Source organism: Pelophylax lessonae (genome assembly GCF_965119305.1).
Source record: "Pelophylax lessonae genome assembly, chromosome: 9".
Classification (NCBI taxonomy): domain Eukaryota; kingdom Metazoa; phylum Chordata; class Amphibia; order Anura; family Ranidae; genus Pelophylax; species Pelophylax lessonae.
In genome coordinates this window covers 51,321,110-51,465,288 of record NC_138776.1, presented here as the reverse complement: position 1 = coordinate 51,465,288, position 144,179 = coordinate 51,321,110, and the positions used below count along the sequence as shown (strand labels likewise).

At 44.1% G+C, this 144,179-nt stretch overlaps 3 protein-coding genes across 4 annotated transcripts in view; 1 reads left to right on the top strand and 2 right to left on the bottom strand.

The window, feature by feature from the left end:
- NHLRC2 (NHL repeat containing 2) overlaps positions 1–21,420 on the bottom strand; it is a 59,000-nt gene extending 37,580 nt beyond the window's left edge. For both annotated transcript variants that reach the window (XM_082268339.1, XM_082268340.1), the window contains exons 1-5: positions 21,238–21,420; positions 15,829–15,981; positions 10,950–11,405; positions 8,975–9,096; positions 3,409–3,538 (exon numbers count right to left, since the gene is read on the bottom strand). In XM_082268339.1, coding sequence (XP_082124465.1) covers positions 3,409–3,538; positions 8,975–9,096; positions 10,950–11,405; positions 15,829–15,981; positions 21,238–21,400 — 1,024 coding nt within the window. In that variant the 5' untranslated portion in view covers positions 21,401–21,420. The remainder of the gene's footprint in view (positions 1–3,408; positions 3,539–8,974; positions 9,097–10,949; positions 11,406–15,828; positions 15,982–21,237) is intronic.
- A 3,836-nt stretch (positions 21,421–25,256) lies between these two features.
- DCLRE1A (DNA cross-link repair 1A) lies at positions 25,257–46,260 on the top strand (the record flags this gene model as incomplete). Its single annotated transcript, XM_082267558.1, has 9 exons — positions 25,257–25,677; positions 28,888–30,312; positions 32,146–32,279; positions 33,424–33,542; positions 35,439–35,582; positions 39,554–39,699; positions 39,781–39,935; positions 42,086–42,227; positions 46,065–46,260. The coding sequence occupies 9 exons, from the start codon at positions 25,257–25,259 to the stop codon at positions 46,226–46,228; spliced, it is 2,850 nt and encodes a 949-aa protein (XP_082123684.1). The 3' UTR covers positions 46,229–46,260.
- A 29,307-nt stretch (positions 46,261–75,567) lies between these two features.
- PLEKHS1 (pleckstrin homology domain containing S1) lies at positions 75,568–114,233 on the bottom strand. The gene is made up of 21 exons (XM_082268835.1): positions 114,212–114,233; positions 105,835–105,882; positions 105,118–105,182; positions 104,219–104,337; positions 103,253–103,390; positions 101,270–101,336; positions 101,108–101,167; positions 98,663–98,773; positions 97,927–98,168; positions 97,226–97,291; positions 96,857–96,932; positions 95,433–95,513; positions 90,566–90,676; positions 89,171–89,245; positions 88,632–88,717; positions 86,955–87,074; positions 85,019–85,144; positions 84,647–84,757; positions 82,027–82,162; positions 80,634–80,745; positions 75,568–75,970 (listed from the first exon to the last, which is right to left on the bottom strand). The coding sequence occupies exons 2-20, from the start codon at positions 105,863–105,865 to the stop codon at positions 80,671–80,673; spliced, it is 1,896 nt and encodes a 631-aa protein (XP_082124961.1). The 5' UTR covers positions 105,866–105,882; positions 114,212–114,233; the 3' UTR covers positions 75,568–75,970; positions 80,634–80,670.
- Between the last annotated feature and the right edge of the window lie 29,946 nt (positions 114,234–144,179).

Below are 144,179 nucleotides of genomic sequence, written 5' to 3'. Positions count from 1 at the left end.
TTATGCAGAAGCTGTAATTGACAAGTCCCTGACAGCTTTCTGTACAGAATAATCACAGGGGGAATATTTATATTTATGAAAACGTGCTAAAAAAAAAAATCATCACCTCCAGAAGGGTATTATTCAGATGGTAAAAGATGGAGTCTGCTAACAAATTAGCTAATCATTCCCTCTCCCCCAGCTCGTATATAATTATATGCATTAAAGAGGACCTGTACCATTCAGGAAGAAACAATGCATCTCTCTCTCTCTCTCTATATATTATATATATATATATATATATATATATATATATATATATATATATATTATACACACACTGAAAACAAGGTGCAGCAGCTAATAATAGAGATCTGTGTGTTTGTGTCTATATATACACACACAGTAATATATCATTTATATTTATTTATTAGGGATCGACCGATTATCGGCAACACTTATATATCGGGGGCCGATATGCACTTTCCCCGATATATCGGAATCGGCCTTTGGATTTACCGATATTTCAGGAAAGTGCTTGTACCGGGGTGATGCCTGCAGCTAGAGGCATAACCCCGGTACCGGTGTCCATAGCAGACAGTCGGCTGTCTTGTAATGACAACCGATGCGGCTGAGAAGCCGCTCAGCTGTCATTACAAGGAGCGGGAGGGGATGTCCCCCCCCCTCCCGCCGTCTTCAATGGCTCGCCAAGGTCTCCTGTCCCACCGGGAGACCCGGGCATCCTACCTCCACGGCCGCCGCTGCCGAAGAGAAGACCCAGTGTACTGCATCTCCATGTAAAAAAACCGGAAGTGATGTCATGATATCACTTCCGGGTACTCGGCGCCGAATTAAAAAAACTGACAGCATTCAAAACAGCCAAACTTGGCGTTTTGAATGCTTTTCAGTGCCGAGGAGGGGTTTGGGGTCTTTTAGATCCCCAGATCCCTCCACAAGAGTACCTTTAGAAAATAAAAAAACATTTTTTTACATGTCCGAAAATATCGGCAGATATCGGCCGATACCGATATCCGATGACCATAATATTGGTAACAGTATTAAAAAAACGATATCGGTCAATCACTAATATACACACACACACTGCTCAAAAAAATATAAAAAGGGGGACTTTGAAAACACATCAGATCTCAATGTGGAAAAATATCCTGCTGGGTATCTATACTTATATGGACTGGGTAATGTGTTAGGAACAAAAGGATGCCACATCGTTTGATGGAATTTAAAATTATCAACCTTTAGAGGGCTGAATTCAAAGACACCCCGAAAATCAAAGTGAAAAAATGATGCAGCAGACTAATCCATTTTGCTGAAATTTCATTGCAGCAACTCAAATTGGTACTCAGTAGTTTGTATGGCCCCCACGTGCTTGAATGCATGCCTGACAACATCGGGCATGTTCCTAATGAGACAGATGGTGTCCTGGGGTATTTACTCCCATATCTGGACCAGGGCATCACGGAGCTCCTGAACAGACTGAGGTACAACCTGGCAGCATCAGATGGACTGAAACATAATGGGTTTAGGTCAGGCGAGGCCGGGCATTGTTGTGCACCAGGAGGAACCCCGGACCCACTGCACCAGCGTACGGTCTGACAATGGGTCCAAGGAGTTCATCCCAATACCTAATGGCAGTCAGGGTGCCATTATCTAGACTGTAGAGGTCCTTCCATGGATAGGCCTCCTCAGACCATCACTGACCCACCACCAAACCGGTCATGCAAAACATTCTCAATGGCTTCTCCAGACTCTTTCATGTCTGTCACATGTGCTCAGGTTGAAACTGCTCTCATCTGTGAAAAGCACAGGGCGCCAGTGGCAGTCCTGCACCTCTCACATTTTTGTAAATATTTTATTATATCTTTTTTATGTGACAACACTAAAGAAATTACACTTTGCTGCAATGTAAAGTAGTGAGTGTACAGCTTGTATAACCGTGTTAATTTGCTGTCCCCTCAAAATAACTCAACACACAGTCATTAATGTCTAAGCTGGCAACAAAAGTGTGTACACCCCTAAATGAAAATGTCGAAAATGGGCCCAATTAGCCATTTTCCCTCCCCGGTGTCATGTGACTCATTAGTGGTACAAGGTCTCAGGTGTGAATGGGGTGCAGGTGTGTTAAATTCTGCGTTATCGCTCTCACTCTCTCATACTGGTCACTGGAAGTTCAACATGGCACCTCATGGCAAAGAACTCTGAGGATCTGAGAAAAAGAATTGCTGCTCTACATAAAGATGGCCTAGGCTATAAGAAGATTGCCAAGACCCTGAAACTGAGCTGCAGCATGGATGCCAGGACCATACAGCAGTTTAACAGGACAGGTTCCACTCAGAACAGGCCACGCCATGGTCGACCAAAGAGGTTGAGTACACGTGCTCAGCGTCATATTCAGAGGTTGTCTTTGGGAAATAGATGTATGAGTGCTGCCAGCATTGCTGCAGAGGTTGAAGGGGTGGGGGGTCAGCCTGTCAGTGCTCAGACCATACGCCGCACACTGCATCAAATTAGTCTGCATGGCTGTCATCCCAGAAGGAAACCTTTTCTAAAGATGATGCACAAGAAAGCCCGCAAACAGTTTGCTGAAGACAAGCAGACTAAGGACATGGATTACTGGAACCATGTCCTGTAGTCTGATGAGACCATGATAAACTTATGTGGTTCAGATGGTGTCAATTGTGTGTGCACTGGGGAGCTACAGTTCATTGAGGGAACCATGAATGCTAACATGTACTGTGACATACTGAAGCAGAGCATGATCCCCTCCCATCAGAGACTGAGCCACAGGGCAGTATTATAACATGATAACGACCCCAAAAACACCTCCAAGATGACCACTGCCTTGCTAAAGAAGCTGAGGGTAAAGGTGATGGACTGGCCAAGCATGTCTCCAGACCTAAACCCTATTGAGCATCTGTGGGGCATCCTCAAAACGGAAGGTGGAGGAGCAGAAGGTCTCTAACATCCACCAGCTCCATGATGTCATTATGGAGGAGTGGAAGAGGACTCCAGTGGCAACCTGTGAAGCTCTGGTGAACTCCATGTCCAAGAGGGTTAAGGCAGTGGTGGAAAATAATGGTGGCCACACAAAATATTGATACTTTGGGCCCAATTTGGACATTTTCACTTAGGGGTGTACTCTCTTTTGCTGCCAGCGGTTTACACATTAATGGCTGTGTGTTGAGTTATTTTGAGGTGACAGCACATTTACACTGTTATACAAGCTGTACACTCACTACTTTACATTGTAGCATAGTGTCACTTCTTCAGTGTTGTCACATGAAAAGATATAATAAAATATTTACAAAAATGTGAGGGGTGTACTCACTTTTGTGAGATACTGTATTTCATGTTTTATCTGACAATTTAGGAAAAAGCAGAGCACAAGTAGCTAAAAAATGACAGGATTACCTGGTGGAACAACTGCAACATCCCAAGGCGAGCTGATTGGCTGTTGTATTCCCTGAGCTCCGCCCACTTTGTCGACTCCTTGACTTCCAGTGCCAGCTATTGTGCTTACCGATAAAGTTTCTAGATTTATCTGCAGACGTATTTTATTCCAGGTTATTAATATTGCAAAGGTAAAACATTAACATACATGATTTACTATTTTTGTATGGATACTGCACAACAATTTAGCTGTCCAGAAGATGCATATGTAGTTTTCAGTGCAATTTAAAAGTTGAAAATGAATCTTCTTAGATATAGTAGTCCTTGGTCCCCACCCCATCAACATGCGAATTAAAATCTTTCCTTTTTGATTACATATCTTATTACAGACCCAGTGATATCATCCCTGGGTCTCTCTGTGTCTCTATGCAATGCAGGCAGATCATGGCTGGTGGGAGGGGCTGGCAGGTTGTTGTACATAGCTTCCTGAAATCATCACAGCACCCTGCCTCACTCAGAAGCCCTCAGTCCTGATGCAAGCAGTGGTCTGGCTCTTGAGAGGAGCTATGAAAACATAAGTAAGCCTTGATGGGCAGATGCAATTTGGCATGCAGACCACCCTTGGTAACGCGCACATGTGGTGCTGAGCCTTCATGAGTGAAGGAACTCAAATTAATGAAAAGGGTGTGCCAGGGACAGTCAGGCGGGGGGAGGAAAGTGCTAGATCCTCCAACAAAGAAATGTGACAGGCTCTATCTCATTTGCTGCAGCAGGCTCTCTCTGACTTGCTGCAGCAGGCTCTCTCTCATTTGCTGCAGCAGGCTCTCTCTCATTTGCTGCAGCAGGCTCTCTCTCATTTGCTGCAGCAGGCTCTCTCTCATTTGCTGCAGCAGGCTCTCTCTCATTTGCTGCAGCAGGCTCTCTCTCATTTGCTGCAGCAGGCTCTCTCTCATTTGCTGCAGCAGGCTCTCTCTCATTTGCTGCAGCAGGCTCTCTCTCATTTGCTGCAGCAGGCTCTCTCTCATTTGCTGAGTTTACAGCGCGCAGTGAAATCAAAGTAAACAGTTTCAGTCCAGGAAAGGAACCGGTGCAACTGTGCAAGACAAAGAAGACCGGAGTTCAGATTTAAAGTGGGGCTAAACATTCCTATCCTACTATCCTCTGAGGACAGCACCATCTCAGCCTCCTCCAAATAAAATATGAAAATAAAGTCCAGAGCATCTTATTAACAGGAGCGTTGCTGATTAGGATAAATCCTCCAGTTATCCAAAAATAAAACATATTTAACATAAATCAACTTGGCGGTTGCTCTCACCTGCAGACTTTAATGGGCACCAGTGTGCTATGAATAGTTCTAATGACTCCAGTAATTCTGGGTTTCAAATATATACTCTAACAGAAGTGCTATGAATAGTAAGAAAAAAAAATGGGAGGTTTGGGACTTTAAATGAGAGACATTGCAAGGCTGGTTGGACAGAAGATAAAAACATTTATTGATACATACATGCATGATTGGTAACGTAAGATACAGAATAATAAAATAATAAAGAAAACGGGTAAGTAGTTTCTTCTAAACGAATAGGGATGGAGTTGCACGATACAAGGCCCCTTCGTGCATCTCACTCAAAGTCCCAAACCTTTCCCCCTTTGCCTTTGCTATGAATAGTAAGCTCCATACACAAGCTCCATACACAATGTTGTAAAGTAGAGAATGTAAATAAAATTATTGCTCTGATGGGACTTAGCAGAGGCAGGGCTCATGCACAGGGAAGTGATTGACTTCTCGCAGCCAATCGTTGGCTGTTAGGTGGAAGCGATCGGGCTACTGTACAGTTTGTACTGAATAAGAGCAAAAATTCTACAGCAATAATTCACCTCTAAACTGATGGGCTGTAGGGGCTCCTAAAGCATTAAATGCCTTCAGCTGCCATTATGTTTAGCTGGGCTTCTAGTGTTTCCCTGTGCTTTTAACCTTTTACCAGGTGGGTGCTGCTGGGTAAAAAGGATAGAGACCATTGAACATACGTTCGCTGATCTTCCCCTTATGCAATCAGCACTTCATTAGCTTGGAAGGCAGATGAGACATCAGGGGCGTTATGTCTTGTTAAAAAAAAAAAAAGTCTTAAAAATAGAATATCATATAGAGAAATGTTTCTCAACCTTTTTTCAGTCAAGGCACCCTTTAAAATTATGGACAGTCTTGGGGCGCCCAATGTAAAATTTATAAAATGTAAAAACTATTCTGATTTACATAAAGCAACATACACATAGGACACCCAACGGTGATTTATTCGTCCAAAGCAAATACACTTTTGCAAACTGGTATTGTCTAGTATTCCAATGTTTCTCTTCTCCCTCAGTTTTTCTCCATCACTTAATGAGACCCCAAAGCTGATGGAGAGAGGCAAAGGAGGATCAAACAAGGATGATATTCTGGCAACTGACATCCTCCTTATCAACCGATGAGGTCATTGGTCGTCAGAACAGCAAGGTTATAATGGTGCACAATGTGTAACTAAAAAGCAGGTTTCATCCACCCACCAGCTTGTATACAATTTTGGGGCAATTTTTAGACCTTTTGCCAAGGAACCCCTGAAGAAACTTCAAGGCACCCCAGGGAGTCTGGGCACCATCATTGAAAAAGGCTGATATAGAGGACCCTTTTGTCCCCTGTCTGATATAAAATTGAAGTTCCACTCATGTACTTAACACCCCCTCCCCAAGAAAAGTTTACAGAGGGGCTTTAATGATTGAGTGTAGTATCTACCTACACTACTGTGCAAAAGTTTTAAGCAGGTGTGAAAACATAGTATTAATAGTTTTATTTTTATCAATGAACAAAATGGAAAATAAAATTAATAGAAGAGAAATCTGAATCAAATCCATATTTGGTGCGACAACCCTTCAAAAAAAAAAAAACAGCATCAATTCTTCTACGTAGACTTGCACACAGATTTTGAAGGAAATCGGCGGATAGGTTGTTTCAAACATCTTGGAGAACTAAGCACAGATCTTCTGTGGATATTGGCTGCCTCAGATCCTTCTGTCTCTTCATGTAATCCCAGAAAGACTCCATGATGTTGAGATCAGGGCTCTGTGGGGGCCAAACCATCGCTTCCAGGACCCCTTGTTCCTCTTTACACTTGAAGATAGTTCCTGATCTCATTGGCTATATGTTTGGGGTTGTTGTCCTGAGGCAGGATACATTTGGGGTCAATCACATGCCTCCCTAATGGTATGGCATGATGGAGAAGCATCTACTTGTATTTCTCAGCATTGAGGTCACCATTGATCCTAAACAAATCGCCAACACTATTTGCACCCCAGTTCCTATATTTTCATGCATAGTTAAATCGCTTAGTCTTGTTTCCACATCGGACCTATGGCGTTTTGGCCGCAATTCTTTATGAAGACCACTTCTGGCCAGACTTCTCCATTCAATAGATGGGTGTACCTGGGTCCCACCAGTTCTGTGCTGATGGCACTGCTGGACATCTTCCCATGTGGAAAGGAAGTAAGCATTATGTGTCTTTCATCTTCTGCATTAAGATATCTTGGCCAACCTCTGTGTCTACAGTCCTCAACATTGCCGGTTTCTTTCTGCTTCTTCAAAAGAGCTTGAACAGCACATATTCAAACTCCAATCTGCTTTGAAATCTTTGCCTGAGAGAGACCTTGCTGATGCAGTAGAATTACCTTGGGTCTTGTTGCTGTGCTCAGTCTTGCTATGGCGTATGACCTGTGACATGAAACTGTCTTCCACAACCTCATCTTAGTAGTAGAGTTTGGCTGTTCCTCACCCACTTTTAAGCCTCCTACATAAGCGTTTGTATCAGTTAATCACTGGGTTTAAAGCTACATAGAAAATTGATGACCATTAGAACCTGCTTGGTATAATTGGTTAATCATACACCTGAATCTATACCTACAAGATCCCTGATTTTGTGCAAGTGTAAGAACTGATGCTGGTTTGAAGCCAAAGGGTAGCCACACCAAATTTTGGATTTGGTTTAGATTTTTCTTTTGTTCACTCACTTTGTATTTTGGAATTAGATAAAAAATGTAAATATATATTTTTGAAAACATTCTCACTTTACAGCATTTCTTCACACCTACCTTTTGCACAGTACTGTATATTTGCAAATGTTGTGCAACTAAAAACCTCTATTTTTAAAAGAGAAGTATGGAGTTAACTTTTTTCCAGAATCATACTTACATAGGTGGATGCTGCATCTGTCTCCTGGCGCCTCTAAGACTAAGAACCGAGCGATCTAACACTGCAGATCTCTCGGTTCTCGCAGCTCCCAGAGCAGAGAGCTGCTGACTGTCATTCAGCAGCTCTCTGCTCTGCCCCTCAGTCACTGGAGCACTGGGCTGTGGAGGGGCGGGAGAGGTCAGGTTAGGCTCTCAGCTACTCGCTGAGAGGCTGATCTGGGTGCCGGTCCAGACACTTGGGCGGATCCCGACTCCACTGTTGCGATCTTGCCCGAGCCTGGACCAGCTCTGTGATGTTAGCAGACAGCGGACTTCAGCCCGCTGTCTGCTGAAAATGGGTCACAGGAGTGCAGAATGAACTGCATTCGTGTGATCCGCAGGAGAAGTACGGCCAAACGAGCTTTGGCTGTACTTCTCCTTTAAACACTGATTTTTTTAGACAGTGGCAGTTTGTGGTTTTTCTACAGGCTAACTGGTAAGTGTGCTGGAATTTAAATTTTATGCTGTACAAAGCCCCACCATGTGCACTTACTGTAGAAGCCAGGTAAATATAGGAACGGGGACATTCTGCTATTTTTCAGAAATAATTTAAAAGTAGAATTCCAGCCTAAGCCTAACGAATCCTAAAAATGTCCCCTTCCCCCTCCTCCCGCCTAACACTTATGCTGACTAACCTGTAAAAAAAAAAAATTTAAAAATACTAACATATTATAATTGTGTGTGTGTATATATATATATATATATATATATATATATATATATATATATATATATATAATAAATATAGACTTACCTACTCGCTTTGGTCATGTGATCAGGTACCACTGTGCCAGCCAGAGAGGATCCTATGGGTTACATCGCTGCTCCTGGAATCTCCAGCCGTTGTTAAGCGCCATTTTTAAGTCAAGTTAGGTTTAAGTTGGAAGTCTGCATTCCTTGCATTAGGGTAAAAAAATTGTTTCTATTCCTCTGTTCCCTGACCCCCCCCCCTCCCCCCAGCCCACCATCCCTGCATGAAGGGGAAGAGAGGGGAGAATATATCCAGCACTGTGCACGGCTGCATTTCTTCTCCCCTCACATAGCAGGAGTTATTGGCTCCTGCTGCTGTCAATCAAATGCAGTGAGGAAGCGGGGTGGGGCCAAGTCCCACTGTGTAAGCGCATCCTTTCAGCAAAAGTGTTGTACAGAACACAGCATTTAACACCAGAGAAATATAAAATCCAAACGTGGACAAATGTGTGCGAATGTGCTGTTGAATTGGGATGTCAGTCATGCTTATAAATGGAACAAGTAATCAGCTGGCGAATGTACAGCATATCTCACAATTCACTATTAATAAATACTCCTCTATATGAGAGCAATGGATATTTACCTTCCGGATCAGATGGTTCTCTGTGTCAGCCACATAGATATTATTGCCATCGATAGCCACTCCTTGTGGGGAATTGAAGGAGCATTCTGAAAACCGTCCATCTTTCTGTCCGCTCTCAACTCCTATGTAACAAATAGAGAATTGAGTGACCAAGGATTCTTATCATCACAACCTCAGATGTATAAAGAATTGGGAAGGAAAAACAAATAGCTTAAACTTGTTACCATTTATGCTTTTAGGCTGAGTTCACACTATAGTGAACACAGACATCGCATGTGATTCGCACCACATTGCTGTTCAAATCACCTTCGATGTCTGTGCAATGAAAATTTAGCCATACAGTTGTATGGCTGAACTCCAATTGGATTCGCATGAAAAAAGGTGCAGGAACCTTTTTTTTTTCCCCGCACTGGAATTGGATCACATGAGTGTTCACACCCATGCGATCCGATTCCTGTGTGAATTCACAGTTCGCACTGCAATCTGCGAACCGATCTGGGGGTGAATCCAAAAAAGGTTCCATTCCTGCTTAGACAGGAATGACATACAGTATACTCTTTTCCAGCAGTCTCCTGGGATATATGTCAGATATCTGTAAAGGCGTTGGCTTAAAGGATAAGTTCACTTTTTGGAGAAAAAAAATAACAAATGCATATTTTTTTTGCAGGTAAAAAAAAAAAAATGTGCATTTGTTTTTTTATTTTTTGGAGCCTGTAAAGCATGGCACTCACAATCAGCAGATCGCTGGTACCATGCATGTCTTCTGCAGATCTGCCAGTACATCCCGCATGGGTAAGCAGATCAATCTGATAGTGAGCATGAGTGAGCTACCACGGTGCTCCACAGAGAAGAATCGGGGAGGTTTGGAGGCCTGTCAATTTATAACAGGTTACATCCTGAATATGGGTGTAACATGTAACATTTTACGCAAGGTGAACTTATCCTTTAACACAGTGGCTGTAGGAGAGTGGACCTGGCAACGTGTCATCAGGGGGCCGGCTGCCTAAACCAGGAATAGACAGCCAACTCCCAATGACATAAGGAAGACAGTGGTGCGGGACCTGGCGTGTGGCAGCAGAGCACAGTAGGACAATGCTGGATTACCTGGGCATACCAGTACAATATTTGAGGACAACCCAGAATAAAAGGGGTAAAAAAGCAAAATGAACATGAGGGGGGGGGGGGTCACAGGGGGGGACAAAGTCTCTCTTTTAAGAATAAAACCTAAGCTAAAAGTCAAAAATACCCAACCACAGTAAATCTGTGACACCCCAGGTTGCAAGTATTCTCTCTCCTTCCCTGCAGAAGGAGGGTCCCTCTTTGCTTGTTCATATAAGTGCCTATGCGATGTGGACACTGCCTATCAGCTGTCTGGTGGGGGGGGGGGGGGGGGGATCTCTCAGGATCCAGAAGACTGCAGAGAAAGGATGATATCAGGAAGAGGCGAGTGGTCAGCATGGACTCAGATTGCAGTGCTGGATCACCAGCTAGCAAACCCAGAAACAGTGTTGATGAATCACAGTATAAAAGCCATCAGAAGGTATTTTATTTAAGAAATGATGAAGAAGAAGAAGAATGATGAGAGGAGGTAAGAGGAAGGAGGGGGTGGCAGCTGTGTCTCTGCTCTGTGTGTGGAGACAGAGCTGTCAGGTCCCGCTGTTCTCTATGGGGGAATCAGATGGGAACGGACCGTCTGTCCGTTCTCATCCGATCCCATCCGATCCGCTGGACGGATATAAAATAGGGTTTCCATCTGTCCAGATTTGACGGATCAGATATGAGTGGACATGTCTCCGCTGACATCCGATGCCCCATAGATATGCATAGGGCGTCCATTCAGATCCACCAAAAAAGCTGACAGGTGGATCTGAACGGTCCGCCTGTGTGAAAGGGGCCTAAAAGAAAATAGTTGGAAGGCAGCATGGCCAAGCTGAGCATAATTTTTATTCACTATATAAAACCATTAGGCTCTTACCTCCAATGGTGTAAAGCACCTTCCCTTCCTTGGAGACAACCAAAACTCTGTGGTGACCAGTGTCAGCAATCACAAGCCTCTCGTCAGATGAGTCTATGGCCACCTTTCCAGGGAAAAGCAATGGAGAGGGTGGCAAGGAATCGCGGTAGAGTCTGAGTGGGATCCGATTGGAATTGATCTCTTGCCTCTCTTTGTAGAATTTTAAGGCCATAGAGGTGAAAAGGAACAGGTTCTCTTTATTTCCTTCCCCAACTAGCGAGAATAGAATGTTCCCCCGAGGACCCAACACAACCAATGTGGGCCAACAGGACACTTCCAGTTCCTGCCACAAGGCAGCATCTGCATCATTCACTACAGGATGGGTAATGTTGTACCGAAGACTGGCGCTCTTAATGTTCTCCAGAACTTTCTCATTGGGAAATTTGGCTGAGTGCACTCCAATAATGACCAGACCATCTGAAAGAAATGACAGAATGGAAGTGAACATCTGAAAGCAACAAGAGTCAGAAACATTTACTGAATTACATTGTAAAATGTATACTGTTGACTTGCACATCTTCCAGTGGAACCAACAGAAAATGTCCCATGGTATGCCAGCCATGATCATGTGATCTTATGTCCCCTCCATTCACAGGCATGGCTCAGTTGTAACACTTCAATGCACGAAAGGATATAAATCCCAGCAAGTGGAAATAGGACACGTCTACAACAGTCTTTGAAAAGAACAGGAGTGATATAAAATATATGAATCTGTTTTTAACCACTTGAGTGTCAGCCTATGTGAACCCCTTCATGATCAGGAGATTTTTCAGTACATGGATAGTTTGACTGACAATTACTCTGCCATGCAATAGTGTACCCAAATACAGTTTATATCATGTTTTTGAGACAGAAAGAGCTTTCTTTTGGTGGTATTTAATACCCACTGCGTCTAATTATAGTTTACTATATACTTAAAAAACACACACAAACTGTTGCCCTTAGGCTTCTTGCACACTGCAGCTTGAAAAAGCTTAGGATAGCTTTTTTTTTTTTTGTCAGACAGACCCCCCCAATCACTCCTGCCCGCACCACAATATCCTCCCCACGTACCAGTTTACTTACCTTGCTCCGCGGTACTGACCGGTGGCTTCAACCTCAGTCTATGTTCCCTCTCAGCTGCCATCTCCTCCCCCCTTCTTGGTCAATAGGATGCCTTCTCCTTTCGGCCAATCAGGAAGCAGCAGGAGCCAATAGTGCCCACTGTGTGTCTCAGCCAATCAGGAGGGAGAGTCCCAGACAACCAATGCTCTCATGTAACATCGCTAAATCGAGATGGGGTTTAGGTAAGTATTAGGGGGGCTGCTGCACACAGAAGGCTATTTTCACCCTAATGCACAATCAAACCCCCTCTACCCCGAATATGTTGCTCTTTGTGATCTGGAACTAATAAAATGATTGTTTTTTTTTCCTTCCTCCCCTGTCTAGGTTGTAAGAAAGGGGAAGCTCTCCAATGTAAATACTACACGTTTTACATTTGTGGTTGCTGTGATTGGTCATCACAACGAACGTTGATACAGAGATGCTTGAATCAGCTCTGTACACTGTGTGTGTGACCTGAGACATCCGACAATGCCTCAGTTCACAGCCATTAACAAGCGCACTTGCAGCCCTGGGGGGCATTTCTGAGGCGCTATTTAAAGAGGCCCCACAAGAAGAAGATATTTGCCTCCCTTACACTTTTTTAGAATACAGCCGTAGTGAAGTGATTAAGAACACCCAATTCCTTAAAATCTCATATCAGCTTTAAAGTATATGCAAAACTTTATTATTTATTTCATTTTGGATAAAGTAAGGGAGGGTTATAAACCGTCAGTTCATCTTTTTCCATCTGTGCCCCGCTGGGGAGACTCACCTTCACTTCCTGTCCCATAGCCAAAACAGGTGAGAGAATCTCCACAAAATTAGGGAAATTTTTTGGGGAACCCCCAGTTCAGCGGAACCAGTGTCCGCATTGGAAAATGTCCCCTCTATTATTTTTCTGGAGACAACCCAAAATGTGGGATTTCCTTTACTTTCACTATTGATGATAATGCTAAACAAAACAAATAGAGAGGGTGAATCTCACTAATGGGGGCGAAATAAAAACCTAATACCTCTCCCCCCTAGTTTTGACTTTAGTTATTCTTTAACCAGTTTTGGCCTGGAAGAATTTGCCCCCTTAATGACCAGGCCCTATTTTGCGATTCAGCACTGCGTTACTTTAACGGACAATTGCGCGGTCGCGAGACGCTGTACCCAAATAAAATTTACATCCTTTTTTTCCCCCAAACAGAGCGTTCTTTGGTGGTATTTGATCACCTCTGTGATTTAAAATTTTTGCGCTATAAACAAAAAAAGAGCAACAATTTTGAAAAAAAAAACATTATTTTTCACATTCTGCTCTATGACATACTTAAAAAAAAAAAAAAAAAGAAATGTTTAAAATATCAACATTTTTTAACATTTCAGGCCAATTTGTTTTCTGCTACATATTTTTGGTAAAAAAAAAAAAAAAAAATCGCAATAAGCGTATTTTGATTGGTTTGCGCAAAAGTTATTGCGTCTACAAGCTACGGGAAAGATGTAATTTTCAATGGGGTTTTTTTCTTACTAGTAATGACGGCGATCTGCGATTTTTTGCGGGACTGCGACATTGCGGCGGACAGATCGGACCCCTAACTGACATTTTTGGGGGTACCAGTGACATTACTACAGTAATCAGTGCTAAAAATATGCAATGTTACTGTAATAATGACACTGGCAGGGAAGGGGTTAACCATATAGGTGATCTAGGGGTTAAATGTGACCCTAGGGGGAGTGATTCTAACTGTATGGGGGTTGGGCTTCTGAGATGACCATAGAGACATGTGATCCTATATAGAAGAATCACATGGGCTCTATGATCATCCCAGGGAGAAGGACGGTCAGCTGTGTTGACAACAGCAGACCGTTCTTCTCTCTCAGCAGGGAGCGATCGAGAGTGTCAGGCGGCAATCAGAGCCACCTGACACATGCATCGGCTTCCCCGCTGACGAGCCGGGGCAGGAGGGGGGGCGCGTGCTCACCCCCTAGCTCCCTCCAGGCAAATGACATATGCATATATGGTTTTTCCTGGAAGAGCCAATCTGCCGCCGTATATATACAGTATGCGGTCGGCAAAGTGGTTAACATGCTAAGGCCCCGTTCACACTGGGGCGATCTGACTTCCCCGGGCGACCACACAGGTCGCGGCGCGCTGCTCGCACCGCGACCTCGGAGCGGCCGGCACGGACTTCATAACATTGAAGTCTATGCAGGTCGCTCCTATTAGAACGGGTCCATAGCTTCTGTATGGCAGGCGACCTACGGCGACCTGTCAGGCGACCAGGTCGCCTGACAGGTCGCCCCAGTGTGAACGGGGGCTAAAGGAGTTTTAACCACTTAAGCCCCGGAAGATTTCACCCCCTTCCTGACCAGGGGGTATTTTGCGATTCGGCACTGCGTGACTTTAATGGACAATTGCGCGGTCGTGCGACGCCGTACCTAAACGAATTTCGCATCCTTTTTTTTCCCACAATCAGAGCTTTCTTTTGGTGGTATTTGATCACCTGTGCGATTTTTTGATCACGCGCTATAAACAAAAAAATAGCATCAATTTTGCAAAAATAGCAATATTTTTCACATTTTTTTTTATATGAAATTCCCCCCAAAAAAATGTAAAAATCAAAATTTTTTAACATTTTCGGACAATTTGTTTTATGCTACCTATGTTTGGTAAAAAAAAAAAAATCTCAAAAAGCGTATTTTGATTGGTTTGCGCAAAAGTTATCGCGTTTACTAACAAAGGGAAAGATTTTTGTCATTTTTGTTGTTTTTTTTTTTTAACGCGTAATGGCGGCAATCTGCGATTTTTTTTGCGGGACTGCGACATTGCGGCAGACAGATCGGACCCTGGACTGACATTTTTGACACTTTTGGGGTTACCAGTGACATTTCTACAGTAATCAGTGCTATACATATGCACTGTTACTGTAAAAATACACTGGTAGTGAAGGGATTAACTTTATTTGAGAGGGAGGGGCTGTGTGTGTCCCTAGGGGCGTGCTTTCTACTGTGATTGGCTGTGGCTTCAGATGTATGAAGAGTGATCGACGGTTCTACAGAGTAGAACCATATGATCATCCTTCATACACCGGGGAGAATGACAGGCAGCTTGTTTACACAAGCTGCCTGACTTTCTCCCTCTCCCCCGCCGATCGCCGAGTGACCGGCGGACATCGGATCCGCTGGTCACACGCGCGGGGGGGGGGGGGGTGCGTGACCACGCGGGAGCGCGCCTCCGGGGGCGCGCGCTCGCTCCCTAGACCCTCACAGGCTAGCGACGTAGACCTACGTCGCTTTGCCTGTGAGGGGCTGACTGCCGACGTAGATCGGCGTTAGGCAGTCGGCAAGTGGTTAAAGGCAGAAGGTTATTTTTTTTATCCTAATGCATTTTATGCATTAAGATAAAAAAAAAACCTGTGTGCAGCAGCCTCCACTCATACTTACCTAAGCAGCGCAATTGGTTCCCGCTGCTGTCACTCAAAGTCAGTCAGCCAATCAGGAGAGAAAAGGGGGCGGGTCACGGCTCTGTGTCTGAGTGGACACAGGGAGCTGTGACTCAGCTCAGGTGCCCCCACAGCAAGGGCACTCAACAGGAGGGAGGGGCCAGGAGCACCGAAGAGGAACCCGAGAAGAGGAGGATCGGGGCTGCTCTGTGCAAAACCAACTGAACAAAGGAGGTACGTATAATATGTTTGTTATAAAAAAAAAAAAAATTTATTAAATTTAATGTCATTTCTGGAGTAATTCCTCTCCATAGGAGGTGTGTATAGGATACCTGTATCGGCGTAGCGGTGCTCCAGCTCATGCAGGTCAGGGAGGATGTGCATACAGTTGATACAGCAATAGGTGAAGAAATCTAAAATCACAATTTTCCCGCATAGATCTTTGTGTAGAGAGATGGCACCTTCTGTATTCAGCCATTCCAAACCTAGGAAAGCAAAAGGAAGAAAAGTAACTAATGTCAAACCAATAGAAAAACAAGAAGGTGATATTTTTATATTTCTGTGATACTAAAAAAAAAAAAAAAAAAATACAACATAAAGCAACATTTGCCTTTGTTTACAAATAAAAAAAAGAATCATTGTATGTAATAGATTACTTATTGTTAGTTGTTCTTGACTCACTGGCCCTGGGGGCCGTATGCGGCCCTTGAAGTCATTTGGTCCGGCCCCCCGTGCAGCTGAGTCTCTGAGCTGATCTGTCAGAATGGAGCCGATGCTTCCTGTATAGTTCCGGCTCTGTTCTGACAGTCTGAGTGAGGCACAGCGCAGTGACATCAAATGAACTCCGCCTGTGACCAATACAGGAAACATTGCCTCTTCCTCCAGCATTTCCTGTCAGCAGCACACACAGCAGTACCAGCCAGAGCCAGCAGTACCAGCCAGAATCAGCAGTATTCACGGCAGTACCAGCCAGAGCCGGCAGTAACAGCCAGAGCCGGCAGTACTCACAGCAGTATCAGCCAGAGTTAGCAGTACCCACAACAGTACCAGCCAGCAGTACCAGCCTGAGCCAGCAGTACCCACAGCAATACCAGCCAGTATTACCAGCCTGAGCCAGCAGTACCCACAGCACAGTACCAGCCAGCAGGACCTACAGCACAGTACCATCCTGTGTCAGCAGTACCCAAAGCAGTACCAGCCTGAGCCAGCAGTACCCACAGCAGTACCAGCCAGCAGTACCCACAGTACAAGCCAGCCGTACCAGCCTGAGCCAGCTGTACCCACCAGCAGTATCAGCCAGCTATACCCACCAGCAGTTCTTTTCAAAACTTACCCCCACAAAGAGTTGAGTGCGGTGGTCCTCCCCACACTCGTAGTCTACTGACACTTCCTCCAGCTTAGTAACTGTAAGTCCATACCTTGCTATGAGCAGGGATCTGCAGGAAGCCCATGCATTGCACTCTCCATCCGCTGATCCCCATGTCAATGTTATGCACGCTCATTTACAAAAAAAATAATAGATGCAATTTTTTTTTTCTTCATTTTTTTTGTTTGCAGAAGGCAGAGATATCCTTTAACTGTAAAGTAAATGGCTGTACCATATAGGACTGCCATTATGGGATCCGTGTACCGTATAGGGCCACCAAGATGGGACTTGTGTATGGTATAGGGCTAGCCAGGATGGGTCCCCTATATTGTATAAGGCCACCGTAAGGGGCCTCCTGTACTTTATAGAACTGTTGTGATTGGCCCCCTGGGTGGTATAGAGATTTCATGATGGACCCCCCTGTTCTGTAGAGATCTTCCACGGTGGGTCTCCTGTTCCAAATTAAGCCTTTATGAGGGGCCACCAAGATGGTAAACCTTTATGATATAGGGCGGTCATGATGGACCCCTGTACTTTATAGCTACCCCCCATCGTGGGACCTCAGTACTGTATAGGGCCACTGTACTATACAGAGCCTTCATAATGGGCACCACTATTCTGTATAGGGCCTTCACAATGGGGCCCCTTTTCATATAGGTCTTCGGTGATGGGGCCCCCTGCACCATTTTAGAGCCTCAATGATGGGAAAACTGTAATGTAGAGGGGTCGGCCACATAGGCCTCGTTCGGTATAGGGCCACCCCTGTGGGCTGGCCAGTGTGAAGACCTCCTGATTTGTAAAGAGCCACGTTGATGGGACCCCTGTAAGGTATTGGGTTGCCAGGATCAGCCCCCTGTACTGGGTAGAGATTTCATAGCCGGCCCTTCTGTTCTCTATAGGGCTTTTATGTTGGGCCCCCTGTACTATATAGGGCAACTCTAAAGTGGACCTTGTACCTTTTAGAGCCTCCACAATGGGACCCCTGTTTCAAGGCTTTTCTTGATGGGCCCTTATACCACGAAAGGCCTTAATGTTGGATGCACAGGCCCGTACTGTAAAGTGCCAGCCAGGTGGGCTCACCATAGCCTAAAAGGTTAGCCTGATGTGCCTCTTTTTTTGTACAGGTCAGTCTGATGGCCCTCTGTATATGGCCTGTGTGATTGGCCCATGTACTGTACAGGTCCTATGTGACTGGCCCGTGTACTGTACAGGTCCTATGTGACTGGCCCATGTACTGTACAGGTCCTATGTGACTGGCCCATGTACTGTACAGGTCCTATGTGACTGGCCCATGTACTGTACAGGTCCTATGTGACTGGCCCATGTACTGTATAGGTCCATGTACTGTATAGGTCCTGTGTGATTGGTCCTTGGTTCATGTACTGTATAGATCCCGTGTGATTGGCCCATGTACTGTACAGGTACTATGTGACTGGCCCATGTACTGTACAGGTCCTATGTGATTGGCCCATGTACTGTACAGGTCCTATGTGACTGGCCCATGTACTGTACAGGTCCTATGTGATTGGCCCATGTACTGTACAGGTCCTATGTGATTGGCCCATGTACTGTACAGGTCCTATGTGACTGGCCCATGTACTGTATAGGTCCATGTACTGTATAGGTCCTGTGTGATTGGTCCTTGGTTCATGTACTGTATAGATCCCGTGTGATTGGCCCATGTACTGTATAGGCCCTATGCGTTTGATCCATGTATGGCATAGGTCCTGTGTTATTGGTCCTTGGTTCATGTACTGTATAGATCCAATGTGATTGGCCCATGTACTGTATAGGTCCTGTGTGACTGGTCCATGTACTGATATATCCTGTGTAATTGGTCCAGGTACTGTATAGGTCCTATGTGAGTGGTCCATGTACTGTATAGGTCCTGTGTGATTGGTCCATGTACTGTATAGGTCCTGTGTGATTGGTCCATGTACTGTATAGATCCTGTGTGAGCAGTCCATGAACTGTATAGGTCCCAGGTGATTGGCCCATGAACTGTATAGGTCCAGTGTGATCAGTTCATATACTATATACAGGTCCTTCTCAAAAAATTAGCATATTGTGATAAAGTTCATTATTTTCTGTAATGTACTGATAAACATTAGACTTTCATATATTTTAGATTCATTACACACAGCTGAAGTAGTGCAAGCCTTTTATTGTTTTAATATTGATGATTTTGGCATACAGCTCATGAAAAACCCAAAATTCCTATCTCAAAAAATTAGCATATCATGAAAAGGTTCTCTAAACGAGCTATTAACCTAATCATCTGAATCAACTTATTAACTCTAAACACCTGCAAAAGATTCCTGAGGCTTTTAAAAACTCCCAGCCTGGTTCGTTACTCAAAACCGGAATCATGGGTAAGACTGCCGACCTGACTGCTGTCCAGAAGGCCATCATTGACACCCTCAAGCAAGAGGGTAAGACACAGAAAGAAATTTCTGAAGGAATAGGCTGTTCCCAGAGTGCTGTATCAAGGCACCTCAGTGGGAAGTCTGTGGGAAGGAAAAAGTGTGGCAGAAAACGCTGCACAACGAGAAGAGGTGACCGGACCCTGAGGAAGATTGTAGAGAAGGACCGATTCCAGACTTTGGGGGACCTGCGGAAGCAGTGGACTGAGTCTGGAGTAGAAACATCTAGTAGAGCCACCGTGTACAGGCGTGTGCAGGAAATGGGCTACAGGTGCCGCATTTGAACCAGAAACAGCAGCAGAAGCGCCTGACCTGGGCTACAGAGAAGCAGACTGTTGCTCAGTGGTCCAAAGTACTTTTTTCGGATGAAAGCAAATTTTGCATGTCATTCGGAAATCAAGGTGCCAGAGTCTGGAGGAAGACTGGGGAGAGGGAAATGCCAAAATGCCTGAAGTCCAGTGTCAAGTACCCACAGTCAGTGATGGTCTGGGGTGCCATGTCAGCTGCTGGTGTTGGTCCCACTGTGTTTTATCAAGGGCAGGGTCATTGCAGCTAGCTATCAGGAGATTTTGGAGCACTTCATGCTTCCATCTGCTGAAAAGCTTTATGGAGATGAAGATTTCATTTTTCAGCACTGGTAAATGGTTTACTGACCATGGTATTACTGTGCTCAATTGGCCTGCCAACTCTCCTGACCTGAACACCATAGAGAATCTGTAGGATGTTGTGAAGAGAAAGTTGAGAGACGCAAGACCCAACACTCTGGATGAGCTCAAGGCCGCTATCGAAGCATCCTGGGCCTCCATAACACCTCAGCAGTGCCACAGGCTGATTGCCTCCATGCCACGCCGCATTGAAGCAGTCATTTCTGCAAAAAGATTCCCGACCAAGTATTGAGTGCATAACTGAACATAATTTTTTGAAGGTTGACTTTTTTTTGTATTAAAAACACTTTTCTTTTATTGGTCGGATGAAATATGCTAATTTTTTGAGATAGGAATTCTGGGTTTTCATGACCTGTATGCCAAAATCATCAATATTAAAACAATAAAAGGCTTGCACTACTTCAATTGGGTGTAATGAATCTAAAATATATGAAAGTCTAATGTTTATCAGTACATTACAGAAAATAATGAACTTTATCACAATATGCTAATTTTTTGAGAAGGACCTGTAGGTCCCATGTGATTGGCCCATGTACTGTATAGGTCCATGTACTGATCTATCCTGTGTGATTGGTCCATGTACTGTATTTGTCCTATGTGACTGGTCCATGTACTGTATAGGTCCTGTGTGACTGGTCCTTGGTAAATGTACTATATAGGTCCTATGTGATTGGCCCATGTACTGTATAGGTCCTGTGTGATTGGTTCATGTACTGTATAGGTCCTATGTGATTGGTTCATGTACTGTATAGGTCCTATGTGATTGGTTCATGTACTGTATAGGTCCTATGTGATTGGTTCATGTACTGTATAGGTCCTGCATGATTGGCCTGTGTACTGTGTAGGTCCTATGTGATTGATCAATTGACTGTATAGGTCCTTTGTAATTGGTCCCTGTAATGTATAGGTCCCGTGTGATTGGTCCTTGGTGCATGTATTATATAGGTCCTGTGTGATTGGTCCATGTACTGTCTAGGTCCTGTGTGATTGGCCCAGGTACTGTATAGGTCCTGTGTGATTGGCCCAGGTACTGTATAGGTCCTGTGTGATTGGCCCAGGCACTGTATAGGGCCTATGTGACTGGTCTATGTACTGTATAGGTCCTGTGTGATTGGTCTATGTACTCTATAGGTCCTGCATGATTGGCCTATGTACTGTATTTGTCCTATGTGATTGATCCATGTACTGTATAGGTCTTGTGTGATTGGTCCTTGGTGCATGTACTGTATAGGTCCTGTGTGATTGGCCCATGTACTGTAGAGGATCTGTGTGATGGGTCCTGGGTACCTGGAGCGAAGTCAGGGATTGTCAGCTCCTCAGCCCGGACATTTACTCCCTCCAAATACTGCAGGATCAGCCTCTCCCTCTCCCCTTCACTCTCCGCCTCTAGAAGGGCGCCCTCCAGCGGGCTCTGTATCTCCAGCAATCTCTGCAGGCTGCACGCCGCCATCTTTCTCCACCCAGAATGACAGGCAGCTGTTCTCTGCTCTTTACATTCTTAGATGCACTTTCGCAACCACCTAAAAACATACTCGAATCTCTCAAAGCCTTTTTTTGATACAGTAACCAAAGTTTGTGTATCCTGAAGAACTCAGAGTGATCATATATAATAATCCAGATAAGAAAATCACCACTTTAAGCACTCAGTGGAAAGTGCGAACTGTATTCCAACCCAGATGTACTTCATTATACATACCATCTATTCGTTACTGCAGATTCGTCACCATTTTCTCCTGGGGGTAGGAGGATAACTAAAGAATTGTATTTTACCCATAGCAATAATCAGCCCGTATTCCCTGTCCGGAGGGGTGTTCCGGCGGATTATCAGGATAATATCGGCTGATCTGTGTAAGGGGCGGAGAGGAAAGTGCGACCCGGAATAGCAGGCTGCTGCGGAACGGGCGCGCAGGATGAGCTCTGAGAGGTGACAGGAGGGAGGTAAATCCCGGGAGGGGGAGTCGGGGGATGGGGAAGGAGACTGGGGGGGCCTAAGGGCCAGGTGTGGGGACTGTCAGGGGACTCAGGGTCTAGGTGTAGAATTTGCCATGGGACTGAAGGGTTTAGGTGGATTAAGGGCCAGATGTGAGGAGTGCCATAGAATTGGGGGTGCAATGTCTCAGGAACAGGGGGTCAGGGGACTGGGGAACTCAGGAGTATTGGGTGGGGGGTACCGGGGGACTCAGGACCATGGGGTGGGGGTTTCAGGGGACTGGGGGACTCAGGAGCATGGGGAGGGAGGTGTCGGAGGACTGGGGGGCTCAGGAGCATTGGATGGGGGGTGCCAGGGGGGCGTCATGGGACTCGGGGGCTCAGGAGCATTGGATGGGGGTGTCAAGGGACTGGGGGGCTCAGGACAATGGGGTGGGGGGTGTCAGGGGACTGGGGGTTCAGGATAATGGGGTGGGTTGTCAGGGGACTGGGGGACTCAGGACCATAAGGTGGGGGTGCCAGGAGACTGGGGGTCTCAGGAGCATGGGGTGGGGGTGTCAGGGGCCTGGGGGGCTCAGAATAATGGGGCGGGTGGTGTCATTGGACTGGGGGGCTCAGGAGCATGGAGTGGGGGTGCCAGGGGACTGGGGGGGGGGCTCAGGACAATATGGTGGGGGTGTCAGGGGACTCAGGATAAAGGGGTGGGAGTGTTAGGGGACTGGGGGGGCTCAGGACATTGGGGTGGGGGGTGTCAGGATAATAAGGTGGGGGGGGGGTGCCAGGAGACTGGGGGATTCATGACCATGGGGTGGGGGGTGTCAGGGGACTGGGGGGCTCAGGACAATGGGGTGGGGGGTGTCAGGGGACTGGGGGACTCAGGACAATGGGGTGGGGGGTGTCAGGGGACTGGGGGACTCAGGATAATGGGGTGGGGGTGCCAGGGGACTGGGGGGGGGCTCAGGACAATGGGGTGGGGGTGTCAGGGGACTCAGGATAATAGGGTGGGAGTGTTAGGGGACTCAGGACAGTGGGGTGGGGGTGTCAGGGGACTGGGGGGGCTCGGGACAGTGGGGTGGGGGTGTCAGGGGACTGGGGGACTCGGGACCATGGGGTGGGGAGTGTCAGGGGACTGGGGGACTCAGGACCATGGAGTGGGGGTGTCAGGGGCCTGGGGGGGCTCAGAATAATGGGGCGGGTGGTGTCAGGGGACTGGGGGGCTCAGGAGCATGGAGTGGGGGTGCCAGGGGACTGGGGGGGGGGCTCAGGACAATGGGGGGGGGTGTCAGGGGACTGGGGGACTCAGGACAATGGGGTGGGGGGTGTCAGGGGACTGGGGGACTCAGGATAATAGGGTGGGAGTGTCAGGGGACTGGGGGGCTCAGGACAGTGGGGTGGGGGGTGTCAGGATAATAAGGTGGGGGGTGCCAGGAGACTGGGGGATTCATGACCATGGGGTGGGGGATGTCAGGGGACTGGGAGGACTCAGGATAATGGGGTGGGGGGTGCCAGGGGACTGGGGGACTCAGGACCATGGGGTGGAGGTGTCAGGGGACTGGGGGGCTCAGAATAATGGGGCGGGTGGTGTCAGGGGACTGGGGGGCTCAGGAGCATGGGGTGGGGGTGCCAGGGGACTGGGGGGCTCAGGACAATGGGGTGGGGGGTGTCAGGGGACTGGGGGACTCAGGATAATAGGGTGGGGGTGTCAGGGACTAGGGGGCTCAGGATAATGGGGTGGGGGGTGTCAGGATAATAAGGTGGGGGGTGCCAGGAGACTGGGGGATTCAGGACCATGGGGTGGGGGGTGTCAGGGGACTGGGGGACTCAGGACCATGGGGTGGGGGGTGTCAGGGGACTGGGGGGCTCAGGGCTGGTGGTGTCAAGGGACTGGGGGGCTCAGGACTATGGGGTGGGGGTTGTCAGAGGACTAAGGGCTCAAGACCATGGAGTGGGGTGTCAGGCGACTGGGGGGGCTTCGGAGGGTGGGGGGTGTCAGGGGAGTGGGGGGCTCAGGAACATGGGGTGGGTGGTGTCCGGGGACTGAGAGGGCTCAGGAGCATGGGGTGGGGAAGTCACTGGACTTGGGGGTGCAGGAGTATAGAGTGGGGGGTGTCAGGGGACTGGGAGACTCAGGACTATGGGGTGGGGGGTGTCAGGGGAGTGGGGGGCTCAGGAACATGGGGTGGGTGGTGTCCGGGGACTGAGAGGGCTCAGGAGCATGGGGTGGGGAAGTCACGGGACTTGGGGGTGCAGGAGTATAGAGTGGGGGGTGTCAGGGGACTGGGGGACTCAGGGTCTAGGTGGGACTAGGTGGATTAAGGGCCAGGTGTGAGGACTGCCATGGTATTGGGGGTGCAAAATCTCAGGGGACTGGGGGACACAGGGACTCTTAAGAAACTGGGGGCTCAGGGGCCAGGTGTGGGGGCTGTTAGGGAACTGGGGGCTCAAGGGCCAAGTGGGGAATCTGCAATGGGACTGGAGAGCTCAAAAGCTTGGTGAGTGTGTGTATGGGGTATCAGGGGACCTAAGGGCTAAGTGTCAGGAATGGGGGGGGGGGTGCTCAAGGGCCAGGTGCGAGGACTGGCATGGGACTGGGGGGCTTTGGAACTTAGGTTGGTGATTAGGTTCAAGTGTGGGGACTGTCATGGGACTGAAGGGCTCAGGAGCTGGGGGGGCAGGGGACTTAAGGTCCAGGTGTGAGGTCTCAGGGTGTGAGGATTGCAATGGAAGTGGGCGTGCAATGTCTCAGGAGCCAAGGGTGGGGGATTTGAGGGGACTGGGGGACACAGGGACTCTTAGGAAACTCAGGACTGTCACGGGACTAGGGGTGGAGCTGTGGATGACTAGGGGCACTCAATGTCATAGATATTCAGGAAATGGGGGGGGGGGGGGTTACAGAGTACTTAAAGTGTTCCGTGTAAACGGTGAGATACAGGTAACCAGAGGCGTAACTAGAACCTTCAGGGCCCCGATGCAAGAAACCATGAAGGGCCCCCCAGACCCCTGGCCGGGGCCCTTCCCTTCAAGCCCGGGGCTCTTCCCACTAATCCTGGGGCTCTTTACTCTCATTGCATGGCCTTTTATTATGGTCCCGCATCAGGATCCTTTCACAAGTTCTGCAGTGGGCCCCCTTCCTGCAATCTTGGGGCCTCCCCACAGTGGTGAAATGCCAGGGCCCGGTCGCAAGTGTGACCTTTGAGATCCTAGAAGTTCACCCACTGGTTTGCTACCGGGCCCCCTGGAGCATGGGGCCCGGTAGCGATTGCAACCCCTGTAGTTACGCCCCTGCAGGTAACTATCCCCCAAGTCATCCTAAAACTCTCTTCCATAATCTGGTTTAAAGCTTATGTTTGTTTTTTTTCTCTTTCCAGTTTTAAAAAATGTCCCAGAGCGAAGAGGATATTTGGGGATACAAATCCATCAGGAAGAAAAGAGCAGCAGACAGCAATGTTGACAAAACGCAAAAGGTATCAGTAAAAGTGAAGCGAAATGCTGCTAAGAAAACTGGGGCTGCAAGGAACACTACAAATGCCAAGAACAATTCATCACCCAGTAAAAATGGCATCATTACCAGCCCAGCCAATGAGCAGAATCATTCAGCATCCGGTACCGGCGGTGAAAACTTGTCTACACCAAAAAGGACTGTAAAGAAAGACAGCAAGAAAATGAGTCCTACAACTCCGAAAGAAAAGCACAGCGGATATTGTCCCAGCTGTCAGATGCCATTCTCCATTTTACTGGTGCAAACACCTCGGTGGCACGCAAGCGAATGTTTGGACACCCCATCTTCCACACAGACAGGTATATAAGTCAGCTGAGTGTCAATGGATATGGAAACATACAATGTAATGCATAAAGGGGGAAGTCCACCCTAACACTAAAATCGCTATATCTACAGGTATCCAGGATCTAAGACTAACCTATATAGCCCCGTAAAGAAGAAATCCGTATACATACCTTTTCTGAAGCCACTCTGGTCCGGTCCCACGCTAAGCTGGCAGCGGCGGCTTTGCTATGGAGGCAGCTGACAACGGAAGCCCCATAGTAAGTCTATGGGTAACGTCACTTCCCATTCATTCACAGCTGTTGTGGGCTCTGTCCTTTGCAGAGCTTCTGCCACTGGAGACCAGACCAGAGAGGCTTCAAAAAAGGTACGTATAGCAATTTCTTCTTTACAGGGTTAGTGTTAGATCGTGGATGCCTGTAGATTTAAAGTTTTTAGTGTTAGGAGGGACTTGCCCTTAATAAGTGAACTTGTCAGTAGACCATGTTGTACAGACTGGCATTCCTATGCCATGGCTGATGTCTGTACAAGTGTGGTACAACCCTCTGTCATTTCAATCTGAGAAGCATGCAGTACCTAATTACGATCTCTGCTTCAGGGGAAAAAAAAAAAAAAAAAAACTCCCTCCTAAGTCTCACATGGGGGTTGATTTAGGCCTCTTTCACACAAACTATCCGATCAGATCCGCCTGCATGTTTTTTAGGCGGATCTGATTGGATCCTCCATGCATCCCTATGGGGCAGTGGGTGTCAACGGAGACATGTCCGCTGACAACCGCTGCCATCCGCATCCAATCCTGTCCGTGAAATCCGGACGGATGGAAACCCTATTTTCCATCTGTCCAGCGGATCGGATGAGAGCGGAGAGGTGGTGCGCTCTCATCTGATCCCCTTATAGAGAACAGCGGGGCTCTGACACCTTCCACTCCACACACAGAGCGGAGAGGGAGTTGTCACCTGCCTGCTCAGTGGGGATCTGTGTATCGATCCCCCGCTGAGCAGCACGGAGTCTTTTTCCTTTAGATTTACCAAAACCATATAATATGAGCTCAAACCTGAACCCTTTCTATTTGTATGCAATCTGGCAGGCCCCTGCACTACATAGAAAAGGTAAATCTGAAGGAAAAAGTCTTCAGAAAATCTTATAGTGTGTATGGCCCTTTAGACTGGAGATTGCAACGTCTGGTGCAGCTCTGCATGGTAGCCAATAAGCTTCTAACTTCAGTTTGTTCAATTAAGCTTTGACAAAAAAAAATGGAAGTTGATTGGTTTCTATGCAGATTTGTACCAGATTTTGCACTCTCCAGATTTAGTTGATCAACCCCAATGTATTGCAGATGCTTCACCTCCTTCATTGCATTTTATCATTCTGAGAGGGGGATTCCTGATATCCAGCTCAGATCAAAATGAAGATCATATTCATTGTGTGCCGTTTGATGGCTGCTATTTGCAATTTTTAAAAAAGGAAGCATATGTGGAAAGCCCACTGAATTTGTGATGCCACTTGTATCACCAGACAGGGCATCTGGGCAGGGCAGGAGAAATCTACAACAAGAACACAGGCTGAAATAAAAATCTGACAGGGGCTCTAGCCTTCCACTGGCCTCATAAACATGCATTTTTTTTCTTTGTTATTGGAGATTTCCCCTCACTTCCTTTCTAGTGAGACCTTTATCATCATATCAGTGGGATAAATTGCTCTGTATTTCCATTAGCGTTGTCTTCTAAAGAGTGATCTGCAGTGGATCACTTTTCAAAGGGCATTTGACTAGTGGCTGGGAGTCAATATGTGTTGTCCTCCTCATCACTTGTTTTAACCCACATGAATTGCACGCCAAAGCGACAGAGGGTATAAATCTTTCCCTGACTAGAAACAAAGTATTTTGGCCGTGGCAAATATACTACCCTGTGTGTTGGCATACTTTTAAAGCCCTGAACTGCAAGCGAAGACTCAAGCTGGCTAGTGATGGATCAAATTTCAGCTGGTTCAGCTGGGACCGGCCAAGTTTTCATCTAGCTATGGGCAGTCTGGCTGTATTGAATTCGATTGACTTTAGTACAACCAGCCTGCCTTAATTTTTTTTTTTTGCACGAGATTACTGCCGGTGGCTATAACCACCGGCAGTAATCGTATTCTGCCAGAAATACCATTGACTGTGTTTATAGGGGAATCCAGCGAGTTTCTTACAACCGTGGTTGCAGGAAACAAAATTGCATAATCTGTGGCCTGCCTTAAGCTGGATACACACTATCCAACTTTTGTGGTTAGATTTCCTTCAGATTTACCTTTTCTATGTAGTGCAGGGGCCTGCCAGATTGCATACAAATTGAAAGTGTTTAGGTTTGACCTCATATTATATGGTTTTGGTAAGTCTAAAGGAAAAAGTCTTCAGAAAATCTTATAGTGTGTATGGCCCATTAGGCCCGTTTCACACTATCCGTCCGTCGGACGGATTCTGTTTTTCTCAGCGGGGGATCGAGCCGCCGATCCCCCGCTGAGCAGGAGGATGATAGCTGTGTCTCCGCGCTGTGTGCGGAGATACAGCTGGCAGTTCCCCATACATCTCTATGGGGGAAATCGGATGGGAACGGACTGTCGGTCCATTCTCATCCGATCCCGTCCGATTCGCTGGGCGGATGGAAAATAGGGTTTCTATCCGTCCAGATTTGACGGATCGGATGTCAGCGGACATGTCTCCGCTGACATCCGATCCCCCATGGAGATGCATGGGGGGACCGTTCAGATCCGCCAAAAAAAACTGACAGGCGGATCTGAATGGTCCGCCTGTGTGAAAGGGGCCGAATGGGCCATACACACTATAAGATTTTCTGATGACTTTTTCCTTTAGATTTACCAAAACCATATAATAAGAGGTCAAACCTAAACACTTTCAATTTGTATGCAATCAGGCAGGCCCTTGCACTACATAGAAAAGGTAAATCTGAAGGAAAAAGTCTTCAGAAAATCTTATAGTGTATGGCCATTTAAGTCTTACAGAGCTTCAGATAGCAGAAAGACCTGACAGAGGTTCTGATTCTTCCACATTCTATTCAAAACCACAACAAGTTAAAGGTTTTGGCTGGATATACACTTTAACCTTTTATATGCTATCCTTCCTCAGTGTACATCTTGTTTGTGAGCTCTTTTCCTAGTGTGTGTGCGCGTACATGGCCTGGTGACGCTGGACATTGCAAAGTTCATTACAGATTTCTTTTTTCTTTCTGCAGAATGCCCGGATGGCCTTACCTGCTCATCCACTATTGCTTCTCACTACAAACGATTCTCTCATTTCCTGCTGGCCCAGAGCAGGGCTGCTGAGCTCTCCCCTTCCCCTCCATTCTGCGTCCCTGAGCTGCCTTCTTCCGACACTGCCAAATCATGTATCCCTAATGGGAGGAATAATGTAAAACATTCACTCTCCCAAGGTGCAGGTAGTTCCCCTGCTTTCACTAAGAAGACTACGCACTTTAAGTTATCCCGGTCGCAGTCTCCTGCCAGCTCTCAGGGGTCAGAAAAGCAGACCTCGCTCGATGCCTGGCTCTCCTCACCAACAAAATTGTTCCAGAACTCTCTGGACCTATCCCAGGAAAACCTAAGTCAGAAATGTGCAAGTTTTGTCAATGCTGCTACTTCTCTGGCTTTGTCACAGAAAGACGAGGATATGAAGGACTGTGCCATCTCCTACTCCCCGCTGGTCAGTGATCAGGAGCTGTTTAGTGATGATGAAGATCTTTTGGCAGGCCCAGTTAAAAGACTCTTTTCTAGCAAATTACCGACAGACCCTTTAGAGAATATAGAAGAACAGTTCTCTGCTGGTAAGAACTTTATAGCTAAAAGCGCAATAACATCTCCCCCCATGTGCAATGGATATAACAATGATACAAGTGCAATAAACAGTGAATTTGTACAAAGGAATGGAGTCACATGTGTCGCTGATCGCAGCATTGACTGTGATAATTGGTCTGAATGCAGCACACCTGGCTCAGAGATTAGTGAATGGGCCAAAGCCCAGCAAGAAGCTAAATGTTGGATTCAGGAAGAGGCTGACAAGTTACTTGTTTGTTCTGCTGATGGTAACAGAGAAGCAGCTTCTCAGAGAGACTCTGTAGCTGCAGTGAAAATAGAGAAGGAGTTTTGTACTCAGAATTCTCAGATATCCACACAGCAGTTTACTAACAGCAGGATACACACAAAGCAAAGCTTAACGCAAACTTCCTCTGCTATGTCACCGAGCAAAGCTGGACCATCCAAGGGGATGAAACAAATGGATATCGGAGTCTTCTTTGGCCTGAAACCAAAAGCAGAAGTGAAAGTGCCTTTAAAGCCCCAGAGCCTGAATGCTGGCGCTTCCCAGATTGAGGGGAAGTGGCCAAGGAAAAAGAATGTTGGATCATTTGGGGATGCTCATTCTCTAACTGATAACCTTGGTGGGATCCTAACAACAGCACCATCAGGGACCCAAAAAAGAGAGCGGAAGAGGAAGGCTATGGGATCGCTCAGTGATGCCGATTCTATGACTAATAACGCAAATGGGGTGACAGCAACAGCGCCATCAGGGACCCAGAGAAGAGAATGGAAGAGATTCAGACAGAACTCTACCGCTGAAGAGAATAAAGGGAGAAAACAATGTCCTTTCTACAAGAAAATCCCAGGTGACTTTTTTTTTTTTTTATATACTGAGACTGAATTTAAAAATGTGTAATCCAAAGCCGTGAATATATGTGCTGAAAACCAAAATTATTTAGCTGTATGTGTTTTTTTTTTTCCCTCTTATGCCCTGTACACACTATCAGATTATCTGAAGACTTTTGTCTGCAGACTTACCAAAACCATATAATATGAGGTCAAACCTAAACACTTTCAATTTGTATGCAATCCGGCAGGCCCTTGCACTACATAGAAAAGGTAAATCTGAAGACAAAAGTCTTCAGATAATCTGATAGTGTGTACAGGGCATTAAGCTGGATACACACTATCCAACTTTTGTGGTTAGATTTCCTTCAGATTTACCTTTTCTATGTAGTGCAAGGGCCTGCCAGATTGCATTCAAATTGATTTAGGTTTGACCTCATATTATCTGGTTTTGGTAAATCTAAAGGAAAAAGTCTTCAGAAAATCTTATAGTGTGTATGGCCCATTACTCTCTTTTCTTATGTGGAAGTCTGGTAATAGTATGTGCATATTGCATGCATACGTTTTATATGCCATAGCTAACCTGCTGGGAACTGCATCAAAGATGCAGAAAGATGATCACATCACCTTACACATAAATGTGCTGGTGGCTTTTTATTTTTTTTTGTCTATAGCATTTTGAGACTGTCCACACCAGCAGTTGGCACATGTATTTGTATCTTCTTACAAAGGTTTTGAATTTTAATAGAACTAGCTACAAATGTGTGAACAGTTTCATGGTCTGCAGGGGGCTATAAGGTTTGGGTGTTGTCCACATCAATCAACTTCCTATATTCTAGCTTATGAACCTTTAAAGGCAAAACCTTCACTCCCCCCCCCCCCCCCTTCTTTTTTGTTGTTTTGGATAGTGGAGAGAGGTTAGAACACCTGTCAGATTTTATTGCTGTCTGGGTCCCCGTTAGGCAGATCCTACTTTTCCTGTTTACGATTATTGAAAGTGAAAGTTTAAAAAAAAAATACCAAATTTTGGGTTGTCCCCCCAAAAAGTAATAGGGGAGGGGGGGAAATCTTCCAATGGGAACACTAGTTCTGGGGGTCCACAAAGAATTCCCTCAATTTGCTAGGGGGGGAATGGCTACAGCTGCTAGAGCATGCAACATGTTCCAAATTGTGAGCTTCTCCTTTTAGAGTGTATGAAGTAAACCCCTTTTGGGCATTGGTATGGCAGCAGCTCCTTAAGTTTGGGTAAAGGAAGTTTTGGTTCTGTGGCGCAAGTAAAGTAATGGAATGCAATCCGTTAACTGTACAAAATAGAATTGTACACAGCTAACAACAATACAAGATGACGTTACATTTCAACGTGATCATTGAGAGTTGTGTAATGAGGGTGAGGGGAGAAAAAGAAGGCAGGCAGTAATCTCTTTAGTTTGCTTACAAGTAATGTTGTTTGAATGAAATGGAAATGTTGGGGCCTATTGGATCTTTTGAGTGAAGGCTTCTTGAGCATTGATTACCAGAGCTCTAAAAATGCAATACAATGTGATCGGCCTCCTGTGGTGATTGTAAGTGGCTTCATAATTCTTTACAGTGAAACAGTCCCTTGACAAATGATGTTTGGTTGGATAAAGAACTGTGCGCATTCAGAAGTGTTAAAGTACTCACAGACAGTAAAACATGCCCGCCATTTTGCCTGTATTGTTTACTTATATTCCCACCTGACAGGCTCTCTTTATCTTTTATATACTGGTACCTGAAGTCCTTTTTCTTGGTAGTGGGTTTGCTTTAACAAATCATTACCCTTAAAGCTACCCATGTACACAATCTGAACTCTAGCTCTTCTTTTCGTCTTCTAGGCACCGGTTTTACGGTTGATGCGTTCCAGTATGGCGCAATAGAGGGATGCTCCGCATACTTCCTCACCCATTTTCACTCTGATCACTACGGGGGTCTCACTAAGAAATTCCGTTATCCAATCTATTGCAGCAAGGTAAAGTGATGATGTTTTATACTTTTTTGCAGTTTTGGTGTGATTGCATGATTATATACGTTTTGATAATATTTCTATAGTCTGGTAAGAAGATTAAGTGTATATTAACCTTAGAATTGATGTTAAAGTGTAACTAAGGGCTCTTTCACACGGCCGCTCCGCTGATCTTATCCGCTGCGGGACTTTTTTTTTTTTTTTTTCACGGAGCGGATGACACTTGTGTCATCCGCTCCGTGTGTCCGCATATCATCCCATCCGTTTGCGGATGATGTATGGACATAATGTAAGTATATGGCACTGCGGATGTCATCGGATGACACCGCTGACATCCGATTTTTCCTTCCTTTCCGTTTTTTACACAGAGGAAAAAATAGGGTTCTGTTCCGTTCCAAAAAACGGAACAGAACTGAAAGGAAGAAAATCAGATGTCAGCGGATGGTATTCCGCTGACTCCTGCAGTGCCATTGACTTACATTATGTCCGCAAAAAAATAGGATGATTTTCTGCCTGTACTCCCATTGGGAAGATTCAGTTTCTCGGTTTGTCATGTTTATAATTATCGTGGAAAGTGAAAGGAAATCCCCAATTTTGGATTGACATCAGAACAATAATGGTGGTGTAAATATTCCAAAGGGGAACACTAGTTTTGGTGACACCCTGGGATTCACTTTGGAGGGATTTTCTTTCACTTCCTGTTTTTGGCTATGAGACAGGAAGTAAAGGGAAATCTCTCCAATGGGACACAGATGGTTAAAAAAAAAAACAGTTTGCTCTACCCAAATGAAGAAGAAAAAACTGTTTGCCTTTTAGTTACACTTTAAACGCATGCACCGTGATTCAGTTTTCTTGACATCTGATGTAGGGGGAGTGGGGTGCTCTGGTAATCGACTCTTACAGATATAACCGGCCCTTTGAGGGCAACCATAATGCTGATGCAGCCCGTGATGAAATTGAGTTGGGCACCCCTGTGGTGGCTTTCCATAATTCTGTCTTTCTTTAATTTTGTTTTAGTGTGGAAATAAGCATTTCTTTTAATCCTAATACTTTTTTTGTGGATGGTGCCTTTTTAAGAGTTGAATAAGATAATAAAAAATATAAGCTTCCTTTTTTTTTTTTTTTTTTTTACCCCCATTCCATATTTCAGATCACAGGGAATCTGGTGGCAAGTAAGCTGCGGGTGGAGAAGGAGTTTATAAACACTCTACCCATGGACACTGAGTGCATCGTGGACAATGTCAAAGTTATCCTGCTAGATGCCAACCAGTAAGTAACAATTTATAATACTGCTTTGCTAATGTTCCTAGTGACTAGCCCTTGTGTGTACAGGCCCATTGTGGTTAAGAGGGGCAATCTGGGTGCTGTGCATTGCTTCATGAAAACATCATCCCAGCAATCTCCTAAGCCCTCAACCCTGGGACAAGCAATAGGCTTGCTCTTGGCAGGAGTTATGCGAATATCAAATGCTTTGGTAGTTGTATTGTCAAGTCTGTTGCATGCTGAGTCTCCATGATTAAAAATTGAAATCCAGTGAATTAAAGGATACGTTCACCTTTTGAAAAATGTTATGTTACATGTTCCACCCGTTTTTAGAGTGCAGCCTCTCCCCGGTCCTCCTAATTGTGACCGCAGGCTGGGGATCTTCTCCCTGCACTCTGTCACAATTTGAAAAGAACACGGCTGTGCGGGGCTCCTCCCCACACGGCTGCATCGTTCATTTACAGAATTCTATGAATAAACTACAAGTACCGACAATCTGATGGCCTGTAGTTCTCAATGAAATTCCAGGGAGCTGAGGAGCGCTCTAGGTAGTCATTGATTCTTTCTGTCATTTAGGAACTGCCTGCCTGTACGACGTACAAGCAGAGAGATACACTGAGTCTGCAGGAGCCTGAGATTGCACCCATGATCTGCTGATGCAATACTTTACAGGCTCCAAAAAAAACCCCTGCAAAGTGTGAATTTATTTATTTTTTAAAGTGAACTTGTCCTGTAAAGGGGAGGGCAGGGGCAGCCAGACTGGGCAAGAAAGGCCTAGTTGACACTGGACATATTCAGCCAGGAAATGAGGCAGGCTCTGTCTGACTTGCTGTAGCTTCTAATGCACATTGTGAGAAACTCACAGTGCGGTGAAATTGCAAAAAGGAAAATAAAACTTAGTACAGAAGGAGCCTGTACAACTGTAAGGCTGGGGGTCCGCTTTAAGCTAGAGGAAGCTTGAGAGGTTGGAATCCTTTTTCCTCCAGCTATCTTTTAATCCTTGGCTTGTAAATCCAATCATAGTCAAACATTATTCTGTAAAACCCTGCAGAGCTCAGGCTGTTCATCTTCCAGAGCTTATGTATAGTGTGTTTTAATAAAAATAGGTGCATAAACAGCAAACAATGTAAAATGGAAGGTCCAGGGTGCTGGCAGCAATCAAAAATGGAAAAGGTGTTTGTAATAGTGGAAGTAGGCAGGCTGCTACTGCGAGTCTCTTAATTTGCATACTTGTTCCAGTGGTTCATAAAATATATCAAAACCTCATAAAATAAATCAAAGTACAGGTAAAAAAGCAGTTTTAGGTCCTGTAGTTTTTTTTTTCTTTCTTTCATAGGGCTGCTGTGCCAAAGAAGCTCATGTGCTAAATTTTGGCACTGAGCCAAGCATAGTTTGTTGCACAGCAAAATTGGACCACAGTTAGGAAGAAATGATGGCACTGCAAGCGAGTTTCGTAAAATTGAGACTGCAATGTGATTCTGCCCGCATTTTTATAGCCGCATAGTGTGAATGCAGCCCTACCCAATCCTCCACTCCATTGGCAGCTGATGCTCTCCTCTACTCCTGTGCACTCTGGCTTGTGGCCCTGCATTGTACTTATTGTTGATAGAGGACCTGCAAACGCTGGCATAGGGGGGGGGTTAAGGTTAGTGCTGTGAAGCAAGTCATGAAAAAGGTCATTCCCCTTTTTTTGCCCTCTGACAGCAGTTTAGTTTTAATGTGGGTGGGGAGAGGATTTGTTTTGCCCAGAAATCTGCTTTAATATCTTGTGCTATTAAGTCACATGTACATAGATAAATGCTTCATTTTTGCAAGTGCACACCATTTTGTTGCTGGATATATTTACTTATGTAAGTATAATGGTGATATAAAGCCTTTTCTCTCTTTACTATCCATATACAGTTGCCCTGGGGCTGTGCTGCTGCTGTTCATTCTCCCAAATGGGACCACAATATTGCACACTGGAGACTTCCGTGCGGACACTTCCATGGAGCGTTATCCGGCTCTAATTGGACAGAAGATCCACACCCTTTATCTGGATACCACGTAAGGCACTACGCCAGACAAAGCTTTATTTAAATAATCTATTTTTTCAAGGTGTCTTTAACCACTTGAATCCCCAGGCCTTTTATTTTTTATTTCCCATAAATCCACTTAAGTCACTGCACATTTTTGTTTTCTGTTTCGGTGATGTCTCGGTTCTGAACATTTGTAGCCTACCTTAATCTATTATACATTTGTTGTTTTGGGACAGATGAGATTTTAATTTGTTAGCTGATTTGGATATGTATTTTGTTGGGTTAAATATTGGGAATAAATTTGTTCTGTAATTTTTCAGAAAACATTGTTTACATAATTAGTGCACCCCCATATATTTACCCCGCAATGTAATTAGCAAAGTCTGGATATGCCTCCCCAGACCGTCACTGACCCATCACCAAACCTTTCATGGCTGAACGATGTTACAGGCAGCATAATGTCTTCCATGGCTTCTCCAGACCTTTTCATGTCTATCGCATGTGCTCAGGGTGAATCTGTGAAAAGCACAGGGGGCCAGTGGTTTTTTTGACTATTGTACATTGGATCTGTTTCTGATTGTTTGGTCTGAGACATTCACACCAGTGGCCAGCTGGAGGTCATTTTGTAGGGCTTTGGCAGTGCTCATCCTGTTCCTCCTTGTACAAAGGAGCAGATACCGGTCCTGCTGATGGGTTAAGGACCTTCTTTGGCCATGTCCAGCTCTCCTAGAGTAACTGCCTGTCTCCTGGAATCTCCTCCATGCTCTTGAGACTGTGCTGGGAGACACAGCAAACCTTCTGGCAATGGCACATATTGATGAGCCATCCTGGAGCAGTTGGACTGCCTGTGCAACCTCTATATAGCAGTGGTTCTCAACTCAGGTCCTCAGACCCACTAACAGGCCAGATTTTAGGTATTACCTTGGGGAGATGCAGACTAGAATACTGCAAAGTATAGCACCTGTGATGTATTTCAGTTATCTTGCAAATCTGGCCTGTTAGTGGGTCCTGAGGACAGGATTTGAGAACCACTGCTCTATCGGGTCCAGTATCTACCAGTAGTGACACTGACCCTGGTCGAATGCACAACTAGTGAAAAACAATCCGAAAAGATGAATAAGGGTCCTTTCACACGGTGCGGTCCATTCTCTGCTCAGCGGGGGGATCGATCCGCCGATCCCTGCTGAGCAGGCGGATGACGGCTCTGTCTCCGCTCTGTGTGCGGAGACTGAGCTGTTAGATCCCCGCTGTTCTCTATGTGGAATCGGATGAGAATGAACCGCCTGTCTGTTCTCATCCGATCCGCTGGACGGATGGAAAATAGGGTTTCCATCCGTCTGGATTTCACGGATCGGAATCAGATAGCAGCGGGTGTCAGTGACATCCGCTGCCCCATAGGGGATGCATGGAGCATCCGATCAGGTCCGCCTGAAAAACTGACAGGTGGACCTGATCAGATCGTTTGTGTAAAAGGACCCTAAGGAAAATTAATGTCCGCTGTCCCCAACCAGTAAAACCATTCCTGTCCCATTGTTGCCCATGGAGCGCACTTGTTAATTTAATGAACACCAAAGCAGCTGGAACTTAATACCAACCCCTCTGCTACCTTACTGACCAGATCAATATCCCAGGAGTTAAATTGACCTGATGCTATACTCTGATCAAAAGTGTTCCTTTAATTTTTTTTGAGCAGTATGTATGTAATAGGTGTATATGTGTGTGTAATAAATAAATAAATATATATATATATATATATATATATATATATATATATATATATATATTAAAATATTCCTCCCCCCGGCCACTTTAGTAGGTACACCTGTTTAATTGATTTCGTAACATAAATTGCGAATCCGCCAATCGCATGAAAGCGAGTAAATGCATTTGGGAATCTAGATGTGGTGAGAACAACTTGCTGTAGTTCAAACTGAACATCAGAATGGGGGAAAAAAGGGGGATGCAAGTGACTTTGAATGTGGCATGGTTGTTGGTGCCAGACGGGCTGGTCTGAGTATTTCAAAAACTGCTAATCTACTGGGATTTTCATGCCCAATCATCTCTAGGATTTACATAGAATGGTCAGAAAAAGAAAATATCCAGTGTGTGAACGAAAAATGGGCAAACTGTTTTGAGATGATAGAAAGGCTCAACTCAAACAACCACTGGTTACAACCAGGGTATGCAGAATACCATTTCTGAATGCACAACACATTGCACCTTGAAGCAAATGGACTACAGCAGCAGAAGACCACAGTGGTTGCCACTCCTGTCGGCTAAACCAGAAACTGAGACTACAATTCTCACAGCCTCACCAAAATTGGACAATAGAAGATTGGAAAAGCGTTGCCTGGTTTGAGTCTCAAATTCAGCTGTGAAATTCAGATGGTGGGGTCAGAATTTGACATAAACCACATGAAAGCACGGATCCATCCTGCCTTGTATCACCGGTTCAGGCTGGTGGTATAATGGCGTGGGGGATATTTTCTTGGCACCTTTTGGGCCCCTTAGTACCGATTGAGCATCGTTTAAATGCCACGGCCTACCTGAGTATTGTTGCAGACCATAGCCATCCCTTTATGACTACAGTGTCCCCATCTTCTGATGGCTCCTTCCAGCAGGATAATGCCCCATGTCACAAAGATCAAATCATCTCACCACTGGTTTCTTCACCATGACAATGAGGTCACTGCACTCCAATGGCCTCCACACTCACCACATCTCATCTCATAGAGCACCTTTGGGATTTGGTGGAATGGCAGATTGGCATCATGGATGTGCAGCCGACAAATCTGCAGCAACTGGGTGATGCCATCATGTCACTATGGACCAAAATCTCAGAGAAATGTTTCCAACACCTTGTAGAATCTATGCCATGAAGAATGAAGGCAAAAGGGGTCCAACCCGGTACTAGCAAGGTGTACCTAATAAAGTGGCCGGTGTGTGTGGGGGGAAATACAGATTATAATTTTACAATACACTTTGGAGTGATCTACTGCTGTAGGGAAAAGCTGGAACAACTCTGCTCATGGGTGTGTTATTTGGGGGGGGGGGTTCTTTGGACAGGAAGTCCCGTGACAGCCCTACACTTCAGTACAAAACCCAGTGCACACGGTCTTCTACAGCTTGCTTATAGAAGGATCAGAAGACCAGGAGCTGACAGAGTCTCCATTCACACTACCGTGACTTGTCAGGCGACTTGTCAGCCTGACAAGTCGCGGTCCATGCAGTGCTACAGGACCCGTTCTAATAGGAGCGACACAAGTCGCTCCGACTTAGAAAAAGGGTCCTGTACTACTTCGGGGCGACTTGCATTGACTTCCATTATGTGAAGTCCGTGCAAGTCGCGGCGAAGTCGCGGTGCACGCGACTTCACAGGTCGCCCCCGAAGTCGTGCCGCTTCAGTGTGAATGCGGTCTTACAGCTCCTGTGTTTAGCGCTGGTCACTGACAACTGGCAGATCCAGCACAAGAAGCCGCTAGAGATAAGCGGAGTCTGGATGACTAAAGTGGTTCAGAAGACGGTTAGTTGTGCCCACTTGGCTTTTTTACTTTTCTCCCAAGATGCCAGGCGTGGTGTCCTGGCTCAGCTTCAGCCATCTAGGGGTATCTTTTTTTTTTTTTTTTTTTTTTCTGCTGCACACACGATCTGATCTAGTTAAAATGTATTTATACTAAAAAGCAAAAAATGTTATATATTGACGCTAAACAGTCTTTAGATGTAGAGGCTGCATTGGTTTTCCTTTTTCAGGCAAGAGACCGAAATGAGAGAGAATGTCAGAGAGAGATGAGAGAGGGGAAGAGATTGGGAGGGATCAGAGAAAGAGGGACACAATAACTGTGAATGTTCAGTATGGGTTTACTTACTCCTGTAATTTGGGAAATGTTCATAGAGCGTTGGGGGACCAGTGACTATGTAATGTGCACTGTGAACTTTTTAAAGTAACCATCAGCCTGCTTTGATGCAAACTTTTTTTTTTTTTTTTCCCCAAAATTGCAGATACTGCAGTCCTGAGTACACCTTCCCCCCACAGCAGGAGGCAATACAGTTTGCTGTAAATACAGCTTTTGAGATGGTGACGCTGTATCCACGCACACTGGTGGTTTGTGGGACCTATTCTGTTGGGAAGGAGAAAGTCTTTCTGGGTAAGAGAGGTTTTCCTTATGATGTTTTTTAGTGTTTATTTCAACTTCCACTCGGTAAGTCTTTTTGTCTTCTGTCCGCAGCTATTGCTGATGTTCTAGGCTGTAAGGTGTGCATGTCTCCTGACAAAAGCAAGACCATGCAATGTCTGGAGTCAGAGGAGATCCGTGCCCTCATCACCACAGACTGGCAGAGCACTTCACTACACGTCCTTCCCATGATGCAGGTTAGCTTTAAGGTGAGTTGGTACACTAGACCTTAAAGTGTATTTCCACTATGCAGCCAGTTTGAGAAACTCTATGGAGGGTATTTACTAAACCTGGAGCACTCAGAATCTGGTGCATTTGTGCATGGTAGTCAATCAGCTTGTAACTTCAGCTTGTTCAATTAAACGTTGACAATAAAACCTAAAAGCTGATTGGTTTCTTTGTAGAGATACACCAGATTTTGCACGCTTCAGTTTTGGTAAATTTCCCCCGTTATGTTTTTGTTCCCATTCACACAGCATACCTAAAAATAATTTGGGAAATGTTCATAGCATACTATGAGGAAGGCGTAAAGCCGAAAAGCGTCAGCATTTGTCATGTTGTCACCGCTATCCATGTTGGAATAAAGCATTTTACTTGGAAGAAGACTTTTCGTGTGCCGGCTTTATTCACATAACATTTGGTTTGGATGTTCAGCCTGAGCACAGACACTTGGCTCTTTATCTTCCCACAGTGCGGTGGAGCTAGGGTGAGTTACTGTTTATACAAAGTAACATTGTGTTCTTTTGTTCATCTGCAGATAAAAAGGATGAACTTCAATCTGATGTCCGGTAAGGCTCGGTTCACATTTGTGCTATGCGGGAACGCTGCGAATATGCAGCGTGATCCCGCATCGCATTCGCACATCTGGCAGTTCACACTGCCATATGCGATACGCAGGGGGTGTCAATTAAATGTTAACGACGCCCCCAGTTTGATCGCATATCGCAGTGCGATCTGCAAGTTCGCACAGAATCAGATCGCACAAATGTGAACCACTGTGCGATCCGATCCTGATGCGGCTCAAAAAATGCCTCGTGTGCGTGTTTGGTGCGGATACAGTGCAAATTCAGCCATACAAAGTGTATGGCTGAAATTCGCACCGCACATCAGATCGCATGTAATTTAGGAGCAGTGCGCTCCGAATTACATGCGATCACCGCATCCGCACAAGTGTGAACCGGCTCTAAAGCCTAACCAATAAGAAAATTAAAATAAAAATTTGTTCCAATTTTAACCCCACTTTATAACCCTTAGTTTACCAAGTCAACTCTAATTTAAGTGTATCTATGAACAAAATGTAGTTTTTTTTTTTTACCACTTCAGCTCTGGAAAGTTTTAGCCCCTTAATGACCAGGCCATTTTTGCGATATGGCACTGCGTTCTTTTAACTGACAATTGCGCGGTTGTGGGGCACTGTATCCTAATAAAAGTGATTGTCCTTTTTGTCCAACAAATAAGAGCAACAGATAAACCGACCATTTTGGGGGGTAAAAAAAAATTGTACTTTCTACTATAAAACCCATCCAAAAAAAAAAAAAAATCAAATTTCTTTATCAGTTTAGGCTAATTTGTATTCTACAGATTTTTGGTTAAAAAAAAAAAAAATCACAAAAAGCGTATATTGATTGGTTTGTGCAAAACTTAGTGTCTACAAACTATGGGATAGATTTATGAACTATTTTTTATATTTTTGATTGTTGTTTTTATTAGTAATGGTGGCAATCATCAGCCTTTTTTTTTTTTTTTTTTTATTGCAAAATAAAACCAGCCCATAGCAGAAATGTAAAACCTTTATCTGGCACACTTGGGAAGAGAGCTGAGTTTGTAAACTTGAAAGCGTAACTAAGGGCAAAACGTTTTTAATTTTTTTTGACCGTGGAGAGGGATTAGATTATCTGTCCGTTTTTTATTGCGATCTGTGTCCTTGTTAGGGAGACTCTGCATCTCTATTTTGTCCTGTTTATCAGTGAAAGTGTAGTAAAAGGAAAATTCCAAATTTGAGGTTGTCCCCAGAAAAGTAGTAGAGGGGAAATCTTTCAATGGGGACACTGTGTTTCAGGTGACCTAGGGGCCCCCAATCGATTATCTTGAATTGGCATTTCCTCTCACTTCCTGTTTTGGTTATGGGACAGGAAGTGAAGAGAAACCTCCCCAAATGGGACACAGATGACAAAAAATAAACTGTCAGGGGATAGTATTAAAAAAAGCCCCTGCCTCTAGTAGTGCTTCATTAATTGAACTTTAATAACACTTACACTAAATCCCAGATCTGAGTAGATTGCTGGTGTCTAGTTTGTGGATTCAGCATAGTCTAATATATTTGGCATAGTCTAATATAATTTTCCTATTCACTTTGCAGGGTCTTGGTGCCCACCTCAATAAATTTTCAGGAAAGTACGATCGTGTCCTGGCCTTCAAACCTACAGGGTGGACGTATTCTGAGGGCTGCAGCTCGGTGGCTGATATCAGGCCTCAAATCCGGGGAAAAATCACAATTTATGGTAAGATCCTTTTTCTTCAAATTTTTAGTTTTGTGGTTTTCTTTTTAGCGGATGTACAACATTGCCTAAAATGTACTATTGGTATGCCAATGTTGACCACAACAGTCCAGACCCGACCAATGCAGATGGCTTTCAGGATCTGCATATCTGATCCAAGTCAGTTACTGGGAAATTGTTGAACTCAGACAGACAGCTTAACAGCCAGCATTATCTGAAATAAAATACCCCATATTGCTCTTTTTAAAGGGGATATCCAGCCTTCCCTTCAGTCTTGCACAGCTGTACGGACTTTTCTTAATACTGCTTACTCGCTGGATACTGTGAGCTTTTACCAATGTGCATTAGAGGCTGCAGCAAATCAGATAGCGCTTGCTTCATTTCCTGGCTGGAGGACATCTATCAGTCTGACTGTCCTTTGCCTGCTTTTTGCATTCATTGGATTTCAGTTCTTTCATTCATGGAGGCTGTATAACATATGTGGGCATTACTTCGGGTGGTCTGCATGGAAACGTGGCCTGCCTAGACACGCCCACTCCATGATTTTCATATCGAGAGCCAACTCGCTGCTTGCATCAGGGCAGAGGGGTCTTGAGTACAGAGGCAGGGTGCTATGATGTGTTCAGGAAGCTATGTACAGCACACTGCCACCCCCTCCCACCAGCCGTGTATTGCACAGAGAAATTGTGACATCGCTGGGTCTAAAATACGGTGTGCAACGAAAACCGAAGTGATTTTTATAAATGTGATTTGCGTGTTGATGAGGGTCAGGAGAACCCAGGGAAGGCAAAATATATTCAGAATAAACTTCAGCTGCATCTGTCATACTGTAGCATTTGTGCGAAAGACAGAAATAAAAAAACCAGTAAAATACCTAAAGAGTGATGTAGTTTTAGTAATATATTTTTAGCTGGACTCTAATAACACAAAACTCTATGTATTAAAGCCTAATACCAGTGAGTTGACTAAGGTTGTGAATAAGATTTGATATTTCCCTGTGTCACCTATACAAGAAATGGGGGAAGTGGCTGTCACTGAGGCAGAAAATCATAAACTACAATATATCCTCAGAAATTCTAACCCTTCCCTAGTCTGCTAAAATGCTTTTACATCAACATCACTTCTGTCCTGACAGAAAATGCATGGAAATCTTCCCAAGTTAAAAACCTGACATGATCCAATTCTTTTCCACTCTATCCAAAAGCAAGCTTAAAGCGGAGATCCACCCACTTTTTAAATGTCGAAACATTGTCATGCCCATCCGTAATGCTATTATAAATGGCAGTTTTTTTTGTTTTTTTTTTGTAAATGCCTATATTTTCTGCATCACCCCCCGGCTGCGGCCGCCTAGGCGTTTTTGCCTCTCGGTGATTCACACAGACTCCTGGGATATCTCCATCCCCAGGAGTCGCCTAGTGACTAAATCTCTCACGCTCTTCCCAAACTGGAAATCCCTGATAGCAACAGGGCGGGAACTTTTGCCGATTGCAGCCATTGATATGGCAACCTGTCAGCCAAAAGCACCGTGCAGACACATGATCAGGAGGTGCATGCTGGGTAGCCAGCTGCACCGAATCATGGAAATGAACACGAGGGCTTCAGATGCCCACAGTAGAGCTGGACTCTGCCTGCTTCCCAGATCAGATCAGTTTTGCATAATTTAAACATGCATTTAAAGGACCACATTATGTAAATTTTGCAGTTGAAGTGGACAGTTACGGCGGAGGGAAAAGAAAAAAAAAATCGTGGGATTGGAACTCCGCTTTAATAAAAAAATAAATAGTGGTTGAACCTGAGTTTTACCTCTTCTCATTCACAATTTTAACTTTCCCTAGCATGATGCCATATGCTTGGGATACGTCAAGAAACCTCTTCACTTAGAACAACACCAATACATTTTACAGCTGGTGGTCGCTAAAGGCTCTGGTCCCCTTCTACTATCCGAAACCAGTCAGAGGGGTTCCTGAACATGGGAATATTACAGTTTCCCCTCTGACATGGTGATCACATGCAGGCTGGAGGCTTAATTGACAAAATAAGCCTTCAGACTGCAGATGCTGCTGCAACCTGATGGTGGCAGTGTTCATCCTAGTATTAAAGTGATTGTAAAGTCCTTTTGTTAAAAAAAAAAAATATATAGATATAGATATATACTTGTCTGCTCTTTTTTCAGTGGATTTGCACAGAGCAGCTCAGATCCTTACCTTTTCGGGTCGCTCTTTGCAGCTCCTGGCTCCGCCCTTCAGTCAAGTGCCCCCACAGCTGCAGCTCTGTCCATTCAGACACAGAGCTGCCATTCAGCCCCGCCCCCTCTCTCTCCTCCGATTGGCTGACTGATGGCCACGGGAGCCAATTGTGCTGCTGCTGTGTTTTAGCCAATCAGGAGGGAGAGTCCCGGACGGCCGAGGGACTCATGGACGTCGCTGGACAGAGATCGGGTTCAGGTAAGTATAAGGGTGTAGAAACAAGAAGAAAACTCACTGCTCCAGGTGAAGTCAGAAGCCTAATGATGTAACGGGTGCCTGCCCCGGCTCGCCTCCGCACTCAATGGACATAGAAGAAATGGCCGCACTCCGAATAACATCAAGATTCTGATTTATTGGACAAACATCCCAATAATGAATAAACGCACCTGTTAGTGTGTGAAACGCGTCTACCTGTTATTGGTTGCTACACTGGAATGTTCGTCCAATAAATCACAATCTTGTTATTCGGAGTGCAGCCATTTCTTCTATGTCCAAGTATAAGGGGGTGTTGGAGGCTGCTACATCCAGGTTTTTATCTTTATGCATAGAATGCATTAGGATAAACCCTATGACTTTACAACTCCTTTAAATCAATAAAAACTGATTGTTAATTTTTATTTTTATCGATTAGTCCGCATATAATACACACACACAGAAGTTATAGTTCTGTAGCGCACCCTTTCACTAGACCCTCACTAGATTGTAACCCTATACCAAGGGTATACACTGTGATCGCTCAAAAAAAAATACAATCCTAACACAGTGCTCACTTCAATCTTATTGAGTGAGTGTTGTGTTTTTTTTTTTTTTTTATAGAATATAAAACGCATGGTTTTTAATTAAACGATGCATCCAAAAAAAATTTAAAAATTCAGGTAGACCAAATTTTTCCATTTCTGTTATCAACATTCAATGAAATCCTAAAATAATAAATTGCCTAAAGTATTTCCAAGACAAACCTTTGTTGTGACGTCACTGTAGGCTCCCCATTCTTTATCAATGTTCGGCAGTCTGGAGGAGGTATCTTTTGATGTTCCTTATACCTCCTCACCAGATCTAGCAGTGGCTCTCTGTTTTCTTAAGTAATGTAGTCAGAGCTTTGGCCAGTTTATTGCCCTCCAATCACCGACCATAGTCAGCATTTACCCTCCATGAACTTTGCTCTCTTTGCATATATGTGCATGGGTGGGACAGGCCAGGGGGCATCACAAACGGGTCCTCCCACCGTAGGCCCCCTCTCATGTAAGGACATCAGTTTTTTGTCCTGCAAAGACTATTACAGGGCTGTTCACACAACCAAAGTACGTGTGAAGGAAAAGACAGTGGGGGATCAGACTTAGGAACTGGAAGAAAAATGAATCAAGCCCTGTTTGTTCTGTTTAAAGATTTAGCTTTAACAGATTAATTCAGTAGGCAGATTAGCCAGTAATTGTCAAGTTAACGGACACTGCTACATGTTGGCCTCTGCATCTAGGACAAGGACGAGTTACACTATAGTAAATCTGTTCTTTCGCTAGACTTCTTGTTTAGTAATTGGTAAGTGATAGATTTGTCTACTTTTCACTACATTTTACTGTAACTCTTCTGTCACCAGGGATCCCATACAGCGAGCACAGCAGTTATCTGGAGATGAAGAGGTTTGTACAGTTCACCAGACCTCAGAAAATTATCCCAACTGTTAATGTTGGCAACTGGAAAGCTCGCTCCACCATGGAAAAATATTTTGCTGAATGGCTTTCCGAAACCAGGCGCAGATGAAGCTGAGCTTATGTATTGCATACGGTCATGCAATGGGTTGCTAGGGGTCAGGCACTTTGACATATTGTACTTTAGTTCTGTATTTTTCCTTCTCTTTGATAACATGGGGAAAGGTTAGGGTCAGCTGTTGTAAAAAAAAAACAAAAAAAAAAAAAACAACTTTTTGGTTCCCTATTGGCGCTTAGTTTAGTTCCTAATCCGACTTACAGCCATTAAAAGGCCATGAAAGAGGAAAGGTAAGGCCATAATATAAAGGCACTGTAAAAAAAAGATTTACGTTGCAATTGTAAAAGACCTACCCCTGTATGCAGGCAAATCCCTGCATTCTGGTGAACTATTTTTTAAATGCCTTGCCCCTTCGATGCTGCCATTTTCTGTAAGTGCATCCAGGGACTTGGTCTAGCTGGGGAACTGTATTATTTTGCACACTGCTATAGCATCAGCAATGTCACCAGATCAACAAGGAGGTGTAGGGAGACTTCTGAGTTGCCTGAAGATTACTGAGAGGTACGACGTTCATATCCCACAACTGCCTACATAATTCTTGCCTAGGTGAAAAATGCAGACCTGAGGGGAAAGGAGCTAGAAAAAAAAACGATATTTCTAGGTTTTTTTGTAAGCTGCCGGGGGGGGGTTGGACTATTCTCAGCTCAAGTAGGAAAAAAGAGGTGGAAGGAGTGCCTGAATTAAGGGGAATCTAATGGTAAAAAGCTGACAAAGGTTCTCACCATTCCCTGCATTAATGACTGCAGAGGAGCTTTAAATCTGGCTGGGCCAGCTAACCAGGAACTAGAATCCTTTATAGGACTTGCTGGGATTTGTAGTTATTGCAAAACAGAGGCTAACTTATTCTGTATGTTGTCGATGCAATCAGCAGACCATAAATTAGACTACTACTACTATGTAAATAATGATCAAATTATATTTATTCATCCAAAAAATGTCTGCCTTTTTTTTTATTTCTATTTTATTTTGCTGTACACCTTTTCAAAAAAATCAGCGTCCCATAAGAAACTTGTACAAGTGTGTGTGTGTGTGTGTGTGTGTGTGTGTGTTGTCTCTGTAAGTCTTTTAATTGTTAAAATGTAATTTTATTGTGAATTTCTATTTTTACTCAACTGTAAAATGAAAAGAATGTTCTATACATTACCAAGCTTTCTAAAATAAAGAACTTTTAATGTATTATTTTGGGTGGGGTTCATTATTTAACATAAAAATTAATTTAGAAACAAATCTGGTATGAGGTAGGTATCTGATTTTGTTTGATCACTTTTTATTATTGCTAATTGGACACACTCGGTGGTCTATTTATAAAACATTCATTGGACGAATGTCGCATGCATGCATTTTGGGCATAATTTCTGTAATCTATTAAAGAGGAACTGGGAGTTCTGCTGTCACAAATGGCAAGCAGACAGTTCTTGTGCTGTCTCTTTTGCAATAACATGCACCTACGTGCCTGCTTGCTGTGTTCTCTGGCATGTAAATTGAGCTGCGCTGATCACCTTGCAACGCCAACCTGATCTGTGTGCCAGAGTGACCAACTCTTGCGCAGTAGTGACACCATCCCGCTTTGTTCAATGAAGATGCCTGAAGACTGGCACTCAGCAGAAGATGCCAGTGAAGGAAAGGTATGATCGGCTCCATTCAGTGGCCAAAATGTGGTAAAGTTTTCTGAAATACCTTAATAAGAAAATGGAGTTGCAGAGCTACCTGTATCGGTGGCGATAGTGAGTATTTGCACAAGTACTATCCGTAACGCATGCGGTTTCCCGCACCGCTCCTGTGTGAACCCAAGCATGTCATAGTGACTTCAGTCTGGGTTCACACAGGAGCAGTGCAGGAAAACCCCACGCATTTCGGGCAGGATTCATACCACGTTCCTGTTCAAAATGCATGCAATTATTTGTAGTGCAATTTTGAGCCCATTCATTTTGTATGGGTTCAAATTGCACCATACTCAATATCGGCAAGTACTATCTAAATGAAGTATCGGTACTCCCAGGGGCGTAACTACAGGGGTTGCAGGGGTTGCAATCGCTACCGGGCCCCATGCTCCAGGGGGCCCGGTAGCAAACCAGTGGGTGAACTTCCAGGATCGCAAAGGTCACACTTGCGACCGGACCCTGGCATTGCACCACTGTGGGGAGGCCCCAAGATTGCAGGAAGGGGGCCCACAAGATTGCAGGAAGGGGGCCCACTGCAGAACTTGTGAAAGAATCCTGCTGCGGGACCGTAATAAAAGGCCATGCAACAAGTGTAAAGAGCCCCAGGATTAGTGGGAAGAGCCCTGGGCTTGAAGGTAAGGGCCCCGGCCAGGGGTCTGGGGGGCCCTTCATGGTTTCTTGCATCAGGGCCCTGAAGGTTCTAGTTACGCCTCTGGGTACTCCCCAGTAAAAAAATAAACACCTTTTTGGTGAAGCACTATAAGAAAATATACCACATTTTGGCCTCTAGATAAAGATGATGATAATCGTAGGAATAAATCCTTGAACATGAAAAAAAATCACATGTATATAAGTTTTAACAGCCTTTGCCATGACACTCAATTGAGCTCAGGTACATTCTGTTTCCACTGATCATCCTTGAGATGTTTCTACAACTTGATTGGTGTGGTAAACTTGATTACCTGTGGTAAATGCAGTTGATTGGACATGATTTGGAAAGGCACACACCTGTCTATATAAGGTCCCAAAGTTTAACAGTGCACGTCAGAGCACAAAACAAGCCATGAAGTCCAAGGAATTGTCTGTAGACCACCGAGACAGGATCGTATCGAGGCACAGATCTGTGGAAGGATACAGAAAAAATTCTGCAGCATTGAAGGTCCCATTGAGCACCGTGACCTCCATCATCGCCAGTAAATGAAAGAAGTTTGGAACCACCAGAGCTCTTCCTAGAGTGGGCCATCCGACTAAACTGGAGTCACATAGCGCCGCGTGTCACTCTACTCTAACTACTGAAGGGAGAGGTTCCTGATGCTGCTGAGGCAGAGATAGGAGATTATTGTAGGGTCAGGCTGGGGATTGCTTTCAGGGAAAGAATAGGAAGAATCTTCTTTAATCAGACAGCGATCTACATTGATTGTATTGTGTGGGGGTGCAGTGCACAATCTTTTGGCCCTGACCTGAGCCCAGTGAGGAGGGAGAAAAAAAACAAACTTTTATCAGTCTGTTAGGTGGGCGGCGTGCAGCGGCCATGTAATGCAAGCTCAGTGCATATGTGTCTGCTTAATCTGGATTTGAAAAAGGAAAAAAACTTTTTTCCTTCATATTTTACTTTGACATACAGTGTTTAGACACTGCTTTTCCAAATAGCACCAATTTAAGGGGAAAATATATATATTTTTTTTTTTTTCAGTTTTTAGGGAAAAAGAAAATATTTCTTTTACGTCCTCCGACAGTCGCCGCCTCTTCATATTCGTCACTATGGGGTAATTGACCTTTTCTCCGTAGGAGTAGCTAGGCAACAGAATATGTTAATATCAAAGCTTTTAGCATACCCCACCCCTAGGGGGTGGTCCCTTCAGTCAATACCCTCCTGCTTCCTGCATTCCTACCTCAGTTTCTATTGTCTAGCTCAGGAGTTAGCAGGCTTATCCTGTGCTTGGATTTCAGTCTCAGCCTTTAATCTCTCTTTGATTTTATTTCAAGTGTTTTCTCTTTCTTTACTTAGCTGTTATTTTTCAGCACTAGCTTAGTTTCTTCGGATGAAGATGATCGTGCGGAGCTGGGTCTCGGACTGGCCTTCCTGGTTTTCTGGGGTTCAGGGCCAGTGGCTTCCCAGCCTGCCATCGAGCGTTCAGCTCAGGTTTTCCCTGGCATGTATGAACGACCCATCCCTGTTCGCTGCAGGGATGCTGCGGTGAGATGGCTACCTTACCGGACGCCATTTGCGGTTTCGCACCGCAGTTCCACTGCATCCTGGCTGCGACTCTCCCTGTCCTTAGTGCAGCGGTTTGATCGCTTGTGCGGGCTCCCCACGCCATCCGGATGGTAAGTGTATTCAAAAATGTGTGGGGACCTGTCTGTTTTGGGTGTCAGTCTGGGACTGTGGGACCCTGCATGTCTGTGTAAAAACGTTGAGCTCCCTGTCAGGAATAGCTGCCTTTCTGTGGGCTGCGAGGGGGGGGGCTCTCCTGCTCTGCTCTGTGTGACAGGCTGTGTTTTCTGTGAGACATGCTGTATGCTGTGTGTGCAATGCTTATGCGACGTTTGGGCATACTGTGCGGCGACCGCTGCTGCGGTCCGCCATTTTTTTACAGCAAGCTTATGGTGGCCGGTCCTGTGTGGAAAGAGCGGCGTTTTGGCGCCAATCGCCGCCATTTTGAGCGGTGATCGCTCAGGCCACATGTCAGCGCTGTTCTGTATCTGCCTATGGAGTCCTCAGCCAGCGGCCATGTTTGTGTAGCCTTACATAGGCTTCATAGGGGCGGTCAGTCTTGCATCACTTCCTTTTGCATGAGGACAGCGATCGGTGCAGCAGCCTGTGTGATCTCTCCAGGTTTTACCTTTCCATATTCCTGTATTCCTTGCCTAGTATTCTTATCCCTGTGGGGGTCAGTGTATTCAGTGGGTGTGGTGGGCTACGCTTGCCGCGATCTTAAAGGGGCAGTACTCCTTTTTTTCCTACAACTGCTGGGGCATGGATTCTCAGGAAAGCAAGTTTCCTCTCACCTTGGTGGGGGGCCAAGGGGCTGCTGCTTCCCCCGAGGGGGCTGATCTGGCTACTATTGTGGCAAATTTGGCTGTTCAGGTGCAGATGCTGGTGGCTGATCGATCCAAAAAACGGCCCAGAGTGTCTATTTCCTCTGATTCAGAGGTCGATGGGGCTGCTATGGCTGGAGTGCCCTTCTCAGGGTCTCACTCATCCCTAGACCTTGTGGGGTCTGAGGGGGAGGCTGAGGTGGAAGGGGTTGATAATTCTCCCCCTGGCTCATCTGAAGAGCTTGCACTCATGGATGAGTTGGTTGCTTGTATCAAGCAAACACTGCATTTGGAGGATGAACCATGTCCTCCTGCTTTGATGTCCTCTTATGGGACGCAAAGAAAACGCAAAACATCGCAGGTTTTTCCTTGCTCTGCGGAATTTCAGCGCGCGGTTGATGAGCAATGGCGCAATTTAAAAAAGCCTTTTTCTGTGCCGAGTAGGTTCAAGCTGCGTTATCCATTTACACCCACCACTGATGAGCGTTGGTGTGTGCCGCCTCAGGTGGATCATGCAGTGGCGATTTTAAATAAATCCACTGCGATCCCTGCTGAGGATACCCCGGTGTTCCGGGACCCTACGGACAGGAGATTGGAGTCTCTGGCCCGTCATTCTTATACGGTTGCTGGGTCTATGCTGAAGCCGATTTTTGCTTCCATTATGGCAGCTCAGGCTATTGCGGATTGGACGCAGGTGCTCAGGCGCACCCTAGTGGCTGACTCTGCCCTGCCGACAACTTTGGCTATGGTGGATCAGATTCATCAGGGTGTCATGTATTTGTGTGATGCGGACTTGGATTTGGTCCCGTGGGCTGCGCGTCTTTCGAGTGTGGCGGTATTGAACCGTCGCCTGATATGGCTGAAATGTTGGTCTGTTGACCAATCTTCTCGCAAGACTTTGGCTAATTTGCCCTACGCGGGATCTCGCCTTTTTGGCGAATCTTTGGATACTCTGATAAAGGGTATTTCTGGGGGTAAGAGCACTCTATTGCCCCAGACTCACAAAAATAAGTTTGTTCCTGGTAAGAAGAATGCCTCGTTTAGACCCTCTCAGGGGTCCTTTCGTGCCTTTCGGTCGCACTATAAGGGCAAGCCCTTCAAGGGCCAAGGCTCCCAGAAGAAGCAGTGGACGGGTAAGCAGAAGTCCGGTCAGTCCGGGTCCGCTGCCCATAACAATTCAGCCTGAAGGGGCGCCCTCACCCGGTTCTGGGGTGGGGGGACGTTTGCTCGGTTTTCTTCAACCCTGGCTGGGCCGCATTCGGGACAGGTGGGTTCACGAAATCGTTCGATCTGGTTACAAGATCGAGTTTCTCTCTCGGCCGGCGGGCAGATTTTTTTCCCTCGAACCTTCAGCTGACTCCGGAGCGCTTGCGGGATCTGCACCTGGCGGTGCGGGACCTGCGGGCCCAGGGAGTGGTGGTCCCGGTGCCTCATCGGGACAGATTTCGGGGGTTCTATTCCAATCTGTTCACTGTGCCCAGAAAGGAGGGCAAGGTACGTCCGATTCTGGATTTAAAAGCTCTGAACCACTTTGTGCGGGTTCGCAAGTTTCGCATGGAATCCCTGCGCTCGTTGGTGGCTGCCCTGGTCCCGGGGGAATTCATGGCCTCCATCGATTTGAAGGATGCGTATCTTCACATTCCAATTTTCGAGGGTCACCAGAGGTACCTTCGATTCGCCATTGCGGAGGATCACTACCAATTTGTGGCGTTACCCTTCGGTCTCGCTTCGGCTCCGCGGGTTTTCACCAAGGTGCTTGCGCAGGTCCTGGCTTTACTGAGAGCCCAGGGCATCTCTGTCTTGGGGTATCTGGACAACATTCTGGTTCGGTCTGCGACCAGTCAGGGTCTGGTGTACGACCTGTCCGTCACGATGCAGACTCTACAGGAGTTTGGTTGGACGATAAATTTTCCAAAATCGACGCTGTGTCCGTCGGTTCGTCTTCCCTACCTGGGAATGATCCTGGACTCTGTTCAGGCGAAGGTCTTCCTGCCGGAAGACAAGCTAAGGAAGCTTCGGGAAGGAGTCAGGTCCCTCAGGGACAATCGGTGCTCGTCCCTTCGGACGTGCATGAGGTGTCTGGGATTGATGGTCTCGGCTTTCGAGGCGATTCCCTTCGCCCAGTTTCACACGCGGGATCTCCAAAGGGAGATTCTGACCAGGTGCGACCGCAATCTCTGGATCTCCAGATTTCATTGAGCCATCGCACCAGAAGGGACCTTCTGTGGTGGCTCCAGTCCCCGGCAGTGTCGGGGGGCAAGTCCTTTTGCCCTTTCTCATGGACGGTGATCACCACGGATGCCAGCCTGTCAGGCTGGGGTGGTGTTCTGGGCGTTCTGTCCGCCCAGGGTACTTGGTCGGAGGAGGAATCATCCTTCCGATCAACATTCTGGAATTGCGAGCGATTAATCTCTGCCTTCGGCGTTGGACGGACAGGCTGCAGGGCCGTCCGGTTCGGCTGCAGACGGACAATGCCACAGCGGTGGCTTACATCAACCACCAAGGGGGCACCAGGAGTGCCCGAGCGGCTCGGGAAGTGGCCGACATTCTGTCTTGGGCCGAGACGCACGTCCCGGCGATAACGGCGGTTCACATTCCTGGGGGTGGAGAACTGGCAGGCGGATTATCGGAGTCGCCAGGCCCTGGACCAGGGGGAATGGTCCCTTCACCCGGATGTCTTCCAGATGTTGTGCGCGAAGTGGGGTTCACCAGATGTGGACCTGTTCGCGTCTCGTCTAAACAACAAGGTGGTAAGGTTCTTGGCAAGGATGCGCGATCCTCGGGCAGACGCGTTGGTGGCTCCCTGGCATCAGTATCGTCTGATGTATGCCTTTCCACCGATTCAGCTACTATCCAGGTTCCTTCGCAGGTTGGCCTCGGAACCGCACACGGTGATTCTGGTGGCGCCAGACTGGCCTCGCCGGTCTTGGTACGCAGATCTCGTGAATCTGGCGGTCGACGCTCCGTGGCGTCTGCCTCTTCGGGAAGATCTCCTGTCTCAAGGGCCGATATTCCATCCTGCTTTACAGTCGCTGGCTGTTGAAACCGAGGTCCTGAAGGATAGGGGTCTCTCCCCTGAGGTCATTCACACTTTGATCAAGGCTAGAAAGACCTCTTCGGGGAAGGTTTACTACCGTACTTGGAAGGCCTATTTTGCCTGGTGTGAGTCCAGGGGGTATTCCCCTCGCTCGTACTCGGTATCAAGAGTGTTGGCTTTCCTTCAAACGGCCGTGGACCAGCGTTTGGCGTTGGCCACGATTAAGGGTCAGTTTCTGCGCTGGCCGTTCTCTTTCAACGCCCTGTGGCGTCTAATTCCTTGGTTAGCACCTTTGTTCAAGGGGTGCGGCATCTGGTCCCTCCTAGGAGGGATCCTTTACCTCCATGGGACTTGAACCTTGTTTTGTCCGTGTTGCAACATGCTCCCTTTGAAAAGATCAGGGAGATTTTGTTGTCTATGTTGTCCAAGAAGGTCGCCTTTTTGGTGGCGATCACTTCGGCTCGCAGAGTGTCGGAGCTGGCAGCTTTGTCCTGCAGATCTCCGTACTTGGTGGTTCACTTGGATAAGGTGGTCTTGCGACCTAACCCGTCTTTCCTCCCGAAACGGATTTCGGAATTTCAACTCAATGAGGACATTGTCTTGCCTTCGCTTTGCGCGAAGCCAAAACATCCAAAGGAGGTGGCTTTGCATTCCTTGGATGTTGTTCGGGCGATCAGGGTTTACCTGTCGTCGACTGAATCCTTTCGCAAGACGGATTCTCTATTTGTCCTTCCAGAGGGGCCTCGGAAGGGCATGGCGGCGTCGGCTTCTACCATCGCCAAATGGATCAGACAGACCATTGAACAGGCCTATGCTTTGAAGGGAACAGTTCCCCCCATGCCTGTGAAGGCGCACTCTACCAGATCTCTGAGTACGTCTTGGGCCTGTCCTCATCGGGCTTCTGTGGCCCAGGTGTGTAAGGCGGCGACTTGGTCGTCTGTTCACACCTTCTCAAAATTCTACAAGGTGAATGTTCAGGCATCGGCAGATGCTTCCTTTGGCCGCAAGGTTCTTAGTGCGGCAGTGCCTTAGGGTTCCTTGTCTTTTTGGACCCTTTGCTGTTGGGATGTTTTTATCCCTAGGTTATTTGTTTTCCTGGGTTGTTGCTCCTGTTGAGCAAGTTTTTTTCATGTTGCCCAGTTGGTTTCCTTCCTTTGGTAAGGTTCCTTTTTTTCTGATGTGGGTACTGCGTTGCCTTGGGCGCGGCTGCGATTTTTCTCCCACCCCTCATGTCTACACTGCTTTGGGACGTCCCCATAGTGACGAATATGAAGAGGCGGCGACTGTCGGAGGACGTAAGAGAAAACGGAATTTTTGTAAAATCTTACCTGTAAAATTCCTTTCTCGGAGTCCTCCGACAGTCGCCGCCCCCGCCCCTCTTTTGGGGTTTGTTTATGTACTCTACTGCTATGCTACTGAAACTGAGGTAGGAATGCAGGAAGCAGGAGGGTATTGAATGAAGGGACCACCCCTAGGGGTGGGGTATGCTAAAAGCTTTGATATTAACATATTCTGTTGCCTAGCTACTGCTACGGATCAAAGGTCAATTACCCCATAGTGACGAATATGAAGAGGCGGCGACTGTCAGAGGACTCGGAGAAAGGAATTTTACAGGTAAGATTTTACAAAAATTCAGTTTTTTCAGTTTTTCATTCAAATGTTTTTTTTTTATTTTTTATTCAATAGTGGAATAGAACAACAGTATGCAACCTATTAGGCATGCGGCGTGTAGCAGCCATGTAATGCAAGCTCAGTGCATATGTGTCTGCTTAATCTGGATTTAAAAAAAAATAAAAATTTTCCTTCATATTTTACTGTGACTTACAGTGTTTAGACACTACAGTTCTAATCTAATTTAACAAGCACCAATTAAGGGGACAATTATTTTTCAGTTTTTCATTCATACTTTACTGTGACCCTGTCATACAGCGTTTAGACACTGCTGTTCAAATCTGCTCTTCAAAAATCACCAATCAAAGGGAAAAATAAAAAAATTTCATTCATACGTTACAGTGAGATACATCCATTGGATACTGTTGTTCTATTCCGCTTATCAATAAGTAAGTCAATCAATAAGTCTGGCCAGCATGTGCAAGGTGGAGTTCCACCTTGTGGGCACGTCACATATGAGGCGGTGAGCGGGAAGGCCGAAGTTACGCTGCAGCGCTGACAGGCGAGCAGCAGCAGGGTGAGACCGCCGAAAGTGCGCACAGACGGCCCACACTTTCTGCAGCAGCTCTGACCTATCGGGGTAATTTTTAAGGAAGCTCTGCACCACCAAATTCAGCACATGCGCCAGGCAAGGGATGTGCGTCAGACCGGCTAGGCCCAGAGCTGCTACAAAATTTCGCCCATTATCTCACACCACCAGGCCGGGCTTGAGGCTCACTTGCACCAACCACTCATCGGTCTGCTGTTCCATGCTCCTCCACAACTCCTGCGCGGTGTGGGGGTTTTCCCCCAAACAGGCAAGTTTTAAAACTGCCTGCTGTCGTTTACCCCTGGCTGTGCTGAAGTTGGTGGTGAAGGTGTTACGCTGACCGGATGAGGAGGCGGTAGAGGATGAGGAAGCGGAGTAGGAGGAGTTAGGAACAGGAGGCAAACTGAAGCGCCCTACAATCCTCGGTGGTGGAAGGACATGCGCCAAACTGCTATCCGCCTCAGCCGCCACTGCATTTACCCAGTGTGCTGGTAGGGAGATATAACGCCCCTGACTGTGCTTACTGGTCCACGTATCCGTAGGTAGACCTTGCCACAAATGCGTTGCGCAGTGCACACCTGATTTTGTCACCCACTTGGTTGTGCAGGGAAGGGATGGCTTACCTGGAAAAGTAGTGGCGGCTGGGCACGACGATAAGGCTTTTAAAACTCTGCATCTCCACCGAACGGAATGACAGCATTTCAAAGGCCAGGAATTTTGAAATTCTGGCATTCAGGGCCAGGAATCGTGGGTGGGTAGGGGGGTATTTCCTCTTCCGCTCCAGTGTTTGGGAGATGGAAAGCTGAATGCTTCCACTGGACATTGTGGAGATGGTTGTTCGTGACCCAGGTGGTGGTGTTGCTGGCAGATCCTCTGTTTGCAGGGTGGCAGGTGCCACTGTCACTACAGAGGTGGATGAAGAGGCCGAGACTGCAGCAGCAGAAGAGGAAGCAGGAGGAGCCAGAGACCTTTCTTGGTTTTTGAGGTGTCTACTCCACTGCAGCTCATGCTTTGCACTTAGATGCCTGGTCATGAAGGTTGTGCTCAGTTGCTCCGCATTTGCACCCTGCTCCCTCTTCTTCTGTGCTGGTGGCTCCGTGCGACCACCACCTCTTCCTCCAAACTACTCAGGTCACCTGCATGACGTTCATTCCATGTGGGGTCGAGGACCTCATCGTCCTCCACATCATCTTCCACCCAGTCTTCACCCCTGCCCTCATTGTCAGTCTCCACAATTCGGAATTCCCCAGCAGTTGGCACCTGTGTTTCGTCATCATCCGAGACATGCTGCTATGGTCCTCCCATGCACTCCTCTTGAGACATAAGTGGTTGGGCATCGGTGCACTCAATCTCTTCCACTTCTGGGGCATGGCTAGGTGGATGGCCCTGGGAAACCATGCTAACAGAGTCATCAAAAAGAAGAAGAGACTGCATCATGACTTGGGGCTCAGGCTGCTTGGCTGATTTACAAGGGGGTGAGGTGAAAGATTGATGGCCATTGGCTACAGGTGCCAACTCTGACCTTTCAGCAGAAGACTGGGTGGGAGACAATGTGAAGGAACTGGAGGCACTGTCAGCAACCAAATCTACTATCGCCTGTACTTGTTCTGGCCTCAACATTTGTAGAGGCGCATTAGGCCCTGCCAAATACTGCTGCAGGTTCTGTCGCCTACTCGCAGCTGAGAAAGGTGTTTCACTTGTACGTGTAGCTGCCACAGATCGACCACTTCCTCTCCTTTCAACACGAGCTCCACCAGCAGCACCACGACCCAGCACTAACATGGTGGAGCAGTATGTGTGCACACGCCTAGACGTACTGAATGACGGGTTTGCCCCCTTCAACTTCTGGGTCTCCAAGTTGGGCACATGGCCTGAGCTTGCCCTTTACGCCTTGGAGGTGCTGGCCTGCCCTGCAGCCAGTGTATTATCTGAACGGGTATTTAGCACGGCTGGGGGCGTTTTCACAGACAAGCGTAGCCGCCTGTCCAGAGCCAATGTGGACAAGCTCACGTTTATTAAAATGAACCAGGCATGGATCCCACAGGACTTGTCCGTACCTTGTGCAGAATAGACATGTATACCAGCCTTACCCAGCCATTGTTGTATTTGATCTTTCTTACTCTTTTGGGGTGTGCCCTAATTTAAAAAAAAATTAAATTAAAAACCAGTGTTGGCTACCTCGTCCTCCTCCACCGCCGCCGCTTCCACCTACAACGCCATATCCACCGCCACCTCAACCTCCTAATCCATATGGGCCTCGTCCTCCTCCTACATCCTTCAAGATTATTATTTTTTATTTTTATGTATTTTGTTATTTTAAGTTATTTCCCTATCCACATTTGTTTGCAGAGCACTTGCCATGCTCTTAAGAAGATTTTGCTGCCATTTGCAGCCCTCTAGCCTTTTCCATGTTTGTTTTAGAGCCATTTTAATGCTCAAAAGTTCGGGTCACCATTGACTTCAATCGGGATCGGGGTCATGTTCGAGTTAAGTCCGGATCACGAACCGAGACTTTTTTTTTTTTTTTTCAAGTTCGGCCGGACCCGCCGAACCCGAACATCCAGGTGTTCGCTCAACTCTAGTTAGTATAACTTGTATTGTAGTAAAGGCAAAAAAAACTTTCACAACCAACCCGGTGGGAGAAGGCCCAACCCGAAACACTCATGAATGCCAACAGCGTGTAGCGGAGCAGGTATTAGCTAAACTGACGGAATCTGTCTGGAAGGGGGCGGAATGTGGCCTGGCTATCTTCTACCCAAACAGGAAGATGTCCAAGGAGATTGCAAGCTCTAAGCTTTCCCTTCTCCTCAAACCTTTCCCTGCCTCTAATACTGTCCCTGACAGATGGATGATCTGTCCCTGCCACAGGGCTTTACAAATCCCAGCTCATCATGGCGTCTAGAAATTGCATCCTGGCAGCTGGGCTTTTGTGGTACTGTTGGCCCCAGGGGTGAGCAATTTGTGGTTCTGCCTTTTCAGGAAGGGTGCATGCACCCACCCTGGTGCGGTCTCACTGGCTTCCTTACATGCCGATCACCAGGTCCCGACCAATGACTCTGATCGTCAGAGAGATCTGTGTTGTAAACAGTACACAGTGCGGTTACATTACACTACCTAGGCACACAGTTAACCCTTTGATTGCCCCATGTTAACCCCTTCCCAGCCAGTATCATTAGTACAGTGACTGCATTTTGTTAGCACTGATCACTCTATTAGTGTCACTGGTGATTTCTGTGTCAGATTGTCCGCCGTACTAACACAGTCCCCTTATAAGTCGCCGATCGCCGCCATTACTAGTATGAAGAAAAAAAAAAAGATAAATTACAGTATTTATATATAATATATATTATAGTCATTTGAAGACACTATTAGACCTTTCACACAAACCAATCAATGTACACTTATTAGAATTTTTTTTTGTTTGTACCAAAGATGTAGCAGATTACATTTTGACCTAAATTTTATTTTTTTATGGGATATGTTTATAGTAAAAAAATAAAGAAATATTGGGGGGGGGGGGGGTATTTTTCCATTCACGGTGCTCAGCATAAATGTGTACACCCCTTTTGAAAAGTACGATTTTCATCAATATCTCAATGAGCACGAGAACCATTTCCAAAATGTTGACAAAACTAAATTTTATAGAACATTTGCTTAGCTCATTACATGAAAGTAAGGTAATGATATAACTTAGATTACATGTAGCAGGATTTCTAGGCCTTGAGCCTGAGATGGGTCTGCCTTTGCTACCGGTGACACTTCCAACACAATTGAGTTGTGACCCCAGGTGTGAGAACTGAGACAATGACCATTCCGGCATCTTTGGTTTGTTTGTTTTATTGTAATTAGGGGATGGGAGAAGGGAATGAGTGGGATACTCCTCTGGCTCAATTAAGTACACTTTGGGACAACTTGAAGAAAAATGCCTGTCAGTGCTGCCTTGACGCCGGCTGAATGCCAACCAGCGCTTCCTGACGCTCAAAAATGCTATAGTACTGAAACTGTGCTGGAACCTCGACTTTTATTCAGAAGATCCAGGACTGTAGAACAATTGACTCCTGACACTGCTTTAGCTCAAAAGTCACTGAACAGCTCCCCTCCAACCCTGCACTGGCTGAGGTAGCTCTGTGTAGCTACTTGTGCTGCTGCAACTCTTAACCTTGTACCCTCCACACTGTACACTGACTCTTCAGGGTCCAAACTGCAGGCGCCCCCTTTACACTTCAGGGTCCTCTCACTAGGTACCCCCTTTACAACTAGCTGACTCCTGGATCCCTAGAACCTTCTCCGGAGTGGTCCCCTCTGACACTAGGCAGACCCCTAGGGACAGTCCACAGTACTCACGACCTTTGTAGGCTTTCCTGGAACTGGACCCCTCTCTTTCCGCTGGTTCTCGTCACACTGAATCGCTCTGCAGCTCAGCTTCACTCTCTTTGGATTCCCAGGCCACCACCCGGGACACCCGCTTCCTCTGACAGGAGGAGAGACAGCCGTACTCTCCGTCCTGTGACTCTGCTTCCCGCCAAAAACACAGCGTCATGCGCCCCCTTCAGACTTATACCCACTCCCAGAATCCTCTGCGCAGAATCTGCCTTCTGGGGTAGTTACAAGCCTGAATGTGTCCCTGTTTGGGTTTCCTCCACTGCCCAATGAGAAGCCTTTCATAGAGCCAGTGGGGAGACTCTCCTCTCAGCAGACACATCTGGGAACCATGACAACATACTGAAAATCATGGCCCTGCTGTTAGGCAGCCAAGACCCATATACTTTACCTAGCACCTACCTGTAGGGTGCTACATACAAAATCTTCAATTTTACTCAAATTAGTTGATGCAAAAATGAATACACCCCACAACAAAAACTACTACTTCTAGTATTTTGTATGACCGCCATGATTTGTAAGGACAGCACCAAGTCTTCTAGGCATGGAATGAACAAGTTGGCGACATATTGCAACTTATATCTTTTTCCATTCTTCAAGAACGACCTCTTTTAGAGCCTGGATGCTGGATGGAGAGTGATGCTCGTCTCGTCACAATTCCCCATCTTTGTTCAATTGGGTTCAGATCAGGAAACCTACTTGGCCATTGAATCTCTTTCACCCTGTTCTTCAGAAATGCAAAGGTGGCATTAGATGTCTGTTTTGGATTATTGTCATGTTGGAAAAGTGCACTAAGACCAAGGGCATGGAGTGATGGTAGAATCTTCTCTTTCAATATAGAGCAGTACATCTGTGAGTTCATGACACCATCAATGAAATGCAGCTCCCCGACACCAGCAGCACTCATGCAGGCCCATAGAAGGACACTGCCACCACCATGGTTTGATGTAGGCACCATACACTTTTCTTTGTACTCCTTACCTTTGTGACGCCATACAGTTTTGAAGCTATCAGTTCCAGAAACATTTATCTTGGTCTCATCACTCCAGAGTACAGAGTCCCAATATTCCTTTTCTTTTTCAGCATGAGTCCTGGCAATTTCTAGGCAGGCTTTTTGTGTAAGGGCTTTAGGAGAGGCTTCCTTTGTGGATGACACCAATGCATGCCATTCCTCTGCAATGTATGCCGTATTGTGTCACGGGAAACAATCACCCCAGTTTGGCTTTCTACTTCTTTAGCTAACTGCAGTGAACTTGCGTGGAGATTTTCTTCAACCCTTCTCATCAGAAGACGCTCCTGTCGAGGTGTTAACTTCAGTGGATGGCCTGGACGTCTCTGAGATTGTTACAGTTCCATCTTTGTTAGATTTTTGTATCACTTTTGCTACAGTATTCTGACTGATAAGGAAAACTTTGCTTATCATCTTGTAGCTTTCACCTTTCTTGTGTAAAGAAATGGTTTTCTTTCTCAGGCCTTGCTTGTGACATTTCTCTTCCATGTGGTGCCATTGCTGACAGCATGAAATGGGAGGAGTTTTCTTTGTTAAGTAACGCCCTTTTATAATCAACTGTCTGCTGGACACCTGTTTAATGAATATTTACACTCCCCTGTAGTTGAATTCTTGTTAATTAGGATTTGTTGTCTACAATTTAGCTTTGCTCCTAAGGCCCCTTTCACACAATCTGGTCCGTCAGGCGGATTCCGTTTATCTCAGCGGGGGATCGATCCGCCGATCCCCCTCAGAGCAGGCAGATGGCAGCTGTGTCTCCACGCTGTGTGTGGAGACAGAACTGTCAAGTCCCGCTGTTCTCTATGAGGGAATCGGATGGGAACAGACCATCTGTCTATTCTCATCCAATCCCATCCGATTCGATCCGCTGGACGGATGGAAAATAGGGTTTCCATCCGTCCAGATTTGACGGATCGGATCAGATGTCAGCAGACATGTCTCCGCTGACATCCGCTGACATCCGATGCCCCATAGGGATGCATGGGGCATCCGTTCAGATCCGCCAAAAAAACTGACAGGCGGATCTGAACGGTCCACCTGTGTGAAAGGGGCCTAAGACTTTCATTGAGGTGTATTTATTTTTGCAACATGGTCTTGAATAAATTTATTAGTAAAAATTATTTTTTGTGTGTGCAAATTACCAATTCTTGGTTGCAATCAATGGCCTGCATTTGTGGGAGTATTTTGTAATATAGTGTTCCATAGAAAATGTTGATTCTGAAAGGAAAGTAATGGTTTTCTGACAAATCTGTTGGGTTGTACTCATTTATGCTGAGCACTGTATAGGGCAAAAAAAAAAAAACAGTGGTGATCAAATACCACCAAAATAAGCTCTATTTGTGTAAAACATTTTATATTTTTATAAATTTCTTTTGAGTACAGCATTGCATGGCCGCGCAATTACCAGTTAAAATTATAAAAAATATAAAATATAAAAAAAATATAATATAAAAAAAATAGCAAAAAAACTTTGTTAAAAAAAAAAAAAACTGGCTCCTACCTTTTAGCGGGCCCGTAGATTTACAGCAAATTTGTCAAGCCCTACCCACCCGCGGATGCCAAAACTTGGGGGCAGAGACTTAAGACTTTGTTGACCCAAGATGGCTTCCATAGGTCACCTGGATGCAGCGCAGCCAACCGCTGCCTCCAGGAAACTACAAAAAGGCATAGTTTCCCCTACCTTCCTCTCAAGGCTGTGCTGCCGCTCCGTTCAGGTGCCACCTACAGTGGAGAAAGCAAACTGCGCCTGTCTACTGGCTCATTAACCAGGCACTCCCAATTTACAAATAACATGCAGCACAAGGATGCCCAAATAACTTTGACAGCTCTGTCTCCCTGCCTGGACACACAAAGCACATTGCACCAGACTAGACAACCTTTTGTTTATCTTTCACACACTTCGCTGAAGCAAATGCATCCATATGTAATAAGGTGTATTTGAATTGGACATGATGCTGTATTGGTATTAATTACTGAATGTATGACTCCTTGCAATATGCTTAAAGTAACACTAAACTCTGGTTTAAAAAAAAATTATTTCGGTATGTATTCTTAGTTCAAAGCCCCTTCTATTGTTCTCACCTTTCTCCAAATTTCCTTTTATTGCTGCTGTGATCCGTCTTCCTGTTAGAGGGTGGCTATATTGGTTTTCATACTGTATAATGGATATACAAAGTCTACACACCCCTGTTAAAATGTTAGCTTTCTGAGATGTAAAAAAATGAGACAAAGATAAATCATTTCAGAACTTTTTCCACCTTAAATGTGACCTATAAACTGTACAACTCAATTGAAAAATAAACTGAAATCTTTTAGGGGGGGGGGGGGGAGTAAAAAAAAAAAACTAAAATACTGTGGTTACATAAGTGTGCACACCCTCTTATAACTGCGGATGTAGTTGTATTCAGAATTAAGAAATCACATGCAAACTAATGTTAAATAGGAGTCAGTACACACCTGCTATCATTTAAAGTGCCTCTGATTAACCCCAAATAAAGTTCAACTGTTCTAGTAGGTCTTTCCTGACATTTTCTTAGTTGCATCCTACAGCTAAATCCATGGTCCGCAGAGAGCTTCTAAAGCATCAGAGGGATCTCATTGTTAAAAGATGTCAGTCAGGAGAAGCCATATTTCTAAAAGAGATGTTTGGAGCAAAAACACTGCACATCACCAAAAGAGCACCATACCCACAGTCAGGGGAGGACTGTCAACTTTTGGTCCAGGGGGCAAATTCAACCCAGAGGCCCATTGTGCAGCGACTTGGCTCCAATCCCAGACATTATAAAGCAAGCAAATAGTGAGGATCTTACCTCACTGATTAGGTGGCAATTAGCCTGCTGCAGCCTCGACCTCTGGGTCCCTGCGGAGCTACATAGGATGCTGGGAGGAAATTACGGGGGGGGGGGGGTATCACTTCCCCTCTGCCAGCACTACTGCTGACCTAGCCAGCTTGACCCACTGGAAAAAAAATGAGTGGATAGTTGTCTGCACTGCTTCAGTATTACTGAAGGCCAGTGTTGCCAACCTACCAAAGTGACACCCAAGAGAGAGAGCCACCGCTCCACACTGCCCGCACAGAGAGAGAAAGAGAGAGCCACCACTCCACACTGCCCGCACAGAGAGAGAGAGCCACCGCTCCACACTGCCCGCACAGAGAGAGAGAGAGCCACCGTTCCACACTGCCCGCACAGAGAGAGAGAGCCACCGCTCCACACTGCCCGCACAGAGAGAGAGAGAGCCACCGCTCCACACTGCCCGCACAGAGAAAGAGCCACCGCTCCACACTGCTCCACACTGCCCGCACAGAGAGAGAGAGACACCGCTCCACACTGCCCGCACAGAGAGAGAGAGAGCCACCGCTCCACACTGCCCGCACAGAGAGAGAGAGAGAGCCACCGGTCCACACCGCCCGCACAGAGAGAGAGAGAGAGCCACCGGTCCACACTGCCCGCACAGAGAGAGAGAGAGAGAGCCACCGCTCCACACTGCCCGCACAGAGAGAGAGAGAGCCACCGCTCCACACTGCCCACACAGAGAGAGAGAGAGAGAGAGAGCCACCGCTCCAAACTGCCCGCAGGGAGAGGGAGCCACCGCTCCACACTGCCCGCAGGGAGAGGGAGACACCGCTCCACACTGCCCGCAGGGAGAGAGAGAGAGCCACCGCTCCACACTGCCCGCAGGGAGAGGGAGACACCGCTCCACACTGCCCGCAGGGAGAGGGAGACACCGCTCCACACTGCCTGCAGGGAGAGGGAGACACCGCTCCACACTGCCCACAGGGAGAGGGAGGCACCGCTCCACACTGCCCGCAGGGAGATGGAGACACCGCTCCACACTGCCCACAGAGAGAGAGAGACACCACTCCACACTGCCCGCAAAGAGAGAGAGCCACCGCTCCACACTGCCTGCACAGAGAGAGAGGGAGAGAGAGAGCCACCGCTCCAAACTGCCTGCAGGGAGAGGGAGCCACCGCTCCACACTGCCCGCAGGGAGAGGGAGACACCGCTCCACACTGCCCGCAGGGAGAGGGAGACACCGCTCCACACTGCCCGCACAGAGAGAGAGGGAGACACCGCTCCACACTGCCCGCAGGGAGAGGGAGACACCGCTCTACACTGCCCGCAGGGAGAGGGAGACACCGCTCCACACTGCCTGCAGGGAGAAGGAGACACCGCTCCACACTGCCTGCAGGGAGAGGGAGACACCGCTCCACACTGCCCGCACAGAGAGAGAGGGAGCCAACCGCTCCACACTGCCCGCAGGGAGAGGGAGACACTGCCCGCAGGGAGAGGGAGACACTGCTCCACACTGCCCGCAGGGAGAGGGAGAGACCATTCCTAAAGAAAATTGCTTGATTCCCAGATCAACATAATAAAGCCTGGTACACACCACTAGTTTTTTTCATTCAACCCAGCAAGTTGAACGAAAAAAATCTGTCAGCTCCGATCAGAGCCGCAGCCGCTGTACTAACTATCCAATGTTAGTACAGTGATCACCCCTGCTGTTCCTTTGTGTTCCAACAGGAGGACTGCCCCCCCCCCCCCCAGATCACTCCGGTCAGCGCTCTCATCCATTGGAGGAGAGCGCCCGCTTATCGGGAGCTTGTTGGCTGCTGGTTTTGCAGCATGCTCGTCTGACAGAGGCCTGCCAAAAAGTCAGCTTCTGTCGGACCAGCTGCCTTACACATTCTATGCAATAAGGTGAAACCCTTCTTTGCTGCAGTTGCCCCCAGAGCCTCTCCTTTTTCTGAGCCAATCCAGTGATGTGCAGAAGCCCAGCGGCTCCAGCCGCTGTCTCTATCCTCGTTGGATAGATTGATAGCCATTGGTTGAAACCATTGGCTCCCGCTGCTGTCAATCAAAACCAGTGACATGGGAGCAGGGGGCGGGCCGAGTCCCACTGTCTGTGTCAATGGATGCAGCAGTGGGACTTGGGAGCGCACCTGCAAGGTGTACCCCCACGGAAATCGGCTCTCCATGGTGGCACCCGATGAAGGAGCGCCGTTGGAGCACCCCAGAAGAGGACGATCTGGGCTGTTCTGTGCAAAACTATTACAGCAGCAGGTAAGTATAACATGTTTGTTATATTTTTATTAACAACAATTGGAACCTTTACAACCCCTTTAACAAAATCCCCAAATCTTCTGTTATGTGCTACAATTAGGTGTAGAATGTCACTTTGAACTCCACCTTATATCCAGAACTCTCTTTATGTATTATATGTGCACAAAATAAGGCAAGAGCACATCTAATACCTACAGAAAATTATGGAAATAAGGTGTGAGTTGGAAGTGAACCATGTCATTGCCTGGGGAGATTAACATTTAGGAGGTTAAAACAGGCAGTGAGGAAATGGGATATCCCCTCCTCACTGACTGCCAAATGCCTCTGAAAAGTGACCCGAGCATGGATCTTTTCAGGGAGTGGCAGTGCCTGCTGCAAATGCATACAATCCTTTGGGTTTACACGGTGCGCTGTAGTTTGGCTGCAGTGCTGGTGTACTCACAGTTTTCCTTAGCTGCAGTCCCATAGATTTATTTTAGGTTGTGCGTTTTTCCTGCTGTTCTTTTTATAAAGTGCATCAACGTTGCAGCTCTTTTTGTTCATTTTAACCACTTAAGAACAGTTTTACCCCCTTAAGGACCAGGCCATTTTTTTGCGATATTTTTACGCTACTTTACCTGACAATTGCGTGGTCGTGTACCCAAATAAAATTTATGTCCTTTTTTTCCCCCCACAAACAGAGCTTTCTTTTGGTGGTATTTTGATCACCTCTGATGGTTTTTTTTTCTTCTTTGCGCTATAAACACACAAAAAAGAGCGACCATTCTGAAAAAAACAACAATATTTTTTACTTTCTGCTGCAAAAAATTCCCAATAAAAAAAATTTAAAGAGGTTGTAAACTCAGTTCATTTTCTTTTTTTTTTACAAGCTGAAAGAGAAACACATAATGAGCTAGTATGCATCGCATACTAGCTCATTATGAAATACTTACCTTAGAATGAGCCCCCGCCGTGCCGTCCGCTCACCTCTATGACGGACGACATGTCCAGTCGCCCGTCTTCCGGGATCGCGGCATCCGGCCATCTGATTGGCCGGAGCCGCGGTGACATCACTCCCGCGCACGCGAGCGGGAGCCGACGGTCACGGCACGGGTCTCTGAAGAAACGGCACCAGCGGCCGTTCCTTCAGAGCGCATGCGCCAGTGATGTCGCTGGCTGCATGTAAGGTAAATATCTCCTAAACGGTACATGTTTAGGAGATATTTACAGTACCTATAGGTAAGACTTATCATAGACTTACCTATAGGTAAAAGTGTCAGAGGAGAGTTTACTTCCTCTTTAAAAATCTAAATTTTTTCATAATTTTAGGCCAATATGTATTCTGCTACATATTTTTGTTAAAAACAATCCCAATAAGCGTATTTTGATTGGTTTGCACAACAGTTATCGCATTTACAAACTAGGGGAAAGATTTGTCATTTTTATTTATTTTAGTTTTTTTTACTAGTAAAGGTGTCAATCTGTGATTTTTTTGCAGGTCTGTGACATTGCAGCGGACAGATCGGACCCCTAACTGACATTTTTGACACTTTTGGGGGGACCAGTGACATTACTACAGTAATCAGTGCTATACATATTTTATTTATTATTTATTTATTTCAGGTTCTTATATAGCGCTGTCAATTTACGCAGTGCTTTACATATACATTACACATTCACATCAGTCCCTGCCCTCAAGGAGCTTACAATCTAAGGTCCCTAACTCACATACATACATAGTAGGGCCAATTTTATACAGGATCCAATTAACCTACCAGCATGTCTTTGGAGTGTGGGAGGAAACCGGAGTACCCGGAGGAAACCCACGCAGGCACAGGGAGACACTCCAGGCAGGTAGTGTCATGTTGGGATTCGAACCAGCGATCCTCTTGCTGCTAGGTGAAAGTGCTAACCACTACACCACTGTGCCGCCCAGCACTGTTACTGTAATAATGACACTGGCAGGGAAGGGGTTAACACCAGGGGCAATCAAAGGGTTAAGTGTGTCCCTAGGGGGTGCTGTCTAACTGTGTGGGGGAGGGACTCACTAGATGAACACAGAGACCTGTGTTCCTAAATAGCAGGAACACAAGATCCCGGTGTTCATTACTGACAGAATGGCGTACTGCCATGTTTACATAGGCAGCCCGCAGTTCTGTCTCCATGGCAGTGTTGCCAACCGTCCGTTTTTTCACGGACAGTCCGTAAATTCGGGGCACTTTTCTCCTGCCCGTAAATGCCCGTAGCAGGAGAAAAGTGCCCGTTAAAACAATGGCTTCGGCGAGACAATCTGACTGCGCATGCGCGGCGTGCGCCTCGGTCCCATCGCCGGACACTCTAACAGTCAGTGAGTCTCGTCATCATCTCCTCCTCCCCCGCCTGACTGACCGCCTCTGCCTGTGCCCTGCCCATGGCCCGCCCAGAATGTTCCCGCCACTGCCGCCGCGGCCGCTACCTCCCCCAGCCTGAGCCTATCGGATCCACGGTGAGAGTAGCTGTGGCTAGAGAAGAGGAGCACACAGTCAGGACTCAGGAGCCGAGGACACTCATGGAACTTGTGAGAAGGGGGCAGACCCGGCAGAGCCAGAGAAGGACAGTGCCTGTGGGGACTAAAGGGGACAGGGAGGAATGAGAGTGCCTGTGGGGACTAAAGGGGACAGGGAGGAATGACAGTGCCTGTGGGGACTAAAGGGGACAGGGAAATTGGGAATGACAGTGCCTGTGGGGACTAAAGGGGACAGGGAGGAATGACAGTGCCTGTGGGGACTAAAGGGGACAGGGAATGACAGTGCCTGTGGGGACTAAAGGGGACAGGGAATGACAGTGCCTATGGGGACTAAAGGGGACAGGGAAATTGGGAATGACAGTGCCTGTGGGGACTAAAGGGGACAGGGAAATTGGGAATGACAGTGCCTGTGGGGACTAAAGGGGACAGGGAAATTGGGAATGACAGTGCCTGTGGGGACTAAAGGGGACAGGGAGGAATGACAGTGCCTGTGGGGACTAAAGGGGACAGGGAATGACAGTGCCTGTGGGGACTAAAGGGGACAGGGAATGACAGTGCCTATGGGGACTAAAGGGGGCAGGGAAATTGGGAATGACAGTGCCTGTGGGGACTAAAGGGGACAGGGAAATTGGGAATGACAGTGCCTGTGGGGACTAAAGGGGACAGGGAAATTGGGAATGACAGTGCCTGTGGGGACTAAAGGGGACAGGGAATGACAGTGCCTGTGGGGACTAAAGGGGACAGGGAATGACAGTGCCTGTGGGGACTAAAGGGGACAGGGAAATTGGGAATGACAGTGCCTGTGGGGACTAAAGGGGACAGGGAAATTGGGAATGACAGTGCCTGTGGGGACTAAAGGGGACAGGGAAATTGGGAATGACAGTGCCTGTGGGGACTAAAGGGAACAGGGAAATTGGGAATGACAGTGCCTGTGGGGACTAAAGGGGACAGGGAATGAAAGTGCCTGTGGGGACTAAAGGGGACAGGGAATTACAGTGCCTGTGGGGACTAAAGGGGACAGGGAATTACAGTGCCTGTGAGGACTAAAGGGGACAGGGAATGACAGTGCCTGTGGGGGCTGAAGGGGACAGGGAATGACAGTGCCTGTGGGGGCTGAAGGGGACAGGGAATGACAGTGCTGTGGGGGCTGATTCTGAAGGGGACACAGAAGGACAGTACTATGGGGTCTGAAGGGGGCACAGAAGGACAGTGCTGTAGAGGGTATATGAAGGTGGGCAGAGGAGGACTCTGCTGTGGGAGGGTGATGTAAAAGGTGGCAGAGGTGGACACTGATGTGGAGGGTGAAGGGGGGCAGATTAGGACACTACTGTTGGGGGGGGAATGGGGGGTGTCTGCAGCCTCTAAATACCTCCTGTACCATGTCCGCGCAGCCTCTGACCATCTCCTGTAGAACGTTCGCAGTCTCTGACCTCCTCCGGTATCATGTTCGCAGCCTCTAACCACCTCCTGTATGATGTCCACAGCATCTGACCACCTCCCGTATCATTTCCGCAGCCTCTGACCACCCTCAGGTAAGTGACAGCACTGCCAGGCCAGGCTAAGGGGGGGTCACTGATGCAAGGGCTGGGTGAATACAATAATGTAAGGGGGAACTGATATAAAGGTTTCCCCCTTATAGCAGGGAATCCCCCCCTTACCTTAGTGTAATTAATCTGTGGAAGGTGGTCTCTGGTCACCAGATTCCCCCTCCCCCATCAGAGTTCCTGATATTCCTCTCTACATCAGAGTCTGCAGGATTCTCCCCTTACAGTGCAAAGGGGGAACTCTGCGGACTCTGATGTAAAAGGGAACTCTGATGTAAAGGGGAATGCAGTGGACTCTGATATAAGGCGGTTTCTGGTCACCAGAGCCCCCTCTTAAATCAGAGTTCCCCCTTAAATCAAGATCTGCAGCATTCCTCTTTATGTCAGAGTTACACTGTAAGGGAAATCCTGCACACTCTGATATACGGGGGAACGCTGTGCTGGCTGGGTTATAATAATCTGATCTTCATGTAAATGGAGAAATATGGTTTTTGACTTTTGTTTAACCTAAACACATTGCTAATAGCACTATCTACATGTTTATAGTTTAAGTATTGATATTTGCACGGTTTAGCACTGAAAACAGCCTGTTTATGTACATTTTTGCAGTGCCAGTAAAAAATTTGTGCCGTCCGTAAATTTTGGACATTCTGCCAGTAAATTTCCCTCCGGGGGGTTGGCAACACTGCTCCATGGGGAGCGATCACGGGTTGCCGGTGGACATCGCGTCCGCCGTACCTGCTGACTGGCTTCCTCTCTGGCCAATCAGCACACGCCCCTGCTGTCTATTACATGAAACAACATACAGGTACGTCGTTTCGTGTACTAGAGTAAAACTGCGGCAACTGGTAAGAAAGCAGTTAAATGTACAGCCTAATAGAAGTCTATGGGACTGGGGGAAACATGCAGAAAGACTGCGGGTACATCAGCACTGCAGCCAAATCACACTACATAGGAACAGATACTGCACACAAGGCTGAAAGAAAACTCTTTTAAGCTGCAGATAAGGAAATAGGAGAAGGGAGAGAGCAGGAAGGGGGGGGAGGAGGAGAGATTGGTCACAGCTCACTTACTTGAAGGCAATGCACGGCTTCAGGCTTACGATGTGGCTGTCAGTTCAAACTTTCCCGCCCACACAATCCTCTTCACAGACCTCAGGCACATGTGCTTCCCGGAGTGTGGGCGGGCACATTGAGAGAGGGGTGGGAGGAGGCGGAGCTTTTCTGGAGGGGGCTGTGCAGTGTATGGAACTCAGACCTGTGACTGGTGCAGCCAACCTCCCTGACACAGAACACATCAACTCGCAGCACGAACGTTCTACTCCCCTCTGACACCGGCCGAACAGTAGATTCAGCCAGCTCCGGAACTGCACATGCGCAGTTCCAGCTGGCGGCAGAGCTGCCTTTTTTATGGGAATTACAGCGGCCTGGGGGGAAAATGCCTCCTTTCCCCCCGGCCCAGTCCACCCTGCCCACAGTGAAGCATGGTGGTGGCAGCATCATGCTTTGGGGCTGTTTTTCTTCAGCTGGTACAGGGGCCTTAGACAAGGTAGAGGGAATTATGAACAGTTCCAAATACCAGTCAATATTGGCACAAAACCTTCAGGCTTCTGCTAGAAAGCTAAACATGAAGAGGAACTTCATCTTTCAGCATGATAACGTCCCAAAGCAAACATCCAAATCAACAAAGGAATGGCTTCACCAGAAGAAGATTAAAGTTTTGGAATGGCCCAGCCAGAGCCCAGACCTGAACCTGATTGAAAATCTGTGGGGTGATCTGAAGAGGGCTGTGCACAGGAGATGCCCTCGCAATCTGACAGATTTGGAGTGTTTTTGCAAAGAAGAGTGGGCAAATATTGCCAAGTCAAGATGTGCCATGCTGATAGATTTATACCCAAATAGAGTGCTGTAATAAAATTATTTATCTTTGTCTCTTTTTTTTTTTTTTTTATAAATCACAGAAACCTGACATTTTAAGGGGTGTGTAGACTTTTCCACTGTATGTAGGAATGTAGCCCCCCTCTCGTGCCCGCTCCTGAGATGGAAGGTCGGGGTGGGTGGAGAGAGAGGTTTGGGAGCATGCAGAGGATGTTGCAAGGAGGCAGAAAAACACAGTAAGAAAAATATGTAAGAGACTTAAGAAGTGTTCAGCTTCGATGGGGGCAGTGATGGACAATCCTAGGTTACCACCTCTGAATGACAGGTTTCTCTAAGCCATGATTGCATACCTTAGCACTGTTAGGGTCCTTTCACACGGGCGGTCCGTATGTCCATTTTTCATCACATCCGATTGCAGATGAAAAACAGACATAATGCATGTCAATGGGATTGCGGATGTCAGCGGATGGTCATCCGCTGACACCGATTTGTGTCTTTTCGTATCAGTTCAGTTTTTTGGAACGGAAGAGAACCCTATTTTTCTTCCGTTTAAAAAAAATGGAACGGACGCAAAAAACGGATGTCATCGGTGTCATCCGCTGACATCCGCAATCCCATTGACATACATTACCTCCGTTTATCATCCGCAGACGGATGGGATGATAAACGGACACACGGAATGGACACTCCAGAGTATCATCCGTGTAAAACAAATTAAAAAAAAAAGTGCATGAGCGGAGGAAAATACGGTCCGCCCCGTGTGAAAGGACTCTTAAAGGTCTTGGGTTTTCCTAAGCTCCAATATTACTCTGATGGTCCAGTTTGGAATGCAAACGACAATAGTGCATTTTATTGTTGAGGTTATGATATTTGTTATATGGTGACCACATCAAATGACTTTCTGTTATTTTCTGCTCTTGTTCTGTTTTGAATGTGTGTTTTATGTATGTTATGTGAAAAAATTTCTCAATAAAAATGATCTGATTTAAAAAAAAAAAAAAAGAAGTGTGCAGCTTATGAATTATGGCTTCCCTTGCTGCGTGCTTGCCTCTGGTCAATGACTGGCAACACCAACCAGCAGGTGTTTTCCCATGGGGGTGATACAGATGAGATAGTGACAGCCTACTTATTTATTTTTTTTGTTCCTTTTCCTTTCAAGATTAAAAAATCAACTTTTTTTTTTTTACTTTTTTTTTTTGTTTTCTGTCGGTATAACTAGAAAGTAAAGTCTGACATTTAGTGGAATAAATCTAAAATGTAAGTTTTTAGGGCAGCTCTTATGTATTTCAGGAAGATAACCTTTTGTATTTTATTTCATTTTTTTTTTGTGGTTTCAAATCCAGTATTTTATCATGTCTGCAGAAGAAATGAAAATAGTTTCTAAGGATGCATTTTCACTCTGTTTAGTTGACCAGTTAATGGGACTAACTATTCATTCTGCTTTTTTTTTTTTTTTCATTCTGCTTTGATGAATAGCAAAAACAATAGAACACCATAATTTAAAGTTTTTCACATTTCTTTATTACATAGACGACATTTATAATATTAGACCGATATATATACAGTATATACAATAACACATAGTATAATACAACATCTGTACAATGTACACATACAATAAAAACATCTATGAAATAACAAAAGAAGAAATGATTTGGATTTAAAAATTAAATTGTACTGTCTGCACTGTTGGTGATATATATATATATATATATATATATATATATATATATATATATATATCCTGTATAATAATAATAAAGCTGAACTCTAGGCAAAAAGCTAGACACACAGCTGATATGTATCTTTACACTCTTTTACTTGCTAAAGTATTTGCAACTGTGGTTTACCCACCCCCTGCCACAGCACGCAGCTACGCAGGGGAAGCACTCTCTGCCCGGTTCGGCTTCCTTTAGCACCGGTCTACCTCCAGGCTGCTCATTGGACAAAGGAAACGCATAAGCACTGCTATCCATTTGGCAGTAGGATGATTGTGTTTACAATGAACCAGAAAGTAATAGAGCGATATTCCTGTATAGCAGAGTTGTATAAATCACAAGACTAGCTGCACAGAATCACACATCCTTGAACAGGTAAAAATAGTAAACATATGTATTTTACCTGGAGCTTTACTTTAAGAGCAGCACCCACGCATGTAGTGAAACCATTTTGACTTTGGGGGACCTAAAGTGATACTATGGTAAAAAAAAATAAAAATAATAATTCTATTCAAGTATGTATTCTTAACTAAAAGTCCCTTCTTTTGCTCACAACCTCCTCCATTTTATTTTTCTTTATTTGCTTCTTAGTCAGCTTCCTATGGGGTTTGGACTTTGGGATTTGTAGTGTGGATTTGTAGAGCAATGCACATGACCCCAACTAACATGCATTGCTTGTTCCAAATAAGTGAGGGTGCAAAATTAGAGGCTTGGGAGACAGAAAAACACTAACAATTTAATGCAAAATATATAACCGGGTCATTAAGTAGTGGATGTGTTTGGATCACGTTTGGAATAAGGATATCTTTTAGCGTCACTTTAATGCCAGCATGTCAAGCCCTGATGCAGGGAAAATATTGAGCCCCGAAACGTGTTTTATCCTTCTCTTGTCAAATATAATAAAAATCAGCTGTACTCATTCTAGTTCTGCGGTGCTTTCATCCTTTTTATATTTCTCAAAGGCATTGAAAACATAGAGGAATACAACTTTTTTTTTTTTATTAATAAAAATAATATTAATAATAAAGAAGAAAATACCAACAAAACAAAAGTGTAGACATATGACCAAAAAATTAAATTTGACAGTCATATGTTTATGTAAATTTGTTATTGTAACATATATATATTTTAAGGTTCCACAGAGAGTTTTTATGGCATACAGCTCTTATCTAATTTATTCTTACAACGCATTAAGACGTTGAACAAATATTTGCACGTTGGTCCGTCGTGGTCGATAAAGCTGCATTTGGTTCTGGCAAATTATTGTAACCATAGCTGACCTTTGGAAGCCTAACAGTAACTAAGAATTACAAATCACAGTAATAAATCACCTGTTACATTATATGAAGTGTGAAGGACAACTAATGTAAGATATATAAAATATAATAACAGAATTTACATCATATAAACACTTCTGTAGATCATACACATGTATGTACTTGCAATGACAGAGTAGCCCCTGTACGTAGACTGTAGCATCCACGTCCCTGGAACGTGACATCACATAGGTAGGTCCATCAATCATAGCACTGAACGGCCTGTACAACTGACCTTACATAAACCATTCGCTGCAATATGTGGAATGGTCACTTATTTTATAGCATATGTACTATACTGTAGATATAAAAATGAAGTTCTCTGTTCAGCACAGCATACACAGTCTGAAGCAGAATTGACCGGCCGTCCTTGTTAGAGGTCCAGCTCTATGCCAATGGACAGATATCTGGAAAAAAAAAAAGGAGTCCGTGAATATGGATGTGCAGACTAGGTGCATTTCATCAGTGTGGCGGGTACAAAGAGAGATACAAAGAACGCATTGGGGTGAGCTAACTCAGTATTTGCCAAAAAAATCCAAATTTTAGTTCTGGATGGATTGACTTTTTAACCACTTGCCTACTGGGCACTTATACCCCCTTCCTGCCCAGGCCAATTTTCAGTTTTCAGCTCTGTTTCACTTTGAATGACAATTTGCTTGGTCATGCAACACTGTACCTAAACTACATTTTTATAATTTTTTTTCACACAAATAGAGCTTTCTTTTGGTGGTATATAATCACCACTGGGTTTTTTATTTTTTAATAAAGAAACAAAAAAAAGACCAAACATTTTGAAAAAAAAATGTAATAAAATTTAGCAAACAGGTAATTTTTCTCCTTCACTGATGTGTGCTGATGAGGCTGCACTGATGTGCACTTAAAAGGTGACATTGATGAGGGTGCACTGATGGCCACTGATAAGGCGGCACTAGTGAGTTCAGTAGGGGTGAAGAAGTCGAAATCTGTGTTGACCGGTGACGCAACGCGTATAGGGGCGGAGACTTCCACGGCAATCAGGAAGCCGTCAGCCCGTTCTGAGTCCAGATGAGATTAAGCGCCCTATTTCTGGATAAGTGACACCATCTCAGGTAGTGCCCATTCCATTACTAATGTATTCCCCCTTTTTCCTTTTTTTTTTCCTTTTTTCTCCTTTTTTCCTTCAACATTACTTTGGTATAATTGAGATTTTTTATGTATTTTTAGATACTGTTTTTCTTCAAGCTCCTGATGAGTGGACGGAGGTCCACGAAACGCGTAGAGCCTATATTTACTCAGCCGTATTCAAGCATTTCATGTTTCCAGATCATGTATCTATAGAGAAATTGATGTCAGATGTAACCTACTAATTTTATGGATTTTATTGTATATGAAATGAGTGCATTATCCCCATTTTGTAATAATTATATATGTGAATAATAAATATGGTTCATTAAATCTGTACATTTATGTCAGCTCTTGATGGGTTCCCCTCCTTGTGTAGGGGCTTTATATGATACTCATTTGGAAACATATATGCCTGGTTGCAAAACTCATTTAAAGTCCCACATTCCCCCCTCTTCCATAATACACATTTAGGGATGGAGGCAACCAGACATACATTTTGTGATAGATCTCTTCCCCTTTTCTTTTTCGCAAATAGTTTGGGTGGAAGACACCCGTTTACTGTAGAGGTCTGCCACTTTAACCCCTTTTTTTAGTCTACGTTTTTAATATCAATATTGTTTCCCATTATTATTTTTACATTCTTTGTTTATATTCTTTTGTTAGCCATTTGAGCTTCCATATATATTTTTTTGTCCCTAATATAGAGTGGACCTGAATCACGGGAGCTGGTCCGGGTTTCCGGTTTCGGGGCTGCGATGGTTGTTAGCCGCTCCTCCCCTGCACCTGCCTCTGCCTCCTAGCATCCAGGTTGGGGGTCGGGCTGTGCTACAACCATCGGCGCCATAATCTGCTTACCATGGAGTTGGCGCCCTTCGGCGTCATATTTCCACGGTTACGCCTTTTTCATCTGCGTCTGTGGCGGCTCCTCTCCGACCAACATCCGGTCAGCTGACCGGTTGTGGGAGGTTTGACTTCCGCCTATATAGATCAGACGCCATTATGGCGTTGGCATGGACTCATCCTCGCCCATCTGGACATGCAGCTGGGTTATTTCAGTTCACTTTGCCAGTTAATCCTCTTATCCTCCCATTGTGGAGGTGCACATTGTGGTATGTATCCTTCTGATTTTGGTTTAACCCACTTTATATTCCTAATATGCACTTTCCTTGCATTCCCTTCTACTATGGGACAGACATGCACCCCTTCCGTTTCCTTGCCTCCTCACTCTCTTTCCTATTTCATTCTTCCTCTTGTGGTTTGGCTACGTTTCCACCACTTTTTTCACTTTTCTCCCCACTTGGAGACATGCAGCCTGGTTTCACCGTTCTCTCTGCACCCTTCTTTATCTGGATGTTCACTTTTTCTGGCAATGTTTCCCACATTCTCTGGTTTTCATTATGTCTCAACAAGATCTGGTGGTGGTTTTGAGATCAATTAGTTTCCTTATTTTGAAAGGAATATATAACAATTAAATTAAGCATTACCGTATATACTCGAGTATAAGCCAAGTTTTTCAGCACATTTTTTTGTGCTGAAAACGTCCCCCTTGGCTTATACTCGAGTCAAGGAAAAAAAGTCCGCTCCGACGGGCTTAAGCTTTCAAAAATGGCGCCGCCCGGCATATACATGTCACTGCGCACGCGCCGCCGCCGCTCGGGAGAGGCCGGGAATAGCCGAAATTACACGAGCGGTGGCGGCGCGTGCGCAATGACGTGTCGGCGCCGTCGGCGCCATTTTTAAAATGAAGGCGCCTCTGGAACAGGTAAGTGAAACAGCTTCACTACCTGCCTATGCAGGGCTGCGGGCACACTACAAGGGATGCAGTGCTGCGGGCATGGTCCACCTGTACCATGCCCACAGCACTGCATCTCCTGTAGTATGCCCACGAACACGGATCCTCTTGTACCATGCCAGTACCCTGCATTCTCCTGCACCATGCCAGTCACCCTGCATTCTCCTGCACCATGCCAGTCACCCTGCATTCTCCTGCACCATGCCAGTCACCCTGCATTCTCCTGCACCATGCCAGTACCCTGCATTCTCCTGCACCATGCCAGTACCCTGCATTCTCCTGCACCATGCCAGTCACCCTGCATTCTCCTGCACCATGCCAGTCACCCTGCATTCTCCTGCACCATGCCAGTACCCTGCATTCTCCTGCACCATGCCAGTACCCTGCATTCTCCTGCACCATGCCAGTCACCCTGCATTCTCCTGCACCATGCCAGTACCCTGCATTCTCCTGCACCATGCCAGTCACCCTGCATTCTCCTGCACCATGCCAGTCACCCTGCATTCTCCTGTACCATGCCCGCCGCCCTGCATTCTCACCCTAGGCTTATACTCGAGTCAATGATTTTTCCCATCTTTTTGTGCTAAAAGTAGGGGCCTCGGCTTATACTCGGGTCGGCTTATACTCGAGTATATACGGTATATATTTGTAGATTCTTTTGATTCCAATACATCTGCCTTATTATTAACCACCCACTGGCTCTCCACCTCTTTGCTGCCTTTCCTCCCCCGCGTGCTGGATGATGTCCATGCCTCAGCCCCGGGTCAGGCATTTCTCGGATCAGCCTTCGTTTTTCATTTTTCCCAATTGGAATATTTCTGGATAAGTGACACCATCTCAGGTAGTGCCCATTCCATTACTAATGTATTCCCCCTTTTTCCTTTTTTTTTTCCTTTTTTCTCCTTTTTTCCTTCAACATTACTTTGGTATAATTGAGATTTTTTATGTATTTTTAGATACTGTTTTTCTTCAAGCTCCTGATGAGTGGACGGAGGTCCACGAAACGCGTAGAGCCTATATTTACTCAGCCGTATTCAAGCATTTCATGTTTCCAGATCATGTATCTATAGAGAAATTGATGTCAGAAGTAACCTACTAATTTTATGGATTTTATTGTATATGAAATGAGTGCATTATCCCCATTTTGTAATAATTATATATGTGAATAATAAATATGGTTAATTAAATCTGTACATTTATGTCAGCTCTTGATGGGTTCCCCTCCTTGTGTAGGGGCTTTATATGATACTCATTTGGAAACATATATGCCTGGTTGCAAAACTCATTTAAAGTCCCACATTCCCCCCTCTTCCATAATACACATTTAGGGATGGAGGCAACCAGACATACATTTTGTGATAGATCTCTTCCCCTTTTCTTATTCGCATTAAGCGCCCATAGCCCGCACAGCTATCTGTGCTGAAATATGTGAGTTTTATTCATGCTAATTCCCAATTTAACATTTTTTTTTACAAATGGAGAGCATTAGATGTGTTCTTGCCTCTCTCTTCCTTTTATGCCATACGGACGGTATGCCACTTATGAGTTGGTGATTGTTTGTGCTGTCACATTCAAGCCATTGGATAGAGCCCGGGTATGAGCTTTAGGAGGAATATCTCTTAACTCCTGAGAGGAATTGCTTTTTTTGACCTAGTGGTAACACAAAGGTCAAAACCCCAGATTAGAGGTGTTGGTGGTGAGAGCACTTTCTTTGGAAGCACTGGTTAAGCACTTTATCACTGCATGTTTACACCAGGGAAGAGGCTATGTTTGATGGACGTTTTATCTTTATACGCACTTTTTGCTTTTAATCATTTATATGGTTGATCATAGCACTTTGTCACTTTAATATTTATTTTATGAATATTATTATGTATTTTTTTATTTTTTATTTGATTGTATTTAGCACAGTGACACTTTATTATTGATATATTGCACCGTATGCTAATTAATTGCACCTGCTTTGGCACTTAGCACATTGATTTGTTTTATATGTGTGTGCTGTATTTAGTGAATTATTCACTGATTTTTTTAACAAGCGCTGTACCTTATATTATTTATATGATGGTAAATTGCTCTAGAAGATTCACGGGTGAATTTTATGGTTCATTTGGATCCTAGATTTTCATGTATTTTTTTAGTTTGAAAAAAAATTGTAGGCATTCAGAACATACCTTATGTGCTCCTTTCCTCCTCCAGGTGGCACTCCCCTCAGGAAGTTCCGCAGTTGCAGCCCTCTAAGTGGAAGACTCCAGATTTCAAATTACGAATCACTACCAGGTTCACCTACAGGCAGTAAAACAAAGCATGTAATCCATAATTATTTGCTCCAGTAAAGATTAACATAAGAACATAAGCACAGGAACATAGGTCCTTTAAACTTCCTAAGGTTCCCACGTCTACACACCTGCATGGCCCATTATGACAGGTTCCCACCATTGTTTCACTGAATTCCCAGGCCTGCATAGCTGTATGCCTAATATAAGGGCTTGCCACCCTCCCTGTAAGGGGTTAACACCATCCCAGAGCTGAGTTACTGGGTCTGTACATCTTCTGCACCCATTATGAGGGGTTTCCACATTCCTGTACTGAGTTCCTTGACCTGCACACCTGCTATGTCCATTATAAGGAGGGCCAACCATCCCTGCACTCAATTCCCAGGTCTGTACATTTTCCACGCCCATTATGAGGGGTTCCCACATTCCCCAGGTCTGAACACCTGTTATGCGCCGGGTCTGTACATCTCCTGTTCCCATTATGAGATATTCCCACATCCCTGTGCTGAGTTCCTGGGTCTGCACACCCGTTGTGTCCATTATGAGGGGTTACCACCATCCCAGTGCCAAGTACTCGGCTCTGCACACCTGCTGTGCCCATTATGAAGGGTTCCCACCATCCCTATGCTGAGTTCCTGGGTCTGCACACCTGCTGTGTCCATTATGAGGGGTTCCCACGATCCCTGTGCCAAGTACTCAGCTCTGCACACCTGCTGTGCCCATTATGAGGGGTTCTCACCATACCTATGCTGAGTTCCCATGTCTGTACACCCGCTGTGCCCATTATGAGGGGTTCCTACGATCCCTGTGCCAAGTACTCAGGTCTGCACATCTGCTGTGCCCATTATGAGGGGTTCTCACCATCCCTATGCTGAGTTCCCAGGTCTGCACACCCGCTGTGCCCATTATGAGGGGTTCCCACTATCCCTGTGCCAAGTACTTGGCTCTGCACACCTGCTGTGCCCATTATGAAGGGTTCCCACCATCCCTATGCTGAGTTCCTGGGTCTGCACACCTGCTGTGTCCATTATGAGGGGTTCCCACCATCCCTATGCTGAGTTCCCAGGTCTGCACACCTGCTGTGCCCATTATGAGGGGTTCCCACCATTCCCTGTGCCAAGTACTCTGCTCTGAACACCTGATGTGCCCATTATGAGGGGTTCCTCACCATCCCTACTGAATTTGTATTATTTTATTTTATAGGGGACTAGAATATACAAAGGTGGACAGGAAAACCCAAACCCCCAGGTGTCCCAGCAACTCCTAACGTGTGCCATTACAAAGTGATTACCTCATCTCTTGTGAAAAGATTCAGCATCTGAAAAAAGAACTCTCTGCTTGCAGGTCGAAACCCATTAATTTCGATGATGTGATCCCCATGGCTGAACACACAGCCAATTTCTGCAGGACCCTTCCACTTACTCACACTGTTAAAGAAGAGATAGAACATTTTACATTTCTACACAAATACTGTGTGTGTATGATATACTATACTGTAAATACATATATACTGTACAGTGTTCATATATTTAATGAATGAATACAAATCTCTCTCTCTCTTTAGCTATAAAATACAAAAAAATGAATACAAATACACATAATATAAAATAAAAATACACAGCCAATAAAAATGATTGTAAGTGCCTGTTCACGCTACGTCGCTCCAACTTCGGGGGCGACCTGTGAAGTCACGTGCAGCGCGACTTCGGCACGACTTGCACAGACTTCATAAAATGAATGTCTATGCAAGTCACTCCAGGTCGCCCCGAAGTAGTACAGAACCCTTTTTCTAAGTCGGAGCGACTTGTGTCGCTCCTATTAGAACCGGTCCTGTACTACTCAATGGACCGCGACGGTGCGTGACTTGCCAGGCTGACCAAGTCGCCTGACAAGTCGTAATAGTGTGAACCGGCACTAAAGCTACATTTAAAAACAAAAAAAACCAAACATGTTATACTTACCTGATCGGTGCAATGGTTTTGCACAGCGTGGCCCCTAACCTTATCGTCCAAGGGGCCCCCGCCGGCGCTGTCTGCTCCTCTTCTTCTCCTCGTGCAGGTGCGCTCCCAAGCTGGGCCATGTGCGTCCATAGACACACACAGCGTGGCTTGGTCTCCCACCCTTCATTCCCTCCTCGTGGGATTAGACTGACAGCAGCCATGGCTACTGCTGCTCTTAGTTAAGGCAGTGAATGCAGGTAGGGAGTGGGGCTGCCAGCAGCAACAGAGCTGGATCGTGAGTGGTGCCAGGTAAGGGGGGAGGGGGGGGCAAGTACACAGACAGTGGATGCCTATAGAACCACTTTAATTTGTGTTTTTAGATCCTCCTGGAGGTCAGCTTTTACAGCTAGTATCAGATTCTTGCAATGCCTTTACTGGGGAGCTTAGACTGGGCCATGGAGAAGCAGCACAAGGAGCCATTATATACACTATGTTGCCAAAAGTATTGGGACACCTGCCTATACATGCATGGTTCAAATGGGGGCACAGAGAAGCATCACAAAGAGCCAATGAGTTGTGCTACAGTGCTTATATGCTAACAAGTGTCATGCTGAAAGGAGGAAAGGGGCAAGTAAAAGAGAGATGAGCTCATCAGTCTTCTACTTCTCCTTCACTGTCCAGTCACAGGCTGGGCCTGGTTGTGAGATCTTAGCAGCAAATATGAGGAGTTCTATAATGATTTGTGGTATATAACAGGAAGCACTGGAACACCCAAAATATGGTGGGAATTGAGTCTGATAATTTGGCAGGTTTCACTATTAGAGTGCAAAAAGATGTGATAACCCAGGGGGTGGTAGAGCCCAACTATAACTGCAGAATCACTTTTAATCAAATGGACACTTGACTAACAAAAAAAAATGACATAAATTCATTGGGCAAAGATAACATTAAAGAGGAAGTAAACCCTCCTCAGTAACTTTTACCTATAGGTGAGCCTATGATAAGGCTTGCCTATAGGTACTGTAAATATCTCCTAAACTTGCACCGTTTAGGAGATATTTACCTTTCATGCAGCCAGTGATGTCACTGGCGCATGCGCTCTGAAGGAATGGCCGCTCGTGCCATTCCTTCAGAGCCCCGTGCCGTGACTGTCGGCTCCCGCGCGCGTGCGCGGGAGTGACGTCACCGCAGCTCCGGCCAATCAGATGGCTGGATGCCGTGATCCCGGAAGACTGGCGACTGGACATGTCGCCCGTCATGCAGGTAAGCAGATGGCACGGCGGGGGCTCGTTCTAAGGTAAGTATTTCATAATGAGCTAGTATGCAATGCATACTAGCTCATTATGTGTTTCTCTTGCAGGTTTAAAAAAAAAAAATGTTTTTGGGGTTTACAACCTCTTTAACATCATGTAGCCTCCAATCTTGGCATGTGGTTCTTACCAGTGCTGCTGTTAGAAATCGTGGGGCCCAGTACAGACTACCTGGCAGGGCCCCCCCCCCCAAGAAAATATTAAAGATATATTTAGCTAAAATTACAACAAAATCATTATTATCAGACACAAATATAACATAACTCGCATAATTCCGGCTAAATCTAAAAAAAAAAAAACTATGTTAAATAAAAAAGAAGATGAGATGAGAAAAATATACAGGTTGGGCAGTTGGAGCTCAGTGATCAGAGAGACAGAGAGAGAGAAACAAAGTTACAATTTACAAATAAACTCCTGAGCAGAGATAAGTGCTGGGAGGGGGCCCACACAAGGGAGGGGGATTAGTGAGGGACCACTTTATCTTTCTCAACAGATAAAAGCTGATGGCAGGGAGAGGGACAGATCAGATTCAGGTGCTGGAGGAAGATTTCTGTAATTGTTGTCCATCACTAATCCCCCTCTCTGTGTGGGCCCCCCTGTGTGCTCGGGCCCCCTACAAGAGGGCTGGTGGTCCCCCCCTATCAGCGGCCCTGGTTCTTACCATAAGCGTTCTCCAACCTCCTGAAGATTAAAGTAATTCTTTAGGTGAGCCGTTGGGATGGTAAGATTCATTGTCACATTTTCCGAAACATTGTCACATATTTTTTGTTCACTAAAAAAAAAAAAAAAAAATTGATTATCCAATTGTGTCTGTCCATCATTTACAGTAGACCCAAGTCCCAGATTATTCTACCTAATCATCCTTATAGAGCAGATAAATATTAAGATACAACATCTATACTGTTAATTTTTTTTTTTTTTTAAATACATAAACTCTATTACTGCCCTACTTAGCTTTAGATATATTTTATCAATGAGTAACACTGCCCATTATTTTATGTAGAATTATGTCAGCTCTGGAGAATTTACTTACTAAATCATTTTCAGCATGTAAGCTTTCTTCAGCTGACTTCCCTGTGTTTTTGGGGACCTGTTTTTTTCTACATTTCTGGAGTTCCGGACTGGTTTTTGTGGACAATGATTGTTCTGCTCCTCTGCACTGTAAAGGAAACGTGAACATGAGTTACATTCCCAGATGCTTGCAACCCTACTCTACCAGTTATGGGGCATTTAGGAAGAGTATTATTATGGTAGATTTGAGCAGGTCAAGTCAGGAAGAGAAAGCTGGCTGCTGAGATCAACAATGTTCTGATTTCAATCTTAGAATTCTGACTTTTAATCTTAGAATTCTGACTTTTAATCTTAGAATTCTGACTTTCAAATTCAGAATTCTGAATGTAATACAGAATTCTGACTTTAAAAGTCAGAATTTAGTTTAAAAATGTTCCTTTTTTATGGCCCCAGGGCTCTTTTGTATGGCTCTTCTGTACCGGATGGCTGGAAGACTTTATTCTCAGATTTATGACTTTTAATCTTAGAATTCTGACTTTCAAATTCAGAATTCTGAATGCAATACAGAATTCTGACTTTAAAAGTTAAAATTTAGTTTAAAAAATTTTCTTTTTTGATGGCCCCAGGGCTCTTTTGTAGGGCTCTTGTGTACCGGATGGCTGGAAGACTTTATTCTCAGATTTATGACTTTTAATCTTAGAATTCTGGCTTTCAATATCAGGATTCTGAGTTTCAAATGTAATAAAGAAATCTGACTTTAAATATCAGAATTTTGTGTAATATATTGTTTTTAGGATCTTTCATAGGGCTCTTTTGTACAGGCTGGCTGAAAAAGGCGGACATTTTTTCTCAATTCCCTTGAAGTATAACTATAACTATTTTCTTTCTTAGTTCCTCCCATCCCCTGCTGAGTTCTACATACCATCTACATATTGTAATGCTAGCAGTCCTCATTGGGCAAAACAAGACTTGCTTCATGATGCCCATTTCCTGTCATTTACACCCCCATGGGGGCGCATTATAATGCAGGCTGGGCTGACAGTACTTCAGTAATGAACGGTGCTCACTTGTCATTACGTGACCACTGCTCAGTCCAGAGAGAATCCACTTCCCTACAACACAGAAGAGTTCTGGAAGAGTATTAGATTAGGGCCACACTTTCTGGAGGAACCTTGGCCTGATAGTACAGCTGCGGATATGGGCAACTAAGATCTCTGTGTTTTTTTAATTTTTTTTTAAGTTAGGAATGGGAGTTAATCAGGTCCCTTTGCTGGTTGGCGTTCGTGAATTCTTGTTTCCATGTGTATTGCAGTATTCGTTTTCAGATACCCTTCTAGGTGTTTCCAGGGGCCAGAATATCTTCCATCTCAGTAATCAGTCTGCTACAAAGTCACAGGTCCTCCTTTAAGAAGATCTTTCATTATAATTTTTTAAGTTCTGTCCCCTACGTTACATAGTACATGTAGTATTTGTCCCATAAATCGAAGTGCTTTCCAAACTTAGTTATGAGATTCAACCAGGCCTCCTCCCCTCCTGCTGCAGCCAATCTAACAATAGCTATGAGCCAGCTGATTCATAGCTGCAGCTTTGTCTCAGCTGTGAGCACTTTCCTGAGACAAGCAATGACAAGAGAAATGCAGAAGGAGTGAGGTCATGTCAGCCTGTGCATTGCTCTTGCCGTTGCTTATCTCAGGTCAATGTACTATGTAACATAAGGACAGAACTGTTAAAAAATATATAAAAATAAAAATATAATATATTCTTTTTTAAGCCACATCTCTGCATAGTTAAGTCAGATTTGGGTGGTTTGTTTGAGAATTGGAGTGTGATATCGTGTTTATGGTTGGGAAATAGTCAGGTGTTTGGATTTTGGAGGCATATTATTTTTTAGACAAATTTCTTGCTGTCTAATTTGTATACCAAAGCTCCCCACCATCCTGTACTATACTTATTCTTACCACAAGCTCTGCTGTTCATCGGGGGGGTTCTGTGTTTGGCCTGTGGAGTCCCCAATATTTTTCTCTGAGTCCCCAGTATTTGTGTCTGAGTCCTCATTAGAGTCCAAAGAGTCTTGCGATCTGTAAAGAAAAAAAAAATCTATTATCTTTCCTTAAGATCTTTGTTTAGACTTCAAAAACACAAATTCGTGTCTCAGTCTTTCCTGCCCATCATATGGATAAATACTAGTTTATATACACATGTATGTGACCGCAGCAGACATCGGCCAGCTTCCAGGTTTTATTGTCAAAGCCTAACTGAACAAGCTGAAGTTAGAAGTTGATTGGCTACCATTCACAGCTGAACCAGATTTTTCACTCTACAGTTTTAGTATATCAATCCCATTGGCTGGAGAGAGCACAATATTCTGGCAAACAGGAAGTGCATATTAAAAGGAACAGGAAGTAAATCAACCCCCATCATGCTTTTCCTTGGTCTGTGACTCAATAGCAGCCAACATACTTCTCTTTTGACAATGTCACTTTAGACAAGGATTCCATTTCCTGTCCCTGATATATAGACAGCTAGTCAAAGGAGTTATATATGAATTACAGGGATGTAAATATTAAAGTATAACTAAAGGCAAAACTTTTTTTTAGTTTTGGACGTGGAGTGGAGTGGAGAGGGATTAGAACACCTATTAGGTTTTTATTGCTGTCTGTGCCCCGGCTAAGGAGATTCACCCTCTCTGATTGTCCTGTTTACCATTATCATTAAAAGTAAAAGAAAACCCCAAAGTTTGGGTTGTCCACAGAAATATAAGAGGGGAAATTTTCCAATGGGGACACTAGTTCTGGTGATCTGGGGGTCCCCAAGGGACTCCCTTAATACCCAGGGATTTCCTCCCACTTCCTGTTTTAGCTATGGGACAGGAAGTGAAGGTAAATCTCCCCAATGGAACACAGATGGCAACAAAAAAAAAATTAAAAAATAAAATAAAATAAACATCAAACAGGGGTTATAACCCTTCCTTACTCTATCCAAAGTGAAAAAAAAAGTGTTGCCTAAAGTTCTTTTTTAAGCAGCAGGAAAGTGAAAATTTAAAAGTTATGTTGGGGTAATAACATCATCTTAAAGCGGAAGTCCACCCAAAAGGGGAAGTTCCAATCGTCTGCCTCCTCTCCCCCTCTGCTACCACATTTGACACCTTTTGGGGGGGAAGGGGGAGGTAACCGTTCCCACTTCCACCTCTCTTCGCCACGGCAAAGTGAACCGGAAGTTCTTTGGGACCCTCCTTCTTCCCCCCGCAGACAGCTCATTCAGAAAGCGCAGTGCAATTCACGCATGTGCAAGGCTTCACTACCGGTTTCCCTTAGCCAAGATGGAGGCGCCAGCACCCTAGAGCCCAATGAAGAATCGCCTCGGGTGAGGACACTGCTGGATGCCTGAACAGGTAAGTGCCCTAATAGTAAAAGTCAGCAGCTACATTGTTTGTAGCTGCTGACGTTTAATTTTTGGGGTGGGGGGGGGGGGCTTGAACTCCTCTTTAAATCATTCAGTCCCTAAAAATAAAATATAAAATCTTAAAGCATACACTCCCTAAAAATAAAATACAGTTTATCTTTATATTATAAGAAAAAATATTTTTGGTGATATCAGCCCTTTTCTCTCCACAAAAGATACAAATTCATGCTTACATTGGCCACATGGGCTCATACACTTCCTTATCTGTGGAATCAAAGCGTTCCTCTTCTTCAGTAGAATCCAGCGATATGTGTTTACGCTACGAAAATCAGAAAGACACTATTTAAACAGTGAACTAATTACATTTAATATAGTCACGTTAGTCACACACTAAATCTACTAAGACCAGTTGTACATGGTGGGAAATGTTTCTTTCTAGTAATCTGCAACCTACTCTACTGTGATATCTCTCGAATGGTGGCCAACTCTTTAGCAATTTGTGATTGATCTAGGTATAAGCAATTGCAAACAAGCAATTTTTGCAGCTGTGACACAAAGTTTTGGGGAAACCGCAAAACATTGGACTCCAATTGTTAAATTCTCAACACCAACTCAGTTTTTCCATGGATTCTTTGTGATAAGACCCTGTTGTAAATTGTTTAAATGGTATTCCTAAAAGCTTTGCTTTGGAAATTATGATAGTTCATTGTTTATTATGGCAGAATTTGGATATCTGATATATGGACTACCTTATCCAAGAGACAAACCATACCTCAGCAAATGGTTTGGGTACATCATAAATTTCTGGGTCGCTGCTGTAAGCCGTATCTATGCTGCTTGTCTCGTACTGTAAAGCAATTTCAAAAGGCTTAGTGTACAAAAAAGATCAGAATATCATTCTTAGGGGCTTATGTATAAAAAGTCAAACTAAATTACAAATTTATGGTTAAAGGATTGTGGGCACCTGACCACCACACCTGTTCTCTATGTCCATAAAGTATGTGAATCCCCTGCAAATAATTGAGTTCTGACATTTTCAGTAGAGGTAATTGTCACTACTACAGCTTACAAAGACATTTTAGACAATTGTTCACTTCCAACCTTGTGGAAACTGTTTGAGGAAGACCCTTTGCTGTTCCAGCATAAATGTGCATAAAGCCAGCTCCTTGAAGACATAGTTTGACCAAGGTTTGGTGTAGAGGACCTTGAGTGGCATGTACACAGCCCTGACCTCAACCCTACTGAACACCTTTGTGATGACTTGGAATGCCAACTGAGAGCTCTGCAACCTCAGTATCTGACCTGACAAATGTTCTTCTGGCTAAATAGACACAAATTTCCACAGACACATTCTACAATATTGTGGAAAGAGGCTCTATAAGCACATGGATTGACCATTTTGGTGTGGAGGAACTTGACTGACCAGCATAGAGCCCTGATTTCAACCATACTGAGATGAATCAGAACACAATTGAAAACTAGGTCTTCTCATCCATCCTCACACCAAACTAGTCAAACCATGTCTTTATGGAGCTGGCTGTGTACACAGGGGCACAGTTATGGTGGAACAGAAAAGGGTCTTCACCATACTGTCACCACAAGGTCAGAAGAGCACAGTTTCTCTAAAATGACTTTGTATGTTGTGGTATTAATAGGACCCCTCAACGGAAACATCTGAACTCAATTTGCAGTGAGATCAGCATCAAGATGAAACAAAGGACAAAAAGAGATTAAACAGTATTTTATATCAGTGCTTTAAGTGGCCCAAAAGAGGTGCCGGTACTCTATTATAGCCTATACATTTTTTTGCCCCCCACCCCACATCAGGGTCCCCACAGAGCACCCCCCCCCTGGCCTGGGCTGGGACTCCAGAGCAGGGGGACTCACTGGTGGTGACTGGTCTGGCTCTGGAGTGGGAAATATTCTTGGGGGGGCAATAGAGGGCGCAGATGTCCAAAATGAGCGTACTGGTACGCTAAGGCGCACGGAGAGGTGGCGGTATGCTCAAGAGCCATATTTGGAAGTGGCGGTACTGAGTACCAATGCATACCGGCCCACTTAAAGCACTGTTTTATATATGAAAAAAAAGCAATTGGTTATAATTTACAGTATTTTAGCAAATTAAATGTTATTCAGTTAGGGTTTCTACTGGCCTAATTTATATTACCTGCTCTGACAGGGACAATCTTTTAAAATCATCCTTTAGAGATGTCCGGGCTGGTACAGCATCAGCCTGTGTGTAAGATCTCTTTCGTTCCATGGGGAGCTTGGGCAGTGTCTACACAACAGACAACACAAGATATATTTGCAACATATCAGAACACATCGGAAAACCACATTTTTTTTTTTCACTGCTCCTGCATCATTTTTAAGTGCATAAAGTCGTTTTTTAAAATAGACAAATTTTGTCAAAAACAATAAATTATAACTAAAGATAGAACCTTTTTTAAAATTGTGGATAAAGGGGAAAAGGATTAGAACATCTATCAGTTTTTATTGCAGATTGTGCCCCCGTTAGGGAGATTCACCCTCTCTGTTTTGTCCTGTTTACTATTATCACTGAAAGTAAAAGTAAAAAAAAAAAAAAATTTGGGTGGTCCGCAGAAAAATAATAGAGGGGAAATATTCCAATGGGGACACTAGTTCTGGTGACACACCAGGACTCCCTTGCTTTGGAGGGATTTCCTCTCACTTCCTGTTTTGGCTTTGTAACAGGACGTGAAGGGAAATCTCCCCAATGGGACACAGATGGCAAAAATAAACCATACAGGGGTTATCTCTCCCTTAGGCCCCTTTTCAGGCGATCCGATCTGCTTGTCAGTTTTTCAGGCAGACCGGATCGGATGCTCCATGCACCCCTATGGGGCAGCGGATGTCAGCGGAGACATCTCCACTGACATCCGCTGCTATCCAATCCGATCCTGTCCGTGAAATCCGGATGAATGGAAACCCTATTTTGCATCTGTCTGGCGGATCGGATCGGATGAGAATGGACAGGTGGTCCGTTCTCATCCAATTCCCCATAGAGGACAGCGAGGATCTGACAGCTAAGTCTCCGCACACAAAGCGGAGACAGGGCTGTTATCCGCCTTCTGAGCAGAACAGACTCCGCTCTGTGTGAAAGGACCCTTACTCTATCCAAAATTAAAAAAAAAGAATTTCCTATAGTTCTGCTTTAAGGATTTGACCATTTTGAAATCCTACATAGGTAGCACTGCCTCAACATTACTTCCTAATAGTAGATTTGGTCAATATGCTCCTCATGGTAGCATGACCTATCGCTTTAGAACAGTTATGGGCAACTAAATTGATAAAAGGGCCCTCAAGTAAAGGCACCAAAGGGGCACACAGAAAATTCAATGAATGCAATGCTACAGAAAGACATGAAACAGGAGATGGTCAGAGATTGTAAACATATTTAGGAGTTGCTGGAGACTGGGAACTTGCTTCAGAAGACCATCAGAGCCCGGTGACCCATTGGGGTTGATTTACTAAAATCTGGTGCAGCTCTGCACAGAAACCAAGCAGCTTCCAGGTTTTATTGCCAAAGCTTAATTGAACAAGCTGAAGTTAGAAGTTGATTGGTTACCATACACAGCTGTGCCAGATTTTGCACTCTTTAGTTTTAGTAAATCGACCCCATTCTGGGAGATCTCTATTATTACTACCCATTTACAAGTCAACGCTTACATTTTTTTTTACTCCCTACATCCCTCTCAAAAATTACTTGTTCCACATTTTCTCTCAAAAAGATCCATTAAAAAAGAGGAAAACTCAAAAAAAAAAAGACAGACAGATGGACAGATAGACAGACAGAAAAGGCCCGTACACACGAGTCGAAATTGGGCCGGGAATTTTCGTCCAACGACCGATCTGCCGATTTTCGGCTTGTTGTATGATGCTTCCGACAACCGACTCCGACTTTTCGGCCAAAAAAAATCTGGTGTGCAGGCTATAAAATTTTTGTCCTCCGTCAAAACACGTCCGATTTTCGTGCAGTCAGTACAGATTTCGACAGGGAAAAATCTTATGAGCAAGTCTGGGCATGCTCAGGGAAGAAAGAACACAAAGAAAGCAAACCAACACATGACATCACTTCTGAAGTAGAATTTTGTCTTGCGGGAAAATTCGTGGGCAGTCTAGAGCACATTCCAACCAACAAAACACCACTCTGGACAAAAGATGGACGAGCGGTCGGCGGAAATTCATTGCGTGTGTACTAGGCTATAGATAGATAGATAGGTAGATAGATAGATAGATAGATAGATAGATAGATAGATAGATAGATAGATAGATAGATAGACAGACAGACAGACAGACAGACAGACAGACAGACAGACAGACAGACAGACAGATAGACAGATAGATAGATAGACAGATAGACAGATAGATAGATAGATAGATAGATAGATAGATAGATAGATAGATAGATAGATAGATAGATAGATAGATAGATAGATTAGATAGATAGATAGATAGATAGATAGATAGATAGATAGATAGATAGATAGATAGATAGATAGATAGATAGATAGATAGATAGATAGATAGATAGATAGATAGATAGATAGATAGATAGATAGATAGATAGATAGATAGATAGATCAGATAGACAGACAGACAGACAGACAGACAGACAGACAGACAGACAGACAGACAGACAGACAGATAGATAGATAGATAGATAGATAGATAGACAGACAGACAGACAGACAGACAGACAGACAGACAGACAGACAGACAGACAGACAGATAGATAGATAGGTAGACCAAACCAAACCAACAGTCTAAAGCAGGGATCCTCAAACTACGGCCATCCAGCTGTTGCAGGACTACACATCCCATGAGGCATTGTAAAACTCTGACATTCACAGACATAACAAGGCATGATGGGAATTGTAGTTCCTGAACAACTGGAGGGCCATAGTTTGAAGACTCTTGGAATATTTTCCCTGCTTTCAGTAAGCACCAAGACAAATCACTGTCTGCAGGGGCCCAGGTAAGTGCCATAGGGCCACATGTGGCCCCCCGTGCCACTATTTGGGCACCTGGGGTTTAGAAACTGTAATTCTGCCCTGAAAGAGGATGTAAAATGAGAAAGAGCTGATCATCAGCCCTGAGACTGCTGATAGCAAAAGGAAATCTGATCTTGATATGTAATACATCTAATTTCTCTTGCATCTTAAACTATGTAAGGGGCACTGCTCGTACTTTTGTATTGTTGACATGATTTAAGATTTAAGACATTATTTAAGATTAAATTGGCATTTAATTATTATTTCTCATTTTGGATAGATTAGGGAACGTAGGGAAAATAAATCAATGCCACTTTTTTGCCATCCCATTGGGAAGATTTCCTTTAAATTTTGGTCCTGTAGATACAACTGAAAGTGAGAAGAAAAATCTCTCCCAACTGAGAGATAATCCTCTCTTAGACATTTGTCACTGGAATGGGTGTTCCCATTGTAATATTTCCCCTCTTTTCCTGTTCTTGAGACAACTGTAACATTTTATATTTCCCATCACTTTCTGTCCCTGGTAACTGTGGCCACCAGGAAAAAAAAAAAAAAAAAAAAGAGAAGGTGAATCTTCTCAGCCATAAAGAATCTGAAACTGAAGTGCCATAGAGTTATAGAGTGATACTAAAGTCCAGATACACGTATATTCCAAAGAAAAAATGTTTACAAGGCCAATTTTTTTTTTTTTTAAGGGGCTGCCTCCTTCACCAGGGCTACATAGTAACAAAAATAATATTGACTGATAAGTGATAATAATTGATAAAAAAATATTGATAACATTGATTGATTTATACATAAAAATAGTAAATTACAAAATGATAATTAATACGTTTGTTTTGTTTTGATTGATTTATGCTACTTTATTTGTAGTAGCAATTGTTGATGTCCTCACATCTACGTTACTGCCCCTGAAGAAGCGGTCACCCACGAAACATGTTGGGCTAATGTATGGGCACCTGCGTCCAATACACCAAACATAACCTACCAGCTCTACCATCTCTGGTGTCTAGGTCTGTTTTGGGAGGTTCGGTTTAGACCGCCCCCCTGTGTATGGCACGTTTTCACAAGCTTATATATGCTACGTATGGGTTTTGTATTTGTTTTCTGTACCATATTATCTGTGTTCTTCAATACAGTATTTTTATCGATTATTCTGCTCCTAATAAAATTTGGTTTCTTTTACAAAATATTTGAATTATTGGTCTTGATGACGGTATCCCCATAAAAGTCCCCCTGCCCCTCCCTCTCCTTTTTTGTTCTTTGAAAAAAAAAAATAAGATAAAAATAAGTAATAATTATATTATATTGAAAGATTTAGGTTACATTTTAGTTCTAGGGAGTACAGCCCCCATAAATTGTTGGCTTTTGTAAACGATCTATCACTGGAACAAACTTTTGTCTGGACTTGAATATTACAGTGTGGCTTTACAGTTCTAGCCTCACTCATCCTCATCACAACACAAGGCGATTGAGCTGCCAACCCAATATACAGATTTTTCATATCTCCTCCACCACCATGCCATTAGATAATAAAAACAATAAAATATAAATATAAAAAAAAAATAGTTTTAGATACACTTTAGGTTAAGCCAATAAAGGATGTCACCTAAACTCCAAACATTCTGCATTAATATATCTATATGATATGTCCATTTAAATACTAAGTTTGTAGTGTGGATGTAAAAATGAACAACAAATTTGAGCTTTATTTATGAGAAAAAAAAAATATGATTCTGGGCATACATAGTGATTTTTTATTTTATTTTTTATTTTTTTTGCACTTGCAATAATATGGTCTCTTTCCTGCTCTGAACAAAGCTAATGTGGGGATAGTAAAAGAAAGAATATTTTCTAATTTTCTTTTTTTTTAAATCAAAAATAAGTTTTATTGAAAGAATAAAACACAGTACAAAGAAACAATGCAGATAGAATATTCCTGAGACAGTTCTACAGAGATAATAAGTAGTCATAGAAAATTCTGTAAGTAACCATGAATAAGTTTTCTGGTATTCTTACCGTCAAAGGATTGAAAGGCTTGATTTCTCGAATTTCTTTTCTTGGATCTGGATCAGTGTGAGATCGCTGTCTATCCTGTGTCTGAATACAAATGTGTATATTTATATATTATAATTCCCATTTATACACTTTGTACTAGAATGACACTCATTTTTAATGAAATCACTTTTCACCTTGTTTAACTACATCAGCGCCGAAAGGTTTTACCCCCCCCCCCCTTCCTGACCAGAGCACTTTTTGCAATTTGCACTGCACTGTTTTAACTGGTAACTACGCGGTCATGCAATGCTGTACTCAAACAAAATTTGTGTCCTTTTTTTTTTTACCATAAATAGACATTTATTTTGGTGGTATTTGATCACCACTGGGATTTTAAATTTTTGCAATATAAACAAAAAAAGATCTACATTTAAAAAAAAAAATTATTTACTACTTTTTGTTATGAAAAAAATCCAATAAACTCAAATTTTGTCATATATTTAGGGCAAAATGTATTCAGCCACATGTCTTGTGTAAAATTTTTTTTCAAAAAGTGTAAATTTATTGATTTACACAAAAGTTATAGCGTCTATACAAACTATGGTACATTTACTTGAATTTATGCAGCTTTTTAATTTATGACTGCCTATCCCATTTCTTGAGGTGCTAAAATGTCAGGGTAGTACAAAACCCCAATTACCCCTTTTTAGAAAGGAACTTAAAAGGGGAACTGGGGGGGGGGGGGCATGATCAGGGGGTTAAAACTTTTATGTGGCGGGATCCTGACGCTATACTAAGACTGACACTGACGCTAACCAGCTAACTAGCCTCACCTGTGACATTAGTACAGTGATCAGTAACTTATCTGTATACTGTATATAGTGACACTGACAGGACAGTGAAGGGGTTTACTAGGGGTGATCAAGGGGTTAAACCTTTATTAGGGGATATACTGCAGGTACCCTAAACCTATCTGGGACTTCCGCTGGTGCTAAATGGTGTCACCAGTGACACTAATACAGTGATCAGTAAATTATCAGTACCCTGTATATAGTGACACTGTGACAGGGAGTGAAAAGGTTAACTGGGGGGTGATCAGGGGGTTATATGTGTGCCTATGTGTACTGGTGTCAGTGTAGTACTTGTGTACTCACTGTGATGCTCTCTTTTCTCACGCTGGAACCGAAAAGGGTTCCAGGAGAGAAGATTGCATAATTTCTTGTGTCTGTGTTTACATTACACAGGCACAGGACATTCTGCAATTGGTCAGAACCAATCACCAGGTCCAGGCCATAAATCATTGGCCTGGACCTGGTTACTGATTGGTTCTGAACCAAATCAGGTCCCCGCTGGAGTAGTGGGCACGAGCGCCCCGACCCGAGAGCGCGCAGCACGTGCCTATACTTTAGGTTGGGAGAGGCACAAGACCTGCAATTGTTAATTACCTGCAGCAGAAAAAACAGGTCTCCTGCCCTGACAGACAAGGCTGTGCTGTATGGCAGAACTGCGTAACTCTCAAAACTGGATGGACAGAAATCCACATATTTTCCAGGATAAAATAACTTCCATATATGTATTTCATCTCCATATTCATCAGTTTGCTTGGAGTACAGCTTTAAAAACAGAGGTGTGTGCTGCATGTAATTATCTCTTTGTTACTGTTCTGAATTGCCTCCAGCAGTTGGGGCTGAATTAATAAGTAACTATTTCTAGATCTATTTCAGCGTTTTCTGTGCTGGATAATAATATCACAGGCTCTTTGTGTACTTTTCACAGAGAAAACCAGATAAGGGTCACCTAAATGTAGGACTTACATCCAGCAGAGGTGAGCAAGAGCAGGCATGGTCCTGAGGATAGGATTTGGGTCTTGTAGCATCATCCTGTGTTAAAACAAATGCAGAAAGTTTAGAAGAAAAAACATACAAGTTTTTTTGATTGTGGGCTAAGCATCATTGGATACATTGTATATAATGACTCTTGTCCAATCAGTTTGTTATACAGGCATGGGATTCATTATTTGTTAATAAGTTGAGCACCTGAAGGTTTGTGAGATAGGTGGTAATAGCAATATTAAACTGCACAGCCATGTAACCATTTAGCTGGTTGCACCAATGTATATACAGTCCAGTATGTCAAATGTTCTTCCACCACTAATGCCCCGTTTCCACTGAGCTTTCTGGTACGGTTCGGTTCGGTACGGTATTTATGCAGTTTCCATTGTGAATGGTACCCTAATTCCGAACCGCACCGTACCACTTTTTTGGGACCCTTTTGTTGGGGTACCAAGCACATTAGTACCGTACCAACAGGGTGGAGCTACACTCTGCAGAACTTTGATTGGTTGACAGAGAATCGTCTATCACAGCTTTCCTGCTACACCACGCCTATCATGAAAGGGTACTATTGGCAGTGGAAATGCAAGTTGTACCGTTCCGAACTGTACCGTACTGAACCGAACCATACCGTACCGTACCACTCAGTGGAAACGAGGCATAGGGTCCCCCTACAACTGTACTCCCTCTTAAGGATGAGCTTAAACAAGTGCATGGGCAATGGCATTAGCTTTCTACTAACCTCTGGAGGCCAACATGTGGTTATAGCCAGGATTATCCTGGACCCACCTCTGCCTATGAATGGACAGTGAAAAGAGAAGCAGAAGACTGATGAGCTCACCTCTCTGTCACTATCAACATGCTTCTGGTCAGTAAATGAACCAATTGGCTCCTTGTGCTCCTTCACCCTCTCCAAGTCTGGAATCTGGTGTAAAGGAATTGCAAGAGGCCTATACTAAGTCAAATTCACATACTTTTATATTGAAAAAAAGTACATAAAATGACATGTTGATGGATACATAGCTGTATTGTTTGTGTCTTTTATATCTGCCTTGGTGGCTTTGGAAGAAAATGCTTGGTGATGAGTCTATATTTGACATCCTCATGGCACAGCTAAATTAATTTTCCAGATCTTTAGATAACCCTCCAGATAAAATGGTTGCAAATAACATATCCCATACCTGTATTGTCTGTAATTGAATTCATAACAATGGCAAAAATTGGTGCAAATTTTACAGGCAAGCGAAGCCTGATTTTACAGGTTGTTTTTTAATGATACGGATTCAATCTGATTTTATTTATGGATTGCAATTAATGTCTAGAAATTAATGGTGAAAATTACAAATCTGAGCATGCCAGAAGCCTGCTGAAGTTGTCATTATCATAGGGCAGCCATGACAAAAAAAAAGCACCATTTACCATGACCACTGCTTGCTTTTCATATATCTCAGATCGTACACATTGCACAGCTGCTTTGCGGCTTTGAACTGGATAGACCGCTAAGGGTCTGAATTCTCTAGGCCACCTAGGCTGGAAAATACAAAACTAGAGTTGGACCAAAAGTTCAAGTGGGGTAAAACTGTAGATGATATATGGCCAAATGTATGGGAATACCCTTCCAAATTATAGAGTTCTGGTGTTTCCAGAGGTGCTGTTATTACTACAACATGCAAAGATATTATAGACAATTGTGTGTTTCCAACCTTGTGGTAACAGTTTGAGGAAGACCCTTTTCTGTTCCACCATAACTGTGCCCCTTTGTACACAGCCAGCTCCATAAAGACATGGATTGACCAGTTTTGTGTGGACCAACTCAAGTGGTCTACACAGAGCTGTAAACTCAACCCTACTGATCACCTGGGATGAATTGTAATGCTAATTGTGAGCCAGGTCTTCTCATACAACATAAGTACATGACCTCACAAATGGGAAGAAATGGCTACAGACTATCTCCAAAACCTTACAATAATCCTTATTAGAGAAATGGAGGCTGTCCATGGTTTTGGAATGGGATGGTAACAAACTCATATAGGCATGATGGTCAAGTGTCCTTTAACGTTTTCCTAAATCATTGAGACAATTGAGTACTGTCCGTGATACTTTTTTTATTTGCCTTAACATACAATTTTTCAGGACAAGCTTTCGGGGTATGTCCCCTTCTTCAAGGTCCAAGCAGTACTCAAGTGAGTACTGCTTGGACCTTGAAGTACTGCTTGGACCTTGAAGAAGGGGACATACCCCGAAAGCTTGTCCTGAAAAATTGTATGTTAGTGCAAATAAAAAAGTATCACGGACAGTACTCAATTGTCTCTGTCGCAAGTGCACTAATACAGCTACAATGACCTCCTAAATCATTGCTACGTTTTCATCCCTAGTCACAAAGCATTTTTATGTTGTTAGAAGTCACATTATACCTTACCGTGTTCTAATGAATCTCAGACATAGAGATCATGTACTATAGAGCTGCACAAATTGAGGTGAGCTTTAATCTCATGTTGGTCGGGTGTCAACTCCAACTTTTGAAGGCTGGGAGATGTTCTTGGGGGTCTCAGAGCATATTAAAGAGTATATCAAAAAAAGAGAGTGCCACAAGTCTAGAAAAAGTCCAGTAAAGGTTTGTTTTTTCCAAGAAGAGTTTAGAAGATACAGCCAACATGTTAAGAGGCTCAGAGATCCCCCTTTATTAGGGCTTGTATGCTGGCAATGACTGTGATTGGAGATTGCACTAGGCAGGTAATTGAAGAAAACGAAAGCTTGTTAATGAGGATATGGGTTGTCTGTCAGAAAGAGAACCTCCACTGCCATTACCTAATCTTGGTTTTCTAAAATTAGCCAGTCATCAATTATTGCCAGTATACTGATAAAAGGGGATGTCAGAGAAACAGCCATGCTGCAACTGGCAACTCCACCAGTACTTCCAATGGCCGCAATAGACTCAGGCCAAAGACTAATTCACTGGCCTATAAAAGGACTCTGCTCAGCCCGTCAGATTGTTGGATTGTCTTCAGCTCTTCCTGTTTCCTAAGCATTGCTACTTCCTGGATTCCAGTTTGACCCGGCTTGTTCCTGACCTATCTGCTCTCTCTCCTGGCATTGACCCCCGGCTTCGTCTGACCATCCCTGCTCCAGTTTGGCTCTCCCGTTATCTGATCTCGGCTTGGCTCACGGACTTGCTTCCTGTCTACCTGCCCTCCAGTACCTGATCTTGGCTTTCACACGGACTTGTCTGCTTCTGGCTTTCCTGCTATACCTTTGGCTTGCACCTGTTGTAGCTTCCTGCCGAGCCCTGTGTTTGACCCCCGGCCGGTCTTACACCTACTGCCTGGTTGTTCCTGGTTCCTCCTTGGACTGTCCGGTGTATTCCTGCCCAGCACTCTGCTAGAGACCGCCTGTCTACCATCAGGACCCTGCCGGCAACCAGTGCTTCTGTGGGCGCTACACCCTCTGTCTCAACCCCAGGGGTGTGCCGCACTCAGCCGCAAGGGGAGCCGTCTCTGCATCTCGGCCTTGGATCAGGTGCGTGACAGGGGATCTGGGAGCCTCTAAAACATGATGGCTATGTCTTCTGACCTCTTGTTGAGAAAAATAAACATCTACTGCTGCAATCATTCTTTTATATACTCTTATCCTCTGAAAAGTAGAGGCAGAACAGAAGCTTCTCCGAGTGTGTGCATTCCCATTTTGATACTCTTGTTAGCTTTCTTTTTTTTGTAGAACTGCGCATGAGTTTACATATACAGTAGTTGGAGAACTCAAAAGATTATACCTGGATAGTCTCTGCTTGTGAATATTACAAAAGATCTTGAATGACAATGTACTTATTTATATAGACTGTTTTTCCATTCTAGAAGAGGTATGCCTTACCTGAGGGAGCTCTGGTAGAGGGGCAATCGGGGCTGAATGTTTAATTTGTGGTCCGTCCACCTTAAAATAAAAATGGACATCCGTAATACCAGTACCAAAGGGCTGAACATCCAAAGCTGTGATATATTTAATATTTTACATATATATTTTAACACTTCTTACATTTTCCTTTTGGTTGATTTTGACCCAGACATCTGTGATACATTGCTGCCAATTTTTGATGTTTTCCCTGAAATGAGAGAAACATAAAAGACATTAGAAATGATGGCATGAATGGCACATGCTTCCTCTCATGGGGTTCTCAACGTCACATATAGATACAATATGCAACCCTGTCTTGAACATGTCATGGATGGAGGTTCACCAGAGACCCCCTTCAATGGTTAGCTGAGGCTGCAGCTTTCACTGAACTCTCAAATACCAATAATCGCGATTCTTTGGACCCCATGTGATGTGGTGAAGGGTCCAAGTCTCCCTCTTTCTCTCCCCCCATACATACACTCACTGTTGCTTTAACCCACACCTGTCCATCAGTGTTGTTGGATAAGGTGAGGACACTATATGTGAGTTCTTTGGAGTTATTCCGGGTATGCTACTCCGCATGTGGAGCTGACCAATCAAGATTTTAAATAGAGAGGCGACCTTATGTTTGAAATTGTGACGCGATACATGGTATGTATATCTAAAGAGTATAATCAAGAATTTTCTCACACAAAACAAATTGCAATCAATTGATATATTGTAAATAAATATGTTTCTTTATTATAGAACATAATAATTTGGAACTTTGGTCTAAAGACCCTTGAGGAAGATTTGTTTGAAACGCGTTGGGTCTCCAGAACCAGATTTTCAGGTTCCTCCATGGTATCGTCACACTTCCAGTGTAACCATATTTAGTCGCCATTCTTCTAAGGCCTTCTTTTTGTAATTGTGCAATTTCTTTGTACTTTTTTGTACCTACCTGTTTAAACTTTATGTACTTCTATGTTTAATAAATTTTTAAAATTTTAATATATGAGTTGGTATCCGGTATAGTCCCATTAGGGGGTCTCTTTCCTCCTGTATGTCTACTTCTAAGTAAAGGGACGAGGGTCACCAAACTTTTTTCTCCTTTCTACATACCCAGCTCCCACACCCAATTTTCCTAAATACCAATAATCAATCAATATGCTGGCTAGGAGTGACATTATATCTTTAGAACCTCTCAGAGTAGACAGATATACAGTATACTCCCTTATCCGACCAATAAACAAAGTTGACCTGCTTGCCTTTAGTTACCCCTCCAATGTGGAAGTTAACACTCTTCATATTGGCTTGTAATGCTTAAAAATAATTTAATATTATTTCAATTTTATCCAAAAACAAAAGGCTGGAGTTGTGTCTTAAAACTCAACGCTCTGGCTAGGTAGCGAGAAGACATGACTCATTGGTAGAGTGTTGGTTCAAGACACAAGCAAAATATATGGTTTGGAGACAGGTTCACTTTGAGCGTCTTTTCTTCCTCCAAGCGCTGTTATTTTAGGAGATATACTGTCGGGAAATCATCCTTCATCGTCACACCAGTCTAACCAGTTCTGAGTGAAACAATGACATTCAGCTAACGAAACGTTTGGGGGTGGATTTCTGTTCATAAAAAGTATTTATGTGATGGCCTTTACTGAATGTTTTATATTTTTACTTTTTTTTGTTACAACGTTTATTAAGTTGTTTCTAGATTTTCATTAATACAAATGTGAATGTGATACATGACAGTATAAAGGAAATGTTGCAATAAATATTAAATATATACTGTATATATTATGATAAGCACGAGGAAGAACTGAAAATGTCAGGTAAGGAAATATGACAATACGATACTGAGCATTCTGCAGGGACTGTTCCGGAAAAATAAAAGGGTGCAACAGTAAGGCAGAAGAAAGAGCAGAGTCCTCCAACAGAGCAGGCTTTTGGTGGAGAGGAGAGTTCGATAGAGGAAAGAGTACTCCAGCAGAGCAGAATATTTCAGGAGTGGAGAGTTAATGAAAGAAACAGAGTCCTTCAGCAGTGCAGAGTATTTCAGGAGGGGAGAGTTAGATAGAGGAAGTAGCAGAGTCACCCAGCAGTACAGAGTATTTCAGGCGATGACAAAATACACATTAAACTCACTCATTCTCATCCAACAGGTAGAAGGCCCTTTTGTTAGTTTTGATGCAGAGAACATTCTGTGGACTGTTGTCGAACAAGCGTGTGATGGTGGTTATATTCTTGTCAATGGCATCAGGTCCTAACTCGATAGATTTTATGCTGCAGAACAAAAGTAAAAAAGGTCATCGTATCTCCCGAGTCTTTTTATACCTACACATTTCCTAGAACTTGAATTTAAGTCAATAGTTTGTGCAGACAATTCCTGTTGTTCAATCAGACAGCCTCCTTCACAGCTACATTCTACCCTTGGAGGACTCCTTCAAGGCTACATTCTACCATGGAAGGCCTCCTACAAGGCTACATTCGACCCTGGGAGGCCTCCTTCAAGGCTACATTCTACCCTGGGAGTCCTCCTTCAAGGCTACATTCTACCCTGGGAGGCCTCTTTCAAGGCTACAGTCTACCCTGGGAGTCCTCCTTCAAGGCTACATTCTACCTTGGGAGGCCTCCTTCAAGGCTACATTCCACCCTGGGAGTCCTCCTTCAAGGCTACATTCTACCTTGGGAGGCCTCCTTTAAGGCTACATTCTCCCTTGGGAGGCCTCCTTCAAGGCTACATTCTACCCTAGGAGTCCTCCTTCAAGGCTACATTTTACCCTTGTACCCTTGGAGACCTCATTCAAGGCTACATTCTACCATGGGAGGCCTCTTTCAAGGCTACATTCTACCCTGGGGGGCCTCCTTCAAGGCTACATTCTAACCTGGGAGTCCTCCTTCAATGCTACATTCTACCTTGGGAGGCCTCCTTCAAGGCCACATTCTACCCTGGGATGCCTCCTTCAAGGCTACATTCTACCCTGGGAGGCCTCCTTCAAGACTACATTCTACCCTGGGAGGCCTCCTTCAAGGCCACATTCTACCCTGGGAGGCCTCCTTCAAAGTTACATCTATTTTTCAGATTATTAGTTCAATCATAGGTGCACCTACTCTCTAACAGGAATTTCTCCTCTAAAATCCTCCGACACCCCATCGTAGGCATAATAGCGGATGAAGTAGGAATCCATTGCGGTTTTGCAGAGCTTAATTAAGCGTCCTTTCCATGATGTCTGCAATGAAACAAAGGAATATGACATGAACTGGCTGAGGCTGCTTATAATATTGTTAATGACATTCCTGTCTTCTGTTATCATTGAGAATTGAATTCAATAATTTGAAACCCAATCAAGACTGAGACCCTCCAGAGTCCCATCAGAAATTCTAAACCCTGATGAAGGGAGCCTGTTAACCCCAAAAAGCATTGGCTCGTTGGTGTGACATTCCATATTGGGCAAAACTCTTTGCATTCAGCTCTGCCCAGAGACACTTGTAAATGTTGACTGCAACTGATTGTTTAATCTGCACATACGGAAAGTCTTCTTCACAGTAAGAGCTGTGAAAATGTGGAATAGAAATCCACAGGAACTTGTTCTGACCAGCTTAGTTGATTGTTTAAAAAAAAATAGCTGGAAGAGTACCTATATGAACAAAATATAACATTTATAGGTAACAACAATAGAGATTGTTGACCCAGGAAATATTGCCCCAGGGATATAAAGAAGAATTCTGTTTTCCCTCACTGGAGCAAATTGGACCATGCTTTATAGAGTTTTTTTGCCGTCCTCTGGATCAGCTGTAGATATATGGATCTGTAAATAGTGGTCTTCTATTTATTTAGTAATTTTTTATTGGTTGAACTAGATTGGACTTTTTTCAACCTAACTATGTAACATGGGATTATGAAAAAAAGAAAAACCTTTAGAAATCCCAAACCGTAATTATAAGTAGCTATAAACGAAGCTTAGCCGATATCACCTATATGATATCAAAATAATATCAAAATGCATTACTTTGTTACTGAAGAGGTATGAAGGTGGAGACTTGACGAGGCATCCTTCTTTAATGATTGTGCAATCTGCAAATAAAAATACATTTATTAATGTTACTTCTCAACTACCAAAAGTATATTTTTCATCACATTGCAACTGTTTTGCTTTTTGTTTTTTTCAAACTTAAAAAAAAACATGCACACAATGAGGCATCATGCCAAGTAGCATATTGAAAAATAGACTTAGGGGTGTAGATATAAAATAAATTCACAGACTGCATGTACATTAGTCGTAAGTGTGAAGAACGGGCTATAGCAAATGTATAAGGCTTTTTTCTCTCCAGGTTGAATTGAGCAAATCAAGAAAATACTACATTGTAGATAGAGCTAAGGGTCATAGTAACCAAGTATTTATTTAAGCTCCATCTAGTGGATATAATGCAGTACTTTCCTGATTTACTCTATTCTATTTGAAGAATGCCATTCAATCTGGAGAAAATAGCATAATAACATTCGATTTTGCTCCCACCCTCAACGTTTTGCAAGATAATTACTATTTATCTTGATGCCTTTCATTCTGCCCTAAAACACAACTCCAGACAAAACTTTTAAGTGGAGAAGGGTTACAACCTCTGTTCTTTTCCCGTCATTTCCCATTTCTGGCCCACTTATAATTAGTTCAGCCTGTGCCGAACGATATGAAATCCACAGAATCCGTATAAAATTCCTGAAATCTTACCCATTTCTGTGCTGGAACGTTTTGAGAGCATTGTGAACCAACTTCTACCTGTGAAGAGAACGGTAGGGTCAGCAACATAGGATCAGCTGGTGTATTTCCATAGATTGTATACAAAAAAAGGAGAGAATTGGTATACAGAACCTCAGGGATAGATATACATTATAATATAGTTTATTTAAAGTATACTGTATTACTATACAGTATTAAAAAAAAAAAATACAATATATAATATATAATATATATATAAAAAAAAAAATATATATATATATATACACACATATATATATATATATATATAATTTGTATATTATATATCCATAAAATCTTTATTAATTCCATTGGGAATAATAAAGAAAGTCATGATCCCATCGAACAAAGTGTTAGTATTAGTATTAAGGGACACATTTGTGCGTGCACCACCAGAATTTAGTATTATTTGGCCCCCAGAAGTTACAGGTGTTGCCCTACAGCCATGACCGGCAGCCTATACAAATCAATGAGTGTGGTAACACGCATTAAAGGAACAGACGAGTGGCTAAACTTACATGAACCAGTCTTGTTATTAACAGACATGCAGCTATTGTCTTCCAACTATTGCCATTTGTTGTTTAACTTTCCAAACACACTGAATTTTTTAATCAATATTATTGCTGAATAATTCCTAAAGCAAATTGTTAGATTATTCTTTGTCTTGGCCACTTACTACTTCTTTGATCGATTAAAGACTTAAAAAAAGAAAGATTTCCCCAGTTTTTCTTTTCATCTCATGCCACCCTGGCTGGTGCAAAGGCCACTCCAACATGGTCAAATTAGGAACAGATTAGATAGTTTCTGTTTGTTTTTTAGAGGTGCCCAGTGTGAGTCAATATGAGTGCGTGCAGAAAAACAAATGATCGGCATTTTTCCAAAACAGAGGGCAATGGAAGTGACTCCTGAAGCCCTTATCTGGGGAAGAGTGCCAAGAGTTACGCACCTATCAAACATCATATCAAGGTGGCTTGGACAATAAAATGCTCTGATTTCCTAGACACTGAGGTTCCTGAGTATAAGTAATATTTCAAGTTCATATTTATTTATCTGGAATGAGATCAGTTCACGTGTGGGTGATACAAATTACTTCATATTTATCAATACTGCTTTATATACTGCCAACATGACCAACCACTGGACATAACCATAATACAATTCTATTACATAGAACACTACACCCTCCAACATGACCCACCACTGGATATGATCATAATACAATTATATTACATAGAACACTACACCCTCCAACATGACCCACCACTGGATATGATCATAATATAATTCTATTACATTCTATACATAGAACACTACACCCCCGAACATGACCCACCACTGAACATGAACATAATACAATTCTATTACACTCTATACATAGAACACTACACCCCCCAACATGACCCACCAATGGATATGATCATAATACAATTCTATTACACTCTATACATAGAACACTACACCCCCCAACATGACCCACCACTGAACATGATCATAATACAATTCTATTACATAGAATACTACACCTCCAACATGATCCACCACTGGATATGATCATAATATAATTCTATTACACTCTATACATAGAACACTACACCCCCGAACATGACTGACCACTGGACATGATCATAATATAATTCTATTACATTCTATACATAGAACACTACGCCCCCGAACATGACCGACCACTGGACATGATCATAATACAATTCTATTACACTCTATACATAGAACACTACGCCCCCCAACATGACCGACCATTGGACATGATCATAATATAATTCTATTACACTCTATACATAGAACACTACACCCCCCAACATGACTGACCACTGGACATGATCATTAAACATTCGGATACAGTACATCCTACACCTCCATGACACGATTATTGTTCCTTATCCTCGGTGCTCATTGTTTGTTTCTGACCTTGTTGAGGAGCACTTAGCAGCACTAAACAAGGAAAAACTATCAATTATATAATAGGACTGGCTCTTACACAAAGGTGTGGCAAAAGTTAACCCTTTTTTAGTGTAGTCATAGTCATAGACATAACTGTTTAGGTGTTGTGTCCACATATTTTAGTGATAAATGTTGCATGGGGGACCTTACTTAAAAAATGCAGCTGAACAAGTTAAAGTGTCATGAGAATGTAAATATTCCTCAGTATTAATTATTCTTCCCTAGAATGATGAATATATAATAGTGTAGTGATTAACCTGGTTCAGAGAAATGCGTTACTTAATGGTAAGTACTTGGGGCTACATAAAAGTAGTGATTGGTCATAGTGATTTGTCATAGATATTAAAAAATGGGTAGACATGTTGCCTAATTATAGAGCATGTATCCAACTGTACATTCAGAGCCACTCAATTATAGACCAGATACAGCCTACATATAAAGTCAATTACCACACTGTTCATCCAGAACCACTAATTTATAATCCAAATACAACTTATATATAGAGCCACTTACCCAACTGTATCCACACCTTCTGGTTTATAGTCCAGGTACATCCTAAATATAGAGCCATCAACCTAACTGCCTATCCACACCTACTGCTTAATAACCCATATACAGCCTACATATAGAATGGTTTACCCAACTGTCCCTCCAGAGCCTCTTGTGTATAACCCTAAGATACAGTCTGAATATAGAGCCATTATGCGGCTGTCCATACAGAGCCACTGGTGTATAGCCCAGATATATCCTAAATATAGAGCCATTTACCCAACTGTCCATCCAGAGCCTCTGGTGTATAGCCCAGATATATCCTAAATATAGAGCCATCTACCCAACTGCATATCCACACCTACTGCTTAATAACCCATATACAGCCTACATATAGAACGATTTACCCATCTGTCCATCCAGAGCCTCTGGTGTATGGCCCAGATACAGTCTGAAAATACAGCCATTATGCAACCGTCCATACAGGGCCACTAGCTTATAGCCCATATATATCCTAAATATAGAGCCATTTACTCAACTGTCAATCCAAAGTCTCTGGTGTATAGCCCAGATATACTGTATCCTAAATATAGAGCCATTTACTCAACTATCCATCCAGAGCCTCTGGTGTATAGCCCAGATACAGCCTGAATATAGAGCCATTTATCCAACTGTCCATCCAGAGCCGCTGGTTTATAACCTGGACACAGCCTAAATATAGAGCCATTATGCAACTGTTCGTCCAGAACTGTTGCAGAGATAAGTAGTTCTGTACAAAGTGCAGCTATCCATAGCAAAAGGTCCCTAAATGATTGAATTACAGTAAACTTACTAGTCAAAACGGGCTCCAGCACTTTGCATGCAACCATCACTTTCTGTTCTATTCAAATAAAGCAAATTTATAATTCTTTAACAAAATTTGCACTCATACAGGGGAATGAACAAAGAGTGGCGCAGGCATAACGCCTGCAACACTATTCTAAGCTGAGAAAACAGAGCCGATGCTGCTCCTAATCAATGAAAGGAGTGTAAGCCCCTTTGTTAATTAAGAGAAATTTGCTCCCTGTTCTATGCTGTGTCTGTGACAGACACAGCGCAGACATCTGTTCAGCTGGAGCTGCATGCTCCGATCCTTCTGTCTGCAACCCCAACCAAGACCTGAAATAGATCTATCTGTTTAGTTAATGTGGTGCCAATTACAAACGCCAGTTTCCTATGCCAATATACCTTTGTTATTTACCGTGGAGGAGATTTACTAAAGCCGGCCATGGACGGAGAAATTTGTTTTCCTGCAACCACAGTCAGTGTTAATGGGGGGAATCCCTCATGCGGAGCCATTGTGCTCCCCTGGCAGAGACTAGGGTTGCCACCTCATCCCTTTAAACCAGGCCACATATTAATTACACAGGTTCTGAGGCTGAAATAATGCACATAAGGCCCCTTTCACATGGGCGCAATGCCCGACGGAGTCCGTTCTGCTCAGTGGGGGATCAATCCGCCAATCCCTGCTAAGCAGGCGGATGACAGCTCTGTGTGCAGAGACGGAGCTGTCAGATTCCCGCTGTCCTCTATGGGTAGATCGGATGATAACGGACCGCCTGTCCGTTCTCATCCGATCCCATCCGATCTGATCCTCCAGACGGATGAAAAATAGGGTTTCCATCCGTCTGGATTTCACGGACAGGATCAGATCGGATGGCAGCGGGTGTCAGTGGAGATGTCTCCGCTGACACCTGCTGCCCCATAGGGATGCATGGAGCATCCAATCAGGTCTGCCTGAAAAACTGACAGGCGGATCGGATCGGATCGCCCGTGTGAAAGGGGCCTATGGCACTAAGTGAATTTAATTACCTCCATAATCAGCTGCAGATCCTGTGTAATTAATGTGTGTCCTGGTTTAAAGGGATGAGGTGGCAACCCTAGCGGGCAGGGGGGCAGGGGAAGCTGACCCCACTGGGAGAAGATATTGATTATTGCTAGCGGTTATAACAGCTGCTAGCAATAATCACATGTAAAATCCAGCAGGCTGGTTGTACCCAAGTTGATTGATTGAGGTACATTCAGCCTGCCCATACATGGTTCAAATCTCGGCCAGGTATAGCCGGCTTAAAACTGGAGCACTCAGAATCTGGTGCAGCTGTGCATGGCAGCCAATCAGCTTCTAACTTCAACTTGTTCAATTAAGCTTTGACGATAAAACCTGGAAGCTGATTGGTTTCTATGCAGAGCTGCACCAGTTTTTACACTCTCCAGTTTTAGTAAATCTCCCCTTCCTTCAATAGACTCATTCTGACAATTTAACGGTAATAAAGCATTGGATTTCCAGCTGCTGATAGTGAGGGCTTTGAGCTCTTGTTGGCAGAATGCTGACGTCAGTCACAGGTAATAAATCCTCTCAGCTGGTTAGTTATCTACCCACACCTGAGAATCTCAAACTGGTCAGGAAATAGTCGAAAAGTTCAACTTTAATATGATACAACAGTTATAAATTGTACGGAAGTTGTTATGCAATACTAGCACATAGTAAGTGTGCCACTGCCAGTTACATGTATTTCTGATTGGCGCCCCGGGTCAGTCAACGCCGTTTTGGCAGAGGAGGAGGAGGGGGGGTGGCTGGTCGCCGGGGGGGGGGGGCAGAGGGAGGAGGATTCTTTCGGGTTCTGGGCCGCAGTGCGCGGAGGCGCTACACGTGACGTCACTTGACAACACGTCGATGTGTGGTGTGTCGCCTGCCCGCCTGGGGGAGGGCTGGTGCCAGATATAGGATCGGCCCCGGGTGCCTAATGCTCTAGGTACGCCCCTGCTACCTTGCCTTCCTTTTAACTGCTGAAATATTCAAATGTCTCTGTAGGACACAACTTATTGTCTGAATAAGACAAAATTCTTATCCCCCTGCTCTTGTAATTTGCTCTCTCCTGTGTCCAAATTATAGCCAATTGCATCGCCTTGGATATGGCATCCCTACTTCCTGGCCATTGGTCTAGCAATTTGATATGTGGGTGGCTCCCTCCCATCCAACATTCTTCAATATATATAAAAAAAAAAAATAATTAAAAATTGCTGGCCAATCAAATACCAGCATGGTTCAGGTATTTGGACAGCTGTGGATGCTGGCTGTCAGAATACAATAGCTGGTAGCTGAGATTCCTCCATCCATGCTGGATGGGGGATTGATAGATTTCTCTCATTCAACCTGCGGGCTGAACAAGGGAAATCTTCAAGTGTGTGGCCAGATTTAGAGTGACCTAGAAGTTTGTATATTAAAGGAGGAACTGGAGGTGTACAGTAGTATTTCTTTTAATCCTAGGGATCTATTTATACAAAAAAACTCTCTCATTCTGTCACAAATATTCCCCAAAATTTGGCTAATAGCAGTATTTTCTATGGCCGTCGGCTCCATCTAGTGACCATAATTCAGTATTTTGCTGAAATACTTCAATTAGGAAAATACCACTTTATGATCACTAGATGGAGCTGATGATCATAGGAAAAAATGTTTTAGGCAAATGTTTGTGATGGCTGTGTGAATGCTTGAGACATTCATACAGCACATCTTTGATATAAATAGACCCCATAGTATTAATCAGAGTATAGGCTGACTCTTCCATTGATTCTGTAGGCTTTTGTTTGTCTACAGACCCCTATTGATAGAGCAAAGCTGCTCTCACTGTTATGATTTAAAGTCGTTATTCCCGGCAGTGACATTCTTGGCAGTCATTGTATTTCAACGTAATGAAACTCTTCTGGTTTGGCTGCATACTGTTCTTTCTCTATTGACAGAGGTAATGTTCCAGAACAATTATTTTACATTTAAAGCTAACCTCCAGCCTTCCCTTCAGTCTTGCACAGTTGTACCAGCTCCTCTGCTCTATTGAAATTGCTTACTCTGATACCACTGCACATTGCTTACTCTGAATTTTCCACATGCTCACTATTCTTATGAATAAAGAACATTCGATCTGGAGAGAAAATGGCCCAGTAACGTTAAAAGTTATCCCCATTTGCACAGAATGAATACACATTCAGGCTTTGCTTTGGCTCTGCAATTTTGTACACGCTTTGCACACTGTGCGCTTCTCAGAATGTTCATTAGAAGCTGCAGCAAGTCAGATAGAGCCCACCTCCGACGTGATGCAGCAGTTCCCCGATCACACAGCATATCATGGCATCCATGGGTGTCCAGAGCCCCCCCACTCCATCCTTCAGGACTCTTTCACACTTCCCATTAAACATATGCTGTATTGTAGGTGTGTCGGCAACCTGTATGTGTGCTCTAAATAAATGGCATCACAACACAACACATACCTAGGGGTATATTTATACAAAATTTGCAATGATATTCATCCCGCATAACTACTTGTACTTTCGTTCTGTGGGAATGACAGCAAAATTGAATATTGCTAAGCTATTTTCTCTCCAGGTCGGATGTACTCCATTATTAAGAATAACTTGAATCAAGGCAATACCGCATAATGGCCAGTAGATGGAGCTGATGATCATAATAAATATTTATTATGACAGTCTGCTCCATCTAGTATTCATAATGTGTAATTTTCCAGATGCACACTATTCTTATGAATAAAGAACATTCAACCTGGAGAGAAAATAGCCCAGTAAAGTTAAAAGTTAACCCCTATTTGCACAGAATGAATGCACATGCAGGTTTTGCTTTAGCTCTGCAATTTTGTTATAAGTACACCCTATAGTACTGTACATTGAAGTACCTAAAGGTATAAAGCCAGCCATAGAGTCAGAGCTTTAACAAAAGAAGCCAGATTTTGAACTGCTGCAGCATGAATCTGAAACGCAAAATCAATCTCTGCAACTTTTTTTAATGTACTTAAATTCCAATCCAATATAAAAAGCAGCCAATGACTTACCAGACATTGTTTCTGGAGCAGCTGGTACAATTTTCAGCAGGAAAAGCTTCACCAACATTACACGGCAGATCTCCCCCCCCCCCCCCCCTTACCCTTTTCCCTTGAGTTGTAAAATTTACTTTTTCAATTTATATCCCTGTACACCTTGTTGGTTTGCATGTAAAATAATGTGTGTATTTCCTCCAGGTACTCCGGTTTTCATCCCACACTCCAAAGTCATGCGGGAAGGTTAATTGGCTCCTGTCTAAATTGACCCTATGAATGTGAGTTAGAGTGTAAGCTCCCTGAGGGCAGGGACTGATGTGAATGTACAATATACATCTGGAAAGCGCCGCATAAATTGACAGCACTATATAAGTACCTGTAATAAATAAATCAAATAAATAAAAATTGCTAAAGGTGGCTAATTTACCAAAAAATTAAAACCTACTTGCCGCGAAACGCGTTGACCTTCATAAAGTCAAGTATTGGCTAATTCCCCATCAGATACATTTTTGAATATTCATATACCTCCATATTAATGATATGTTATGTGGCTTTTTTCTTGTTTTGTTTTATGATGTGAAAAAAAATAAATTTTTTTTTCATGGAGCATGGAGGTTTTCTATCCCCTGCGCTGTCATTTTAAAATATGTGCAATACAAGTCTTTCTTTTAATAAATATGTGTATCTAGTCTATCTTATGATAAGTCACGCGTTTTTGTTAATGTTTAGTTGGTTCCCAACAAACATTTCCCCCTTTTTTCCTAAAGCCCATTCACTTTGCAAAGGGAACTTTCACTTAGCTTAGAGAACGAGGTGAAGTTTTGCTGAGTTGGACCATCTAATTATGTGCAAGGAAAAAAATGTAAAATAAAAAATGATTTGCAAAATTAGGAATTCGTGCAAAGTGATTTTTTTTTTTTCAGCATTCACTTGCATTGTAAAAATGTAATTTGCTAAGTGAACGGTCTTAAGTAAATCAGTCGCATGGCTTAGAATTCTCTGTAGTTCCCAGTTAATCCTGGCAGGTGAATACTTACAGGTGCGTGTTGCCTCCTGCTGATCCTGAGTAGTAAGTGACATGCAATGCGTGCTGCTGCTGTTATATATACATAGTCTGCATGAAATATGATCTGCTAGGAATTCCCCTTCCGCGCAACGTCGTCCAGGGGAATTTCAGCGCAGCCTTAGCTAGGCTAGGGAAAAACCGAAATACCGCTCGCTTTTTTTTTTTTCTGTTCTTTTTTCATTTTATTTACTAACAATGAAAAGATTTCAGATCATTTACTTCCTTGAGATCGTGTTATTGTACTATCATAGCAGAGCCATTTCACGATCAGACCGTGAAAGCTTAGAGACAGAACAATGCAGAATGAATCTGGACTATTCACCTTTATCGTAAAACTGTCAAAACAGTAACTGCTGTACAGTAAAGAGATTAACCACTTCAATACAGGGCACTTTCACCCCTTTTCTGCCCAGACTGATTTTCAGCTGTTAGCGCTGTCACGCTTTGAATGATAATAGCGCAGTCATGCCACGCTGTACCCCAAAAAAAATTTTCATCTACAAATAGAGCTTTCTTTTGGTGATATTTGATCACCTCTGGGTTTTTTCTTTTTTGCTAAACAAATAAAAAAAGACCGAAAATTTTGAAAAAAAAAAAAAAGTTTTTCTTTGTTTATGTTAAAAATTTTGTAAATAAGTACGTTTTCTCCTGCACTGACGAGCACTGATGAGGCTGCACTGAGGGGCACTGATGAGGCTGCACTGACGTGCACTGATGAGGTTGCACTGACGAGCACTGTTGAGGCTGCACTGAGGGGCACTGATGAGGCTGCACTGACGAACACTGATGAGGGGCACTGATGAGGGTGCCTTGATAGTCACTGATGAGGTGGCACTGATGGGCAATGATGATGATGATGAGGCACTAATATGTAACACTGATGGGAAACTGATGGGTAGCACTGATGGGCACTGATAGATGGCACTAATAGGCAGCACTGATGAGGCACTGACAGGCATTACTAAGGGCACTGATTGGCATTTTTAATTAGCACTAATTGGCATCCCTGGTGGGCTCTAGTGGGCATTCCTGATGGGCCCTAATGGGCATCCCTGGTGGGTCTGCACAGATAATCAATGCGCTGTTTATCAGTGCAGACCCCCCCCCCCAGTCAGGAGAGCCCCCGATCAGCTTTCCTCTACTCGCGCCTTGTCAACGCGAATGGAAGAAAGACGATCAATGGCACTTCCTGCTTTTGATGTGACCATCTGTGATTGGTCATAGCTGATCACATGGTAAAGAGCCTACATCATTGTCTCTTTACTGGGATCGGAGGTGCAGTGTTTTAGAGTGACACACCGCATCACCGATTGCCGGTCTGCGCACCCGCGAGATTATCCTGCTGGACATCATATGACACCCAGTCAGGATAACTTAACCACTTTCCGGCCGTCATTCTGCTATATGGCGGGAGGGAAATGGTTAATAAAGTAGAACTCAAACTCAATATAACAAGATAAAATAAATGGCCCATTAAAAGATGAAACAAATCCAGATGTTGCTGCAATATGCACCTGCAACCTGGAGATTTGCCCTGCAGTACGTTTGTTCTGCCACTAGATGTCCTCAGTCTGAGCTCAGGGTGGGTGGGTATTGGACCCAAAGCCAGCCTGTGAATGGACAGTGAAAGGAGAAGCAGCACAGTGATAAGATTATCTCTCTGTGACTCTGCTCTTCCCTCCTATCAGCATGCCTCTTTCTCTCCCAGCATGAGCTCTGATGTACAAGGTACAGGGGGCCGCATGAGGCTGATCCCAGGTCAGATTCCGGTACTTACACCGCTTAGGTTTAAAAATAAATGTAATAATGTATTGATTACAAAGCTGTGTACATTTCTATATTTTATAGCTGTCTAGAGTTCAGATATAACCACTTGCTGTCTGCCCCATAGCATTTTTACTGCTACAGGGCAGCAGCTGTGCGCCGGATCGCGTATATACGTGATCCAGCTCTTTCAGGAAGGGGGCACGCATGCACGCTGCCAGCAGCTTGCTACTGCTGTGATTATACACAGCGGGAGCCGATCAGCGGGTACCGCACAATTGATGTCCACCGTCACCTGCCGATCATTCAGTACAGAGGCAGTGCAGCGGTCTGCCTATATAAACAAGGCAGATTGCCATTCTGTCAGTAGGGAAGGCATGGATTCCATGTTCCTGCAAAGCAGGGACAAGGATCCATGCCTTCCTCTAGTAAAAGCACTTCCCATAGTACACAGAAACACTGGCTAGGCACGAAGTTAACCATTTTATCCCCCTAAATGTTTAACCCCCTTTCCAGCCAGTATCTTTATTACAGTGACAGTGCTTTTTTTTTTTTAGCACTGATCACTGGTCCCCAAAAAGTGTCAAAAGTGTCAATTAGTGTAAGAATGTCCATCGCAATATCGCAGTCCCATTATAAGTCGCTGATCGGCGCCATTACTAGTAAATAAATAAATAATGTTAAAAATCCCATAGTTTGTAGGCGCTATAACTTTTGCACAAACCAATTAATATATGCTTACTGGCATTTTTTTTTGTTTTTACCAAAACCATGTGGCAGAATGCATATTGGCCTAAACCGATGAAGAAATTTTATTTTTTTTATTTTTTTTATTGGATGTGATTTATTTTTTTATTTTTTAAAATAAAATTGCCATTTTTTTTTTTTTTTTTGTTTCTAGCACAAATAATAAAAACTGCAGAGGTAATCAAATACCACGAAAAGAGAGCTCTATTTGTGGCAAAAAAGGACATACATTTTTTTTTGGGTACAGTGTTACATGACTGCACAATTGTCAGTTAAAGTAACGCAGTGCTGTATTGCAAAAAAAATGGCCTGGTCATGAAGGGGTGTAAATCTTCCGGAGGTCAAGTGGTTAAAGTAGATGTAAAACCTAACTAGATGATATTCAGGTTGCTCTGTGCATCTCCAAAGAAAAAAGGGTTAAAATATATATATATATATATATATATTATTTTTTTACCTATTTTTGCAATTTCTTCTTTTTAGAATTCCGTTTTTACCTATTTTTGCCCTTCTCTTCATCTCAGTGCTGCTGATCTCCTGAAGCCTGTTCTTGCCACATCATTCATCTGGACCGCACTCCTGATGGTGGCAACATTCAGCCATCACATTGATATGTCTGCTTAGAGTATCTACTTGGGGTGCATGCAACAGGGTGACAACACAGGAGCACAACTAGGAGACAGGGATAGAGGGTTGTCACCCTTTAACAGGATATGCTTGCACAAGGATCTTAGTGGCAGGATCACCAGGGATTCTTTTTATGAGTGCTGCCTGTTTAGAAGCACTGAAATCAAGCTTGAAGTGACATTAACGTGTTAATGATTATATGAGATTTGAATCCTAGTTTACACACACAAGCGGTTGGGGAGGCCAGTAAAAATAGGCAGTTGAGCTGAGTATTTACTGCCACTAACCGCCCCTGCTTAAGCTGCAAAGGTAGCCACATGGGGTATACACATGCCGCTACCGTAATGCTTTGCATCATGATATGACAAAAATGATACCCTATGGCATTAAGCTGGCAGTGCCCATTGAAGTGAAGCAAATGGGACCACGCTGTTACCAGGAGCTTGCAATGCAGCATGGAATTTCCATTAAAAAAGCCTGACAAATGTAAAAATCATTTAGGAGGCAGCAATATAATCTCCTAAATGCCTGTCAGCTGTCCCCTTGCCTCTCTGTGAAAAGCAATCCATAATCAAATACAAGCGTAAACAAGCCCTTATTGTGCGGGCACTCTTCAAACCCCTGACACCTCCCTTCTTGTACCAACTCCCCCCCACCCAGGTGATGTGATCCCAGAGGGGTGTCTTTAATGCCCTAGGCTCCCAGAAAATGGGTTGAATAATGATGGGTGCCATTCAACCCAGAAGAGGACTGGGTGAGCTGGATGCAGTGATGTGTCTTTGGGGGACAGTGCAGAGGGTGAGTATTGCAGCTATAACTAATTCTTACTTTAAAACGCGTGGGCTATATGGATTTTAATTTTACGCAGATGATGGAAAAAACTGATGCCATACAAAATATCTTCTTACGAAGATTACATTAGCATTAGCCCTTCCCTTCTTTTTGTCCTGTGCTGAGGTTTTCCTTTCTTCTTTTTCCTACACTGAGTTATTTTCTTCTTCTTGTTCTAAGCTGGATTATTTTCTTTTATTGTAATGTTCCACCTTATCTTTGTTCTGTGCTTGATCTTTCTTTTCTTCTTGTAATGTGCTGGATCTCTCTATTGCCCTAAGCTGGAGTCTTCTCTGCTTTTTGCCCTGTGTGGGGTTTTCTCTGCTTTTAGTCCTGTGCTGGGTTCTTCTCTTCTTCTTGTGCTATGCTGGGTTCTTCTCTTCTTCTTGTGCTATGCTGGGTTCTTCTCTTCTTCTTGTGCTATGCTGGGTTCTTCTCTTCTTCTTGTCCTGTGCTGGGTTCTTCTCTTCTTCCTGTCTTGTGCTTGGTTCTTCACTTCTTCGTGTCCTTTTCTTCTTGTTGTCCTGTACTGGGTTCTTTTCTCTTTTTGTCCTCTGCTTAATTATTTTCTTCTGTTTGTCCCATGCTGGGGTCTTCTGTTCTCCTTGTCATGTGTGGAATTCTTCTCATCTCTTGTTCTAGGCTGCATTCTTTTCTACGTCATGTCCTGTGCTGGGTTCTTCCGTTCTTCTTGTCCTATACTGAGTTCTTTACTCTTTCTTGTCCTGTGCTGGGTTCTTCCCTTCTTCTTGTCCTGTGCTGTATTCTTCCCTTCTTCTTGTCCTGTGCTGGGTTCTTCCTTTCTTTTTGTCCTGTGCTTGGTTCTTCCCTTCTTCTTGTCCTGTGCCAGGTTCTTCCCTTCTTCTTGTCCTGTGCCAGGTTCTTCCCTTCTTCTTGTCCTGTGCCGGGTTCTTCCCTTCTTCTTGTCCTGTGCTTGGTTCTTCCCTTCTTCTTGTCCTGTGCCGGGTTCTTCCCTTCTTCTTGTCCTGTGTTGGGTTCTTCCCTTCTTCTTGTCCTATGCTGGGTTCTTCTCTTCTTCTTGTGCTATGCTGGGTTCTTCTCTTCTTCTTGTGCTATGCTGGGTTCTTCTCTTCTTGTTGTGCTATGCTGGGTTCTTCTCTTCTTCTTGTCCTGTGCTGGGTTCTTCTCTTCTTCCTGTCTTGTGCTTGGTTCTTCACTTCTTCGTGTCCTTTTCTTCTTGTTGTCCTGTACTGGGTTCTTTTTTTGTCCTCTGCTAAATTATTTTCTTCTGTTTATCCCATGCTGGGGTCTTCTGTTCTCCTTGTCATGTGTGGAATTCTTCTCATCTCTTGTTCTAGGCTGCATTCTTTTCTACGTCATGTCCTGTGCTGGGTTCTTCCGTTCTTCTTGTCCTATACTGAGTTCTTTACTCTTTCTTGTCCTGTGCTGGGTTCTTCCCTTCTTCTTGTCCTGTGCTGGGTTCTTCCTTTCTTTTTGTCCTGTGCTTGGTTCTTCCCTTCTTCTTGTCCTGTGCCAGGTTCTTCCCTTCTTCTTGTCCTGTGCCAGGTTCTTCCCTTCTTCTTGTCCTGTGCTTGGTTCTTCCCTTCTTCTTGTCCTGTGCTGGGTTCTTCCCTTCTTCTTTCCCTGTGCTGGGTCCTTCCCTTCTTCTTGTCCTGTGCTGGGTTCTTCCCTTCTTCTTGTCCTGTGCTGGGTTCTTCCCTTCTTCTTGTCCTGTGCTGGGTTCTTCCCTTCTTCTTGTCCTGTGCTGGGTTCTTCCTTTTTTCTTGTCCTGTGCTTGGTTCTTCCCTTCTTCTTGTCCTGTGCTTGATTCTTCCCTTCTTCTTGTCCTGTGCCGGGTTCTTACCTTCTTCTTGTCCTGTGCTGGGTTCTTCCCTTCTTCTTTCCCTGTGCTGGGTTCTTCCCTTCTTTTTGTCCTGTGCTGGGTTCTTCCCTTCTTCTTGTCCTGTGTCGGGTTCTTCCCTTCTTGTCCTGTGCTGGGTTCTTCCCTTCTTCTTGTCCTGTACCGGGTTCTTCCCTTCTTTTTGTCCTGTGCTTGGTTCTTCCCTTCTTCTTGTCCTGTGCCGGGTTCTTCCCTTCTTCTTGTCCTGTGCTGGGTTCTTCCCTTCTTCTTGTCCTGTGCTGGGTCCTTCCCTTCTTCTTGTCCTGTGCTTGGTTCTTCCCTTCTTCTTGTCCTGTGCCGGGTTCTTACCTTCTTCTTGTCCTGTGCTGGGTTCTTCCCTTCTTCTTTCCCTGTGCTGGGTTCTTCCCTTCTTTTTGTCCTGTGCTGGGTTCTTCCCTTCTTCTTGTCCTGTGTCGGGTTCTTCCCTTCTTGTCCTGTGCTGGGTTCTTCCCTTCTTCTTGTCCTGTACCGGGTTCTTCCCTTCTTTTTGTCCTGTGCTTGGTTCTTCCCTTCTTCTTGTCCTGTGCCGGGTTCTTCCCTTCTTCTTGTCCTGTGCTGGGTTCTTCCCTTCTTCTTGTCCTGTGCTGGGTCCTTCCCTTCTTCTTGTCCTGTGCTGGGTTCTTCCCTTCTTCTTGTCTTGTGCTTGGTTCTTCACTTCTTTGTGTCCTTCGCGTCTTGTTGTCTTGTACTGGGTTCTTTTCTCTTTTTGTCCTGTGCTAAATTATTTTCTTCTGTTTGTCCCATCCTGGGGTCTTCTGTTCTTCTTGTCATGTGTGGAATTCTTCTCATCTCTTGTTCTAGGCTGTATTATTTTCTATGTCATATCCTGTGCTGGGCTCTTCCGTTCTTCTTGTCCTATACTGAGTTCTTTACTCTTTCTTGTCCTGTGCTGGGCTCTTCTCTACTTCTTGTAATATGTTGAGTTTGTCATTATCAGGTAGTCAGGCTCAAAGACCAGTGGTTATTGCAGTGGATGCTCACACAGGAACCAGCAGGATAGGAACACAGGCAGGTTACCTTTGCAGATGATACAGGCTCACCTGAGGTGCGGAATCTAAGTACTAACGGGTGTTCACCAGAGCTCCTAATGGTGGAGATGGATTTTGCTGCATATTAGCACCAGGTCTTCAGGATCCAGTAGCAGATATAGCAGATAGGGATCAAGCAGAAGCGTAGTCGAGCAACAAGCCAAAGGTCGGTAACGAATAGTTGCAGGTTAGGATTAAGCAGAAGCGTAGTCGAGGAGCAAGCAAATGTTAGTAACGAATGATAGTGAAGAAATGGATGGCAGAAGGAGAGACAAAAGTGAGATATTGGCTGGAGAAGACACAATATTCTGGCAACCAGGAAGTGCAGAGACATGGCTTAAATCCGGATGTTCATGGGAGGAGCAAAGAGATCAAGGTTTAAGGCAAATTAAATTAACGGCAGGATCAGTCAAGGAATTGTCAAGGGAACTGTCCAGCATTCCAGGTGTCTCAGCAAGCAGAGTCATTGGCAGATACAGCAGAGGTCCCAGGTTCAAGTCCAGGTCCTGACAGAGTTGTTTTCTTTTTGTCCTGTGCTGGGTTCTTCTCCTCTTCTTTCCCATTCTGACTTCTTTTCTTTTTGTCCTGTGCTGAGTTATTTTCTTCTTTTTGGTCCCTTGTGTCGTCACACGTAGGGGAGGGGCAAGGACGGACGGAGTGTATTGCAATCTGCTGTTGGCTGCCGGTACACGCTATAGACAAAGGCAGAACAGGACGGCGTCTCCCGCTATACCACCACGATCTACCGATTTCAGATTTGATGTTCATGCTTGTTCCTATGTGCATGGGATGCACTAATAAATGTGAGTGTAACCTGGCTATATATACATTTTCTCCCTGTTCATCTTGTATTGTCCTGTGTTGGGTTCTTCTCTTCTTCTTTTCCTCTTCTTCCTTTTTTCTCTTCTTGGGGTTCTTTTCTTTATCATCATGTCCTATTCCACGTACTCCTACTCTTCAGTCTTCTTCTTTGCTCTGCACTTGGTCTTTTTCCTTTTAGTGTCACGTGTTGGATATCTCTTCCTTTTTTTTTTTGCTTCTCTTCCTTTGTGTAAAATCCCTTCAATTCCTGCCAGTCCCTCTGCTTTCCTATTAAAAAGAAACGACCACACTAAGCTGGGGAACACATTGTGGTCAGTTCTCTAACTGTGCTGGGAACTCAGCTTGCTCTCCCACAATGATGAGACTTGTCCTGCCCCCCCCCCCTGCACAGCCATTCACTGGAAAGATCATTGTAATGCAGTTTCTCCTCCCCCAGCTCTTATGCAACTGAGAATAGAGGGAATGTGATCACTTATAAAAAAGGGGAAAAAAGGTATTTCAATTGTTTTTTTTTTTTATATCTTTACACAAATGTTTTGCCTTTCATTTCAATTTTAAACTGAATGGGTTGTTTTACAAGGTGAGAGTTTACAATCACCTTAGGGCCCCACAATAACCACTTCAGCTCCGGAAGGTTTTACCCCCTGAATGACCAGACCATTTTTTTGCGATTCGGCACTGCGCTAATTTAATGAAAAATTGTGCGGTCGTGCAACAATGTACCCAAATACAATCAATGTCCTTTTCCCCCACAAATAGAGCTTTCTTTTGGTGGTATTTGATCACCTGTGCGGTTTTTAGATCTTGCGCTATAAACAAAAAAAAAAAAAGGAGAGCGACAATTTAAAAAAAAACAATATTTTTTACTTTCTGCTATAAAACATTCCCAACAAAAATTTTTTAAAAAATGTAATTTGTTTTTATCAGTTTAGGCCAATTTGTATTCTACTACATATTTTTGGTAAACAAAATCCCAAAAAGCATATTTTAATTGGTTTAGGCTGCATTCACATGTCAGCGTATGATCGCGGGCAGAACCGCCGCGGTTTCGCCCGCGATTCGGAGATTTATTGCAAATCGCGGGATGCCTAGCGTTGCCCGTTGATTTGCAATAGCCCCCCAAACGCCGAGCGATGTTGCCGCGATTTACGCCCGCCGAATCGCGGCAACATTGCGCAAACAAGCTCTTGTACTTTTTTGGAGCGTATTGCGTCCCACGATTTTGTTTGCACGATGTTGCCGTGATTCGGCGGGCGTAAATCGCGGCAACATCGCTCGGCGTTTGGGGGGCTATTGCAAATCAACGGGCAACGCTAGGCGTCCCGCGATTTGCAATAAATCTCCGAATCGCGGGCAGAACCGCCGCGGTTCTGCCCGCGATCATACGCTGACATGTAAATGCAGCCTTAAGCAAAAGTTATAGCGTTTACAAACTACGGGATAGATTTTTTGACTTTTTATTTTTTTTATTTTATTAGTAATGGAGGCGGGCCTGAGACATTGCCCCATTGCGGCGGGTAGATCAGACCCCTAACTGGCATTGTTAACACTTTTTGGGGACCAGTGACATTACTACAGTAATCAGTGGTAAATATTATGCACTGTTACTGTATAAATGACACTGGCAGGGAAGGGGTTAACACTGGGGGGTGATCAAAGGGTTAAATGTATGCCTGTTTGTGCTTACTAACTGTGGGGGGGGGGGGGGTTCTGTGACAGGCACAGAGAGATCTGGGTGTCAGCTTAGCTAAAAATTCTAATCTCTCTATGTCTGTGTGACAGAAGACCCGCCTGCTTTGTTTACATAAGCAGGCGGATCTTCTGTCAGTTTCTGTGAAGATTGCGGGAGGTCAGCGACGATCGCGGCCGCTCCTCCGGCGGTCTGGCTCCCGCTGTTTACAATCACAGCGGGAGTGCGGATCCGGCGGCGTGTGCGCACTTCCGAGACCACGTGCACATAATCACGTAGATCTACGTGATTATGCGCAGCCGAGCCGCCCCCGGCCTCAGTAAATCTGCGTGGGGCGGTCGGCAAGTGGTTAAAGACATTGAGGGGAACACAGAGACAAATATAAAAGTATTGTTTGCTCATAACATTCTTAGAGTTAAAAATGTATAAGGCTAATATAGCACATTATTACACAAACTACATTTCCAGCAAGAGTCAATACTTTCCACAAAAAAAAAGAGATCGGTATTTAGAAAATCCTCTATAAGAAGAGGTACTTGTATGCATTATAGACAGAAGGGCCTGAGAACAACCAACACTTCACATATTCTCCAGCATGTGACCCCCATCCTGGAAAAAACACTCACATGGTCTATTAACCTGAGGCCTTCAGGAGGCCAAACTACTGGAGTTAATGGTTTTCAGAAAAGATGAATGATAGAGAGGAAGACAGGTATAGTGAGAAATGCATGGATAGATATATAGAATAAATTATTATTAATTCATATCTCTATAACACTTTTTTTACCCTGGGGACTCAAAACAATTTCCCTGCTGCTGGGGCACTCAGTAGAATGTCATACTAGGGCCAATTATCCTACCAGCATGTCTTTATAATATGAGAGGAAACATAAGCCAGCACCGGGAGAACATGCAAACTCCATGCAGCTAGTGCTGTAAATGGGACTTTAACCAAGGATGCTAGGGCAGCAAGGCAGAAGTGCTAGGATAGATAGATAGATAGATAGATAGATAGATAGATAGATAGATAGATAGATAGATAGATAGATAGATGGATGGATGGATGGATGGATGGATGGATGGATGGATGGATGGATGGATGGATAGATAGATAGATAGATAGATAGATAGATAGATAGATAGATAGATAGATAGATGGATGGATGGATGGATGGATGGATGGATGGATGGATGGATGGATGGATGGATGGATGGATGGATAGATAGATAGATAGATAGATAGATAGATAGATAGATAGATAGAGAGATAGATAGATAGATAGATAGATACAGGGCTTTTTTTCTCTGATAATAGGTACAGGATCACCCCTTGTCTCCGCCCCCTACCCACCTCTGAGCGCTGTCCCTGGGTTCCACCCCCTATCCACCTCCCAGTACCGCCCCTTTTAGAGAATACAGAAGAAAGTATAATTTTTTGGCGCTAAATAATTTGTATGGAATTTGTTAATAACAAGAAAAGCAGAAAATACTAATATAAAATATATTAAAAATATATTATGAAAATAAAATAGATCCCCTGCAGCCAGCAAAAATAGACCCCCAGCAACAATAGATCCCCAACAGCTACAATGTTCTCTACCCCCAGAAACAATGGACCCCACACAACAATAGACCCAAACCCAGCAACAATAGACTCCCCCCACACAACAGTAGACCCCCCACACAGCAACAATGGACCTCCTGCAACTTTTTAACATACCCATCAACAAAAGATCCACCCCAGCAACATTAGACACCCCCCCCCCACCCCAACAGCTCTCCAAGCAGCCAGCAACAATAGACTTCTAGCTCAATAGTAGATCCCTTACCAGCAGCATAAGACCCCCAGCAACAATAGATCCCCACCAGCAACAATAGACCCTCATACAAAACAGATCCCCACCAGTGACAATAGATCCCCCAGCAGCCAGTATCAATAGACCGCCTGGCATACCCCACACTCTTTGCTATTAAATACATTCAGTGCTGGAGGTGCCGGAACTGCGTTCCCCCGCGTTCCCGCTGAAAAAAAAGCCCTGGATACATAGATAGATAGATAGATAGATAGATAGATAGATAGATAGATAGATAGATAGATAGATAGATAGATAGATAGATAGATAGATAGATAGATAGATAGATAGATAGATAGACATTAGATCAGTGACGGCGAACCTTGGCACCCCAGATGTTTTGGAACGACATTTCCCATGCTGCTCATGCACTCTGCAGTGTAGTTGAGCATCATAGGAAATGTAGTTCCAAAACATCCAGGGTGCCAAGGTTTGCCATCACTGTAGAAGATCATCTGAGCTTTGATTGTGATTGTGTGGAGATAAGCCCAGTGGCTCTTTGTATTGGCTTTCTTATTGCATTTTATGGTGTCTGTAAAATGACATCTTTGATTGCAAACACCACACGCAACACTTTATAGGGCTTTTATCTGTTATATAAATGTTTGCCAATTGTATTTTTTATCATGATGACAACACCCTGTCCAATATTATTCCATAATCATGGATTTTTAACAAGGACAGGCAGCTTTAGCCTCTAGCAATGTGCCAAATGACCTGAAAGCCAAACGTATTTACTATACAGTACTTAGAATGCTGAGCTTTCTCAACATGAACATGAACATGAAATAATAAATCTAATTCTTAGTTTGTTGTAATAGAAAAATAAAATAGACCAAAAGCACTAAAGTTTCCCTTTAATATTAGATGGAAGAACTCTTTGTTTATAGTATTAGGAACTAAAGGAAGTCAGCCAATGCCAAACATTTCTTTCATTAAATTACCAGCAGCAAAGGTCTTCACAGCCTTACTGGATTATTTTGCCACTTTTTTTTCGGGAAGGGGAAAACCCATCTAAGTAATAATTAAGTAAAAAAGAATGTAAAGCCTGCATTTCAAAGTGCAAACATAGGAGGATATTTTGCCAAAGAAAACACTTGGTAAATGATTATAGACATAACAGCACTCATGAGAGGTGCACGGTCCGAGAGCTGTTGGGAAATCGTTTGATATATACAGTGCATCCGGATAGTATTCACAGCGCTTCACTATTTTCACATTTTGTTATGTTACAGCCTTATTCCAAAATAGATTAAATTCATTGATTTCCTCAAAAATCTACAAACAATACCCCATAATGACAACGTGAAAAAAGTTTGTTTGAAATCTTTGCAAATTTATTAAAAATAAAAAACGAAAAAAATCCCATGTACATTAATATTTACAGCCTTTGCTCAATACCTTGTTGAAGCACCTTTGGCACCAATTACAGCCTCAAGTCTTTTTCAGTATGATGCTACAAGCTTGGCACATCTATTTTTGGGAAGTTTCTCCTATTCTTCTTTGCAGGACCCCCCAAGCTCCATCGGGTTGGATGGGAAACATCGGTGCACAGCCATTTTTAGATCTCTTTAGAGATGTTCACTCGGGTTCAAGTCTAGGCTCTGGGATATTCACACAGTTGTCCCATAGCCACTCCTTTGTTAGCTTGGCTGTGTGCTTAGGGTTGTTGCCCTGTTGGAAGATGAACCTTCGCCCCAGTCTGTGGTCCAGAGCGCTCTGGAGTAGGTTTTCATCAAAGATGTCTCTGAACATTGATGCATTCATCTTTCTCTCGATCCTGACTAGTCTCCCAGTTCCTGCTGCTGGAAAACATCCCCACAGCATGATGGCAGACCCGATGTTCGCCGGCAAACGGCGATCGTGTGTGACAAAGGCAGAATGGCAGTCTGTAAGAGGAGAAGATGGAGATCTTGTGTTCCTGCTAAGCAGGAACACGGATCTCTCTCTTCCCCCAGTCAAAGCATCCACCACACAGTTAGCAAGCACTCCCAGGGAACACATTTAACCCTTTGATTGCCCCTGATGTTAACCTTTCCCTGCCAATGTCATTAGTACAGTGACCGTGCATTTTTTTAGCACTGATCTCTGAATTAGTGTCACTGGTCCCTAAAACGTGTTATTTAGTGCCAGATTTGTCCACCGTGATGTCGCAGTCCCACTGAAAATCGATGATCGCCGCCATTACTAGTAAAAAAAAAAAATAAATAAAAATTCCATAAATCTATCCCATAGTTTGTAGACGCAATAACGTTTGTACAAACCAATGAATATACGCTTATTGAGATTTTTTTTTTTACCAAAATCATGTAGAAGAATATACATTGGCTTAAACTGATTTTTGATTTTTTACATTTTTTTAATTGGATATGTTTTATAGCAAAAAGTAAATAATATATATTTTTTTCCAAAATTGGCTGTATTTGTTTGTTTTATAGCACAAAAAAATAAAAACTGCAGAGGTGATCAAATACCACCAAAAGAAAGCTCTATTTGTGTGGGAAAAAAGGACATACATTTTTTTTGGGTACATCGTCGCACGACCGCGCAATTCTCAGTTAAAATAAGGCAGTGCCGTATCGCAAAAAATGGCCTGGTCATGAAGGAGGGTAAACCTTCTGGGGATGAAGTGGTTAATAAATCTTTTTATGCAAATGTTATACCTCATTTAAAGTCCCATGTAAAATGTTTTTAGGTCTCTGTATCGCCTATTATAGCAAACTTGTACATGGAAGAGGTGGAAAAGAAAACCTTGAATGCCTTTAGGAGAATAACACAGAATCATTAGTTCAGGCATAAGGATAGTATGTGGGCCAATATAAAAACATTGGAAATACAAGCTTTATTGAACTCAGAGGATAAAAATATCAAACTGACATAATAAAAGTCAGAGAATTGCAAAGCTGGTTAATGAAGTTCAAAAAGTTTCCTCGCATTCACATTGTGGAACTCTAGGCCAGATTTCAAGAGAACCTGTCATTAGCATCAAACTTCGCAGAGGCTTTTGGGAACTGCAGCGCTGGACTGGAGAGAAGGTAGAAGACCCGGGCCACCATTGAGGTTGGGATTGGGATCTGACTATTTTAAATCTTTAGAGACCTAACAGGATCTCTTTATATCCTTTGAAAGTCATAGACCCAGGGCCGCTGATAAGGCAGTACAACTGGTCCTCTTGTCCTGGGCCCAGGCCTCATCAGCTAAACAGGGGGGCCCGGGCAGCTTTATTGTTTATAAATTGATTTTACTAGACCACACTCCTGCTCTTATTTGCTTACCAGGACATAGATTACATTTCCCTGGGCCCCATCAGGTGAACAGAGGGGCCCAGGAGTTGGGGCCTTTTTTTTTTTTTATTTTCGGGGTGTAGGCGGAAATAGTTAGTGCTGCTGCTCTGCTGCACCTCAATGGGGTGGAGGCGGTGTATGGGGGGGGGGGCCCATTAGGTAGGCTGTATGGGGCCCCATGATTTCTAACAGCAGTCCTGCATAGACCTATTAAAGCGGAGTTCCGGCCTCAGAAACGTTTTTTAGAAAAAAAATACTCCATAAATAGTAATCCATCTCCCTTTAAATAACCGCTATTCCCATATTTATTAGTTTTATAGTGTTTGATTTGTGTGAAATTCTTACTTTTAAAATCGGTGTCTGAGCGCTGCCATCTTTTCTGTGGTCATCTGAAGCCGCAGTGTAATCATTTATTGCCTTCTTCCTGATTGCAGTTCATTCTGGCTACCCAGAATTCATTGCAAAATCTTGCGCATGCGCAGTACTATACGATCGGCATAGTACGGGTTTCCACGTCACTGCCCATTGCCTCCTGGGAGTGATGAGTAAGAGCTCCCAGGATGCATTGCAGAGCAGGAAGTGACGGCACGGGCCGCGGCCGCAGAGGGAGGAAGTGGGAGGAAGGTAAGTATATTTTCTTTAAAAACAAAGTAGGTAAATAAAAAAAAAAATGGGATTATCCAATTCTTTTTCAGGTTATTTAGAGCAAGCGGATGGGCCAAAGTTGATTTTGAGGCTGGAACTCCGCTTTAATCTCTTGTTTTGCAGTAACCTGAAATGTAGATTTATTTTACTTCCTCATGCCAGCTTCCTTTAAATTAACACTGTAACTGTATACTATTCACTGAAGCGTGTCCTCAAGGTGAAAGAGTGAAAGAACAATGACACTGGCATATATTAACATGGCTCCAAACAAACCCTTCTAGACAAAAGCACTGATCCCATGTATTACAAGTGTGTGTCTGTCATTCTTTATTCCAAATATAAGTAAACATTTAAATAAGTTCTACATCTCCCAATACAATACAAAAATACACACCTTGTATATATAAGATTTAAAACCAGAAAGCCCCTCTCTCAATGAATTGCAGGAAATAATACAGTACAATACCCTTGAATAGGAAAATCCCTATCCAGCAATGTTATACAATGAATCCATGGAAATAGGACATCCCTAACAAAGACCATTATCTCATAAATATTCAAGAAATGATCTCTAAAGTACCTAGGATAATATAAAAATGAATCCATAAAAAAAGTGCACCTACAAAAGAAAATAAAACAGATTGTCATTAGATTTTCAAAAATTCCCCCAATCCTAATAGCCAAATTACGGTAGTGGTAGAATTATTTTAAAGTAGTTGTAAAGGTAAATTTTTTTTTTTTTTTTTTTTTTTTACTAGGGTAAACAAAAAAACCCTTTTAATGGTAGATCCTCCATCATATAGAGAGCCTTCAGATCGCAATCTCACAATTTCATATCTAGGAGAATTCCTGCACCTATCTCTAACCACTTGCCGACCGCCGCAAGTACATATACTTCACAAAAGTAGAGCCCCTCACAGGCAAAGTGACGTACCGGTACGTCACTAGCCTGTGAGGCTCTGGGGAGCCGGAGGCGCGCTCCCGCGCGGTCACGGACCCCCCCGCGCGTGTGAGCGGCGGACCCGATGTCCGCCGCTCACTCACGATCGTCCATGACAGCGGGAGAAAGGCAGGCGGCTAGTGTAAACAAGCCGCCTGTCATTCTCCCCGTGTAGAAACACTGATCATACGGTTCTACTATGTAGGACCGTTGATCATTGTTCCTACACCTCAAGCCACAGCCAATCACAGTTAGAATGACGCCCCTAGGGACACACACAGCCCCTCCCTCTCAAATAAAGTTAACCCCTTCACTACCAGTGTCATTTTACAGTAACAGTGCATATGTATAGCACTGATTACTGCAGTAATGTCACTGGTAACCCCAAAAGTGTCAAAAATGTCAGTCAAGGGTCCGATCTGTCCGCCGCAATGTCGCAGTACCGCAAAACAAAATCGCAGATCGCCGCCATTACGCGTTAAAAATAAAAACAACAAAAATTACAAAAATCTTTCCCTTTGTTAGTAAACGCGATAACTTTTGCGCAAACCAATCAAAATACGCTTTTTGCGATTTTTTTTACCAAACATAGGTAGCATAAAACAAATTGGCTGAAAATGTTAAAAAATTTTGATTTTTACATTTTTTTTTTAATTTCATATCAAAAAATTTGAAAAATATTGTTATTTTTGCAAAATTGACGCTTTTTTTTTGTTTATAGCGCATGATCAAAAAATCGCACAGGTGATCAAATACCACCAAAAGAAAGCTCTGTTTGTGGGAAAAAAAGGACGTCAAATTCGTTTAGGTACAGCGTCGCACGACCGTGCAATTGTCCGTTAAAGTGACGCAGTGCCGAATCGCAAAATACCCCCTGGTCAGGAAGGGGGTAAAATCTTCCGGGGCTTAAGTGGCTAAACAAGGGTTGTATCCCAATGCCCTCCAAATTTTTCCATAATTTAGCTGAAATGGGTTAGATAAGGAAAAGGAATAAGAAACATAAGGGATAGGGGGCATGTTTCTTAAAACAAAAACAAAAAATTGGAAGGCGTAAAATAAACAGAAAGAAAGGTTCAGGAGGGAAGTGGGAGAAGAGCAAACAAGAAAGAATGATATTACATAAAAAACGCCATTGGACATTTTATAGACAGTCAGTGACGTCCTGTCATAGATCAGGCTAGATATTACAAGCCAAAGGATTGCTTCCAGCTATGATACAATAAGTGTAGTCTACTGTCGAAAGATGAATCCTTTCTAGCTATGCCGAACAGCAGGAAAAGACCACAGATAGCATGTATTGCAGAATTTCTCTTCCTCTTGATACAGAGTGGCAGTGAAGTTCTCCGTGTTTTCAATATCTTTCATTTGGGACAGCCAATGGGAGAGAGGAGGGGCGGCAGGCTGCTTCCACATAGCCAGTACACATATCCAGGCAGCATTTATAGGGTGAACGAAGATTTATAACAAACGAGCGGAACTCCATTAATATGTAACAAATAGCTCATAGGTTGATGAAGTCCACCGAGGAGCACTGGAGCACCAATCGTCTAACTTTTTTCCCAAAAATAGGCATTTTTTTAAAGAACTCCAAAAAAAAGTGTAGAAGAGAGCCCTCTGCAGAGGAACGGCTTGCCATTTCTTAAACCTATTGCTGGAAAATTTAATGGAAGAAGCTGGTGAAAGCCCAGACAAGGAAACATGCTCTGCGGGACCTATTAGTTTTCAAACAACATATAGCTTAATACAGACATGCAGGTTAGAGACAACTTAGGTAATGGTGATCATGGTGTAATCACATGTGCCACAAATTACAGGAAAGAGGAGCAAGTTGATTTGACAAGAACTCTAAATTTAAAAAAAAACTAACTTCAAGAACCCTTGATTCTTCTTAAACCATACTGGAACCAAATATCTCCAACAACAAGCACACAAGTCAAGTAGTAGTGTTTTAAAGATGAATAAACAAGTGTACTAGTCTTTCAGGACCGTCATCTGAATCTACGACCTCTGCAGTGTCCATCAGTAGCTTTCCTTGTGGAGCCACCTGAGATGCAGGGCAGCATCCTGTCTGAAATCTTGGATAATCTTGCCTTGTACCTTGTTTTTGGTGAGCCTTGGACTCCTTGCTCCTCTCATGAATGACCTATGTCATGCTTTTGCACTTCCTGTTTGTCAGATTATTGTGCTCTCTCCAGCCAATGGGGTTGATTTACTAAAACTGCAGAGTGCACAATCTGGTGCAGCTGTGCATGGTAGTCAATCAGCTTCTAACTTTGGCTTGTTTAATTAAACTGACATAAAATCTGGAAGCCGATTCCTTTCTTTGCAGAGCTGCACCAGATTTTGCACTCTCCAGTTTTAGTAAATCTACCCCAACATCTTGCTCCTTTGTGTACCTGCCGCTGTCCTTATCTCCACTACCACTCATTACCAACCTTTGGCTTTTTCCCCAACTAGGCTTCCGCTTGATTCCAACCTGAAACCTTTTGTTACTGATCATTGGCTTGTTTACTGACTACTCTTCTTCTTGATCCCTACATGCTATAGCTGCTACTGGACCCCAGCTTGCTCACCTCCTGGTGCGACGATCCTGAGGACCACAACCTGGTACTAACAACCCTTATGAAGACCGGTTAGTGGTTAGACCCTGCACTTCCGGTGAGTCTAAGTTATCAGTCAGGGTGATTTGCTAGTGTACTTATCCAGCTGGTTGGTGGGAGTTTCTCTACTGCTATAGCTTCTGGTCTCCAAACTTGACCCCTTAATGTGACATAGTCATATTCCGTTGGGTAACAAGCATAAAAGAACAAAATTAAAGCCTAGTGTAAAGAAAAACAAATAAATGAGAAAAAAACATGCCTTTAAAAAGTACAGAGTAGAAAGGACATCCTCATTATTCCAGATTTAAAAGGAATGCAACAAGAAATGCAAGGGTGCAATCATACTTCTCATGTGGGTCCCAGGAGTGCACTTAGATCTGCATTCTAGTGACCCAGATTCAGCGGACAGTCGGCTGACATCACAGAGCCAGTATAAGCTCTGCTGGGATCCTCACAAAAATATTGGGATTCCCACAGATGCCTGACTGGCAGACACTCAGCGCACCTCTCCGGTCCCCTCCACAGCCCAGTGCTCCAGTAAGCAATGGAGGGGCAGAGCAGAGGGTGGTCACTGACAGTCATCGATCTCTGCTCAGTGAAGACCAAGAACTGAGCGAATAGTGGTCATGTGATCACTTGGTTCTCAGACTTAGAGTGGGCGAAGGACAGCTACAGCATCGGATTGATGGTGCAGCCACATAGTTGAGTATGAATGTTTATTTTGTTTTAAATCCAACACTTCTCTTTTAAGTAACAGATAGGCAACATAACAGATAAACCTGGGAGGCTTGCCGCAAATGACAGTGACAAGCCAGATAAATTATATAATTTTTTTTCTCAGTTTTTACAGATGAAAAAGAAAGGTCTTAACTGTAATATTAATAATGTTTTAGCAAGGGTACCTCTGTGGTTGTCTGAAAAGCAGGTACAAAAGAGGGTAAAGAAAGTTAATGGGAACTGGGTCTAGATGGCTTACACCCATGAGTCCTTACGAAATTTACTGCAATTACAGATAAGCTACAATTTCTGATTTTTTAAGACACCCTACTGACTGGAATGGTACCAACTGAATAGCATAGAGCAAATGTGGTGCCAATTTACAAAAAAGAAACACAATGTATACCAAGAAACAACAGACCAGTCAGCCTAACATCAATAGTATGTAACGTATTTGAGGGAAAGGAAAGGGGCACTATACAGAAATATAACAGTGATAAAGGTAATATAGGTGACAACTAGCATGGATTTATTGAAGACCATACTTTTCAGACTGGCCTCTTATTGTTCTATGAGGAAGTAAGTGAAAGTTTGGATGGTGGAAGTCCAGCGATGTAGTTTATATAGATTTGGCTAGGGCATTTTAATCTGTATCTTTTAAACGTTTGATATATAAAAAAAGGTCTGTTGAAGGTGATAAAAATTGTATGTACGTGGGAAGGATACTGGTAGCATGAATGGGTAAAGGAAGTAGTGAGAAATTACTCATTCTCTGAATGGTCCAAAGCTGTGAGTTGTGTGCCCCAGGGTTATGTCTTGGGGCCAATGTTGTTCCGTCTGTTTATTAATTATATAGAGGTGGGAATTAAAAACTGGATTCCAGTATTTGCTAATGACAATAAACTATGCTGGGAATTAATTACTGGAATGTGTTCTGATGCTTTCCACTGTGTACAACTTGTATGCATCTTTGTTTGCTCTAATATAACAAGTTAAAAAACTATGCTGGGAAATAATTTTAGCACAGGAAAAGGCATTATTACAGGAAGCTATTAATAAAATAGGGGGTTGGGCAACTACCTGGTGGATGAGGTTAAATCATGAGAATTGTCAAGTTATGCAGTTGGCTGACAAAAATACTAATGCAAATCATACATTAGGAGGGGCTCCCCTGGGGGAATCAATGATAGAAAAGGATCTGAGGTGCTTTTAAATCACAGATTTAGAAATAGCTCGCAATGCCAAACAGCAGCTAGCAAAGTTAGCAAAATACTGCGATGCATTAAAAAGGGTATGCAGCAGAGATAAATCAATAGTTCTAACCCCCAAAGCTGGGTTCAAACTTAAATTGGATGCAGCTCACAGCAGGGGGTCCGGTGTATTTACCTGAATTCGGACCTGAAACTGAGCCAAAGACGCACAAGTCCCCTGTGCAATCTGCTCCGCAGCCTCCTCGGAGGTGTGTGAATCCACTCCATTGAGAGCCAGGCACACTCTCCTGTCATGCAAATCGGATGCAGGGAAACCTGCATCCAATTCGCACTAGTGTGAACCCAGCCTTACAAAACACTGGTTCAACCTCTTCTTGGATATGCAGCTAAGTTTTGGTCACCAATGCTCCTAAAGGAGGTTGTTGAATTAAAAAGAGATCAGCGAAGGGCAATACAATGAATAAGGGGGTTGATGAGCTCAGCTATGAGGATCAAATACATAGATCAGGGGTCTCCATACTTTCTAAGCAAAGGGCCAGTTTTCAGACTTTAGAAGGGCCGGACGGCAAAAATTCCTCAGACTTGGTAGTCAGTGGGAGTAAAATAATTATAATGTCTGTGGGCAGTAGAAGTTATTGGTATTAGTGAGAAGAATAATCTCCATCGTTGGTTTCAGTGGGAGGAATAGCGCTCCATCATTGGTATCAGTGGGAGAAATAGTGCCTTATCATTGGTATTAGTGGGAGGAATAGTGCCCCATCATTTGTGCCATTGGGAAGAATAGTGCCCCATCATTGATATTAGTTGAAAGAACAATCCCCATCATTGGTGTCAGTAGAAGGAATATTGCCCCATCTATGGTGTCAATGGGATAAATAGTTCTCCATCTTTGGTGTCAGTGGGAGGAGTAGTGCCCTAAGGGCCAGATAAAGGCAAGCAAAGAGTCACATCCGACCAACGGGCCGGAGTTTGGAGACCACTGACATAGATTACCATTATTCACTCTCAGTGGCGTAGCGTGGGGGGTGCGTGGGGGCGGGGGGCGGCCGCACCGGGCGCACTCTAGCAAATTTTAAAAATTCTTCCTAGCGTGTCCCTTCAGCCGCCGCCATCTTCAGGCTAAACGATGGCCGGCCGGCGCCCTGTGATTGGGGCAACATTGTCATGTGCGGCAGCGGGGCTGGCCAGTGGCAGAGCCCCGCCTTGCTTCTGGAGCCCGCCTCGCCATCTTCTAAGTCAGCCCTGCATGTGCCTCCGTCCCGCCTCCTCTAAGCTCTTACAATTCTCCCCGACCCGCCCCCTGTAAGGGCTCGATTACGCGGTGGTGTCCTCTGTCCCACCTCAGCCCCGCCTCCTTTCAGTCAGCTGTCCACTATCTCTTATGACTTTTCCAAACCTCGATAATGTCTTGTGTGCATGCGCAGTGGTGACTCGCACATGCGCGCTGGTGGCTCACATCAGTGTCCCGGTGTAACGCTCCGGCGTTTATTTGTGTGGTGTGGATTTGCAGCTGCGGAAGTTACACTCAGTAGTCATGTAGAGATGTGTTGAACTAACATATCCAACTCTCAAGACTCATCATTGTGCATCAGCCTGTCTCAGCAAGCACATACACAAACACAGACATTCATTAAAGATGTTCCTGGAGTGATATGTTTATATGTGAAAGTATAGAGGTGATACTGAGGGGACAGGCGTGGATAGTGATAGCAATGGTAAGAGGTAACAGATGGTGATAGTAAGCACTTAGGATAGCAATCATGTACAGGTAACAGGTGGTAGTGAAGAGCAGATGAAGTGTACAGGAGATGCTAGGCTAGTGCAGTGACAAGATGGTAATAGGCTCAAGAGCTTGCAATCTAAGTAGCGGTGCAGATGTTAGATGTAACAGTATAGTTCTTAGAGTAGCAATAGTCTTTAGTAAGCAGAGTAGTAGTGAAAGTAGATTAGGAAGGTATTCCCCTGTGGGGTACTTATCACTGGTAGGTTTGTAAGGAGAGGGTTCCGGCGGTGAGGTAATGATCTTGTAGCGAGATGTAACAAGATGTTGTAGCAAGTCTTCGGTCAATGCAGGTATTAGGGAATAGCTGGAGGATTCGGCAGCGTTAGGTAATGCTGTAGCAAGCGGTTTGCACGAACACATGTGAGTGAATGCCGGCGGTTGAAATAGCCACTCAGAGCGGCACTCACTGATGAGGTCATGGAATTTAAAGGGATAGGTACTAGATGCGTTCCACCTATCTATATGGTGGAACGTAATGTACAAATAATAGGCTGGAAGGTACCAGGATCTTACACCCGGAAGTGACGAGTTCCGGTATTTTCATGGGTCCGACAACATTTTACAACACCGTCTTTACCATGTGGCAGAGCGGATGGATCATGAAAACTGGTAAGTCATTTTGCTGGCTGCAGGACTAGACACAGTCTGGGGAGGAGGCGTATTTAACAGTGTAGTGTAGTTTAGTGGGCAGTGTAGTGTGTAGCATAGTGGACAGTGTAGTGTAGTGGATAGTGTAGTGGATAGTGTAGTGGACAGTGTAGTGGACAGTGTAGTGTAGTGATCAGTGTAGTGTAGTGGATAGTGTAGTGGACAGTGTAGTGTAGTGGACAGTGTAGTGGATAGTGTAGTGGGTAGTGTAATGGTCAGTGTAGTGTAGTGTAGTGTAGTGGACAGTGTAGTGTAGTGGGTAGTGTTGTGGACAGTGTAGTGTAGTGGTCAGTGTAGCGTAGTGGACAGTGTAGTGTAGTGGACAGTGTAGTGTAGTGAGTAGTGTAGTGGACAGTGTAGTGTAGTGGACAGTGTAGTGTAGTGGTCAGTGTAGTGTAGTGTAGTGATCAGTGTTGTGTAGTGTAGTGTAGTGGGTAGTGTAGTGGACAGTGTAGTGGTCAGTGTAGTGTAGTGTAGTGGACAGTGTAGTGGGTAGTGTAGTGGACAGTGTAGTGTAGTGTAGTGAACAGTGTAGTGTAGTGGGTAGTGTAGTGGACAGTGTAGTGTAGTGTAGTGAACAGTGTAGTGTAGTGGGCAGTGTAGTGGACAGTGTAGTGTAGTGGGTAGTGTAGTGGGCAATGTAGTGTAGTGGGTAGTATAGTGGACAGTGTAGTGTATTGGAAAGTCTAGTGTAGTGGTCAGGGTAGTGTAGTGGCCAGTGTAGAGGGTAGTATAGTGTAGTGGACAGTGTAGGGTAGTGTAGTGGTCAGTGTAGTGGGTAGTGTAATGTAGTGGTCAGTGTAGCGCAGTGGTCAGTGTAGTGGACAGTGTAGTGGGTAGTGTAGTGTGGTGGTCAGTATAGTGTAGTGGACAGCACAGTGGACAGTGTAGTTTAGTGGACAGTGTAGTGTAGTGGTCTGTCAGGGTTATTGGGTGATTAAATAATAGAAAAAAAATGGATTTAAAAAGCCATGTATATTCAGTCTCATATAGATTTTGACCAGCACAGCTTCCATTTTGTTTGAAGGTGAATGAAAGTTCATATATGTTCTTTTGCAAAGTGTCTCTTACAATAAATTCAGAGATCTTTGTATTCCTTTTGTCATAAATAAGTGATACATTGACATCTCATCAGATAAGACATAATGGTAGTGCCAGACGTTAGTCTGTCTGTAAGTATTGCAACAATGGACAATAGCTCAGTGTATTCCATTAGGTTCATCTAAACTATATATTTTTAAAGATAAATTATTATGTGTGAGAAGATATTAGCAATAATTATGTCATTATTGACATTATATTATGTAAGGCATATACATTTTTAGAAATTATCTGTCTACCATATGTTGGGTTTATATTCTTGCTAAATAACAAATCTTACTTAGAATACTTTTCTATTAAGTGTAAGGACATATGTATCTTGTAACTAATTACTGCATTTTAAGGCATGTGGTAGGAGTGTTTATATAAGAATTACTTTGGACTGGGCTAGGTAATATAAATCCTACAAGCCAGATGCTTTTCTTGATAGTATAAGACACAGACAAGTGATTTAAATCATTGAACCAGTCTTAGGTCAAAGGTTATCTTTAAATAGTCATCTCATTGTATGTTCTAATTAGTCTAAATACTGAATCTAATGAACAGTACAATACTGCCTCCTTTGGACAAGCTACTAAATGCAGTCTTGGGGTAATTTAGTATTTTCCAATATAAAGATATATATTGTTTTAAAAATATAATTATTATTATTGAAATGGCATTACTTGCCAGGGTACATGATGGAGATTAGATGGACATTTATGTATGTACTGAGAGTATGGACAAAGTTTTATATTGCTTTTATGATTACTCTTAAATATAGAGAAATCCTGATTTAATTTTATTATCTAATATTGGGTTATTAGGAGAGGCGTGACTATGACCTCACCAGTTAATGTATAGAATATCCCAACCAATGGGGATAATGTTCCTCCCTCTGGGTTTAACTTATGGTAATTTTAATAGTCCTTTGTTCATATCATATAAAAAGGAGAACCCAGATGTAATAGGACACATTACATACTGACAACACCCCTTACACTTGCAACATACACACTACTACATCCATTTATATACTCATCCAGACATACTCCATCTTGCTCCATCATTTATCTGAAACTTGGAGGGAAGCCACCATCTTGGGAAGGAATCCATCTTAAGGACTCTGGTAATGACCATTTGAAGCTAGCAGCCATCTTAAGTGTGGTAAATATAACTTGCTGTGTTATTTGATTTTATTCAATATTGTTTATTTCCTTCCTTATATGTTTTATATTGCATATTTAAGGGTAATAAGATTACAATCCCAGCCGTATAAATCATAGTAGATTTTTCTCTAAAAAGCTGATTTTTGTTTTTATACATTTTTATAAATATCAGATTTAGCGCATTAATTGCAATTTTAGTCTTCCGTTTTGCATGGCTTACTCTCGCTCCATCTGCAGTGGAATGACTTTCGGCTACGCAATTCGCAGACAATTGTGGTCTGTTTATATAGAACACTTACCTATGGTTTATGCTATACCCGGAGAAAAGGTAATCCTGTTTCATTTTCACTTTCATTATTGAGCTACACATCACATTGCATTTATTGTTTGAAGTTAGTATTTTATGTAGAGTTATCTTTTTGTGTCATTTCCAGTTTGATCATATATTGTGAATACATGTCTTGTGAATAAATATTTTTATATATTCCTTACTGTAGACTGTACTCACTAAGATTGGTATATGCTTTTAAAAAGAAATGAATCAATTCAAAATAATTCGCTACATATTGATTTGAGGAAATAAGTTGAGATTCTCCTACCTCACAGATCTTTGCTTATTGACATAAATAGACACTGTTATATTCAGAGCAGTATAAATTATTCTGACAGGTCAGTGTAGTGTAATGGACAGTATAATGGACAGTGTAGTGTATTGGAAAGTTTAGTGTGGTGGGCAGTGTAGTGGGCAGTGTAGTGTAGTGGGTAGTATAGTGTAGTGGACAGTGTAGTGTAGTTTAATGGACAATATAGTGGTCAGTGTAGTGCAGTGGTTAGTGTGGTGTAGTGGACAGTGTAGTGTAGTGGTCAGTGTAGTGTAGTGTATATTGTAGTGCAGTGGACAATGTAGTGTAGTGGACAGTGTAGTATGATGGTCAGTGGAGAATGAAGTGTAATGGTCAGTGTAGTGGACAGTGTAGTGTAATGGTCAGTGTAGTGGACTGTGTAGTGGGTGGTTTAGTGTAGTGTAATGGCCAGTGTAGTGGGTAGTGTAGTGGACACTGTAGTGAACAGTGTAGTGTAGTAGACAGATTAGTGTAGTTTAGTGGGCAGTGTAGTGTAGTGGGCAGTGTAGTGTAGTTTAGTGGGCAGTGTAGTGGTCAGGTAGGAGTCAGGTAGGTCATTGTAAGGGTCACTGTCGTGGACAGGTAGGTCAGTGTAGTGGCCAGTATAGGAATCAGGTAGGTTAGCGTAGGGGACAGGTAGGTCAATATAGGAATCAGGCTGGTCAGTACTATTGTAGGAAGGGATTCGGGGAGTGCTAAAAGTCCGCAGGTTAGGGGGCGCAAATGACTTGCCTTGCCCCGGGCGCTGACAACCCACGCTACGCCACTGTTCACTCTGGAGAAGAAATGCTTAAGAGAGGAAATGATTACAATGTATATATAGTGCTACCCCGGCAGGGGCAACTAATTTAACTGGTTCTTTACGTAAACAGTGCAGAGGCCCCATCCACACAGACAACAGTTCATTAATTCCGGCTCTATTGAACAGTCTAGGGCACATGTGTCAAACACAAGCCCCGCAGGCCCAGTCCAGCCCTTCAGGCCATTTTATGTGGCCCTCGCACCTATCCTGCAGCTGCGCCAACCCCCTTATCTCCACCCCCATCCCTTGTCAGCAGTTGGTAGAGAAATAACTCCTTCTCCAGCTGTGAAGAAGTGCTCTTCTATGCATCACCCCTTCCCCACCTCAGGGGTCAGCAGCAAAAAGAGGGACAGAACCCCTCATACAGAGTCTTTGCAGCTGCAGCACTCCCTGGTCTCCACCTCCCCTGTTCTCAGCATTCAGAAAACTCCAGCCCTCTTCTGGTCCTCTTCCAGACTCTGCAGTCTCTGCTTCCCAGCCTGCTCCCAGATTCTTCCCAGCAGCAGCACAAGGCAATGGGGGTGCACTGTGATGTGAGGTAGAGTGGGGGACTCGACTTCTGATGGCGGGAGGACTCTTGACATCAGTGGCGGCTGGTGCACCATGGGCCCGGGGGGGGGGGCGGCAGACTGACCGCACCATACCCCCCAGACCACACCAGGCCGCCGCACACCGCATCCCCCCCCCCCCCAGACCACAGCAAGACAGGAGAGATAGGAGACAGGACAGGAGAGACAGGACAGGAGAGGCAGGACAGGCCAGAAAAGAGACAGGAGACAGGAAACAGGACAGGACCCCCCTGACTCACCCTGCCTGGATGCAACAGCAGGCGGCGGCTTTGGCTTCTTTCCCCTGTCTGCGTCTCCTCCCTCTCCTCCATGCCCAATGGCATGGCTTCTCCTTTAGGCCAATCTGGAAATGTGTCTCAAAAGCCGCTTCCAGATTGTCTAGGAGGAGGATCCGTATGACAAAAGCGAATTTTCATCCCTGAGCCCACCCTTTTTTTTAGCCTGTGAGAGCCTCTGGCTCTAACCACATGGTTAAAAAAAAGAAGCCCCATTGAACTCCATGCGTCCAGCGCCCCGCATATACAGAGCACATTTTTTTTACTGACAACCTGAAAAATTACAGAACTCCTATAAAAAACGAAGACAATCAATATGAAAACAGTATAAACATGATTTGGGAACACTGACAATACACATAACAAGTCATTATCATGGCTTACACTTACAAAAGTCTGACAAATGATAGTTACTGACAGTAAAAGTCACTGATTTTTACGAACCGTCAGTAAATTTACTGACGGTTGGCAATCCTGCAGCACATCAATGTAGAAAAATGGCTTTTGAGAGTGTGTGGCTGGAAAACCCAAAAAGGATCCTTTATTTGCATTGAAAGATGTATGTAAAACCCTAAATTCCACCCAGGCCAGTCGAGCGAGTTTGATCAGCTGTGAATGACGTAGGATGAATTTACCATTTTTTACATTTTAGAACACAACATAGTGCGTTATGAAATGTGATAGATAAGGAGGCAGAGAATGGAGAATATGGACGAAACAGAGAGGGAGAGGGAAGGTAAAGGTGGCCATTCATGGTTAGATTTGTGTGAAATTCTGAAAAATCAGAGCATTCGATAAATCATGGATTCAATGAACCAAAGAACGCCTTTTATTCTTTGAAAAATGCAGGATATTCTATGCATGGCGGCTGTGCCAAGCACACGACCCCCTGTGTTTACTAGGTATAGGGGCAAGCATGTGGCTCAGGAGCCAGAAGACTGCGGCAATCACTGTAGTAGTGCTAATTACTACAGCGGTTCTTCGCTTCCACAGCGGTCCTACAACTACCGCTATGCTTACATTAGTCAAAGCTGGATTACCACTTCACGCCTACATAACACATGCATTATATTACCAAAAGTATTGGGACGCCTGCCTTTACACCCACATGAACTTTAGGCCCTTTTCACACTTGTGCGACTTGTTCTGCGATTTGGGACTGCAAAGTCGCATTCATGATTTCCAATGAGTACCGTTCATATCTGTACTACTTCAAGTTGCAAGGACTTCAAAGTAGTCAACAAATTACTTTGGTCCGACTTTGATGCGTTTTGAGGTCCATAGACATAGGCATTACTTCAAGTCCAGTCAAAATCGCGGTACAACAGCGCAAAAAAAAATGCGGAAATCGCGTGACTTTAAGGTCGCACAAGTGTGAAAAGGGGCCTTAATGGCATCCCAGTCTTAGTCTGTAGGGTTCAATTTTGAGTTGGCCCACCCTTTGCAGCTCAAACAGCTTCAATTTCTCTGGGAAGGCTGTACACAAGGTTTAGGAGTGTGTCTATGGGAATGTTTGACCATTCTTCCAGAAGCGCGTTTGTGAGGTCAGGCACTGATGTTGGAGAGAAGGCTCACAGTCTCTGCTCTAATTCATCCCAAAGGTGTTCTATCAGGTTGAGGTCAGGACTTTGTGCAGGCCAGTCAAGTTCCTCCACCCCAAACTTGCTCATCCATGTCTTTACGAACCTTAGCGGTCCCGATCTCTGAGGAGACAAAGACATTGTATTGATTGTTCATGGAAGTATAGAGGGGTACTTTTTTAAATAATAAAGAGTTTTAGTTGCGGTTCACACAAATGCAGTTCAGGGAACCGCATGTGATTCGGAAAGGAACCGCACCGCATTCCTGTTCAGATCACATGCGATTGTTTGCAGTGCGATTTGAGCCTATTAATTTTGTATGGCTCAAATCGCACCGCACCTGCACAAAAAAGGCGCATGCACCTTTTTTTGCTGCACTGGAATCGGATTCAATTCAGCCAATCACACTGCATATTGCAAACTGTTTTAGGGGTATCGTTAAATTAACATTGACACCCACACCGGTTCGCATGAATGGAGTGCAATTGTCAGGGCTTTTTTTCTCAGAGAATACGTGCAAGAACCCAACCATGCCCCCCTTCCTGCCAAACTGCATAAAATGGTGGGTGTGGCAAAAATTCTAAAGATTTTTTATTGTTATGCATTCTATTAAATGTTAAAGATAAAAAAAACCTTCTGTGTGCAGCAGTCCCCCTCGGCCCCCCTAATACTTACCTGAGCCCCATCGCGATCCAGCGATGTTGTCAGGACTCTGGAGGCGAGCCTGACGTGCAAAGGGTAGCCTCTAGCTCACCGAGGGATGGAGCACAGACGAGTCACCCAGGCAGTA

Bases quoted from the DNA above. Each gene is read 5' to 3' on its own strand.
- PLEKHS1 (XM_082268835.1), bottom strand. From the start codon at position 105,865: ATGCTCTCAAAACGTTCCAGCACAGAAATGG. The intron at 97,292-97,926 runs GTACAGTTGTAG...GTTTTAACACAG, and splicing joins AAGCTCATCCTTAAGAGGGA to GATGATGCTACAAGACCCAA. The intron at 96,933-97,225 runs GTAAGTCCTACA...CTGTCCATCCAG, and splicing joins CTTGCTCACCTCTGCTGGAT to TTTTGAGAGTTACGCAGTTC.